At 41.8% G+C, this 144,179-nt stretch overlaps 3 protein-coding genes across 10 annotated transcripts in view; 1 reads left to right on the top strand and 2 right to left on the bottom strand.

The window, feature by feature from the left end:
• Positions 1–50,855, bottom strand: part of CERS3 (ceramide synthase 3) — a 111,373-nt gene extending 60,518 nt beyond the window's left edge. Inside the window, exons 1-6 of one of the 5 annotated variants that reach the window (XM_032836006.1) lie at positions 50,773–50,842; positions 43,551–43,814; positions 36,173–36,273; positions 18,277–18,450; positions 7,682–7,799; positions 3,446–3,564 (exon numbers count right to left, since the gene is read on the bottom strand). In XM_032836006.1, the coding sequence (XP_032691897.1) occupies positions 3,446–3,564; positions 7,682–7,799; positions 18,277–18,449 (410 nt within the window). In that variant the 5' untranslated portion in view covers position 18,450; positions 36,173–36,273; positions 43,551–43,814; positions 50,773–50,842. Of the gene's footprint in view, positions 1–3,445; positions 3,565–7,681; positions 7,800–18,276; positions 18,451–36,172; positions 36,274–43,550; positions 44,008–44,323; positions 44,570–50,772 lie in introns of those variants that run through there. The other 4 variants (XM_032836005.1, XM_032836003.1, XM_032836004.1 and 1 more) reach the window with 4 other exon arrangements.
• Positions 50,856–61,254: 10,399 nt separating this feature from the next.
• On the bottom strand, positions 61,255–81,633 carry LINS1 (lines homolog 1). Of its 3 annotated transcripts, none has more exons than XM_032835997.1 (8): positions 81,579–81,633; positions 80,778–80,821; positions 68,088–68,588; positions 67,874–67,963; positions 66,876–67,017; positions 65,368–65,958; positions 64,033–64,204; positions 61,255–62,222 (listed from the first exon to the last, which is right to left on the bottom strand). In XM_032835997.1, the coding sequence occupies exons 3-8, from the start codon at positions 68,484–68,486 to the stop codon at positions 61,340–61,342; spliced, it is 2,277 nt and encodes a 758-aa protein (XP_032691888.1). In that variant the 5' UTR covers positions 68,487–68,588; positions 80,778–80,821; positions 81,579–81,633; the 3' UTR covers positions 61,255–61,339. The 3 variants fall into 3 exon arrangements, with proteins under 3 accessions (XP_032691888.1, XP_032691890.1, XP_032691889.1); XM_032835999.1 differs by having other exon boundaries at positions 68,196–68,588; XM_032835998.1 differs by lacking the exon at positions 81,579–81,633 and having other exon boundaries at positions 80,778–80,985.
• A 333-nt stretch (positions 81,634–81,966) lies between these two features.
• ASB7 (ankyrin repeat and SOCS box containing 7) lies at positions 81,967–128,748 on the top strand. Of its 2 annotated transcripts, XM_032836000.1 has the most exons (6): positions 81,967–82,497; positions 82,662–82,756; positions 90,470–90,591; positions 92,826–93,087; positions 114,585–115,190; positions 128,135–128,748. In XM_032836000.1, exons 4-6 carry the CDS (start codon positions 92,877–92,879, stop codon positions 128,272–128,274), a joined length of 957 nt encoding a protein of 318 aa, XP_032691891.1. In that variant the 5' UTR covers positions 81,967–82,497; positions 82,662–82,756; positions 90,470–90,591; positions 92,826–92,876; the 3' UTR covers positions 128,275–128,748. The 2 variants fall into 2 exon arrangements, with proteins under 2 accessions (XP_032691891.1, XP_032691893.1); XM_032836002.1 differs by lacking the exons at positions 81,967–82,497; positions 82,662–82,756; positions 90,470–90,591; positions 92,826–93,087 and adding an exon at positions 99,288–99,614.
• The last annotated feature ends 15,431 nt before the right edge of the window (positions 128,749–144,179 follow it).

Here is a 144,179-nt window from a genome sequence, read left to right as displayed (position 1 = left end):
TAGGTAAACTATATATCAGTTTAAAAAAAGGAAGTCATCAAGGAAACAATACAGTAAACTTAAGGTGTTCCTCCTGATATTATAGAGGAGTTTTTGCCTTTTGGGGAGTCATTGTTAAAGCTCAGTGTTGGGAAATAAGTTTTCTGAGATTTCCCATATGCTTGGGGCTAGGTGTCTCTTACTATGATTCCCACAGCACATCACATCGCTGGAGGAATAAAGCACAATCCTTATATGATTCAGTGGCTTGGCATTTTGCTTGATTTATTGAGTCTATAATGGTGTTCTGACTTTGAGGAAATTTGTAGTATCTGTAAAGAAGAAGGTAAAGCTTGCATTTGGTCTGTTGGCCCTAATGGCTTCTATATCCTGAATACATTGTTAACATTCTTGCTCTGTGTCTTTGCCTTCCTTGAAACAAGCTCCCCTCAAATCCTGAATTCTTTTCTCATGGAAATCCCAGCTCATTCCTCAAGGTCCATGTTGCCACTCCCTCCTCTAGGTCCGACCTCTAAAAAGCCTTCTTCTACTGTAACCAGCTCTACCGACACCATCTGCTCTGAATGCCCACCACACATTGAAACATGACCGTGGACTACAGGGGTAGAGGTTCATGTGCCATTGGTAGAATAACTGGATGGATCCTGTGGTTTCCTTAGGGACAGTCTAGTCTCCCTGATTAGCTGTTTAAGGCTAGTGACCAGGACTTCCACTTTCACTTCCCTCTTAAAATCTAGAACTTTGAATATTATTCAGCCTCAGAAACGATGAATACCCACCATTTGGATCAACATGGATGGAACTGGAGGGGATTATGTTAAGTGAAGTAAGTCAAGCAGAGAAAGACAATTATCATACTGTTTTACTCACGTGGATCATAAGGAATAGCACGGAGGACCATAGGTGAAGGGAGCAAAATCTGAAGGGGGAGAAATCAAACCAGGGAGATGAACCATGAGAGACCGTGGATCCTGGGAAAAAATCTGGGGGTTTCAGAGGAGAGGAGAGTGGAGAGGTGGAGGGAAGGAGTAACAGGGTGATGGGTATTGAGGAGGGCACGTGCTGTGATGAGCACTGGGTGTTATACTTAACTAATGAATCGCTGAACACTGAGAAAGAGAAAGAAAGAAAAATGAAGGAAGGAAGGAGGAAGGAAGGAAGGAAGGAAAAGAAAGGAAGGAAGAAAGGTGTTGTAAGAAGAAAGAATCAGGCAGAAGCTATTGACCAAATTTCACATCTGGTGCTAGTTTATCTAGTTACACCATAAACCCCTTTCCTTAACAGGGATTCCTGAATTTCCCCCCAATTCCAAATATACCAAATGAACAACTTGAAAATGGGGGAAAGAACAAAACAAAACAACCTAGAACTCTGCCCAGTGTAGGGCCGCACTGCGTACAGAGAAGAGAGTCGACATAACCGTCTTCATTGCCTGGATGAATGATAGCTGACAGCCTGAAATTCCCTTCCCTGGCCTGAATTCCAAAGTTGACTTTCAGTAGACTCATAAGCAACCAGATTCCCAACGTCAGGCCTCGTTGACCCAAATGGTTAATTGACCCAGGCGGTTTCTGGTTGCTGAGAGCTAATCATTGTGGGTCAAGAGGCAATACCACAGAGCAGAAAGAGTACCACAAAAGGAGTCAGAAGATGTGAGTGCCACAGCCCTGCCAACAGCTCTGGGACCTTGAGCAAGTTCCTTTAAGAAGCCAGACCCGTAGTTTCTCATTTCTGTTTTCCCTCCCATTTCATTGAGATTTGATTGACATATGGCCCTGGACATGTCGAATTGTTCTTCATTTCTTACACGGGGGTAGCTCCACTTTCCTTGATTACCTCACAGCATTGGAGGGAGGATCAAACATTATTTATAAACTGTAAGGCACTATCATGTACAAGAAATTACCAGAGACTTTCCAGTCTGATTCAGCTCCAGAGGAGAGAATTTGTCCCTGCCTGGGGACTTTATTTAAGATAAGAATCATTTGCTAGGAAAAACACATGAACAATAGTAGGAGAACAGGATAATATAATATGAAACAAGTGCCACCTTGTAGTGTTTTGTGGCAATGGTTTAAAGAGACTGGCCAAGCTGACATCAGTGGTAACAACATTATCCAATCTCTCAAGAGCTAAAAATCAGAGAGAAGCTATTTGGAAAACAAACCAGGCCATTCACATTGAGCTTCCAGTGGAAGCCTGTGATGGGAAATGATCGCTTATTTCGAGACACCTTGAAGACTTGGGTCTGTGCCCCTAACCCTCACCAGCATCAGAGTGGGATCATAGTCCCCAGGCACGTACAGGTAAACAAAGGAAGGCATTAAAGCTTAGCCCCAGCCTCCATTTATGTGAGCGTCTGACATCAGCTCTCTAATCACTTTGTCAACAAAACAAAAAATGTCTGGTGAAAGTCACCAGGCAATGTGAGGCCCATAAGAAATGGGCAGAAGGAAGGGACACTGTTGGTGTATAGAATGTGGCATCAAACACAACCCCGGGGTGCCTGGGTGGCTCAGTCATTAAGCATCTGCCTTCGACTAGGGTCACGGTCCCAGGGTCCTGGGATAGAGCCCCACATCCGGCTCCCTGCTCCAAGGGAAGTCTGCTTCTCCCTCTCCCACTCCTCCTGCTTGTGTCCCTCTCTCATTGTGTTTCTCTCTGTCAAATAAATAAATAAAATCTTAAAAAAAAAAAAAACAACACAACCCAGTGAACGGGCATTTGGACATAAAGAAGAAGAAAAAAGTGAGAGCAATGACTTAGTCCACCTTTTTCACAAAAGTGTTAGTTTTTGCCACCAAGGGGGTGACCCAAAGTACAACAAAATTCTAAAGGAGGGGAAAAAAACCCATAGAACTCAAATATTCAAAGTAGCCAGTTCTGGAAAAAATCCTACTTGGTACCCCAACAGAGGCTGACCTCCCCCCTCCACCCCTCCCCTCCGTACCTCTTCCTGCTAAAACCAACTGGGAAATCCAGAGGAATTGGCCTTCCAGTCCACGGGCATGGGGTGGGGGATCAGAGGGAGGAATGAGTCAAGTGGGACAGAAAAAAAGACACCTGCCCATTCTCTGCTCTTGTAATGTGATATAATAATTAGAATGTGATTGGAAACAGGTGATAATGTCTTATGACACAGGGCCGACCTCTACCCTAAGAAAAAATAAACACCAATTTAGACGTTTGTTGTTTTTTTTTTTTTGGACTTCGAGATAAGTACATTCTATCTCCTATTTGTCTTAGAGAGTTCACAGCTTTGCCCCATTTTATTGAGAAGGAAACTGAAGCAGAGAAGCGACTGGCTTAAAACACCAAACGGGTGAGTGACAGGGCTGGGTCCAAACCTTCTTTGGCTCCAACATTAGTGTTCTTTCTGAGATGACCATTCTGCTCCATTATTATAAAACTGCAGCTTTGCAAAAACCTCGACCGGTCATCTTACCAAGCTTCCTGGAATTTCTTCATCCTGCACGGCCTCTCTTGATTCCGCCGACTCCTAAACCATCTTTCCACCTGGCGCTCTGTCAAGTTACACTTCTTTGCCAGTCCGTAAATATCAGTCTGAAAAGAGATAACATGAATGAACAGGCGATAAAGAGCAGTCAGATGGGAATGCGGTCAAGACGGGGTTACGGCGCGATTGGGTTACCAGAGCTCGGGCGCTGGAGAGGAGACACATTCTGCGTTAGATTTGGAGCCAGTGATTTGAATTTACCTGGTTGGTTTATGGGATCACACACGCAGAGACACCACCCCCCCAAAAAAAAAGAAGAAGAAGAAGATGAAATCCCAGCACTCTGAGTTACCAAGAAACATTAATACTTCGGGATTTGGCAGCGACCCATACACTCGAGCTGCAGAGGTACGCTCACTCATTCAGCAAAGTTTTATCTAGGCTTCCTAGGTATCAGCTCGAGTAGTAGAGTTTCAGATCAGATCCAATCTCCTCATCTTTCCTACAAGGAAACTGAAACACCAAGAGTTTTAGTAAGTTGTCCAAGACCTAAAATTAATAATAAAGTGAGGGTAAGAACTTAGGCTAATGCACTTTCTGGTCTTTCACACAATCTTAGTGATGGCTCCACCAGATAAGACAGCAAAAACGCAAACAGGTGTTGGCTATCACTGTCAACTTTAATCAGATGTACAGCCCATGTCAAACTAATCCAAAATAATTTCAATCATTAAAAGAAAAGTAAAGATTGTAGAATATACTAATGATGATCGCTTCTCTTCTGGGAAGCAGAACTCATTTTTAAATATGGACATAATATGGATGATGGAGTAGCTCAAAGGCCATACACTTGAACTTCTTCTCCTAGGGCCAGACCAAAAACGCACATGGCTGGATGGATCAGGTCTGTTTCATGGCGGGACCTTAAGTTGTATTCTCCAACACCGTCAGGTTTTAGAGCTAAACCTACAGTTTTTTCAATTGACACAAAGAAATAAGCTCTGTAAGTTTTTGAAATACCTTTATCCTTGATCTTTCATTTTCTGACACAAGTACAAGAATGATTTCCATCTCCTCTTTAGTAGAAAAATAAAATGGCATCAAACTGACCCTCAGCTTTAGTGTGGACAAGATAAGCGGGAGCCATGGACGCAGCGAACAGGAAAGCCCCTTCTTGTTCCAAAAGGGCATCTGTGAGCCAGCTCTGGCCGGTGGCTCCCAGAGGGAAAGCACACACCCAGAATCTTAATGGGACATTGCTAGTGGGTTCTAAATCTTGATTGGTGCCTCACAGTAGATTAAGCCACTCGTGGACCAACAATGCAAGGGCCAAACAAGGCCTGCCTGGTGGTGGAACACCCCAAGATCTACAACCAGTCAGTCATACAGTTTCCCCTGGGTTATTGTGCAGAGTTCCTCTAACTGTTCAGGCCCGCAGCATTAACAGTCGATAAAATTCATAAAGCAGCTCTGACGTTGAAGACTGGCAAAGGCCTAATTGCAGGTTCTCTGTACCTCCTAAATTGCTACCTATTATTTAACCTGCAAGAAGGAAAGCAGAACAAAACAAAAACAGGATATCGCCCATAGGATAGTCCGTTTCCTCCTGAACACCTACTCTTACAGGCCGAGGGTTCGCGGGCTGATGTCTTGTTGTTGTTTTGTTTTTGTTTTCGTTTCTGTGCTTTTGAGAAGACTGAGTTGTCAACCACTTATTCCTGCCTCCCTCTTGCAAGCATTGTGCTAGTCCCTGGGGAACTAAATGAATCATAACATGGACATGGGCCAGGAAGGAAGAAAATAAAACAAAGAATTCTAATGAAACACCACGAGTGCAAAGATAGGGGAGGAGCAGGACACCATGGGACCTACGTCTGTGGAGACTTTCTGAAAGTTACACATAGGCCGGACCCTGAAAAATGCCTCAGAGAAGGAGAGGATAGAGGAGGAACACGTCCTGGACGAGGGACCAGTGCATGAGGTTGTCTGCAGGTGAGAGCAGGGGCGTTCAGGGAACACCTGGGGACCAGAATGAAGTCTGGTAGGGTAAAGCCCTATGAAGAGGAGGGGAGGAAAGACATGGCAGGCTCACATCAAGGGGTGCTTTGTCTGGGATTTATCTCGGGGGTGACAGGGCGTTGGCCCTGATAAAGTCCCCCTCCAGCAGTGTGGACAGATGGAAGGAGCAGGAGTATGTCTGGAGTTGGACACTGCGTTCACTTTGCCCTTGTGTCCAAGGCCTTTGTTCTCACAACTCTGGAGGTCTGGATTCACTAACCCACACAGCTCATCACACTCCCTCATGGGAAGCAATTCCATTTTATGATCCCATCATTTCTATAGATATCTGCTTAATAAACGTGTCTAGAAATAGCACTCAAACATGATTTGAAGCAATTTATTTTCTCTTTTGGAGCACAGATGTGTCTGGTTGAATGTCAGTCTTGACAATACTGGCTTCGTTCACTATAATCTTATTGGGATAGAAAACCTCTTGGAAACAAAAGTCTCTGGAAGTAATTTCTTATTGACACATAAAACAAGCATTTATCGAACACCTACAATGCACAGAAAATCATGCGAGATGTTCTGTCGGTATTTCTTTAACTGTCACATGGCTCTTTTCTCTTCACAGCAGGGAAACTTGATAGAGACCAAATTTCCTAATTTTAGATTTCCTAGAAAGCTGACCGGAAGCTTTTGCTATAGAAACATGTCAAGTCATTGAGAGCATAGCACTGTTCTTCATGGTTTATATGTGGTATTACCCAGGTACAGTATTCTCAAACAGAAAGAGAGAAAAATAAGGAGTTTCTAAAAGGCCCCAAATTTTTCATAAACACGGCTAACTAATTTCGCTTTTGAAAAATGTGAAATGATCTTGGGCGTTTATTATCACCAGTGGTAAGAGCAGGGTTGAAATGAACATGACTGTCCTTTAGAGCACATGGAAATAAAGACCATGTGGAAATGGCTTGTTAGAATCTCCTCATTTTAGAAAAAGAACAAACAAGGAAGTCCGGTACAGAAGCTGAGGGCAGAAGTTACAGACCGCGCTGGCTAGCTGTGAGCAATTCTGGACCCGATGCTTTACGCGACGTGGTCAGACCTCTACATGGTCAGACTCCACGTGAGCCCATCGGATCCACGATAGAAACGGTCGTTGTAGACACAACGGAATTCAGCAAGTAAAGTTCAGAACCCTTAAAAATCTCTCTGTCCTAAACCATGCTAGAGCATACTCTTGACTTTTATAATGCCCGGTGGTCACTGTCGGTATTCATCATAGAGGGTGTCTGTCATATTGGGAAGAGTTTTTATTTCATCTCTCATTTAAACGATGATGAAAATGAAACTAGGCCTGCCGGAGCATTATCTTTTTTTTTTTTTAATAACTATTAGATTAAAACCTTTTTTTGTGGGATACCTGGGTGGCTTAGATGGTTAAGCATCTGCCTTCGGCCCAGGTCATGATCCCAGGTCCTGGGATTGAGTCCCACATTGAGCTCCCTCCTCAGCAGGGAGCCTGCTTCTCCCTCTGCCTCTGCCTGGCACTTCCCCTGCTTGTGCTCTTTCTCTTTCTCACTGGCAAATAAAATTAAAAACAAAACAAAACCTTTTGTGTGTGTTATGTAAAGATTCCCTGTGCTACACCATTTCATGAGGTGCCTCTGGTACCGCGGAGAGAACTCTGACTTTCCTGGGGAGTAGGCAGGAGCACGGCACATTTCTAACTGTGTGGATAAAATAACATGCGCTACTCATGACAGCCACCCCAGTGAACACTTTCCTAATGTGTGTGAAGTATATCGATGGAACCATAATCATAAGAAGTGTAAGGTACGGGCTACTCTGCCTTAACAGTCAGTGGTCTCCTGTGAAAGGATCCTTTGTATATATCCCACCCCCCCCAAATTTAATTTTCATCTTTATACCAAAATTATGGCATTGATTACTAGTGTTGAACACTGTAGTTGAACATAATAACTCAACTATGAATATTGGTTATTTTGTAATATTTCTGTGTCATTTTATACTATGCTTGGAACAGTGTATAACTTGTCAATAGAGGGGAAAAAAATCCAAATGAGTCAAATCATTTGATGGTCAACAGGAACAGGTATCTTACACAGATGACGTAAGCCACAGGTGACTGAGACATTAAGAAAGGAGTTTTTTTTTTTGTTTGTTTTTTTAACCCAAAAACAAAGAACTTGTACTTACTTGAGATGGTTGCCTTGTGGAATGTTTGAAAAAGTTCTCTAAGACGGTATTTGGTGTAATCTTCTTTCGAACTTCCTCTTTAATGCCAAATGATTTTGCTAGAGGCGTAGCAATAAACCTACAAAATATGAAAGAAAGCCCAAAATCTGAGAATGAACCCACAAGGACACCAGAAAACTCAAGCCGTAACTTTTGATTCCAAATGAAGGCTCAGCCATTGGGTCATGTTGTCCTTGGGCGACCTACAGCCAACCTCTGCCTTGCAAAGCAGTTCAAGGAGAGAAAATTTGGAGACCATTTTCACAAGCAATAACTTAAAAAAAATAAAATACTTGCCTGTTAAAAATCCACTTATGTAAATCCGAATATATTTATATATGAGATCCTGGAATTGGGATAAGCCATTTCACTTAAGAGTTTCATTTTAAGGCTCCAAGAGATTAAAATGAATAATAATTTGGTTATTGTAAGTTTTACTTGGTGATACTGTCTTAGAGAATTACTATGTTCCTATTTGAAGTTCTAACTTATGAAAACGTGGTCTGACTCTTGGGTAAAGATTGAGGAGTGGGATTGGTGGGTGGTATGACAAGTATACATTTAACTTGATAAGAAACTGGCAAACTGTTTTTGGGGGCGGGTGGCACCACTTTGCATTCCTGCCAGTAATGGGCCAGAGTTCCAGTTACTCTGTATCCCTGCCAACACTTGGTATTACAAGTTATTTTAATCTCAGCAATTTTACCGGGTGTGTCCTGGTTTTCACTGATTTTCTACTCTAATCTTTATAATCTCCTAACTTTTGCTTGCGAGATGTTTAGTTTGCTCTTTTTTTCCCCTAGTTTCTGAAGGTAGAAGTTTATTGATTTGAGATCTTTCTTCTTTTTTAATATAGGTATTTGCAGGTATAAATTTCCTTCTGAGAACCATGTTAATACATCTCCTAAGTTTTGACATTGTGTTTTCTTTGTCATTCATCTCAAAGTATTTTCTAATTTACTATGATTCCTCCGCTGACCCATTGGCTATTTAGAAGTATGCTGTTCAATTGCCACATATTTGCTCATTTCCCAATTCCTGTGTGTTACTGACTTTTAATTTCATTTCATTGTGACTGGAAAACACACCTGGTAAGATTTGCATTTCTTTAAGCTTATGGAGACTTGTCTCATGGCCTAACATATGGTCTATTATGAAGAATGTTCATTGTGCATATGAGAAGAATGTGTCTTCTCTTGTCATTGGGTGCCATGTTCTACAGATGATGTTAGGTCTACTTGGTTTATAGAGCTGATTGAGTCTTCTATGTCCTTATTAATCTACCCCCCCAATTATCCATTATTAAAAGTGAGATATTCACATCCACAACTCTTTTTTGAGTTGTGTATTTCTCCCTTCAATTCTGTCAGGTTTTGCTTCATGAATTTTGGAGTTTTGATGTTAGGAACATATATGTTTATAATTATTATGTCATCTTGATAGATTTATCCTTTTATGTTATAAAATGTTCTCTTTTCCAGTAACAGTTTAAAACCTATGAAAACCTAAATTGCCTGGTATTAGTATACAGACACTCCAGCTCTCTTTTGGTTACTGTTTGCTTGGTATTATCTTTTCCCATAATTTTACTGTCAACCTATTTATGTCCTTGAACCTCAAGTGTGTTTCTTAGAGAAAGCATACAGTTGGATCATGTATTTTTTAAAAGATTTTATTTATTTATTTGAAAGAGAGAGAGCAGGGGGAAGAGCAGAGGGAGAAGGACAAGCAGTCTCTGTCCTAAGCATGGAGCCTGAGGTAGGGCTCGATCTCACAACCTGAGATCTTGACCTGAACCAAAATCAAAAGTCAGACACTTAACCAACTGAGCCACCCAATCACCCCAGATCATGTATTTGTATCCATCTCTCCTATCTATGCCTTTCAGTTGCAGTATTTAATCTATTTACATTAATGCAAATTACATTTAATTACTGATAAAACAGGATTTTTATGTCTGCTATTTTGTTATTTGTTTTTTATGTATCTTATGTCTTTGTATTTCTCTATTCACTGGTAAGTTTCTTTTGTGTTAAATGCTGTCTAGTGTAGTTTTTAATTCTCTCTCTTCCTTAAAATATTTTTATTCAACTTTTTAAAAAAGATTTATCCATTTTAGAGAGACAGAGTGAGCACAAGCAGGGGGAGGGGCAGTGAGAGAGGGAGAAAGTGAGAGAATCTCAAGCAGACTCCATGCTAAGCATGGAGCCTGATGAAGGGCTTGATCTCATGAGATCTTGACCTGAGCCAAAATCAAGAGTTGGATGTTCACCTGACTGAGGCACCCAGGTGCCCCAAAATATTCTTTTAAAATAATTTTCGTAGTGGTTAACCTAGGGATTATAATTAACATCTTCATGCATAACATCCTAGTTCAGATTAATACCAGAATAATTTCAGCAATATACAAAAACTCCACTACCTCCCTGTTCTGTGCTATTAATGATACAAATCATCTATTTATAAGTTGTGTTTTCATTGACACAGATTCATAATGACTTTTTGATGTAGTTGTGGTTTAAATCAGACAGAAGAGAAACGTGTTACAAATAAAAACTGTGTGTATACCTTCTTTTTATTTCTTATATAGGTGACTTTACTGGTGGTGCTTTTTATTTCTTCATATGGATTCAAGTTACTGTCTCATGTCCTCTAATTTCAGCCTGATTTAAAGTATTTATCTAAGGATACCTGGGTAGCTCAGTCAATTAAGTGTACGATTCTTGATTTCAGCTTGGGTCATGATCTCAGGGTTGAGACTGAGCTCTGTATTGGGCTCAATGCTGTGCATGGAATCTGCTTGGGATTCTCTTTCTCCCTCTCCTTTTTCCCCCTCCCCTGTTCACAAATACCCTCTCTCTCTCTCAAAAAAAAAATAATAATAAAATTAATTTAAAAATAATGAAGTCCTAGGGGCGCCTGGGTGGCTCAGTGGATTAAAGCCTCTGCCTTCAGCTCAGGTCATTATCCCAGGGTCCTGGGATCGAGCCCCACATAGGGCTCTCTGCTCAGTGGCGAGCCTGCTTCCCCCCTCACACTCTGCCTGCCTCTCTGCCTACTTGTGATCTCTCTCTGTCAAATAAATAAATAAATAAATCTTTAAAAAAAAATAATGAAGTCCTTATCTAATAAGGCCAACATCTCAGTCTTGTAAGGGACATTTTCCTTACAAAAAGGGGACTACTTTTTCCTTGAATGGACCACACTTCTTGTTTCTTTACATGCCTTATGATTTTTGTTGAAAATTGGACATGTTAAATAATATAATGTGGCAACTCTGAAAATCATATTATCCCTCTCAGATTTTCTTGGTTTTGTGGTTTGTTACCACTGTCCATTTGTTTGTTTCATTCCTTGTTTGAAATGATTTATGAAGTCTGTATTCTTTGTCATGTTTGGGCACTGAAGTCTCTATTGGATTAGCTTAAGTGTCACCTAATGACTAGACAGAGATTTCCTTAAATGCCAGGAACCAATAAGTCTCCCAGTCTTTGCCAAAGAGCTCTGCCTACATTTTGGGGCAAACCTTCAACACTCAGCTAGGCAGTTGCCAACTTTGCCTTAGCCTTCACTTCCTCTTTGTACAGAGCCCCAAGATCATCCAGAGGTGATTGTTAAGGGCCTTCTCATATCTTTTCTGGGCATGTGGAGAGCCCTGGGAATACCCAAAGCTCTACAAATTCAAGTGTCCTTCTGGTTTCCAAGAATATGTCAGAGCTTATCAAAGTCCGCTATGGACATCTTATTTTCCAGTTTTTCTTTTTAAGCGTTCTGGTTAGTCTATTATTTGCCCCAATTGTTACTGACAACCTCAGGTAGTTCCAAAGTTAATCAATTGCCTCTATGTGTTTTAGACAGGCACCTTCAGGGAAAAGGCTCTTCTGACTCAGGTCAAATAAAGACAGCCTTATAAGTACTGGTTCCTCTGGAACCACAAAAGAGGTCAGATAATGACATTTCTCTGGTAAATGACGCTCTGTTCTGCTCCCTTCAATGGCTGCCAGGATACCAGTTTCCACTGAAATTGAGGACTATTGGGTTTTTAAGGCTATCACAGAGGTGGACAGGGCAGGATAGGAATAGGGCAAGTTAAAATGTCACAAAGTTTATTGTTCTTTCCAAGAGTCAGCTGTTTTTCTTAAATAACAATCCTTGGATTGTTGCTAACCTTTGGTTAATTGTGAATTTTGAAAAGTTGATTTTGACCATTTTTGCTAGTTTTCTGATTGCTTTTAAGGCAGGAAGAATTTTTGGAGATCCTTACTCTGACATTTTTGTTAATTTCTGGGGTATAGTGGTTTTAATTTGCATTTTGCTAATGACTAATGATGTTGGACACCTTTTCATGTGTTTACTTGCCATTTATATATCTTTGGTGAATTATTTACTCATGTCTTTTGCCCATTAAAAATTAAGTTATTTCCTTATTTATCATTGAGTTAAAGTTTTCTTTATATATACTGAATTTAAGTCCCTCATCAAATACATGTTTTGCAAGTATTTTTCTCCCAGTCTGTGGCTTGTCTTTTCATTTTATTTATACTTTTTAAAATAACCTAAGGCATTTTTGCATATTGCATAATTCACCTTTTCCAAGTATACTATTCAGTGATTTTTTTAAGTAAAATTACCAAGTCATAGACTCATCACCACTAATCAGCTTTAGAAGATTTTCATTATCCCAATATAATCCCTCATGCATATTTATTGTCAATTCTCTTCCCTCTCACCCCTTCCCCAGGCAATTACTAATCTGTTTTTGTCTTTATAGCTTTGTCTTTTTAGGATATTTAATATAATGGAATCATACAATAATATGTGGTTGCTTGTGGCTGGCTCTTTCATTAGCTTAATGTTTTTGAGGTCCATTCATGTTTTGGGATATATTTGGAGTGAGCTCCTTTTTATTACTGAATGGTAATTCATTGTATGGGTATGCATACATTAACAATGTCTTTTGAAGAGCAAACACTTTTAGCAATTTACCAAGGGAAATAAAAGCATGTGCCCGTACAAGCTCTTGCACTCAAATATTCATGGTAGCTTTATTCATAATAGCTAAAAACTATAAACAATTCGAACTTCCAACAACTAAAGAATAAATAAATGGTGGTATATCAATATGTTGACAGACTACCCAGCAATGACAAGGTATCACTGATACACACAACAACATGAAAACAATCTCCAATGTGTTATGTTAAGTGAGAGAAGCCGGGCACAAAAGACTGTGATCTACATGATTCCATTTGTAGGAATCGAAAAGGCAAATTAGGCTGACAGAAAACATATCAGTGATTGTGAAGAGCTAGTAGGTAGGGAGAAGATGAACCAGACAGGATATAAGAGAGTTTCTCAGCTGATGGAAATCTTCTACATCATAATTGTGGTGATGGTTACTCCACTGCATAGTTGTGCCTAAATGCACCAAATTTTGGATGAACTTTATTGTTTGTAAAGCATACCTCAATAAAGCTGATGTTTAAAAATATTTAGTTATTTATTTTAGAGAGAGAGAGAGAGAGAGCAAGTGGGGGTAGGGGGGTGGGCCAAGGAAGAGGGAGAGAGAAACCTAAGCGGAGTCCATGCTGAGTGCAGAGCCCAACGCAGGGCTTGACCTCATGACTTTGAGATCATAAGATCTTGAGACCCTGAGATTCCAAGAGTTGGAAGCTTAACCTACTGTACCACCCAGTACCCCTAAAGCTGATTTAAAAAAATAATGATACGACTCTATTCTTTCTCCAGTTGTAACAAAGCCTCTGTCTTCTGCCAGGTTAGTCTATTTTAGTACTTACTCAGAGGTTTCTGTGTTTGATTAAATGCCAGAAATTCCAGTTATGAATGATCATTTAGCCCTTCAATTCATTTTTTTATAACCATGGGAGTTGAATAAAATTTTTTCTAAAATAATTTGATAAAATAAAGCCAATCCAACTTCCAGATGGACTAAGTTTTCCTGGAAATGGCCCATACATTTCAGAGACATATAAAAACAAACTAAGTATGCACCAGATGTACATAGAGCAATGTGGATAGATCATAAAACATAGGGCTGCATTTAAAAAAAGAAGAAACAGAGTAAGGTCTTATCACCACACCATTATGTCAACTAACAATATGTATGCTTTATGTTTATACATATGTTTTACTGGGTCATACAAATAAAAAACTATCAACGACATTAGACCCCAACAGGCAGGAATGTAACTAGGAAATGGGGATAAAAGGTAATTAATGACAAAGTAAATTCGAATCACTCAAAAAGAGGTCTTATGCAGACCAGAGAGCATGCTACGATTTGAGGATTATGATTATAATTCCCCTTTGCATAAAATGTCCAAACCAAACAAAAATGAAGATGTCCTTAAAACTAACAAGATCTCAAAAAAACATATTTGACAAAGTTTTGGATAAATAATGGAATTGGTTCATTTATCCAACCTACTAGTTATGAAAATTTTTATTGGGGAAACATTCATTGTTCTTACCAATTGAATAACACAAATACAGCATGCTTTAATATGGTAGTGTTCTCAGTCATAGTCACTCATTTCTCTCTCAAATGTCAGAAATGAAAAACTTAGGAAGAATTTAAAAAGCAAAGAGGAATTGAGCCAAAAAAAGATTTATGCAGTAAGGGAATACAACCAACCTCAAAGCCAAAGAAAGTATAACATTCCCTTTTAGAGGATCATGTGGAAGATTCGTATATGGTTCAGTATACTCAATGGATAAATACATGTTGTCCATAGTATACTTGCTGAAATCAGGAACACAGCTATATTAAAATCATTAATTTAAACAAAAAAGAGAAATGTGGTCTTATGTGTTAAGATGCCCAGGCTTCAAAGACAGAAATAACATTTTTGATGAAACACAGGAAATATACAAATATAGTTTTCTATTTCAGGATTATCCTTCCTTTTCAAATAAATCTGGAAAAATCAACCATTTTATCTAATGTAAGTGTAAATAATTATGAACTGGTACTTAATTTAAAAATCTCTTTTGAAAAAGGAAAAAAGAAAGGAGTATAATAAATACTTGATAAACTGAACTGAAAGAGAAAGGAAATGACAGGTCTTAACTCTAGAAGGACCTTGGAGATTAGCTTGCCTGAACTTTCATTTTATGGATATGGAATATAAAAAAAATGTCCAAGAGGAAGAAAAAAGAACGTGAACTTCTGCTCCCATGTAAATGGTTCACAGTTAGGTTAATTACCAAGGCATGAGTCTCTTAGGTTTGCTACTATTGCAGAATTGAGCCTTCAGATGGCCCCATTCCGACACCCAGACAACCCCCTCTTCATCTAACACTTCATCAGTTACTTGTGAGCCAAAAGCCTATAGCAATCCCAGACCCCCACCTCCCGTTTTTTTTTTCAATATTCTTTTATAGAATAAAAAGAAGGCAGCCCTAGGCAGATATTAAGCATGTGAAGTTTAAATACTTCTCCTAAACAGAAACAATACCCCACTGCCATAAGATCGATTCCCACGTCCTACAGATTCAAAGGCTCTTTGAACAGAGTTTAAAAGATTTTATTAATTTATTTCACAGAGATCACAAGTAGGTAGAGAGGCAGGCAGAGAGGGGGAGGGAAGCAGGCTCCCTAATGAGCAGAAAGCCCTATGTGGGGTTCAATCCCAATACCCTGAGATCATGACTTAAACCAAAGGCAGAGGCTTAACCCACTGAGCCACCCAGGTGCCCCTGAACAGAGTTTAATCAGGGAATTTTATGTGAAAGAACAAAATATTTGAAGCAATGTAAGTCTCAGGTAACATTAAAGTCTAATGTGCATATTTTGAGATTATGTCAATTTAGGACACTTAGTAACTCTTGTAAATTGTTACAGATAGGTCATCCCACCCTCCGTTCTTTGCAGAATGAGGACATGTTATTCCATCATGAGTTTATGTTGCTCAGTGAAAATGGTAGAAAAACTTAAGTGTACTCAGTGCACAACTAAATAAAAGGAAAAAGATCACCTTTTGATTGTACCACCTCCACCCCTGCCTTGAACCATTCTGGGATCATAATTTACTCTGAGATGTAAATGTGCTTATTACACAAACATCTAAATCTGAGTGGCTTAGATCTCATTCAATCATACTTCAGACACATAGAAGAATGCATAGAAGAGTCCAGATAACTAGTTAGAAAGTGTTATTCGAGACTCCCCCCTACCCACCCTGGCCAACAACAACAACATAAATACACATATACCTAAATATTTATATAAGCCACGAAACTTATAAGGAAAAGTAACCCTAAATACAAAGCAAATGTCAGTCACTTTCAAATGATCTTCTTTTTTCTTCATCAATTCTCTCTCTGCTCTTGCTTTTCTAAGAAGGGACATCACTCCCTGATCTTAAATGGCTGCTGGCTAGTACTAAAGGATAAAAATGAGTCAGCCAAATCACAACTACTGGTCACTTCATAGAATGAGAAGGTATAATATAAACAGAGTCTAGGACAAAAGAAGAAAGCTTTCTTGTATAAATACAACACAGGATATGCTGAGACCCAGTGTCAATTTTACATGAATTTTTAAGGTAGTTCAGAAAATTACACATTTGCTAGACTTCTTTAAGCTATGTTTTCTATATTCCCAAGAGACATTAGTTAACTCTTGTCTGCCATCAGGAGTATTTCACTGTGAAAGTCCAAGAAGTACAGTTATAACAAGAGAATAAAAAACCACCACCCCTGAGCCTGATATCATGGCATGTTGGTTCAAGAACCAAATCTATCCCTTGAATAGATCACTTACTTCTTATTTTCTTGACTGAGATCATATCACTTGTGATTTTATATACATTTAAACTGTCTCTACTCAAATGCAAGGTGTGAATAATATTTTATTTATGACATATGTGGTTTAATCTAATGCACTTTAAAAATATATATATATTTTTTTAAATATAAATATGTATATAGATATAAATGTATGCTTCAAAAGGCATAATCTCCCTCCCCAGTTAAATTTTCCTTACTTCTATTGCATTCAAAAAGATATGAGGCTAGTGGACCGACACGTGGTTTTCTGTAGTGTCACAGAATGGAAAAAGCTAAGGCTGAGTTATTGGGAGTTAAAGCTACATAAGAAGACTAGAAAAATGACATAGAGTATCCTCAATCCCTTGGGAAGAAGCAAGAATAGTCCCAGGAGTCACAAGAGGATTGGATTCCTTCCTGATTGTTGTTGGAGCAGCCTCGGCCAAGGTAGAACAAGTTGGTCCTCCACAGCTGTGCTGCTTTGGCAACCAGAAGAGTTTTCTAGTTCACTGTCCTGATCAAGACGTAAAAAATGGAGCTGTCCACTGAGAAGCAGGCAATCTGCAGTGCAAATAAGTAGAGGACCCGGGAGCCAAATTCAAGGATCACCACACACCATGCAAAAGAAGAAAGTATTTCAGGATAGTAGAAAGTGACTTGCTAATTTAGAAGGACAGCAGCAAAATTCTACTTTATTTATGCATTCTTTGACAAATCCAAACATGGAACTAGAAAATAGAATTCGTGGTCAAAAAAGAAGAGCATTTTCAAATGTTCCCAACTCGAGTTTAAGTGGTATCCAGGGGTTTCTTCTTTCTCTCAATAACAATAGCACATTGTTGGCTCAAGAGAAGTTGCTATTTGCACAAAAACCTTTTGGAGAGTCCATGAAACAGAGTTGGTCAAACGAACTCTTGAGATAAGGACCCTGCAAATGGTTATAAACATATGATCTGCATTATAGTTAGTCTTGGACAAAATGATCTTTATCAAATTTTGTCTTAAGTTTTTCCAACTCTGACATTCAAATATTCTTTTTGCTCCAAAAAGTTAATGTGCTAATAACAGTTTTTTGAAATAGAGACAACTACAGAGATTATAGATGAACATTTATCTCCTGTTATCATAACACGAGTATAGTTTTAATAAAAAAGGCTGAAGTAATATCTCTTTCAGTTAAGTTAAGAAAAAAAAAGAAGTTTACTTTTTCTGAGAAAGCAAATTGGTATTTTTCTCTTTGATTTCCTTATACTTTGGAATGAAAGGCTGCTATTAAAACTTTCAATAAACCTTTAAAATAAACTATGCTATAAAGCAAATATTAAGTTAGGTCTTTAATGAGACATTTTTTGCTATTTTATAGGCGTTCTAAAATGATAATGTATCCCTTAGACACAGAATCTTCTAGCATTGCCTTTCTGGGAATGTATCGTATATATTTTGTCAGATAGCATGGTATGTGGAAGATGAAGTGGGTTCCCACACCATCAATGACACTAACAAGATCTGTGTTCTTTAACCTCCCTTGATCTCAGTTTTCCCCACTGTGAAACTAACACACTTAAGAAGACTGTGTTCCTAATTTTTATGTGTTCAATTTCTAAATCATGTTAGGTGTACATACAATTTGTTGAACTCCCCCAGATATAGCCCATTAGTGCCCTCCTTTGAACAACAGATTACTGAAAGTTCTTACCCAGATTCCAGGATTCCAGAGTTGGGGAAGGAAGAGGCATGGAAAGGAAAGACACGCAGGTCCTACTTACTTTTCAAAGAAATGTCTAATGATCAGCAAGCCAAAAGCATATGGGATTGTCATGTACAAATGAGAGGGTTTTACAAAGACGAGTCCATCGTGATCTTCAAGATCTGACCACTTGATTGTTGGAGGAAGCCAGAATCTTTCCAACCAAAACCATTCTTTAAACGTCTGAAACATTCTAGAGAGGTGGAAAAAGAATCTGTTAGACTTGTGAAACAAATACTTAAAGTTCAAATAACATTGAGTATTATTTCTTAAAATACCCAAGCCTGCGAATTTTGAAAACAAGGCCAAAAGGGATCGTATTTGTCGGTGGGTTTTCAGACACTTCATTGCATTAAAGAAGAATTACTCCGCTCATATTCTCAGAACAATATTGGGTATGGCATGGCCAACTAAAGTTTAACATACCAAAGTTTAACATACTACTTTCGGCACAATGTACGTTAATATTATGAGTATGTATCTTCCTCTTCTATCATTCTTTGGTATGAAAAATCATTTAACAATAATCTCTATAACTTCAACATGCCCAAAGTCAACCTCATGAAAGCTTCAAGTATGTATAAGTCTACAGTAGTATCCTAAGAACTTCTCTAGGAAATAAAGAACAAGTATATTTAATTTCATATTATAGTAAGTTCATATTCGTCCATGTCAACAAATACCTACTGGGATTCTATTATTTACTACTATCTACTATTTACTACTATTCTATTATTTACTACTATCAAGTACCTAGCACAATCACTGTGCTAGGTACTTGAAAACACAAAGATTAAGAAAATGGCATTCTTGCCCTAAGGACCTTACAGACTGTGGTCAAGGCCAGCCTGAATACCTAGATGATTTTGACATACCTTAGGTACAATAAATAGATATGGGGTGCAGTGGGAGCAAAATGATGGACACTGAACCCGGCCGGGAAGTGCCAGAGAAAGATCACTGGAACAGTAGATCCTTGATGTCCTGAAGAGTTAGTGAGATAAACCAGAGAAAGGCAGGAACACAGGGAGGAGGGAATAGAAGTGCTAAGGAGGGAAAGTGCTATGATCAAGTAACCAGAAACACAGAAGAAAACAGGATTAGATGTTCTAGTCTCATTGTTGAAGCATGAACGATTTTTAGTCTTGAAATTTTGAACTTGAGGATGTTTTGATTTCATCTTTTAATAGTCAATCAGAGAAAGGAATCACAATGTCCTCAGATTCACAATAGGGAGGTTGAAATATGGCTGTGGTGGGAGTGGAGTAAGGACCAAGAGAGCAGGAAGGCTCCATCAGGGGTGAGGGTCAGAGGGTGGGGTCCTGACATTACAGATTTCCACCTCCAGATGACAAAGAATACCAGAGTTTCGACCCTGGTCCCCTTCAGAAAAATCTATACCACAAGCAACAGCTGATAAGATAACTCCTTGCTTTGCTTTGCCCCCCTCCACTATTAAAAATGCGCTCAGCCCAAAGTAGCACTACCTCAGTCACACCCACACCTGCAAGGCTTGTGTGCAGAAAGAGAAGGGCTGCTTTCTTTTTCATGTGTTGATCATTTCATTATAATTTCTACTCTGGGGGAGTCCCATTAAGACAGTTGCAAATTTGTGCAAATATGGTGGAATGAAGATAATCAAGAAAGACTTGTTAAATACTTCCTATCAGGCTTAGAGGCCACAGAAAGGAAAGGGGGTGATCCTGGACTCAGGGAACTTACGAGTGAGCCAGGACTTATGTGGATCTGGACTCAAGAGGAGGCAGGGAGAGCAAGTGAAAGAGTTGTCAGGAAGGGAGAATCACACACTTTGGTAAGGTAAGGTAAGGGAACTAGGGATTCAAGTTCAGTTGCCTGGGCCATCCAAAAGAAGAGATGAAGAGAGGAAATCTGTTTTGAGTGTACAGCCAGATAGATGCCAAAGCCTATTCAACTTCCTACAGATTTCAGAAACCAGCTCTGGCCATGGGAGGCTCCCTGTCATGGGCAAATCTTGGCCTTGACCCTCACTACATCAGAACGAGCTACACCTGCAAGGGCAAAGATATTTTCTCCTTAAAGTTCACCTCAGCACATTCATTACTTGATTTGCTCCAAATTTAATAGTCTAGGGCTCAGGGAACAAACAGCAAGGGTGATGAGTTAGTTTTTCTCTTGCTATTGGTATAATAATTGTTGCACAAAAATAGTTTCCTCGATCCTAAAATGCGACTCCAGGCATCACAGATTCCTTTGTCCAGAATGAAATATAACTAAATAAATAGCTTACAATGGCTACGTAGGGGTTGCCACTCTAAATAACATCATTGTGTATCATACATAAGCAATGAGTCAAGATCTTGAAAGCCATAGTAATGCTAATATCCCACAGCCTAAAACATTGAAAGCAAAATAGAAAGAATACAGAAGTTGAGGGTGGGCCCCTGGAAAACGTAGTTTCAGACTGAGAAAGAAATAAATCTCATTATTTATTCTTCCTTTAGGTGCTGCCACCAACCATCAATTATTGCTAATAAGCAAAAACAGTTAAGACTCCCTTCTTCACACCATATACAAAAGTTAACTCCAAACAAAGCACAAACCTAAACACAAGGGCTAAAACTGTAATACTCTTAAAAGACTAGATAAGAGTAAATACTCATAACCTTGGGTTTAGGCAAAGCCTCTTTACATATGAAACCAAAAGCACAAATGGCAAAATTAAGAGGAATCGATAAATAGGACTTCCTCAAAATGAAAACTTTTTGTGTGCCAAGAGACACCATCAAGAGAGTGAAAGGACTACCCACAAGATGGGAGAAATACCTGAACGTCACACATTTGATAAAGGATTTGGACTTAGAATAGAATAAGAACTCATGCAACTCAGTAAGAAAAGGACAAATAATCCAATTCAAAAATGGGCAAAGAATCTGAATTTGAATATTTCACCAAAGAAGATAGACAAATGGCCACTAAGCTCATGAAAAAAAAAAATGCTCAACCTCATTTCATGAGGGAAGTGCAAATCACTTCCATGCTCAGAGCTACTGTTCACACCCACTAGGATGGCTATCATCATGAAGGTAGCAAGTGTTGGCAAGGATGTTGAGAACATGGCAGGTGGGGCTCCCAGACTGTGAAAGACAGTCTCGGAGCCCCTTGAAAGGTTAAATGTGGAGTTACCATATGACCCAGCAATTCTATGTGTAGGCATTCAAGAGAGTATTCCAGGGCATTAAAATGATTCATGCTACAACACAGATGGTTCTTGAAAACATGCTACGTAAAAGAATCCAGATACAAAAGGCCACACAGTGTGATTCCATTGATGTGAAGTGTCCAGAAGAGGTAAATCCACAGAAACAAAAAGAAGGTTACTAGTTCCTTGGGGTGTATGAAGGGAGTGTGGGGATAAACACAAAGTGGCCAACGAGGGGTACAGGGTTTCTTCTTGGGGTGATGAAAATGTTCAAAGATTAAAATGCAGTGTGGGTTGTACAACCGTGAACATGCTGAAAAACATTGACTTGCACACTCTTTTAGATGGGTGAGTTGGATGGTCTGTGAATTATATCACGAAAAGGAAAAAAGAAAAACTGTTAAGAAGCTTCCTCAGTTTCAATCCTTTTACCCCAGAGCTCATCCTGAACTTCATGCTATAGCTCCCCATTATTTCATTTATGGGGCTTAAGTGTTACCTCCCAAATTCACCTGTGTCCATGAGCCCAGAAAAGTCATTAAGTGAAGGAAAGACTATATACCTCGATTCAGATTTCAGCATGATTTAAAGTTCATGACTTCTTGGAGGAAGGAAACAGCAGGCTTTAAAGCAAGAACAGACTAACTGCCCTGAAGGCAAAGTGACTGCCCTAGTTGATAGCGTTTTTGGGGGTAAGGGTACTTGGTAGACATCCACAAGCCAACATTTTAACTCAAGCCATGGGCTTTAAAACCCATGCTACGCCTCTCACCATCCTCTCTACCATCCTGTTATTTCTCTCAGGATGAGATCAGAGGCTAAACACAGAGAAATGAGCTGAAGAGAACTGGGGCCAGCAGTCTCCAATCCTCTGGGCTGCTTCAGTTTACTAGCAGGAAACAAATCACAGTCCGTCAGGCTCCTGCTAGCTGCTCCTAAGGCCACAAGCCTGTGCCAGTATCTCTAGCCTCCTTCATAGCCACTTTTTCCTGACTCTAGTGTACCAGATGTGCCATTTTGGATGTAGCCCAGTGTCCAGCTCTCAGAGCAGCAGGGGACATCAGCACTGTGGGGGGGAGTTGGTGCACTGCCTTTCCCACTGTGAGAGCTAAGGGAGACCATCCTACATCTGCTGAGAGTTGGCTGGGATGGCCTTGGCTTGGCCAGTTGGAGGCTTTCCTCAGGACTTTGAGTCTGGAGCAGAGAGTGATATCCAGCAGCAGCAGATGGCATCCTGCCTAGGCTGCTGCTGCTGAAAAGATAGTTGTCATCCCTTGGCTTTTTGGCCTTCCTGATTGCCTTGGTTTCTTGGTTTCCACTGTCATCCAAGTCTGGTCCACCAGCCTTCCTTCAGGGCTGTGAGTCCCTTCCAATGAAGTCCTTTGTTTAAGATAGTAAGAGGTGGATTCTGTTGTCTCTAACTATGAGATTTTAAGTGGAGGAGGAACTGGGGGGCATTTGTCAGTTCCTCCCTCTGATCTCATCTTGCTGACAATGGGCACTCATGTATCCCCTTCTCTCCCCCCCATTTTTGTTTCTATTCTGCCTAAGTTTCAAATCTGACAGTGACATTATTACTAGTCACCACTTGAGGTATTTTTCAATGTAAAAGAGGGTGCTGGCTTCCTTGACACAGACTTAAATAGGTGCTTGGTAGATGACAAGACATTTACCTACCCAGCAAGTAGAGCAACACCTTTACGCCACATTAACTAAGTATCACAGTATTTCAATAATAACCAGGGGGGAAGGGCATTAGGCAATCCTGACATGGGGAAGTACCAGCATTTTTTCAGAGCCCATAGGTGACGGCTCTAAGAATAGTCCTGAGCATTTGCAACAATGAATCTGTCATTCAACGCCCCTTTCCCCATGGCTCCTTCACTTCTTGGCAGTCGGAGAAGCCCACTGATTCCCACAGTCAATTTATAGCCCACCTCTCATCTTGATTCATTTTGCTCAACTCTAGGACTTTATGGCAACTGTAATATTGTCAGCTCTGTTGACTCTTTCATCTCTGCTTGGTGTGCTTTTTAAGCAAAGGTATTTGTTTAGTCCTTGACTACTCCCAGTGCTTTTTTTCTTTTCTCATCAGCTACACAAAAGTCCCCCTTTCCCATCCCATGTCCATTCTTTCAGTCCTGAAACTCATATGTATATAAAAGTATCTGAAGGAACTGTACTATTTACATTAAAAATATCTGAAGCTCTTTTTAAAAGTAAAAAAAAAAATGTGCAAGAAAAACACTTGTGGTTATTTCTTTATACTTCGCAGAAGAATCGGTATTGGAGGTGGCATCATAGCCCAGCTGTGTTTTCCCACCTGCCAATACTATGGAAGTTTTAAACCCTATTTTCAACTCCAGCTGCCAGTAGTTTGCAGGAAGACAATCTCCCTAATGTAGGTTTTTATGACTCATTATTTTCTGACCTCATGGATACAGAACCCAACAGGGTGAAGGAAGCCTGTTGAGCCACTTTCTCAGATGAACACCATTAAATTTGACCTTAGGACTGAAGAAATAAAACCATCTGGGCCACTAGTTTATCACTATTTGAAGCAACATTTTTGCAAAGTACTAAAAAATTGTGGTCCTCTGACCCTTGCTGAGGTAAGAACTCTGAGTCAGGCTGAAGTTTTGGGCAAGTTATGAAATTCTGGTAATTATTTGTGCAATATCTACTGTAAATAACCACAGCGCCTTAGAAGATAACTCTACAGAATATATCTCTTGGATAGAGGAGGGTGACAAGAGTGTGTCTCTATGGAACAGAACACATCTCTCCCAGAAAGGCCGGTGACCGGAAGTGGGAAATTAGTCAGACAACGCTAATTGAATTAAAGATGTATTCCTGAGTGATAAAGTAAAACAAGGACACATTGGAATCAACGCTCACTATCTCGGAGCATCATTATGGTTGAAGGAGGTGAGAGTTGGTGAGAAATTTGGAGACTGAGTGACCAGCTAGATTATGGTGGGATGAGGGTTCTCTGGGGACACAAAGTCAGCTCGAGCAGAACGAGGACCTTGCCTGGCTTGTTTATTGTTGTATACCCAAGGCTTGCCACAGAGTAAACACTAAATAAGTATTTGTTGCATTCAACAGAAAGGTAACCGAGGCTCGAGTGGACTTTTGAACACTCCAGGAGCGATGCTATAGCCAAAAATGATATCTGGTTTCACTATCTACAATCTCATTTTTATCAGTTGCAAAACAATTTTTAAAATTTGGTGCAAGGGTATCAGGTAAACATGTTTATCTACATTTAATCTGTTTGTGTTCTCTTTGGAATGAACTCTACTAACTCAGCCAAAAAAACTGGTTATGCCTCAAGATAAAACACAAAGGAAAACAGCAGCACCTACTTGCTTCCTGTCACTAGTGTAAGGACGGAGCGAATGGCAAATTCCAATTCTAAAAGCATTTTAAATTGTGCCATTGCAAATGGATAAGACAAGGCAAATGACAGAGCAACTTACCTCTGAGGGCTATTTATTATGATGGAGTTAGTGCATTAAAAGCCTGCAAATGCCTGGGCTTATCGTAAGAGGAACAAACAAACCAACAAACCCTACACTTTGTGTAGAGAAGTAGTTAACTTGCAACAAGATAATAGGTGATATTTTCATTTTAAATTTTACCTTGATATCAGTTTAAAGACTTGAAGAAATTCAAAACACACCCATAGATTTAAAAAAGAACAATTCAGAGTATTTGCAAACAAAACCAGTATCACCTCAAAGATGTCATTGAGGGGCCTCAGGAGGTCCTGAGTTTCCAATCATTCTGCCTTTTATTTAGAGTCCCCCTACACCCCAGACCCCAGGTTTTACGTGGGCATGTGACTGCCCTGCCACGTGAGACATTTCCCAATGTCCCCTGTAACTAGATGTGGCCATGTGTGACTACGTCTGTGTCAAAGACACAGTGGTGGCATTGATTTGAGTAACCTCCTTAAATACCAAGCTGTGTGTCCTGGCTTCTCTCCTTCTTCCTTCTGAATAACTGAAAATAGGGATGACAGGATATAGGAGCAAGCTTTGAGGCCAAATAGCCCATTTTCCTGGCTACATACAAGAGAAATAAACTTTTACCTTCACTGTAAGTCATTGAATTTTGAGTCCTTTTTGTTTTAACTGCTTAGACCATAATTCATATAAGGGAAAATTGAAAGGAGAAGTAAATAAGTACTATATTGCTGTATTGTGTTATATTGCTTCCAGGCAGATTATAAAACCTGGAGACATCTGCTCATCAAATTACTGTTTAGAGAATAAAAAGGAGACGTGCAGACTGGGAGAAAATATTTGCAACATTTGAAATAGAAAGCACCTGTATCTACAATATATAAAGAGCTCCTGAAATTCAATAATAAAAAAAATCAGGAGACTTCTTCCATAAGTCATTTGGGGGCATGTTTTTCCATTAATATTCTGCCTACTGGGGAGCATCCTAAGTATTTACTCTGCCTTTGGGGCTTCTTGCATGGAGCTGGTGCCAATTATCAATGTATTGCCTCTCAACTCCCAAATTCACTCTTTTTTACCTGCTGTGTGAAATGATCTGGTGCCTTTCCTATTTTCCCTTTGCCAGCTAGCCCTGGAGCTGTCAGTAGAGGATGGTGGAGAGACATTGCAGGATGAAAGGGTTTTACTTCCTGACTCTGGTACATCCCAGTAAAAGGCTTCAGGAGCCTCTGTCAGCCAGCAGATTCTCCTGGCAGCCCCCATGGGAGTTTTGTAGCAAAGGGCCTCCAATGAGACACTTTACAGTGAATAGCCCTCCCCACATCCTAGAGGGCAGATATCTGGCAAGTTCCAGGGAGCTGCTTTCCAGACTATTCTGCTAGTACCAGGAGTAACTCCTCTGTTCCCTCCCCAACTGGTCTGCCCTCAAGGGGGTCTGGGAAGGGTGGTGTTTCCTTGCAGGCTCTGGTTCAGCTCCAAGAGTTATAAGTTTCCTAGAGCAGTGATCCCTATACTCTTTAGAGTTCTTCCTACTGGTCAATGCCTCATGTCTCCAATCTTGATTGGGTCCAGACAGCCTTGCTGGAAAAGTCTAACCTTATGTGCTTAATCTGATACTAATTTGCAAAAGCTCAAGTTATCCTGAAAAGTTTAAAAAAGAAAAGAAAAGAAAAGTCTCTGGAGTTCAAATTAGAAGGGAGAGCCTTCTCATTTTTCCCTTCTAATACTGTGTAGAGTTTGTGTATAGATTAAATGATGCGTTGAGATTTCAGGAAGATGGGCTTCTGCTCCTTTCCTCCTAGCTCCATTTAAAGCTTAGTTAGGTTAATGTCCCATGAGCTGGCTATCACTTTCTGCAAGGGCAACAATTCCTCCCTGTTAGCAAACATAATTGGGATATTTTCCCAGCAAAACTAATAAACCCCTAAAATGCCAGCTAGGCACTTGGCATCTGTATGGGGTCAAGTTCTCTTTGAAGCCAGGGCTATCCCCCAGTGTTATTCTCTTTAGGCCATGTTTCTCTTGGCTCTGTAATAAAATTTCACAATATGCCTTGATCTAGGGTCCTAACGGAAATCGTCCCTTCCTAACTAACTTAAATATTGAGCTAATGAAGTTCAATTCCTAGAAAATCACAAGTTGCTGTTTGCTGTTGTGTGCAGAAGAAAGCCCATTTGGGGATGGCTCTGCCAGAGGCTTACTGTCCTGAGAGACCCCAGCCTCCTTTGAAGGCAGCTCCTCGGGGCCCTATCCCATCTTGGGAGACTCTTATAAATGAGAAGCTGTAACAAGCCCCCAGGCCACTGGGCCCCTGTCTGCTTTTCCAGGCTATGCCTCCCTTCCCCTTCACTCTGAGACCCCACAAGCAAGGTCTGGTTTCTGACCCTTGAGAACAAAAGACAAAGTTCTCTCCTGCCTTCAGTCAGGTGCATTAACTATTCTTTCTGCCAGACACCCTTTCCCCATCTTTACCCAACTCTCTTCTCCTTGTCCTTCAAGCTACAACTCAAGCTTCCCCAAGATCTCCTTAAAGACTTCTTATGACCCGTACCCCCCACTGCTTCAAATCCAAATCAAGGACTGCCATCGCTCCATGTTCTTTTTCTTCATAACCTGTATCAAATTGGTAAATATATGTTTGCATATTGATTTGATTAAAATATACCCTCCTCCTCAGACTTCAAGATGCAGGACATCCCAAGAGCATCCCTAAGTTGGCATACTGTAAGGGCACAAAGAGTTAAGTGCTCAATAGATATTAAGGGAAGTTAGTATATAGCATATATAGCACAGTGGTCAAGTCCAAGGATTTGGGAATCCAGACTGCCTGGGTTCAAGGCCTCGTTTTGACACTCTAAGAACTGTGTGCCCTAACTTAATGTTAACTTAATGTCGGTTTCTTCATCTACAAAACAGGTGATAACTGCACCTCTCTGATAAGGTTGTTAAAAGGGTTAAGTGAGTAACTATCTGTAAATCACTTTATCACATGCCTGTTAAATAATCAATTGGAGTCAAGGTCTTAAATACCATTTGCCCTTCTAAAGAGAAGAGCAAAACGAACTTTTAGGTCCCAAAATTCTGTAACTGACACCTGTTAAATTAAAAGAAGTCATTTAAAAATAATATACAGTGCTGTGACTTAGTTAAAACACTTACATTTTAAAAAAGTCTAAATGATACAGCTGCTTAGGGTAACAAATTTTAGGAGTCACTAAAATATTCAAATCTACCTTGGAATATATATGAAACTGGACAAAAAATATGTTTAGGCTATAGCTAATAAATAATACTTCAATGTTCATAATAATGATTGTTTTAAAAATCTGGAATATTTAAGTCCATTTTGAAATGTTAACTCTATTCAATAACAATCAACTAATATTAAAAATTATATTTACCAACATGCAAAATGTTTAGACATGTAAAAAAATTCAAAATTATATCTACACTTTAATTATATGATGGTATATGATTTCATTTTTTTTTAAGGATTTATTTATTTGACAGAGAGAGGCACAGCGAGAGAGGGGAACACAATGGGAGAGGAAGAAGCAGGCTTCCCACAGAGCAGGGAGCCTGATGCGGGGCTTGATCCCAGGACCCTGGGATCATGACCTGAGCTGAAGGCAGACACCTAATGACTGAGCCACCTAGGCACCCCTGATTTCATTATTATGCTACTTTATACATATACATCTAAGTGTGTGTGTGTGTGTGTGTGTGTGTGTGTGTGTGTGTTGGCGTGCGCGTGCGCACACGTGCATGTAAAGGCAAACCAACGGAAACCTGAAAAAAGGGTAAAATCCTTAGTGTTGAAAATTTTTAAATTATTTTTACTGCTGATAATTTGTTACTGTTGATCCAAAATTAGGAAAATTAATAATTGATTTCTTATTAATGACTCAAGTCAACAAAGGTACATTTTGTTCTAAAAATCATACTCTCATCCAGTCCAGCCCTATCAATATGAAGAAAGAGTCCCAGGGAAATACAGGTGCTTTGTCCAAGCAAATCCAGGAAAGCCAGTGTTTTCCCAATACACACACAGCTGCCCCTTACCAAGACGTGTTACTAAGGTGATTTATTTTGCATTAACATTTTGAGAGAGTAATTTTTCATGTGAATGTTTCATATACAAAAGCTAATAGCTGATTTGAAGGAAGGCAAGTTTGTTACCTACACAAAACTTCTCCCAGCCTTCTTCTTATACATGCAAAAGCTAACTCCAGAATCTTTTGTATTCTAACAATTTCAAAGAAAATAAAATGTGCTTCCATAGTCACTAGAAAGATAGGATCTTGAGGCCATCTATAAACTGACTTCAGGGGTGCCTGGGTGGCTCAGTTGAGTGACTCTTGGTTTCAGCTCAGGTCATGATCTCAAGGTCATGAGATCAAGCAGGGTTGTTGGGATCTACACTTAGTGAAACGGGGGAGCCTGCTTGAGATTCTCTCCCGCTCTCTGCCCCTCCCCACTCTAAAAAAAAACAGCTTTAAACTGACTTCAGATTTTGAAGGTAATAAACATAAGACAGAATATGCAGTTTAGGGACGCCTGGGTGGCTCAGTTGGTTAGGCAGCTGCCTTCGGCTCAGGTCATGATCCCAGCATCCTGGGATGGATTCCCACATCGGGCTCTTTGCTCAGCGGGGAGCCTGCTTCTCCCTCTGCCTCTGCCTGCCACTCTATCTGCCTGTGCTCACTCTTGCTCTCTCTGACAAATAAATAAATAAAATCTTAAAAAAAAAAAAAAAGAAAATGCCGTTTAAGGAGGCGGTATTTACCAAATTTTCATTCTTCCAGATGCCCCTTTAACTTTATCACGTCTCTGCTGTATCTCTTCCCCAGTTGCTAATTGACAGAGATTGCCAAAGCCCAGGTCAAGGCCAAGAAAGAGGTAAGTTACCAAGAAAGTTTACTTACACTGGCAACATGGGTAGAAACTTGCAGAAAAACAAGTATGACTGAAGTCAGCAGGATATGAAGCAAAGTTACAGAACAGAGAAGTCTTAGAAGGATGTAAACCCTAGGGTTTAAAGAGAAGGGACCCAAGCTGATTGGGAGGGACTCTACAAGAAATTTACACAGGAACCACTGCCTTCAAAGGCAGAATTCCCTCCCCCGTCTTGTTTTTTTAGTTAAATTTAGAAGTCGACAATGTAAATTAAGAGTTGGGTAAATAGGCAATGCTGTTGCAATGTAAAGAAATGTTAACCCAATTAGCATCACGTCAGCATCTCCTTTCCAGTTGCTATTAAATATTTTGCTCCTCTCCACCAAGTCCTTCCTCACAAGCTCTCCTCCCTGGCCTGGTGAGTCACACTTCTTGCTCCACAAATTACCCTGTTATTAGTCTCAGGGACAAGTGAGTGATGTAGGCAAGAGCTAGGGGGCTGGGAACCTTGCTGACAGTGACTCAGTCCCAGAGGAGCCTGAGGAGAGGCCCTGATTCTGTCTCAGTTCTCCCATCTGAGAGGCGAGACAACTGGCCTAGAGTCTGTAGAGCCCTCCTGGGGACCGCTGAAAGGTGCTGCAGAAGGCTTCCCGCCGGTTAGTCCCAGATAAGAAGAGTCAGCAAGACTGCCATATATATATATATATATTGCAAGTCTGTAATTGATAAATAAAATCCAAAATGGAAAAAAAAAAAAGCAGTCCTTCACATACCACCAAATTTGAGGAAGAATTATGGCTTTAGAGTCAGAAAGCCCAAGTCTGAGCCCTAGCCCTTGCCTCTTAAAACTAGATGAACTTGGGGGTGGGGTGGCACCTGGGTGGCTTAGTCGGTTGGGTGTCAGACTCTTGATTTTGGCTCAGGTCATGATCTCAGGGTCATGAGATCAAGCCTCATGTCTGGTTCCATGCTCAGCATGGAGTCCTCTTGGGATGCTCTCTCTTCCTCTCCCTCTGTCCCTCCCCCTGCTCTCTCCCTTCCACCTCCCTCTCTCTAAAATAAATACATAAATCTTAAAAAAAAAACAAAACCCACATAACTAAGTGAACTTGACCAACTCAGTCTCTCTGAATCCTTTGCTAGCTCCCTTGCTCAACGGTGCTAATTCCACCTTCCATAAAGACTTGTTGCAGATGGAGAGTGATTCATAATGTGGAAATACCGAAGGGGCCAGATCTATGTTACAGAGTCATGTTATCTTGTTATCTTCACCTTATTGGGTCTGGGCAAGACTCCCGATGTCAGGCTGGTTTAAATAGTAAGATTAAATGCTCAGTTTCAAAAGAGTTCCCAAGGGAGAGTAACGGGACACCCCTGTCCCTTCACAGAGGCATCCTCCCCATGGTCTCCCCATCTCTCACTGTGGAGAAAAGATAACTGACTTCATTTCCTTCTTTCAGTAAGGGAAGCCTACCTAAAGGACACAGACGAGGCGAACCTAAACAGAAAACCTAGGAACAGACTTGGACAGACTGTACTACACAATGTCATTTAGTTCAGACCTTTCAGACAATCAGACTCACCTGGGGTGATACCCAGGCCACTCCCCACAACACCCCGGGGTGGAATTTCTGGGACACGACACGTGAGAACCCAAGGCCCAGTGGCTTCTCAAGGAAAAGGGGTTTGGGGCTCTGAAATGCCCAACCTCAGCCCTTTCCAGCTACCTGAGCTAGCAGAGCATGTGACTTTCTTCCCAGCCTTGAATTCCTCATCTATAAACTAGGAATGATATTTTCTATTTCTGTATAGCCCCAATCGGGATGAAATAAGGTCATGTGTCTAAATCACTCTGTAACTTGGGGCATATGATGAGTGCGTTAGGACTGTCACTATTTACCTTTCCTCATCAATGGCACCACGGACTTTAAGGTGGCCCAGCACTCAGCCCTCATTCACTGATTCTTACAGTCCCCTAGTCAGTGGTAAGGTCGCCTGGACTGAGTGTCGGAAAGTCTGCAGCTTTTCTGAGGGACGAGTGTGATCACCTGACAGGGTAACTCATTTCCTCAGTGACAGCAGGATTTCTTTAGTCACTGGAACCCAACATGGGCAATATCACCAAAGGAATCATTTTACGAAAGAGAGGAAAACTTACAGAAGGGTGTGGGGCCGCATCTTGACCGAGAAGGAATTTCGAACACCCCTCTCACAGATGAGGAGGAGGCCAAGTTTCTTTTAGGGAAGGACTTAGGGTTACTAAGGCACACCGATGAAGCAAGCCCCGAATTTCAATGTTTTAAAAATATATGCTTATGTAATAGTTAAAGGCAGGGTTTCCAGTCCCATAACCTGCTGCCCCCGCAGAATGAAGCAGTCTTTGGAAAAGAACGAGATGACAAAGATTCTAGTAATCTTCAGGTGAGGGTGAGGTGCGGTGGGGGGGGGAGCCTCCAGGAGAGGACAGGAAAAAAATTCGCAATTGCTGCTTCTCAACAGTTTTCTTCATGGACTCTGAAATCATAAAAGAAGTTAGAAGGATAAAAGGCAAGATTTCCTTATGGCAAGCAAGGACTGTTGGTGTGGGGCTGGGAGAGTAGCACCTGGTAATCTCTGTTTGCTCCTTTGAGTAAATAGGGATGGGTCACCTCCCTTCCTTGGCTGGGACAGCTACTTCCTCTGTCCACGGCCATTAGTCCTTGCTATTTATTCACCATAGGAAAATCGTCCCTAAAATCTCAAAACTGAACAGTACGAGTCATTCCTGTCCAGTCTTGATCTACTGCAAGAAGCCCCTTAAAGGGGAAAAAAAAAAAAAAGCAACAACCCCATATGTATAATGCCCAGATTTTAAGTAGATGGGGGAGAGACAGAGACAGACATGGAGAGACAGACAGAGATGAAGAGACATAGAGATAGAGACTTAGGCAGGACATGTGTGAATTCTATCTAGAACACAGGGAACATATTTCATGTATTCATTTTACTGGTTTTTTTAAAAGATTTTATTTATTTATTTGATAGAGATCATAAGTAGGCAGAGAGGCAGGCAGAGAGAGAGAGAGAGCAGAGGAAGCAGGCTCCCCGCTGAGCAGAAAGCCCGATGCGGGGCTTGATCCCAGGACCCTGGGATCATGACCTGAGCCGAAGGCAGAGGCTTTAACCCATTGAGCCACCCAGGCGCCCCTCATTTTACTGTTTTTGACTAATGATTAAACCCATGACTTCAAATGTAGAGCTATTTTGCCTGCGAAAGTGAAAGGAAAACATCCTGGGTATATTGTATGAAAATGTAACATATTTAAAAGTAAAAATTTTGGGGTGCCTGGGTGGCTCAGGTCCTTAAGTGTCTGGCTTCGGCTCATGATCTCGGAGTCCGGGGATTGAGCCTCAGTCAGGTTCTGTGCTCAGCAGGGTGTCTGCTTGTCCTTCTCCCTCTTCTTTGGCCCTCCTCCTTCTGGTCCCTCTGACCCCCCCCCCCGATAAATAACATCTTAAAAAAAAAATAAATACAAATTCCCCTAGATTTCCAAACATTTCAAACATTCTTTCCGGAAGTGTATTCTTAACTTTCTCTCCAATACATTTTTATATAATTCTCATTTCAGTCTCTCTGACTTCCGTCTACCAGAGCAAATCAATGTTATGAATGGGAGAAAACACTGTGCTGACATATACAGTTTCCTACGGCAAGGTCACATCTTGCACATGGCCAGTTCCTTTTTCTCTGGGGGACATAGGTCGGACATGTGCCAATGTGATTTTTCTGGCTACTCCTCTATTGATCCTGATTTGGGGGTCTCCGGGTTCCTAAGTCTTGTGCTTCTAAGTCTTTTCTCCTTAGGCTAAGATTTATCAGCTATTTTCTCAAAGATTTTTTCTGCCAAGAAACACAGTTAGCAGAAGTTCTCCTGGGAATAACCGGTCTGCATCGGGTGAGGCGGGACCGCATGTGATCCTAGAGAAGGGCCTGGAACAGAGATAACCCACAGGACAGGCGCCGGCTCCACATGCTGTCGGGGGGGGGAGTCAGAATTCCTCCTCCCTGTGGTTCCTGTTAGCGAAATTTCAGTATGGATGTCTCTTAAGGTCCTTGTCAAAGGAAGGCAAGCTCTGAAAGCAAGCCAGTGTGAATGGAAGGATATTCAACAGCAAGCATCCCAGGTGCAAGTAATGTCCAAAACATAGAACGGACGACTCTAACCTTGTATCCGGTCTCTTGAAATATACCAAGAGATGCCTAGCGGAGCCTCAACGACGTCCTTCTGTTCAAGCGGGGGAGGGAGAGCCCTGCGTGCTTCTCTTCCCTGCCCAGTAAAGCTGTTTCTTAGTAAATTCGTCTTCCTGGTAGTTTACGAGGTCGGGAATGTTACTCAGCTGCCACCTTATGAAATCTGAGCCATTTCAACCTTGCCACGCTGTTAGGTGGAGGTTTCCAGGGCGTGGTGGTAGGACAGGAGTCACATTTACATATTCCACAGCAATTCTGAAATGCTCAGCCTCTGTCGCTCTGTCATGCATCAGTCAGTGATATCGTTAAGCACCAACAGTGTAACAAGTGCACGCAGTTTCAGGCCCAGGAGCAGCCCTACCCTTTCACCCTGGCCTTGTTTGAAAAAGACCCCAGTCTGGCCTTGCTCTGGTCATACCTCTCGCCCACTGGCTGAGGAGTTCATAGACCCAAAGCTGCAAGCTGACCCACACACCATACCCCCTTTCTAGACTTGCTAGGGGTACCCAGGACCCTAGAATTCCCTGCCTGACACCTCCAAATTCTCTTTCAAGGCCTGCATGGATCCTTCCCCAGGTCTGTCCTCTGAAAAATGACAGCACAGTATACCCCTCCACCTAGGAATGGCCAACAGGAGACTGTTGGGCAAAAGATGAAAAGACTCACACTTGGACACAGAGGTGTCCGCACACACGGGCACTGGGGCCTCAAGCCAAGCAGGACAATTCTGGGGCTGAGAAGCGGGATAGGGTCAGTCTGAGAGCCAGACAACTCCACATGTCCTCTTGCCTTGGGGCCTGAGGGATAAGCCTGTCCACAGGGACTCAGCATAGGTCTGGCCACTCTAGAGGCCCCAGGAATTCTGGAAGCCAAAGCCAGATTAGGCTGAGCAGCCACCAGAGGGGCTGGTAGCGTGACAGAGACAGAAATCCACAGGTAACTTCCGACGGTCCAGCTGAATCGCTCCTCCCCAGAGAAGGCAACCTCTTTGTTAGCAGAAAGTGGTTTATTCACCAGGCTCCCCTAAGCTTCCCCGCCCCCACCCCCACCACCAGCAGGTTACCACTTCACTATAGAAAGCAGGTGGGGCAATACATTTGTGATCAATGGAGTTTGTGTTTGGTAAGAAGGTGTAGAAGAGTAGAAGCTAAAAGGTGGGGGTGGGGGTGGGCCTTTGTCAGGAACCCCTTCTGCATTCTCCACTGATCCACTGCGGATTGGTTAGGTAGGCGGTGGGGTGAAGGCCCATGCCAGCGAGCCCTGTTGGTGCAGGGAAAGGGTCAGGGACGTGATTCAGAGGCCCAGCGGCTGTGCTACCTGCTTTCACAGCTGTAAACTGGGAATAACAGCACTGTCTCTTCACAGACCGTTTCGAGGTGACGATTACAATGGTAACTAATAACCAGCATGTGTATACAATGAACACAGTTTCTTTCACCAGCATTCCCTCATTGTATCCTCACCACAATAATAATTATTTATGCCCCCAATTCACACATGCAAAGAGAAGTTGAGGGGGATCAAGGGACCTGCTCCAGGTGACACAGCCAGACCAAAGTTAGGTGCTGGGCTAAAAATCCTCCTTCTCTTTACAGGACTTGATTCTTGTCTTTCATCCATATTTGTGAACATGTGCTGTCATGCAAGTCATCATTTCTGATTGTCACTTTTGATGACTTTGAAGACATGTGCTTTTCAAAGCCTGTTTCTCACAAGGAAGAGCCTGGAAGCTGGAAATCTGCAGGACAGATGGAGCCGACTCTTCCTTCCAATTAGAAGTGAGGCTCGGGGAAAAGGGCACGGTCAAGGTTGTGGGGGCAAGATGGGAGCACAAACAAGGCAAATACCGGCTAAGCTTGGGAGATCTTCATCACCTGGTGCTGTCAGAGGAAACTGTCACTCAACATCCCTCCTCTCAAAAAGAGAAGATCTACAGTATATCATAGAGAATAACATGGAACTTGCCTTGCCCAGAAGTCCGCTCCTTCCCAGGACACAGAAAACAATATCATATAATAATAAAGCTTTGGGGCACAGATATAGTTTACCAAGATCACAGTTAAGACAACACAGTAGAGGTGAAATAAGATAAAATAAAATAAATAAAATAAAATAAAACGTAAATAACAGTAATTACCTTGAGTATATAGGATAGCTTTCTGCGAAGAAATTCAAGTATTGTGTGTATAGGTATGTGGAGATATATGTAAAAGTTTCACCTTTCCTTTCACAACATCCCTGCAGAAGCAGAAAAGGGAAACATAATTAATAGACTATACAATGATACCTGTAACTTTCCTTCTGGCTCTAAAATTCGAAGTCACAGTTACAAACCAGTAGCCGAATTTGGTACAGGTGGAACTGGCCCTATGAATCAGTTTCATTTGATTTGGGGAGTGTTTTAACATAATTTGCACCGATATCTAAATTTCAGGAATTTTCACCAAAAAATCCAGAGTCACAGCTTCACTTGAAAACAATAACAACAAAACAAAACAAAACAAAACAACCCGGAAGATCTGGCACTAATCACAAGACGTGCGGGCCTTAATTGAGGCGTAAGCTTCATCAACCAGCCCACTGCTCATTTCAGTTACCTGCCCAGGCTTCTAAAGCATTAACGTTGTAATTCCTTACGCCTCTAAGATTCATCAATGGGAATTATGTCCTTAAAGTCAGTGCAACTTAAGTAAAGACAGTAAGAGCACAGCCTCAAGTAGTGATTACAGTTCTATCAGCACACGGGTCTTGGAAGAGCCACTTGTGACTCGTTAGTGCCCTGGTTCTCCCTGCTGGCTCTCTAGGGGGACTACCTGGAAAACATTTTTAAGCCACGCTCTCGCCTGATTCAGAACACCTAAGTCAGGACCTCTGAAGGTGCCGTCCTGACATCAGCATTGTTATCATTGCTTAACAGACATATTCATTAAAGCCCAGCATGCCGACGGTAGAGCAGCAAATCCCAGAAGTAAACACACCTGTGTTAGAACCAGCAGCCAGACCAAGAAGCGGGACACTAGCAGCACCCCAGGGCCTCCACTGCGTCTCTGCCCAGTCGCTACCCCACTTCCTCCACCTATCCTCGCCTGACTTCTAACACCGTGGACTCACGTTGCCTGTTCTTGAACTTCGCACAATCAGAATCACACTGACGTCATTCTTTTGCCTCCTTTCCATCAGCAGTTGCGACTGAGACAATACCCAGGCTGACATGTGTGTAGGAGCTGACTCATTTTCACTGGGGGTTGGTGTTCCGTGGTACGACTATACCACAACCTCTTTTTCCATTCTCCAGTTGAGGGAAATTGGGGTTTTCTGAAATAAGGCTACTCTCTGTGAACATTCTTGACCGTGTCTTTGGTAAACACATGTCCACGTTTCTATAGGGCAATGGAAATGCTAGGTCACAGGTTTATATACACAATTAACAGACCCTGTTGACCAGTCTTCTAGAGCTGTTGTGTGGATTTACATGCCCACATCTGTGTGAGAGTTCCAGCTGTATCACATTCTCACCAACACAACTACTGTCTACCTTTCACATTTTAGCCTCTCTGGTGGATGTGTAGTGATATTTTACTGTGGTTTTGTCGTGCATTTCCCTAATGACCGATAAAGTTGAGCATGTTTCATGCTTCTTGGCCATTTGGATATGTTCTTTTGTGAAGCCCCTATGTAAATGTCTTGCCCAGTTTTCTATTGTGTTGGTCCATCTTTTCTAATGGGCTTGTTTTTTTTATTCTGGATATGACTCCTCCTCTTTTATATGTATGGCAACGTCTCCTTCTCTTCTGCAGCTGGTCTTTTACTCTCTTAATGGTAAGATTTGATGGAAAGAAATTATTAGTTTTAATAGAGTCCAATTTGTAGATCTTTTCCATATGCTAGTACTTTCTGCACCTTGTTTAAAAAAAATCACTGCCCATCCCAAGGTCATTAATCTATCCTATTTTGTCACCTAGAATGATGCTGTCCAATAGAAAAATAGCGGGAGCCGAATATGTAATTTAAAGTTTTCTTGTAGTTGCATTTTAAAAAGAAAAAAAAGTGAAATTCATTTTAGTAATGTATTTTATTTAACCCAACACATCCAGAATATTATCATTTCAACATACAATCAATATAAATATTATTACTGAGACATTTTGAATTCTCTCTCTCTACAGTCAGGTTTTGAAATTTGCTATGCGTTTTGCACTTAGAACCTATCTCTAGTGGCTCAGCCATGTTTCAGGGACTCGGCAGGCCAGTGGCTGCCATAGTGGACAACACAGATCTAGAAATTATAGTTTTACCTGCCAGTTTTATTTTCCACATTGACATTAACATTCAGATATGTATATACCTTTTAAAATTTTATTTATTTGTTTATTTTAAAGAGAAAGTGTGTGTGAGTGCGTGTGCATGAATGAGAGAGGGGCAAAAGGGGGAGGAGGAGGGAAGGGGAGAAAATCTCAAGCAGACTCCCCAGTGAGCACTGAGCCCCATGCGGGCCTGGATTTCATCTCCCTTGAGATCATGACCTGAGCCCAAACCAAGAGTCAGATGCTTAACCAAATGAGCCACCCAGCACCTCAGTGTATATAAATTTTGAGGTTAGAATCAAGACTCAGGTGGCTTTTTTTTTCCATCTGTATATTCAAATAACTGTCCTTTCTGTATAGTATCAATGTTATCATAAATCAAAGGTCCAAACACATGGAGGCTTATTTCTAGAACCTCTAGTCCATTTCCTTGGTCAACCATGCTTTTGGCATTTAGCATTTTTTTTTTTAGTTCCCTAGTTAATTCTTACATTCAGCCAGTATTGAGAGCCAAGAGGTCACAAAATTTGTCCATAGCTATGACAAGAAATTTTATAGAGAGGAGCGGAATGGAATAGAAGAGAAAACATTGATATGTGCAGTATTGTTTCATGAAACTTTTATCTCCACTAGAGTGTGTGTGTGTGTGTTTCTAAATTGAGGTCTAAGGAGTATTTCTTACCATCAAATATTGTCCAAAAAACAGTTTAAAATCCACAACATAGTGTCATCTGTGGAGTAATTACTTGGGAAAATCAGCTTGCATATTATTTTATAGTCATCATCTAGAAATGCTCTGAAGTTTTACTCTCACACAACTGGTGATAGACCAGACCTCCACACAAAGCAGATCTCCATTTGAAACAAGTCAGGGAAAGCCAGTTACGGCTGGTGGAACAGGAGGAGCTCATTAGAAAGCCTGTGACTTTGACCCAAAGAGGAATATGATAATGAGTTCGTGATGTAAACATTGCAAATGAAAATTGCTAATCTGCACAATTTGAAATTTGTTCAGCATCAGCGGATTTTAGGTTTCTCAAGTTTTAATTGGATGTCAAACAAGAAAACAAAATTTGAGGGGAAGAAATTAAAGCCATTTTAGTTATTAAATGATGTTAAGTAACCTTTGTTATTGAAGAAAATCCTCTCAGTGTATTTGCTTGAATCTTGAAATGCTTATTTAATTTTCAGCCTACGTCAAGGTCAATCTAATCAACAACAATTTATTGACTCTCCACTAAAATATGTCTGGCAAAGGAATCAAAATGACAGAAATAGACTTTGTTCTTGCATACAAGAACTCTATGGAGAACAATGGATTGTGGCATATGATTTTCCCTTCTCTTAGAACATGGATATAGTAAATAAAAATGATTTGAAGCCCCTTAATGTAATATTTTCTCTCTCCAATCAACCTAAATTCATGCCTTAGCTGTGATTTTTATAGTTTTCCCATTGAGAGGGAAAGGAGAAATGTATTTGGTGGTCATTTTGCAATATATACAAATATTGAATGATTATGTTGTGTGCCTGAAACTCATATCATGTCCTCCATCCATTATATCTCAATTAAAAAAATTAAAAAGCTGGGGACCTGTTTTCATTTCTCCCTTCTCCAGTCCTAATGACGAAATGTCCCCTGTTTCAGAAGGCACAGCTACAAGATGGAAGGAGACAGAGCCATCTATGACAGGAAAAGAAATAAAGTTGGGTGCACACATACACAATATTATATGTATCTTTTGGTTTTGTTTTTATATTGTGCACCAGCACATGAAGTGTGTATGTGTGTGTGTGTGTGTGTGTGTGTGAGAGAGAGAGAGAGAGAGAGAGACTACATGGGGTATGTGTGTATCAATCCTAAACAGACAGATTTGGATACTTTCAATAAATATTTCCATTTCTTGCTTTCATAAAGATATAATTCAGAGATCAATAAAAAGGAAACTTTCCATGAAATCAAAACTTTCATAAACCAAACACCAACTATGTTAGGCCTCTGGTCTGCTCAGTTACTCTCCTTAAAAATGCAGCATGAACCCTCCCCACAGACTTTCCAGTGACCAGGTGGGGAAAAAAAAATTTTTTAAATAAAATAAAATAAAAAATAAAGAAATGATTATTAAAGCAAACCAAACCCCTTTAACTTTACATTTGAGGGGAATTTGGACACACAGTTTATGAAATTTTAAATTCTCATACTTAGGAAGGGTGACATTTGTTTCAAGGTCACCGAAGCCAAATTAGTGCGCTCAGACTTTAAGGTATAATAATAATGAAATTTGGGGATAACTCTTTTGAAAACACAATGATTGCTACAGTTTATTTACAATCAAACATCTGTCTACCATCACCAAAAGCCCTGTGGAGAATTTTGGCTGTTAAAATGTACAAGGTCAAAGATTCTTAATATCCCCCATTCACTTGCTATTTGAGGATTTTATACCTAAGCCCTAGTTTATTTTAATTAGGTTTTTAGCTTGGTTTATGTTCTCATCATTTAAAAAAAACCCTCCACAAGACGAAATTTTAAGGTAATATGTAGGATAGGACCCCTACAATGATGAGATTGATTGTTTCATAGGGCTTAGGAAAATAAGTCTCTTTACTTTACACAGACTTCTTTCATAGTGCTAATTGTCTGGTCCGTGTAGGGTGTCCCAAAGATGTCTTCAATCATTCTGGGCCCACCAAATAAATAAAACAACAAACCTGGGCCATGTAGGACCAATAAGGCTGGTGTTCTGGGTGTGCAGGTGTTTCTAAGAGAAGGGAGACCTGCATTTGATTCCAAAGGGAGCTCCCTTGTGTTCCTTTAATCTCTCTGCCATAATCTGCAGTTGATCAGGATTCAAAGTTAGGGACAGATCGCCAAAATACCATTCTTGATGCCAACTAGCCCATTTGATGAACTTGACTATAGGCCTTTGGCCAGTAAATAAGCCAATTGCTCTTGTCCAAATCCATTTTTATAAAGGTGTATTATCTCCAGTTCAATCTTTGGACTACATCCCTAAATTCACATTGGGGAGGCCTTGGAAAGGCCAAGGCTGTTGTACAGATGGCCTGGAGCCCAGGGTAAATGAATGGTTGCCACACTACTCTCTGTGTTTTATGAGACCTTGGAGCCAGACCCTCCCCCCATGCACAGCCTGCCGGTAGTGCCTTGGGGGCCTAAGAAAACTCCAGTGAACTCTGTGGGTGCGTGTGTGTGTGTGTGTCTGTGTGTGTGTGTGTGTGTGTGAAAGAACGCATAAAAACATCTCTTTCCTATAACTGTGCAATGATTCGTACAACAAATGACCCTTGCGAAAGAGGTATCTGTCGTCCTTGCCTTTTGCCTGATTTTACTATGCTCTGGGGGACTCCTAACACAGGACGCTCACTGCTCTGCTTCAGGGGGTGTGTCAAAGCCAGATCGGCTCCGCCATAGAGGACCTAAATAATCACAAGCTGATTCCCAAAGGAAGTCAGTGACACTATGCGAGACTAAACCAGCACCCATCAGCCCCCGTGAGGGCAGAGTCTTGTCTCCCTCGATCACTGCTGTTACACCCTGAGTCCAGAAGAGGATCTAGTTCACCGGAGGCATCAGCAAATAACTGGAGAAATGAACACTATACATATCGAAAGCCTACCATTTGTCAATCATGCAAAAGTCTCTTTCTGTTGCTTCTAACAAATGGCCCTGTGGGATGGATATTCGAATAATTAGCTTATAAATAAGGAAACTGAGGTTTGAAGAATTTCACTGACTCGCTGAGGTTACACAAACAGTAAGCAGAAAGCAGGGATTCAAATTTAGATCTGTCTTCCTTTCTAGCCCATGTTCTGTCCACCACACCATGCCTTCACCCCAGGAGAAGCAAATTATAGACTGACCCTCAGTGTTTTGCTCTAAGATACTGAGTTAGCGTATTTACATATTATGGGTTCGGGACCCCCTCCACATGACAAGGACTCTGAAGGGCTGAGAGAACAGAAGAGGAATAGGGAGGGCTCCAATCTCGCATTTCTGTGTGCGAAAGGCTACAGAATTTGGGTTTCCTCACTTCCCTGCTCTGCCACTGTACCTCTCACCAAACCCAAAGGTCCTCATCCGAGAGCTGTACAACATGAGTTCTCTCTCACTGAATTAACTGGGAAATGCATTTATGTACAGCAAGGACTCCATAAGTGGAGATTATTACTAACCCAGAATTATGTAGATTATTACCAACCCAGAATTATCTTCAAACTCAGGCCAATTAATTCGATTGTTTTTAGAAACGGCAGAAATATTTTTAGAGGGAAGACTACACAAGTATTACCTGTTTTCCCCTTAAAGAATTTACCCCTTTGTCCAGCAAATTCTACTGATGAAATTTGAAGTGGCAACCCCTTTAAAAAAAAAAAAAAAAGGCTTGTAGGGGAAGAGGTATGAAGGTGCTGTTTAAAGTCAGAACCCTCGCTCGTGGTACAGAAGGCACTGGAATAGTACGGATTAATGAATCCATGAATATGCATCCTCTGGTGAGTCCCCCAAGTTTCTTTCCCTCGCCCCGTGTGTAAGGCTTTCTAGCAAATAAACTTGCCTGAAGGAACATCCTGGCTAAACAGGTACGCCGGTTAGAAAAAAAAGAAAACTCTTATGTTTCTCTCCCTGAGGCCGAAGCTGTAGAACTAATCAGCTAATGTCTTCTGGACACAGCATGGAGACTGTCTCGCTCAAGATCGAGCCAGCTTAGGAGAGTCTGCCGCTGTGAGGCGAGCAAGTCCTGCCTTGTTCCACATTTAAGACATTCTGACGTGGTCGGAAATGGCCTTGGCCATGCCACCCGGAGATCTGCGGTCACTCTCTTCATTTCTCCTTCCTCATAAACCGGGCTGTGCCGACGGAGGGCTCAGCCTCCTATGATGCCACAGGCTGAACAATCCTGCCTAGTCCTACAATGAAGCTGTCTCAACTCGCCACAGAGCAAGTGCTACAAGTCAGAGGAGAAGTCTGGCCCCAGCATTTGCTCCACGACTAAACGCTTCTGAAGTCAAACTCATCAGGCGATGGGCTTCAAATCTCTCTTTCGTGTACCTCTCCCTGAAGAGCAGACCAAAAATGAGCATTTTGAACATCTCTCTCTCTCTCTCTCTCTCTCTCTCAGACACACACACAGCCAAGGCCAACGTGGTCTGAGCATTCTCAAATGGTAACAACATCAGTGAAATGGTGCCTACCTTCCAGAAACTTCAGTCCACAAAAGATGCCCCTTGCCTGTGAAGAGCAGTCAGAGCCAGATTTCCAGCGTTCCAGTCAGCCTCGTTCTCGTCAGAGAGCAACACACCTCATCTCTGCGTAAGCTCTGAAATTCTTTCAGAGAGACCCACCCTCTAAAGTTGCACGTCTAGATTTCTGACTGAGGGCGATGGGTGACGTGAGGCAAAGCTACTGGATGGCACCTTCTGGTTCTTCCTGATGGGATGTTGCTTCCTGTTTCACCACTTGGGAGAGGAGAAAACTGGAGTTCAGTCAGACGCGGGATTACAAATGCATGAGTTGCCTCACCTTGTTGGTTCTGGTGTACACGGCCATTAGCCAACTACCGAACAAGATGGTCTCTGCTCTTTGTCCTCCAAGGAAGGGGTTTAGGCGGCGGAGAGAAACCCGAAACACTGTTGACAAGCCCACACTATCACCTGAGCGGGTCTGACAGCCATGGCACTCTCTAGAAGCCTGTGAGTACTGGGGGGCTCTGTGCTAATGAAATCACCACCACAACCACCACCAGCACGCCCTGAAAACGCATCGACCGAGGAGCGTCAGGCCCGGGAAAGGCGACCTCTTTGCCTGGCTCCTGGCAACTCGGGGAATAAATTCCCTTCTTTTGAACCACACCATGCCCTCAAACTGAAAGTCTGGCCCCCTTTTCCTTTCAGAACAGAGGTAATTCTCTTTGTTTTTGCTTCTGTCAGCCTCTGAGAACAGTCGTCACAGACAATGAAAGACAAACCTGTTAGTAGCAGGATACCAACAGTTGTCCGCCTCTCTGCCTCAAGCACTTCAGTTTCAAAGGCAAGGTTGCCTACAGTGTTTATTTGAGAAGGGAGACCTTTGGGGGCCGTTTCCACTTTCTCTTGCCTGCAGATGAAACCACTCCGGGTGTGGATTATTTAAAGGTGCCTTGACGAGCAAGGAAGCTTCGGCAAGTTGGTTCTTGTACCCCTGGGAGCCAAAGCTCACCTCCCAGGCGGTTCAGCAGCGCCGCCCACTCCGAAGGCCCTGATTCAAGGCCCTTCCCATCAGCCGACCTCAGCTGCTGAGAGACGTCTCCCTTCTCCTGTCAGCTAATCGATGACAGCAAATTAAAAATTGACTAGAGGCAGAGAGGGGGAAAGGCCAGTGTCAGACTCCACAGGTTCTCAAGTTTCACTAAGTGAATTCAGTTCGAAGAAGCAGGATTGGTCAAGGCCCATTCACTAGATGCTTGGGTACTTTCCTCCTGGCCTGTTTTTCTCTTCCCAGACTTTCTTTTCACCATGAAGGGGTTCTGAAATTTTAAAGCCCCTCTGGCAGGAGGGCTGAACTTCCAGCAGAGTGGTCCCTAAGTGGGGCAGGCTGTGGTTCAGATCCTGTTGCCAGGCGACTATGTACAGTTTCCTGGTCTTCCTCACCCCACACTGTGCCTTTCTTGCTCCATCCGCCCCCAGCTGCCACCCGACTTACCTTCCTAGTTAAAACTGTTTTTCTTTATCGTGTCTGTCTTCCCCGCTGGTAAAGCTCTACCAGTCACCTTTTCCTTATAAGAATCCTTAGCAAGGGAGACTGGTTCCTGGTTACAGTCTACCTAGCTCAATACCTCCTCCATGATCAAAAGAATCCCATTATCATTGCCGCACTGAGTCACTGTCAAGGTGTAGTCCCTTTTTCAGGGACAGAGGCAAAGATTAACCTGTTGCCCAATCTATACAACGGAGTGCAGTAGCTGGAGCGATTGAAGTGAGGAATTCTGATGCTTTGTGAGTTATGACCTGGGGGAGCTGTGTTGCTTACACATCAGTCCAGGGTACCTGCCCGTGACCCCTTTACGGAGGACAAATAAATACAAGTATGGTTCTTTCGAAGACTCCTACGGTCATGCCTTTTCCCTTTCCTCTCTCTCACTTGTGCCTCATGATAAATTGATCAGGTCACTGTTAACAGAGGGGAGAGCACCCTGGGAAGCATGACAGAGCAAGAGGCCTGTGTGGGTGTCACTTCTTCTAGGTAATACTTAACTGTCTCTTTTTATGAGAAAGGTTTAGAAGCGAGTTAAGGCATTAAGTCTGTTGTATGTTTTAGATCCTCATTAATAGAGATTAAGTTGTTCATTAAATATTAATGGTTCAATGCGGCTTTAAAAGTGAACATCACACCTCTGACAATTAAAAGTAGGCAGTTAAGCCTGATATTAGGGGAGCAGAAGGGGCGGCATGACAAAACCCATGGGATTTTATACACAAGAGCAAGCTTGTTACTAAATGTTACTTAAGTGGGTAAGCTTGGAAAACACTTACTGAGTCTTTTTTCCAAGAGTAAAACAGGAGAGGGGGAGAAGAGCAGTGAGGACCCTTGCAAACCCAGTCCAGATTCTGGAGGACCACTTAAGAACTTACAAGAGAAAAACAGGGCAAACAGGACACGGGAAAATGGCCCTGGGGCTGCAGCAGGAAGCTCGGAACTAGAAACTATGTCCAGAGCTCTGTTAGCCAGGAACAGAGGGTACTCGGGGTGTAGACACAGAGGAAAGGGGAAGTGGGACAACTTCTGATATTCTAAATGGCATGTTACGTTGCAAACCTCAGGCTAATATTCTAGAGAAGCAAATATAAGTTTGATGGAATTGACCTGCTTTTACCTCCAAGGAGCAAATCCCTTCCGAGAAATTTAGTGAATACACTTTGGGCCATATTGATCGTAACCTAATGAATCCGATTTGGGAGGCTTTTATGAACAAAACCTCTGTTTTCTGATAGTGCTTGGTCTTATCATTTTCACAGACTTTTCCAATAGACAGAAATGTCAAGTCAAAATGCTACCAAACTGCATATTACTTAAATAGGTGTGTGGAGAAACTCCTATGGGATCTAACAAAACAAACCAATGACTTCACACATGCCAGGAATCTGAAGACTACATCTTCTTGACATAAAAATCTCCCCCGATGATTTGCCTGAATCCCCACAATGGATGACAGATTTCAGACATATCTCAGAAATACTGCAGGCTTGGTTCCGGACTACCGTAATGAAATGAACATCTCAATCAAGCTAGGCAAGGAATTTTTTGGCTTCCCAGTGCGTATACAAGCTATCTTTAAACTATACTGTAGTACATTAAATGTACAATTGAATTATATCTAATAAAATGTGTATTTTAATTTTAAAATACCTTATTGCAAATAGGTTAACCATCATTGGAGCTTCTAGCGAGTCCTAATCCTTTTGCTCGTGGAGGGTCTTGCCTCCATGTTCATGGCTGCCCACTTATGAGGGTGGTGATCTCCGAAAATAAGACAGCTGTGAAGTCTGCTGCATCAATGGCCTCTTCCTTTCACAAACAATTTCTCTGTAGCACGTGATGCTGTTCGGTAGTGGTAGAACTTCTTTCGAAATTGGAGTCAATCCTCTCTCACCCTGCGGCTGCCTTATCAATGAAGTTTACGCCACATTCTAAATCCCTGGTTGTCTTCTCGGCAGTATTCATAGCATCTGCCCCAGGAGTAGATCCCATCTCCAGAAACCACTTTCTTTGTTCATCCCTAAGAAGCAACTCTTCATTCATTCATGTTTGGTCATGAGATGGCAGCTGCTCCATCCCATCTTTGGGCTCCACTTCTAATTCTCCTTCTCCTGCTGTTTCCACCACATCTGTAGTTACTGACTCTGCTGAGGTCTCAAACTCCTAGAAGTCATCCATGAGGGTGGGAATCAACTTGTTCCAAACTCCTGTTCACGTTGATACTTGGACCTCTTCCTGTGAGTCACAAGTGTTCTTTGTGCCCTATAGAATGATGAATCCTTTTTGCAAGGTTTTCAGTTTACTTTGCCTAGATCCAGCAGAGGGATCCCTACCTGGGGGAGTGAGAGCCTTATGAAATGTGTTTCTTAAATAATAAGACTTGAAAGTTGCAACACTCCTTGATCCATCGGCTAGAGGATGGATGTTGTGACAGCTGGCATGAAAACAGCGTTAACCTCACTGTCCACCTCCATCAGAGCTCTTGGGTGACCAGTTACATTGTCAACAAGCAGTAACATTTTGAAAGGAATCTCTCTTCCTGGGTGGTCAGTGTCAACAACGGGCTTAAAATACTTCGTAAACCCTGTGGTAAACAGCTATGCTGTCATCAATGAGTATTAGTTAAGGCTCTGATAACACTCCTTTCCCCTGTGTTTTAAGCTGTATGTACCTTCTGCTGCTGCTCTTCCTCCTTCCATGGTATTTTCATTCCTTCAACAATTACTTATTGAGCACCTCCTATGTGCCTGAAAATAGGGAAATCACAGTGAACAAGGCAGCGATGGTCCCTGCTTTCTAGCTACTTAGAGTCTCAAGCCATGGCTAAGGCTGGAAAGGCAAGCATGTTCCCTGAATGTCAACAGCCTCTTGTTCTCCCTCTGTGGGAGCCCGTCCACAGGTCCGCTGGACTACACAGCGCATGCTGGGGTCTAACACTTCGGAAGACACCAAAGGGAGTATGAGCAAAGTACCACACACCACGTTGATTATTAAGGGTTCTTCATGCCTTCTCCTGAGACCTCACATCAAGAAAAACCAGCCCCCCCCCCTTAACCACTTTTACATTGGGCTGGTTTTGAATTCAAAACTCAGATGTCCCATAAGTTGTTTCACTATTGGATGCTGTCTGAAAGGGTTCAATAAGATAGGATGATTTCCTTTCCTTTACACAACAGATGACTCATGATAGAGCTATACCTGTCAAATATTAGTTTCTCTTTAAAGAAACTGGGTACGGAAGTCAAGTATCACTAAAAGTGAATGATACATGTCACCGAATGCTTACATGAATAACGGATAATTTTCATTCATTCACACGTTTATGGAGCTCCTACCAGAGCGGTTTTGACACCAGTAAGTATGGTTACAATAAAAATAGTTTGCTTGATCATATTAAACTGTCTGCAAGGCCCATTTGCAAAATAGAACACCAGCCATTTATAATTAAGTTTCTGGGCTAAACTTTAAAGGATATTATTGTATGCAGGGAAATTAGTCACAACAACTCTCGTCCAAACTTTTTGTTTTTTACACTCTTAAAAATAAAAAACAACCAACCACCCATTCAACAAACAAATGCAAATACAAAATATGAAAATAAATTATTCTACTAAGCACTAAGGGCTTCAGGTGTTAGTTAAATTTAAAAAAAATAATATTTTTTCAAAGCTGAAAAGAAGACTGTCTGATTGTCAGTAATAATCAATACCACTTTGGCCTCAGATATGCTCTGTATCAAGGTCCTAAGTTTTTGGAGACAGTAACATAGCAACTAGAACCAAACAGAAAACTCTTGGGCAATGAAACTTCATTATTGGGTTTCAGCAGGAACAACATAAAGCAAAGATCCTCATATGTGTAACAGAAGTACATATAAATCATCATAATTTCATAGTAACAGTGATGGTTTGTGGCTCCCATAATTGGTGACACCCAGAGGGACTGATCCCATATATTGAAGCAATCCTGCCATTCCATTCCTTACATATCCGCAATGATGTATACTGATGATCAGATACCCAGATACATGTCATGCTAATATCACGCAAATATAAAAACAGACCCCATTAGGACAGAAATACCATCTGACTCTTGTAGAGTTCCAACCACTGTTAATAAGATAGGTTTTTACTCTTGTAAGGGTATTTTCTGTATCCGTAACATATGTATCCTTGTCTAAACCAGTAGCTCAATTTTTAAAATGTAATCCACAATACATACCTTTTATAACATGACCTAATACAAATATACCTCAAATATATATGACTGAAACCAAAGTTTCACAAAACAATACTTAGTATTACTTGTGATGTATTCTATTGTCTACTCTGGTCTAATCTTGACTCTAAAAAATGCCGGTCTGGGGGAACCTGGGTGGCTCAGTGGGTTAAAGCCTCTGCCTTCAGCTCAGGTCATGATCCCAGGGTCCTGGGATCGAGCCTCACATCAAGCTCTCTGCTCAGCAGGGAGCCTGCTTCCTCCTCTCTCTCTCTCTCTGTGTCTGCATCTGCCTACTTGTGATCTCTGTCTGTCAAATAAATAAATAACATCTTAAAAATAAAAATAAAAATAAAAAATGCCGGTCTGGACCTACTAAATTGGCTTACGATCCATTAAGGGATGTTGGAGCATAATTTATAGGGCTCAAAACTACCTCGTTGGATTGCTTTACCCTTTCCATAATTCAACATACTACTTAGACTTTTTTTCTTTCTAATTCCAGTTAATTTAAAGACATTTACTGATGAAATAAAAGAAAAATTGGGGAGAGCATCAAGTTTCAGAGGGTGATTTCAGACTCCAAACTATGACTACGTAGATGGGGGTCCAACTAATTACTGAATCTAAGCATATCCTGGGGACTTTGATAAATTTTCTTGAATTTTAGAGTAAGTAAAGGCATATTTTCATTATTTTTTTTAAGTAGGGATAATAACTTTTACCTGACAAAAACAAAGCCTATTCAAAAGGCATCCTGGCCAGAGGTACAAAGGCCATAGCTGCTTGTGGGATCAAGTCTAGACCCTCAAGTCCATTTCTGGTCAGTCTCTAGGGCTCCCTGCTGAGCCCCCTACCCCAGAGGACAGCAGTAATCTGGGTTAGATCTCTGTTCAGCTGGGTGGGGTTGATATCCAGGAAAGATGAAGCTAACTTAGCGATTCACAAAACCCCACAAAGGCAAAGGCAAAGGTGGGAAACAGCTTGGTACTCCAGCCCTGGGATATGCCTGACTTGGCAAGGCCCAGTACCTGTGAGTTGCAGCAAAGGGGAGGCAGCCCAGCCCAGGACAGGGCCTCGGCCTGTGTGGGGACAGGGATACAGCTTCAGTCTGGCTGGGGATATGGACCTGGGACAAGGCGTGGGCAGAGACAGGGACCGAGGAAACGGCCTCAGCTTTTGTGGGCACAGGGTCAGGGCCTCCGCCTACGCGGGGACAGGGACGCGGAACACAGCCTCGGCCTGCATGGGGACACGGCTTTGGCCTGTGCAGGGACAGGACACGGGCTCATGGACCTGGGACAAGGCCTAGGCGGAGCCAGGGAACCAGGGTCCGGCCTCAGCCTGTGTAGGGACAGGCACCCTGCTCGGCCTCTGCAGCCCCCGCTCAGGCACCCGCGAAGTCCGCCCAACCCGCATACACCCGGACCAGTAGGGCCTGGGAGCCTCATCCTTCCCCCGCACCTTTCTCCTCTGTTCAGAGGCCGAGACTCCTGGTGCGCCCAGCCTGGGCCAGGGGTCAGCACAGCGGTGCATCCTGGGAGGAGGACTCCTCCAGGCCTGGGGGCGTGGTGGGGGTGGGGGGCGGAGTGGGAGCTAGAGCGGGGGTGCGGGAGGGGAGCCCCAGCAGGCAGCCAGAATACTGCAGGGGATGACATCAGCATCGTGTGTGGGTGCCCGGTTCATGGCAGGTACTGTACCTGGGCTGCACTTCTCTTAATGGGCACTTGACCTTGTAACACAGACCTGTAACAGGGGCTGGATAACTTGCCGGAGCTGCCCAACTAGTACATAGCGCTGCTCGGATTCCAGCCTGAGTTTTTTGTTAATTCCAAATATGCTGCCCTTGTTACTGCCCTACACAACCTCTCCAGAGGGTAAATAACATTGTAACTGGTCTGTAGACTAAGCCCAGGTAGGCAGTGATCTCCTATTACAAGGTTGAATGAACAGCGGTAGATCAATAAATAGAATACAGGTAAAAAGGAGCCATGAAAAATCTCCAGGAAAAGAGGAAGAGCATTCTTTCTTTGAATATTTGGTTAAAATATAAATCTATGGAAATCATTTATAGAGGAGATAGTATAATGTAAGGAAAACAGGCTTTGAAACCAGACAGCCCTAGGTTCAAATTCTGCCTCTTCAATTTACTAACTTTGGGATATGTGACCTTAGGCTTTATAGTGTGATTTATAGCTTTTTAAAATGTTAATTTCCTCATGAGTAAAATGAGGATAATAATTCCTCCTTGCAGGGTGTCCTAAGGATTATATGATATAAAGTCTACAAAATGTTAGTATAAGATTTGGTAAAAATAAGTACTGAGGGGCACCTGGGTGGCTCAGTGGGTTAAAGCCTCTGCCTTTGGCTCAGGTCATGGTCCCAGGGTCCTGGGATCGAGCCCCTCATCGGGCTCTCTGCTCAGCGGGAAGCCTGCTTCCTCCTCTCTCTCTCTCTCTCTCTCTGCCTGCTTCTCCATGTACTTGAGATCGGTCTGTCAAATAAATAAATAAAATCTTAAAAAAAATACTGAGAAAATGATAGTTATTCTTGCTCGTTAAGTGCACAAAATGTTTTAGATTTTCTTAATAATGAGAACTTTAATTATTTAGCTTTATCAAGTCTTAAGTCTTAGTACATTTTCCATGAAACAAAAACAAAAAGGCATCAGGGAGAGCTCAGGATGAGATAAAATGGCAATCAAGGATTTAAGATATGGGCAGATATGGATGAAAGAGTTCAAGGAAGTGGGAAAATAATCACAGATTTAATACACGGTTTGGAGGTGATGAAGAGTTGAACTAACATTGGAGAAAATCAAATCAGGTATAAAGTAGTAAGGAGTTCAGACATTCCCCCAGAGTACACAGAATAACGAAGATCAAGGTGCTAAGAGAAGAAGGTAAGCGTGGGGATAAAAGCAGAAACTCCATCTACAAGTGATGACTTAAAGAACATCTGGGATGGTAAGTCAGACTCGTGTTCTAGGTAAGAGTACTCAAAAGGGAACCAGATCTAGAGAGAATATCAGGACATTTTTGCATTTCAAGGACAAGAAATTATTTGGGATGCACCATTTGAAAAATCACAGCTAACCTAAAAATAATCCATTGAGGAGGGTCTCACCTTTCTCCTTTAGAACAACCAAGAATAGAAAACAATGGACCACTAATTTCTACCCCTGAAACTAAGAATACAGTAAATGTTAATTAAGTAAATTGAATTGAAATAAAATATTGAAAAAAATAAATTCTTTGAAACTCAAAAATAATTTTTTAACAGCAACTTACTACATTTAACCATTCTATTTTTAAACAATTCTTATTAGTGAAGAATTCTTTTTTTTTTTTTAAGATTTTATTCATTTGAGAGAGAGAGATCACAAATAGGCAGAGAGGCAGGCAGAGAGAGAGAGGGGAAGCCGGCTCTCTGCTGAGCAGAGAGCCCGATGTGGGGCTCAATCCCAGGACGCTGAGACCATGACCTGAGCTGAAGGCAGAGGCTTAACCCACTGAGCCACCCAGGCGCCCCTAAGATTTTATTTGTCAGAGAGAGAGCGAGCGAGAGCGAGTACATGCAGACAGAGTGGCAGGTATTGAGACAGAGGGAGAAGCAGGCTCCCTGCTGAACAAGGAGCCCGATGTCGGACTTGATCCCAGGATGCTGGGATCATGACCTGAGCCGAAGGCAGCTGCTTAACCAACTGAGCCACCCAGGTGTCCCCCAAAATTTTTTTTAAAAATAAAAACAACACAAAAAGAGCAAAGCAGCAACAGTTTAAGAAAAGTTGCAACACAAAAACTATTCGCAGACAAGTTGTCATTTAGATCAACGAAAGGAATGGCAACCAAAAGACACATTCTGACATACAAGGTCTCAGAAAATACACCCATCTTCCCAGGAAGTTTGCTGAGAGGTATACCCAAGTCATCCTTCCTGGAAACTTTACTGGAGAGGAATCAAAATCAAGATTAGCTCATTGGACACACTGTGAATCAAGAGGAAAGAAGAGTTAAGACTAAGTGAGCAATATAATGATAGTGATAAATATAATAATGACAATAAAATGGAATGGTGAAAGCAAAGGTAAAATCCGGAGAAGATACATAATGTTAATTTATTGGGAATAGCGGTGTGGGTTATGGATTCAGATGACATTAGCAATGGCCAGAGAGCCAGAGGGGATGGGGAGATAAAAGTGAATGAAATGTTGCATAGGATCGAGTCTATACTTATGGTCTTGGCTTTGATGAATAGAAAAAGGAATTTGCTAGAAAGATATGGAAAGAATAGGAATTATCTAGAAAGATAATGATTTGCATAGTCTTAAAAATGTAGGTGTGTTTTCCAAATAACTACAAGATGTAAACACAAATTACTAACAAACCATATGCAACCCAAGAGAAAACAAAGGAAACGTCAAGAAAGCATAAACTAAAATGGCAAATATATAATTTATGACAAGAAAAATCATCAGAAATGTTTAAGCTATGTGTGTTATATTTCCACCAAGGGGACTAATTTTGATTATCAAAAAGGAAAAACTTTTCAATTACGTTTATATTATAAAATCTATTTATTTATTATCTGGTGCTTATATACTTGACTCTTGAAAAATGTGGGTGTTTGTGGCGCTGACATCTGTGCCATAGGAAAATCCATGTATAACTTTTAGCTACCCCCAAAACTTAACTACTAGTAGCCTACTGATACAATAAACAGCCAAGACATATTTTGTATGTTCTATGTATTCTCTGTATTCTTATAATAAAGTAGGGTTGAGAAAGGAAAAGGTTATTAAAAAAATTGTACAGCTGAGAAAATATTGTATTTATAAAAAACATCCAAATATAAGTAGACTTGACCTGAACATTTGAAAATCTGTATTGTTCAAGGGTCAACTGTACATGATCAGACCAAAGAAATCATTCCAAAAGGTTTACTTTAGAAGTCATATAAGAGAGGTGGGAACCTCAGACCCTGGTCTTGAATGGTTACAACGCACTTTTCTTTAGACACTACAGGGATTTTTCTCACTGGCTTGGTTCACAGCTCAAGTAGCAGAGTCAGGGTAGACAAGATAGACTGCGCAAGAGTTCGAGCATCATCTGTCCCACATACCACTATTCCATATGGCATGCCACTGTGTTTGTGAGTCCGGCCTCCCACAGTGGATTTGTCACCACTGACCTATAACAGTTGCAATGACACGTCTTCCCTGGAGATGGGCCTTTGCCATCCCTCCACAAGACTATTCAAGAACAAAATAAACAGTGCTATTAACTTACTTTTTGCAATGCTATTAAAAGAAATGCTGTTGATGGAATCACAATGGCTTCTTCTTTCTCCATGGCAATCTAGGAAGTGCAGAGTACTGTTCAAGATCCAATTCCAAATCTCTGTCTGAAGGTGTGCTGACTTTTTTTTTTTTTTTTTTTTTTGTCCATAAGGACCTTTGAGAGAGTTGGGCTATTTGTGATGACTCTCAAATGTGACTCTGATTCTGCTATTAGTTGGTAATAAAACTCGTGCATATGGTAGAAAAGCTGTTGCCAATTAATTTTATTTTCCAGTTACCACTTCCCTTTCCTTCCATGTAGTCATCAGATCATTTCCTTATTAATATCAAAAGTGACACACAATTAAAAGCGCAAATGCCATATTCAAGCAAAAGATTCCACATGACGTCAAAAATGATTTACTTGCCAACCATCTAGTGAGTAAGGGAAATATCTTTATTGTACAAAAAAAGAGCAAAATCAGAAGGAGTTCTGGAAGACAATTTACAAGAAAACTGACAGTCAAAATTCCAATTCTATTTTACATGAGAAAGCTGTAATACTCTTTTGTTTCATTTGCAGAAAGAAACAAACAAAAACACCCAGCAATTTAGTGATAGAAAATATAATTTTCTCTTGTTAGCAAATAAAAATAGTTTAGCTTCCGGGAAACCTGCCAGTCCTTATTACAATTTATTGAAGACCTTAAAAAAATAAAATAAAGGCATAGGCAATCTTAAATGTGCTTCCGGTGTGTTCATTTTATGGGACTCAAGGGAGAAATGTGCCCGACAAAAGGCCGGAAGCACTTAAAAAGCCCAAGTGTTGTCAGGATGCCACAGACAACCCCAAGCACCCATCCTAGAAGCTATCTTTATTGTAAACTTGTGTTTGAATCTCTGTGGCTTTCAGTGATTAGGTAGACTCTTGTCTTAAACCAGACTAAAAATACCTGAACCTTTCTCCCTGGGAAGGAAATCGTACCCTGCTCACGTACCACTTCTCAGCTCTTCTTAATAGCAAAGAAAACAAAGCAAAAGTTCCAAAAAGGAAAGAAGCAAACAATAACTGTCCATACAAAATACGTATTTTATTCAGTGCAAAGTAACTGTGCTAGAGTTGGGTCTAACTACTTGGTATATAGCTCAAGGTCAACGGGAAATTTCAAAAGGGATTGCTGTTTTCCCCAGAGCTTAAAAAATAACCTGGTGGGTTTTGTCATTAGGAGCAGATCCACGTCTAAAGGCTTTGATTGACATTTTTCAGCTCCATCATCTTTAGAATAATCAGATCAACTTAGAATTGGCTTGCTGGTCTGGGCTATGATAATAGAGTCAGGAAAGGCATTTTATCAACCACCGTTTTCAAATAGGCATTTTAATAGAGCAAGACAACTTTATACACTGTCCTAAATGACAAGACCAATTTCAGTTCAGTATTTAGGTCAAGTTTCTCAACACCTGGGCCGTCCAAGTCTGCTGAATACAGCCCGAGAAGAGGTGGTAGGAGTAGCAGCAGGTCAGACCAGAGGCTGAGGAGGTGCGTGGTGACTAGAACAGTACCTTTGGGGATGGTGTTCACATTGCTGTTGACTCAGGATGGTGTGCTTTCTATCACTTTTCTATCACTTCAAAGATGCCACCCCAAAATCCCACTATTCAGATGGTATAGAGAACACAAAGATGTTGACAACCACTGTCCTTGTGGTTTCCCCTCTCTCCTCTCCCATGCAGAGCTGGTCTCTCAGACTGCACCAACGACTAGCTACCTAGTGGTCAAAGCATCCGGTGGGTGGCTTCTTCTCAGAGATACTCAACTCCATATGAATTTTCTTTCTCAAAGCCCTACTTAATCCCTCAGTTTCCTTAGAGTATTTCTTGCTCTTCTGTCCTTGTCCTTTCACTTTCTTTCTTCTTCTATCAGGCCTTTTCTCCCTCCTCTGTCTAGTCTCAGGGTGATCATGCCTGAATTCTCTTCAGACCTCTCTGCAACTGCCTCCTGTGTTTGCTCGAGGACCGTCCTTCTTTCAACACAGGACTTCTGTCTGTCTGCTGGACATCAGCAATGTGCTGATGATGGAGCCTGAAATGACTCAGGAGGACCAAATTCATGTCCTTCCTCACAAGATTCTCTACTTCCTTATTTCCGTGAACAGCAGCAGCTTCAGCCGCACGAGTGAAAAAATGGGGCTTATCTCATTAGGGTTGATCCTCTCTACCATTTTGAAAATTTAGATTTTTTTTTTTCTTTTCAGTTATACATGCATACCTTGTTTCAAGATGCAAAGTCTTTTAGTTCTGGAAAATTTTCTTGAATTTCTTTAGTACTGTTTTCTTTCCATGGCCTCTTTTTTTTTTCTCTCTCTCTTTCTGGAACTTCCATTGTTCAGTTACTGAAACTCGGGCACCGGTCCTCAAATTTTCTTATAATTTCACTCTCCTGTTTGCCAATTTCTTTGTTGTGTTGCTGTACTTTCTAGATTTCCTCAACTTAGACTACATTTCTGTTGTTTTTCATTTCTGCTATATTATTCATTTATACAAGTTTATTATATTGTCTTTTACAATCGCTTATCTCTGAGGATATTCATAGATTAACTTCCTCCCCACTTAATCTGTCTAGTTTGTTTTGGCTTCTCTTCCATGTTTAGAGACTTTCCTCAAATGCTTGATGATCCTTGGCTGTTCACTCATACTTAAAAAAGTTGGGCGTTTAAATGCCCATCAGAAGGTCTATGCACATAGGTGCGGTTTGTGACGGCGGGCTTCAGGGTAGGGTGACTTGGTGGAGAAATTTCTTTGGGGAACCCTCCAATGTATCTTTAGATCTTTTCTTTGGGTTGGTCAGATTCCTTAGAAAAGTGACATGTAGTCACTTGGGGAAGAAGGCTGGGGACACCAGTGGTTCTCAACATTCAGTGTCTAAAAATTAATTCCATTTTCAGTGTGATAGGCCTGTCCTCAGATGTGCCTGGTGTTCCCCATTCCCAAGACCCTGTTTTACGTTCTTTGGGAAATAAGCCTCTCATGTACCAGAGTCAGACAGTGCACAAAGGTTTAACTACATGGAAATCAGGCAGAGGATCTAGAAGTAATTCTTGAGTAGGCTTTCAATCCACCATTCCTTGGTTGACAGTGTAGTACTCGATACTCCTAAGTCTTCAGGGGGATTCACTTGGTAAGCAGGACGCCTCTCAGCTTTCTCCATTGCAGCTAATGATTTGATTTTCTTAGGTCTGCTGCGTCAGTCCTTGTGTCTCATTGCTCCTGATTTTGTCTCCTTTACTCTTGTCCTAGTGTGTCTCTGCAGGGAGGGAGGGGAATGCGGTACTCAGCCAGGACTTGCTGCCCTGTTCCATTTCCACTGCCCTTGACTCCAGTGGGGCTTCTGCAGGATTTTTTTCCGATCTCGCTACTTGTCCATCTAACCACTATATTGCTACAAAAGTCACTTTTTTTCCAAAGAGTCAACCCGTCATTTACTCAAAAACCTCACTGGCTCTCGATTACCTAGAAAATAGTCCAAACTCCTTATCAAAGCCCCAAAGGTCCTGGATAAGCTGGCCCCATTATCCCTTTCTGGCATGACTTACATGGAGAAGAGGATGAGAGGACGTTGGAACCAGACTGCCTGGATCCATTCTCTGGGCTCTGCCATTTTATCAGCTGGGTGATCTTGGCCTCGTTAATCTCCTCTGCAAAACAGGGATTATAATACCTGCCTTCCAACATTATGGTGAGAATTATTAGAGCATTTACCACAGCAGCTGGCACACAGGAAGTACCATGGGAACCTTAAAGGTAAGCCTCCACACACCTGTCTCCTCCAGGAGATTATCAAGTCCTAGGAGAGGGCTCTATCCCGTTGAGTCAACATCTGTGGGATGCTTATAATGGGACAGACATGATGCTATCCACTAGGGACTAAGTAAAAAGAGCTTGGCCCATGAAGACTGACTAATGATTAAAATAGAAGGTGACAAATGCTACAATACAGAAAGAGCACAGTGAGGAGAACAGAAAGCAGGTAAGATCCAATGGTTCAAAAACAGTGGGGGAAGAGCCAACATTTAAGATGGGGCTTGAGGAACAAATCAGTAAGACAAAAGGTTGTGCTGCTAAGACAGTGGGTGGGGGGAGAATGACAGGCAAGGCTGGAGAAGCAGGTTGGGGCCAATTGCACAAGACCCTGCATAACCTGTTTGAGTCTGTATTTTGTTTCAACCAGTTTGTCAATTTCACCATCCTCACAGGCTGGGAGTCCCAAAGACAGTTTGGGGCTGTTACATGTATTTTGTCACTAACAATAGCTACAAGGCAGCTATCTGGCAATTATTTAAAAAAATAAATTCAAACCCATTCCTCCAAAACGTTCAAGAAGTCAGACGTAAAAGAACACATACCCTATGATTCCATTTATATAAATACAAAACTGGGCAACATTAGTCTTTCATTGTCCCAATTCGGGAGTTGCTTTTCCAAGCAGATAGTGACCAGAAGGGGATCCAGGAAGGACCCAGGCAGAGATGTCAGTAGTTTCTTGGTGTGCATGCTGGTTCCACAGGTATGTTGATGATGAAAATCTATCAAGCCATATACTTACATGTGTTCTTTGCCAAATCGATTTTTAGTTAAAACGATAAATTAGATTCATGATCCTTTGCACCCATTTGGATACACAGGTGTGTTCACTCGAAGAAGAAGTGGGGCTACAGGCTGGGCAAGTATCATTGGTTTGGTACTCCTTCACAGACTAACTCGGAAGAGCTCTCGGATATTCTGAAGGGCCGAGGAGAGCCAACGTCAGTCACCTTCACCACTCCTGGGGCTTCCCAAGTGTGTGACAAATTGACTCATACGCGAGGGTCAGAGACTGAAATACCGACCCTCAGTGTTGTAGAAGATGGCCCCTCCCTTCATTTTAGGTACAACCAGGGGCTGATGGTTTCTTACTAACCTTCTAGAGAAACACAGCTCAAAACCACATCTGTACAAGCATAACTTTTAAGGCATTCAATGTGTATGTTCCCTTAAGAGCCTAAAGAATCATGTTTTTTTTTTGCTTTTCTTAAAAGAACTTATTTTCATATTTTCACTTGAAAAAGATTTTTTTTTGAAAAAAAAAATCTATGTACCCAGTTAAAAACAAATAAAAAAAGTAAAAGAAGGTATATAATGAAAAGTCAAATCTCCTACTTCAGATCAGTTTCCCAAGGTAAACACTCTTGGGACTCTCATATATTCCTATATAAATATTTAACAAACACAGGAAAGCATATATAAATGTGTAAGTGTATTACACCTGCCCCCTTCTTTTCTTAAGCAAATGGGAGCCCTGTATATTCACTTTTGTTCTTGACTCCAGATGTAAACATGGATACAGCTCATTCTTTCCACAAGTATATAGTATTCTATTGAGTATATATAGTATCTCATTTAATCAGATATTTGTCTTTTGCTTTCACAGCGTACATCAAATACCCCTGAATGTATATACACTCTTTAGTGTGTTTCTTAAATTATGTAGAAACTGCCCCAATGTATACCAACTCTGTTACCAGACTTTTTGATACTCGGTTAACGTTAGCATCTCATCGCTATCTTAATTAGGAATTCTCTATTTAGTTCCACTGATCTTTCCATTTCTACTTGAATGAGTACTGACCTGTTTTGATTACCACAGCCTTACTGCTTCCCCTCAAAAACACAGAATACAGAATATAATTATCTGTATCAAAATGATTTATTTTTACTATTTTTTTCAAGTAGTGGAGCTCAAGACCTGCACTGAGATCAGGAGTCGGACGCTTAACTGACTGAGGCACCCAGGTGCCCCCACAACAGTTTTAAGTAGAAAAAACTATCTTGTGATTAAAAATTTGCTTTAAAGAATAGATTCATGTTCACAGAATATATCATCCATCTACATATACACTGAGCTGATCTCTCTTAAAAAAAAAAAAAAACAAAAACCTGCTAAGATTTTAAGTTTTTAGCTATCGCATTAAAAGGAAATACCTCGCAGGGAAATAATAAGTATACTGGATTAAAGAGTATCCCTCCCAAAATTCACATGAATTCTACCCAAAACCCGTGAATGTGACTTTATTTGGAGGTAGGGTCTCTGCTGATGTAATCAAGTTAGGATAAGGTCACACTGGATGAGAGTGGCTGTTAATCTAATGACTGGTGTCTACAGGGGGAGATCGGACATATACAGGGACACAGACCTATATAGGGGAAACCTCACGTGACAACACAGGAAGAGGCTGGCCTGACACGACTCCAAGCTATAGAACACCAAGGATTGCCAGCAATCGCCAGAAGATATGAACAGACGGGGAAGGATTGTTCCCTGGTACTTTGAGAGAGAGCATGGCCTGGCTGACACCTTGATTACAGACTTCTAGTCTCCAGAACTACAAGAGAATAAATTTCTGTTGCTCTTAAGCTGCCGAGTTTGTGGCAAATTTGTTAACAGCAGCCCTAGCAAACTAATACGATATCCATTCCAAGTTTTGTGTGAAGTTTGAACTAGTGTAAATTTCAAGTGACATAAAACCATACCAGGTGACTTGTCATTTGAGGTACCTGTCAGTCACGAGGCTACTCTGAAAGGGCAAAAGGACGGACTTGATTTAGAAAATGCTTTTGAGGGTACCTATTTATTTATTTATTTATTTTTACAATGATCTCATTACAGCACAATTTATAGCAGGGAAAAACAGTTCCTGGAAAGAAAATGCTGCTGTTTCACAAAGTGTTCATACTCTCGTTATATATTGCCTCAATATGTTTCAACAACTTCAAAAGTGGTGTTGCATTATATGGGAAAAGATTTTTCTTCTGCAAACGGTAAATGGCACTTTGTAGCTCTTCAAAGCACTTCAGCGTCCTGTAGAATACTCCCACTTCAGAGACGTTCTTTGGGACATTATCACAATCGACAGAGAAGGGAACATGAGACTGTTTTGGAACCGGAGGCCTTGACTGGCACTCCAGGCTGAGCTGTTTTTTATCCATACCTGTTCCAACTGTGTCCTGAGATTTCTTCATTGCTTCTTGGTGTAAAGATACTTGTTTACTGTTTGCTGAGTGCTGGTCTGTGCCTTCTGCTTCAGAATCATCAGAGCTGTCATAATCCACAAGACAGTGGGAGGCTCGTCGGGGAGACAGACTATCAGCCTGGAGTGTGGCATGGGTCTCCTTGGACATCACGAGCTGGCTCAGAGATCCAGAAGAAAAATCAGAAGCCCAGGACACTGAAGCATGAACGCTTCTGGGACGACCAAAAGCAGCTGAAGGGCTACGTTCTGTTTGGTTGCTGCTTCCGTCCTGGACAAGGGAGGAGCTATAACCGCAACTATTTATGCTATCTTTAGATGCCATTAGGTCAAAATCCTTGCAGATCGTGAAAAAAATAGCCCAGTCTTTTTGCAGTAATTTTAAGTATCTAACAAAATATTCAAGGAAACAGGTTTCCGATGAAATCAGAAAGTCAAGAAGAACTGAAGAGTCAAATCCTATATTTTTCAGTAAGAATAAGAAAATGCAGTGTGGATTATAGCCATATTCATGTGTGTGATGATTCCACGTTTCTTTTTCTTGGGTTGAGCTTTCAGTAGCTTTACGTTGTCTGAAAATCAAAGTAATGGAGACCCCAGATTAATGACTTTTTACAAAAATAACAGTTTTAACAGACATAATTCACATATCACAAATTCACCTATCAGATTACTTTTTAATCTATGCATAATTTTAAGAGAAAAAAAAATTCAAAACAATCTCTTCCTCTACAAACTCCATAGAAACCTAATTCAATAAATAAAATTCATGGACTTTGGTAGTTCTTGTCTGCTGAACAAAAGTCCTTTGTCTTCCTGTCTCTCGAGAGCAGAGTTCCTCATTCCTACAGGTAACTGATTACAGAGGGTAATATGGGGCTGGAGACTGAACTCCTTCCTTCCCCTCCACGCTCTTCTCCATAAGGGTGGGCATGGGACCTAGACTGACCGCCCAGAGCACCTCACGCTCCTGGCTACAATGATTGCATCCAACATGAATCTGTGACCCCAGAGGGCTAATCAGATCCCCCCACCCTGGGATTCTTGCTGGAGCTATTAAAGATGGTAACCGAAAGGCTGCTGTTAGCCAGGCACTGCTGGTAGCCCCGCCTGAGAATGAATTCAGGGTTGCGACATACAGACAAAGAGCAATGACCAATGACATGATTGAATCCCTATTATATACAGTGGTATCTGCTGCTAACATGCCCCACCCCCCCCTTTTTTTGTTTTTGCTCAGACTAGTCTGAGCAAAAATCTCAACTAATAACCAAACGATGTTAACTAAAAAAGTTACATAAAAAAAAGAAAATACAAACAGCATGAGCACATGCCTCTCTGGACACACTGAGGTGAAGAAAGTTAGAGATTTAATACAGAGGCTTCCTCTTCCCTGAGCAGTAAGGAGTCAGCTGGGAATACAACTAAGATCTATTCTAAGGGGTTCATCGGCATGTGCCTTTTCAGCACCGTTTGGGAGCCTAATTCAAATCACATGCTGGTATTTTGTGTTCTTGATTAGAACCTTTTGAAAATTGGCCCCAAACGCTCATAGTCTGAAAGCAGCCACTGCCAGCACGGCCATAACACAAGTACAAACTGGCAGGACAGCACTGCACCATCGGGCATTAGTAAGAAAGCCCTTTCTCTGAAGCCAAGAAAGAAATGGAAATCAAGCAAATACTTTAGGGTTTTAATAAAGCCAAGCGGGAACAGTGTAAAGGTCATCGGTTATGAGCTTCGTAGCCAATTACAGATATTTGCCACAGGATGATAGGACCCCATGTACAGCCGCTTTAATAAAGCATGAACAGGCTCAGCAACGCCGTGTCATCAGTAACACAGCTTCACGACAAACTCGGGGACCCGCCTCAAGTCGCTATCAGCCCCCATTCAAGTGTACGATAAAATGAAAACTTTGAGCTGCTACTTTGGTTAGTTCCAAGGCTAAGGTTACCTTTAAAAAGGCCAAAATCACCACACTGAAGCTCCTGATGGAAAAGTTAGTGTTGGGGGCAAACAGCATTTTTAAATATCGATTAAATGAAAGTTCGGATAATGGCACAAGCTTACTCCTGACGGCACAGGTAAAACAGATGAAGCGAAACCAGAACCCATGCTTTGTACCCTCCCGGTCTAGTTCCACTTCCCCAGATCTGCCTACCCAGCCAAGTTTTCATAATGAGAACTCAGATGTAATCTCATTTTCATGTAGGGCAGGGTTAAAGCAAGGAATTGGAACTTACAAGGAAACCACAAGATTGTTAGGGATTTTTCTTTTCCCCTTAATGATGGAAAGTAAATAGTATTCCAGCACATTATTAAAAATGTTTTCCGCTTTTCTGGCACACAGTTAGTAAAATTACTTTAAAATATACTGGCCTGGTCAACTTTAGGTAGATGCCCAATGATGCTTTGGCAGCCTCCAACATGTCATCGTCCTGTTCTATGAAGACCCTGGAGATCCACTCACACGGACTGTGTGACTGAAGGGAGGGCTGAAGGTGAGGCTTTAAGAAGGTCAGTAACTCAGACATGAAACTCTGTAAATCAACTTCAAGAGATGCACATTTCAAAGAGCAGCCGACTGCTTCTGGATGCATTAATATCTTACGATAATTTTATATATAGGCATCTCAAGCACTCCAATGTGGATTGTCGTGATTCACACTTTCAGAAAGCCTGTCAGTTAGGGATTATCTCCACTTTGCAAATTAGGAAACTGAATGTCAGAGAAAAAAAAGCGACTCACTCAAGAGGCTACAACTAAAATGTACAACCAGATCATCTACTCACCGCAAGGACCAGATAACTAATTATTTCAGAGAAACTAAAGTTACACGAATTCTTGCTAAAAGCATAGAGATAAATGAATAGTAGACAAAAGACATCACTTCACGGGATGCCGCAGCTGTCTGTTACTAGAGGCAACAGAGCAACCCAGCAAAAATCATTTTGCCTTTAAAATAACAGGAAAATTTTTTTGTTTGTTTGAAGTATTAAAATAAAAGTACTACTATTACGCACAAATACCAAAAAAGGTTTTGGGGAGTTTTAGCTGTAATTTAAAATTCTGAATTATAGAACACATGCCACCTAGTGTTGTAAATTATAACCACACAGAATGATACCCAGTATGCAGTACCTTGTAGTTATGACATCCAAAGCAATTCAGGGAAGTCACTGCTTACAATTCAAACCTTTCACTAAAACTCTATGCTGTTTGTTTAGAGACATCAACTATTCTTTTTTAGCAGATGAAATGGAAGACATGTCTTCCCCCCACACCTAAGTTGAATATCCTACTTTAAACAGTTGTCTTTGGACTGAGATAAGATCCTGGACATTATGTGCAATGATTTCTTAATCAATGTAACTTCTCACATGTTAGTTTTAATTCGCTTTCTAGTTATTGATAATCTACATTAGCAGTTACTCAATTTTATGAAGGAAAATAGAATGAAATACTACAAATATCTGAACTGACTTCTATCACTTAGTCAGATTATGCTGTACAAATTCAGTTTAGCCCACAAAATGTTGATATGTTCTTAGTGTAATTCTAATTTTTTAAAGAAAATTTAATAAATTATAATTATGATAACATGTACATTTAATTAGTGGAGTTATGGTCCTGAGATTTGAAAATTATGAATTACTTTGTATCCGTAAACAACTGCTCATTACTTTGCACACAAAAGGAGTTTAGAGAATTACCTTTCATTTCGTTTGCTGAAGTACAACTTTGAAACTTGATTTCTAAGGATTTAATGATAAGCAGGCTTGCTGCTCTGAGAATAACATGATCTGGACCAGGGGCACGCTCACATGTAGGCTGAACTTCCTCTCCACCAAAGCGGGGAGGCTTTCCAGGGACAGACAACGTCCGCAATAAGCCCAAATCCACAGCTCGCAAGACAGCATCAGCTAAAGCCAACATGTCGACATCTAAATGCTGATCTGGAGGCATTAGGACAGGGCTAGCTCCCCGACACAGGTCTTCACCCACTTTCCAGAGAAGGCATTTTTTGATGAAAATGATGCATTTCCTTTTGACAAAAGCCTGAACAGGCCAGGTAATAACGTCTAGCACACAAGAAGGTTTCAAAAATAAAATCCTCTGGCAAGTGAAATGTAGCTTCAGGTGGATTCTGGAAGCTATAAGAAGTTCAAGTAATTCCAGGGAACATATCAAGCTGTTTATTATTTTAGAGGTATCTCGGCAGCTTTCAAAATGATGAGAAAATAACAAACTGTAAAAAACTTCGAAAATAGTGTCAAAAGGAGTCAGGAACTGCTTTAAAATTTCTGCAATGAGAAAAACAGTAGTTATAAACAAGAGGAAAAGTGAAGGCTTCATAAAACAATTTACAATTCAATTTTTATAAATATTATCACTTTACCAGATGAAAAAATGGATTTGGATGGTTTAATGTGAACAAACGAAGACACAGAATAACAGGTAATAAGACGTGGTATATATGCTACAATAGAGTATTACTCAGCCACAAAAAAGAATGAAATCTTGCCATTTGCAATGACGTGGACAGAGCTCGAGAGACATGAGTCAGAGAAAGACAAATGCCATATGATTTCACTCATATGTGGAATTTAAGACACAAAACAGATGAACATGGAGAAAGAGGCAGGCCCCTGCTGAGCAGAGAGCCAGATGTGTGGCCTAATCCCAAGATCCTGGGATCATGACCTGAGCCAAAGGCAGACACTAAACTGACTGATCCACCCAGATGCTCCCAGAAAACAGACTTTTAACTACAGAGAACAAAGTGAGCATGCTGGGGGGGAGGTGGTTGGGGTGGATGGGTTAAACGGGTGATGGGGATTAAGGAGGACACTTGTGATGAGCACTGGGTGTTGTATGTAAGTGATGAATCACTGACTTCTACTCCTGAAATCACTATTACACTATACGTTACCTAGAATTTAAATAAAAACTTGAAACAAACAAAAGAAAAAAGCTAATAACTATAGTTAATTATCCATTTTACAATATCAAAAGGGACATATAATAACAGCTTTAATTTTTTCCTTATAATGTTTCATTTTAAAAAGATATCTTCAGTCAAAAAATTTGGAGTGAGATTCTTTAGTTTTTCATACTTCAGGACAGATCAGATGCTATAAAGTAAGTTTTAATCTTCATTATAAACATAATCGTCCTTGGGAGCAAAAGAATGACATTTATGGGGAACCATAATTTGTACCTGTTTTCTGTGAACATGTATCTTTAAAGATTTCTTTTATTATATAAGTCAGGGTCCAGAGGCAGTATACTGCCTTCTCATTTTCAGGGTATTCAGAAAGATTTTTTTGGCAAAAAGCAATCCAGGAATTGCTAAATGTTATCTATAAGTAAGAAAACAAAAAATAGCAAGTTATATTAGGAAGTTTTCTTTACAATTGCAAATTACCTATTACACACAACTCTATAAAACATCGTTTACTCCCTTGCCCCCACCCCCCCAAAAAAGAGTCTGGTATTTGGTAAAACAAGAAAGATACAAATATCCTAATATTCTCTAAGTGAAAAAATTCAACGTGCCATAGAAATAAAGGCTCAGCAGGGAACATGAAAATATTAGCAATGATTATTTCTAGGTGGTGGAATGATGTGTGATTTTTATTTTGTTCTTTATATTTCTCTCATTTCCCAAATTTTCTACTAGTAAAATGCCACCTTTTGTATTTAGAAAAAAATGTTACTTTGAGAAAGGAACAAGTACTTATAGCTTAAATAAATCAGGAGATGCTTACATTTATTAACTAATTCAGAGACAGAAAAATCTGATGCTCAATTTGTTTGTGTTTTTTTTCATCATGCTGAGGATCATTCTTAGAATTTATTTATATTGAACCTGTAAAAATGGTCGTGGTCTCCAGCAGAGGTTCCTAAATCTATTTTTGGAGAAAAGGAAGCAGGCCTACTTGCTCCTTTGAGAAACTGAAGAAGTTATAGACTGACTTGAAACCCATCCTTCAGGTGAAGAATCTGATTTATCATGACTTATGACATATTTAAGACTCTAATCTTTGATACAAGTCACTATTATATTACTACAATCTTATACTTTTATGGATTTCTGTGTTATTGAAAGAGCAAACATTTTATTGATACAAACATTTGAAGGGTAAAATCGAATGCCAAAGAACAATTTTAAAGAAACCATGAAAGAAAAGAGCATAATTTGATTACTTATCTTACCTTTTCTCTCAACTGGAAATACAGAAGTAATGCAAGGCACTTTGCAGCCATGTGAGATAACAATTTATCCGAGTCTTGGAACATACAGGTCTATGGGAAAACAAATAAACTTACCCACCATTACTGAATGTTTTTAAAACTTTTGTTTTAAACATCTAGATACAAAGAAAAACCCCCCAAACAAAACAAAAACCCACAGAAAAAAATGGCTTACTAATTTCGAATCGATGTCAGATGATTTCAAAAGAATTTTAATTATATCTCTGTATTTCTCCTTTGCATGGAAGTCAGTTTCAACAGACAATATTCTGGTTATCATCACCTTGATTACTGTTAACTGAAGGAGCACTATTTCTCGGGCACTGCCTATCGGTGAGTGTTTCTTCAAACACACAGGCAATACAGAAATGGTAGCCAAATTGGCAGAGGATGGCTGATGCTTGTCCTGGACACCATGGGGGTTTGGGCATTCCGAAGAGGTCATTGTAGAGCAGTCTTGATCCAAAGATGCTGGGTTGAGATAAAAGATGTAATCATGGTTCTCACTTTCAAGCGTGGCTCCCAGAAGGACCTTCTTGTATAACTGTTCTAAAACGTCAAGGAAAGCTTTCATTGGGACTGCCAAAATGTATCTCACGAGAAAGCTGACAATTCCAAACCGTAAATATCAGTCTCAGAAATGCGACAAATCTGTAAGACGTTTCTTCAGTAAAATCTAAAATAGGAACAATAATTGTAAAATTACAAGCATCAAATATATCATATTACAGGGGAAAGGCATCTGTTCCCATTGAATCATTTAGCCTCTCAAATAAAAGGTAATACTGATTGCTTAATTTCTAAAACGGAAAACTGGTAATAAGAACATTATTTTAAGACTGTAAAAATGAAATGTATGCTTTCCATACAGATTTAAGACCATAAAATTATTTTTAATTTTATCAGAGTAGAAACTTCTTTTCTCTAACAGTTTTCAATGGGCCATGAGGGCCTCTTACTCTTGGCACTACTGACATTAGGGGCTGGATAATTTTGTTGTGGGGGAGCTGGTCTGTGCATTGTAGGAAGTTTAGCAGCATTCCTGGCCTCTACCCACTAGATGCCAGTAGTACCTCCCTTGGGGTCTGGGGGGCCATAACCAGGCAGGCTGACACCCCCGGGGCCACCTCCAATTAATTAACTTTCACCTTCAACTAACAGATGAAAAACCTAGTTAGATTGCTGTGTGGTCAAACGCAGTGTGGTCAAATGTGGTGACTGATGATTAATTCACAACTTAAAATTAAATAATAGGAAGATCCTTGGCCAGCACTTTCAACCTTAAATAAAAAAATGAAAAATGCCATGCCAAGAAAAAGACAAGATGTTTAGCAAAAGTAGTCCAAACGTGAGCACCCTGTACTTGTCGCTGGATACAACTTGAGACACTCCCGCTGTTCCGGACTCTGACATGATAGACACCAGCAAGAGTGAGAAGGGAAAGGGCATTTAGGGTCAGGAATGGCTTATAAAGCAAGGAACATGGACGATCACTGACAGATGAGTATTAGAGGATATGTTATGGGTAATACGATTATTAATGTAGTTACTACAGAGCAAGCATAGCTGGAAAAACTTAAGACTTCGGCAGAAGTTAGAGATCACAGAATATCCTTCCAATGGAATGCTGAGCCTCTGGGAGTCTGATCCTTTGGGGCTTAGTCCTTTCATTGCCTTTGAGCTATTTCATGCCTTTGTAAATTTGTTGATCGCTGATGGCAATGCAAATAATTCCTGTCTATAGACATGCACATAATTGTCCAGTGGAGGGGTAACCTTCCTCTCAGCAGAGGAAAGCCAGTTTTGCTCCTATTTGTAGACTCAGCTCTACAATCCTTTACTCCATATAAATTCATGGTTCTTTAACTTTTCCTTTAAAATGGTTGTGACATCTGCCTAGTTCTTTCATTAGTTAATGAGTTAAACAAAATCGCTGATACAGTAAGTTCATTTTGTATGGGTCATGACTCTTCCAATTTATCCTTTAATAAAGTCCAAGGATTGCCTCCATCTATTCAGGCCCACTTATAAATGCCCAGTCCATCTTTATCTTTGGTCCTCGCTGGAGGAGTCCTAGGAGGGCTTACAGTGGGTCTCACTTCTCCAGTATGGCCACTGGCCTGCCCCTGGTCTTTACACCTCCCTCTCCAATGGTTTCTTCCCCCTTATTAGCTTCTAAGGAATTTCAATTCCGGATCACCCCGACAGGACAAAACTGCCTTGTATTTGTCCTATAGTGTAGAAATGGGTATGAAGAGCCCTATAGATGGTAACTTAAAGTTATGAATGAAATTTTCCCTGGTAAAGTTTCTCTGCATCCTCTTTTGAAACTGTGGTGAACATCTCAGACGATTTGGAAACATAACTAATAATCGGGAACCTTGTTCCATCTGATAGTGTTCAATGTTATCTGTTACCTGTTATCTGAACACGGTGCTCCCGGAAAGCAAGAATGATTCATGTTCCAGGAAAGGGCTCACCATATTCCCAGACAGACCTCACCTTTACGCTTTCACACAGACTGCCCTTATTTCCTAAACCCCCATATTTCCTCCTTCTTCTTTGAGAGGTGTCCCATTAACGAACATTCTGCCTGTTGTAAAGGCCTGAATAAAATTATCTTCTTAATTGTCTGGTGAGTTTTATTTGCCACAAACAGAAACTAGCTTTCATATTCTACTTCAGAATCCATATCTATTGTACTTATTTCACTTTATATTTTAGTTACGACAGTAACATTTCTTCCCAACAAAACTACTGACATCTTTTATTGAAGTTGACATAAACTATTACATTTTTATATGTCAAATATTCTGTGACAATAGACTATTTTAGGTTTTAACTAATAGCATATGTGCAAACCTACTGTTATTTTTTTAAAAGATTTTATTTATTTATTTGACAGAGATCACAAGTAGGCAGAGAGGCAGGCAGAGAGAGAGGAGGAAGCAGGCTCCCTGCTAAGCAGAGAGCCCCATGCGGGACTCAATCCCAGGACCCTGGGATCATAACCTGAGCCAAAGGCAGAGGCTTTAACGGAATGAGCCACCCAGGTGCCCCAAACCTATTGTAATTTTTAGCCACAAATGAAATTCTTTTTATTTCAATGCTATAATAGTAACAATACTTCCATTAAGAGGCACCTGGGTGGCTCAGACGGTTAGGCATTCGACTCTTGGTATTTGCTCAGGTCATGACCTCAAGGCTGTGGGATCGAGTCCCCACTGGGCTTCAAGCTTTGCGTGGATTTTGCTTGGGATTCTCTCCTCTGTCCCTCCCTCTGTGATCTCTTTGTCAAATAAATAAATAAATAAATATTTTAAAAAAAAACCCTTTCAATAGTACTTCTATAAATCTTAAGTCCTTAAATTTTACAACGAATGAAAATAAAATTGTGGGTATTCAACCATTTTTGACCTAAAAAAGGGCCATTTCAAATGGTTCAAACATTTCAGCTTGCAAAACTAAAGTGAATTACCAGTAAATAAATAGATACATAGACATGCAAGGAAGCAAGCATTTCAGGGGGAGAATGGGCTATTTTCTATCATCGTGGGACCTAGGTTCTTTGCTAAGAGTAGTTATGAGTAATCAGTTGAAAAACATTAGTGGGGGCCCACAAATGCCAGGCAGGTGTAGGGGTGCCAAAGACAGGCTGCCCCAAAATGTGCCACTCTGGCACATCGATTAAGTAAAAATTACTTCAGAGACAGCCTGTGCAGGAAGGACACTCAGACCCTCCCCTCCCCTGAAAACAGGCAATAAATCTCCCATGCAAGACGTAACCTCCCAGTATCAGAAGTTAGAGACATCTTGATCTCCACTGATAAGAAATTGAGAGCCAGGACAGCTGTATAAAGAATCCTTTTACTAATTTACTAGCACAACCCAAATTCTCTTAAGAATTCCTTACTAATTAGGGGCGCCTGGATGGCTAAGTGGGTTGAGCCTCTGCCTTCAGCTCAGGTCATGATCTCAGGGTCCTGGGATCGAGTCCCGCATCGGGCTCTCTGCTTGGCAGGGAGCCTGCTTTCTCCTCTCTCTCTCTCTGCCTGCCTATCTGCCTACTTGTGATCTCTGTCAAATAAATAAATAAAATCTTAAAAAAAAAAAAAAGAATTCCTTACTAATTAAAGTGTCCAAAGTTAGGTTTTCTCTGTCCCGTCAATTTGTCACAGATTTATTGTCTCTTTGTCTAAAAATGTATAAAAACTGCCTGTCTTGGTCATTTCTTTAGGTGTCAATGTCATTACTGGGCCTCTGTACACATGTAATAAAACTGTTTTGTTTTTTTTTTTTAATTTCCTGTTAATCTGTCTCATCTAAATTTGAGTCTTAGTTCAGCTGGAAGACCATGAAGGACAGAGAAAGAATTTTCCCTCCCTTCACAGGTACCAAATGAAGGAAGAGGATAGATGCTAGGCTGGTTCAACTATGACTAAGCATCACTCTTTCCTCATTATAATGTCTTTGATGCTGGCCAAAAAAATCTTCACTGAAACAAATGTCTATGGGTAGCCTATTGAGAATTGTAGTCTTTTTTTTTTTTTAAAGGAATTATGGTATTAAATGAAAAGACAGATCCTGAAAAAGTGAACTAGGGTATTTGACCAACCACATCTTTTTCCTGAAGTGTCTATTACAAGGGTAGTATATCTCAAGCTCTTTTCCATGATGGTCTGGAGGAAGGTACACCTCTCAGACAAGTTTTTAAACCAGTTGTACTGGATATATGGGAGAGATCTGTCTAGCCTGAAAAGGAAACAAATATAGGAAAGGTCTAATTAGGACAAGAAATGGGTAGTGTTTTTAAAGAGGTTTTTTTTGGAAAATTCCTCTTGGCAGAGAATGACTACCAGGTGGCCAAAGGGGGTACCCAAAGCAAGCATAAAATTTGCCTCATGACTCTCTTTTACTGCTTAAGTACAATAAGTGATTTGAATCGTGTATTCTATTCCTAACAGAAGCATACACGTCTTAATACAAAAGTACTGTTATTCCCACTCATCTTCACACAAAATTGATGCTTCAAGAATAAGAACTGTTAAAGTTTAGGGGCGCCTGGGTGGCTCAGTTGCATAAGAGTCTGCCTTCAGCTCAGGTCATAATTTTGGCGTCCTGGGATGAGCCCCTCATTAGGCTCCCTGCTCAGCAAGGAGGCTGGTTCTCCCTCTGCCCCTCCCCCAACTCGTGTGTGCTAGGCACACACACTCTCTTTCAAATAAAATAAAATCTAAAGAAAAAGAAAAAGATGGGGCACCTGGGTGGCTCAGTTGGTTAAGCAGCTGCCTTTGGCTCTGGTCATGGTTCTGGGGTCATGGGATCAAGCCCTGCATCTGGCTCCCTGCTCAACAGAGAGCCTGCTTCTCTCTCTCTCCCTCTGCCTGCCTCTCTGCCTACTTGTGGTATCTCTCTATCTTTCTGTCAAAATAAATAAATAAAAATCTTTTTTTTTTAATTAAAAAGAAAAAGAATTGCTAAAATTTATTGAGTGCCTACTATGTTCCAAACACGGTTTTAAGTGAGTAATAAGTTCACAACAGCTTTATGAGGTGAATATTTATTATACCTATTTTACAAATAAGGTAATTAAGGCAAGGAGAGATTAAGTTACAGAGCTAGTTAAGTGGCAGAGCCAGGATCTGAACCTACACAGTCTAATATCAAAGCCTCTGGTCCTCCCCAAATTTACTCTGATGCTTCAAGTCTCAAGAATATAGAGGAATAGAGGACTTCTAATAACCTTCCCAAGTGAAAACAGTAACTCACACAGTCTAATTTTTAACACTTTCTAGATTTTCTCCTACAGTACTTTAAATCAGAATACCCATCCTTAGAATTATTTTCATATGTTGCACAATATCTAAACTCAAGATCAATTACAACTTTCTAATGCAAACCAAGTACAATTTTTTCAAAAGATACTTAGCAACCAAAGGTTAAAACATTAATCAGGACATCCATTTGATTGAATTTTTATATTAAATTACTTTTAGAAGCTACATCAAACCCAGGATGAAAAGCCAAACTATCCACACATTATACTTTGATTATCAGCCATCAATAGTTTAAAGGCAATTTAATATGAGTGACTAAGACCTTGACTTGACTTCACTTAAAATGATTTTAACTTTTTACAAAAATTAACTCAAAATGCATCATGGGCTTAAAACTTAAGATTTTAGGAAAAAAGAAAAAAGCAGGAAAAAAACCTTTAGGATTCAAGGCTAGGCAAAAAGTTCTTAAACTTGGCCCCCAAAGAAGTCTCTAAAAAGTAAAAACTGATAAACTAGATCTCAACAAAATTAAAAACTCTTGCTCTGCGAAGGACCCTTTCAAGAGCAGGAAAAGATAAGTTATAGACTGAAAGAAGATATTTGCTACTCACATAATCAAAGGGTTAGTATCTACAATATATAAAGGATTCTCAAAACTCAGTATTTCAAAAGATAGTAATAATCAGAAAATGAGCAAGAGACATAAACAGACCCTCCTCTGAAGAGGATATACAGATGGCAAAAAAGTGCACAAAAAGATGTTCAACCACATTAGCCACTGGTAAACATATAAAATCACAGGAAATACCACTTTCGCTACAGATGAAATAAAAATTTGTGATGCCAACTTCTGAAGAGGATATGGAGAACCAAACTACTTACATATTGCTGGTGAGATTATAAAATGGTACACTCTGGAAAACAGTCTGGTAGTTTCTTTAAAAAACTAAACATACTCTTAACCATATGTTCCAGCAATCGCACTCCTTGGTATTTACTTGAAGGAGCTGAAAACTTATTTCAACACAAAAACCTGAACACAGATACACAGAGCAACTTTATTCATAGTTTCCAAAATTTGGAAGCAGTGACGACGTCCTTCTGTGGGTAATAAACTGTGGTATATTCAGACAATGGAATATTATTCAGTACTAAAAAGGGAAGAGCTATTGAGCCATGAAAAGACATGAAGGAACCTTAAATACATATTACTAAGTTAAAAAAAAGCCCATCTGGAAAAGCTATATACTGTATGATTCCAACTACATGACATTCTGGAAAAGGTAAAACTACAGAGACAGTAAAAGGTTCAGTGGTTGCCAGGGGTTGGAGTGCAGGAGAGGGGTGGATAGGTGAAACACTGAGTTTTAGGGCAGTGAAAGGATTCTCTATGACCCTATAAAAGTGGATATGTATCATTGTATGTTTGTCCAAATTCAGAGAACGTGTACAGCCAAGAGTGAACCCCAGCATGAACTATGGACTTTGGGCGATAATGATGTGTCACTTTAGGTTCATCAATTGTAACAAATGTTACCACTCGGTGGGGGGGGGGGCGTGTTGATAACACAGGGGAAGGCTATGCATGTCAAGGGGCAGGAGGAATATATACAGAAAATTTCTGTACTTTCTGATCAATTTTGCGATGACCTAAAACTGCTCTAAAAAAATAAAATATTTAAAGCAAAATAAGAAACTAAATACGCAACTACTGTATGACCTAGTAATTACACACCTGGGCAGTTACTCCAGTAAAATGAAGACTTAGATTCACACAAAAAGCTGTACATTAGAGTTCACAGCAGGTTCATTTAGAATAGCAAGAAACTGAAGATAACCCAGATGTCTCTTCAGTGTATGAATGGTTATACTGTGGTACGTTCACACCATACAGGAATAGCACACAGCAGTAAGAAAAGAACTATTGATACATGTAATGATTTGGATAGTTCTTAGGGAATTATGCCAAGAGAAAAAAGCCAGTCTCATAAGGTTGCATATTGAGTGCTTCCATTCTTGAAATGACAAAGTTAGAGAGATGAAGAAGAGATTAGTGATCACCAGAGGTTAGGGAAGTCCCCTCCCACTTGGTGGGTAGGGTTATAAAGGCCAACACAAGGGATCCTTGTGATCATGGAACTGGTGAAGGCAACACTAACCTACAGATGTGATAAAAATTGCACACAGATAAATACACAGAGATAAGACAGGAAATCTGAACAGGATCCTGAACAGGATTATACTAATGCTAATATCCTGGTTGTGATATTGTGTGATAGTTGTGAAAAACACTACCATTGGAGGAAACTAGTCAAAGGGTACACAAGATCTCTCTGTATTATTTCTTACAACTGCATGTGAATCTACAATTTCTCAAAATTAACAATTCAATTAAAAATATAATAGTTTCAGGGGCACCTGGGTGGCTCAGTCAATTAAGCATCTGACTCTTGATTTCGGCTCAGGTCATGATCTCAGAGTTGTGGGATGGAGCCGTGCAGTGGGCTCCATGTTCAGCAGGGAGTCTGCTTGTCCCTCTCCCTCTGTTCCTCTCCCTATCTCTATCTCTATTTCTAAAATTAAAAAAAAAAAAAAAATCTTTTTAAAAATATACAATAATTGCAGCTAAAGACATCAGCCTTCTGATCCTAAGTGTTAATATGCATAGGATTTCATGAATATCAACTAAATATATATGTAAATGTATTAGAACTTTGAATTTAAAGATTCATAGATGGAAAACTGAGCAGCATCATATTTTAAAATGTTAAAATATTTTCCTAAAAAATATTCCTAAGTAAAAACTAGGTGGAAATTTTAAGTGCGTAGTCTACTCATTAGAAGACATTCTGCCATCACCCAATTTCAAAATTATTAAAAACCAAGTTGCTAATAATTTAATCCTTCTTTGTATACAGAAAGCAACAACAATAAAAAAGATGCTACTATCTTCTTTAGGAGATTTTCTTTAAACAACCCATATAGTTAAATTCAGAAAAATACTAACTTTCATGGCCAATGTTACAATGAAAAAATGCTTCTCTTTATGTGAAAGGTTACTACAGTTTACCAATCAACTGGGAAACTCAGAATTGGGCTTTGGCTTAATGCAACAATACATTCAAATCTGATCACAGCCCAACTGGACACTTATTGCACTTATTGTATATTGCCCTGTTCATGAAAATGTTGTGATTCTAGAGGCAGAAATTGAGGCACTCTAAACAAAGGTTATCTTTCAGGATTCTGGTTCCTGTCCCAACTAAGACAGCAATCATTTTGTCCAAATAAATAAATGAGTGTTTAGAGTCTACAGAAAGTTCGAGAGTGGTGCCAAAGTTAGAGAGGCTAATGAGAGTGGCTAAGGCACTGAGAAGGTCTGGAAGACAAAAGGACAGAGGCTCCCAACATCTCTGTCTAGTACGAGAGTCATTAAAGCTGGTCCACTATGACTGCAAGAGGACCTCCCCCTACTATAAAAGATGGAGGGGGAAAGGATATCTTCCAAGAGCATGTCACATGCTGGGCATCTTCCCTTTGACCTCCTAGTCCCACTCTTTACCTTTCTCCATGCCTCAGGATGCTCCAGTATTGGAAGTCCCAAGTACAGCAATAAGGCAAGAACAAGAAATAAATGGTATTAGAATTGGAAAGGAAGAAGTAAAACTGTCTCTGTTTGTGGATGATATATTTCTATATATGAAATATGATATATTTCTTTTATATAAAAAAAATCCTAAAGACTCAACTAAAAAATGTTAGATCTAATCAATACATTCAGTTGAAGTTTCAGGACACAAAATTAAATATGAAAATCAGTAGCATTTCTATACACTAAAAACAAATTTTCTGAAAAAGAAATAAAGAAACTGATTCCATTTATAATAGCATCAAAAATAATAAAACACTTAAGAGTAAGTGAAACTAAGGAAGTAAAAGATCTCTGAAAATCACAAGACACTGATGAAAGAATTCTAAGACACAAATAGATGAAAGGTAACCTGTGTTCTTGGACTGGAATAATTAATATTGTTAAAATGTCAATACTACCAAAAGCCATCTATTGATTCAAAGTCATCCCTATTTACATTCCAATGGTACTTTTTACAGAAATAGAAAAAACACTCCAAATATTTATATGGAAACACAAAAGACCCCAAATAACCCCCCCCCCAAAAAAAATTGTGAGAAAGAACAAAGCAGAAGGCATCCCAGTTCCTGATTTCAAGCTATACTATAAAGGTAGTCACCAAAACAGTATGGTACTGGCATAAAAACAAACAGACCAATGGAAGAGAGCTGAGAGCCCAAAAGTCCTTCCCCACATATACAGCCAACTAATATCTGACATGGGAGTCAAGAATATTCAATGGAGGAGCCAGTCTTTTCAATAAATGGTGCTGAGATAATTGGATATTCACACGTAAAAGAATGAAATTGAACCCATATCTTAGACTCACAAAAATTAACTCAAAATAGATCAAAGTCTTAGATGTAAGAACTAAAGCTCCAGGAAGAAAACAAGAATAAAGTTCCTTGACATGGGTGTTGGTAATTTTTTTTTTTTTTTTGGATGACACCTAAAGCATAAGCAACAAAATAAATAAGCAAGTAGAACTATACCCAACTAAAAAGCTTCTGCATAGCTGAATAAGTCGTCAACAAAATAATGAAGAAAACCTACGGAATAGAAAAAAAATGTTCGCAAACCATACATCTGATAACGGATTAATAACCAAATTATATAAAGAACTCATACAACTCAGTAACAAAAACCCAAATAATCCGATTTAAAAAATTAGCAAAGGAACTAAATAGACCTTTTCCCAAAGAACTATAAAAGGCCAACAAGGTACATGAAAAGAAGCTCACCATCATGACTCACTAGGGAAATGCAAATTAAAACTACAATGAGATATCACCTCACACCTGTTAAGTTACCATCATCAAAAAGAGATAACAAATGCTAGTATGATGTGGAGAATAGGGAACCCTTGTGCACTGCTGCTGGCAATGTAAATTTGTGCAACCACTATAGAAACCAGTATGGAGGACCCTTAAAAAATTAATAGTAGAACTACCTTATGATATGACAATTCCACTTCTGAGAATATACCCAAAAGAATCAAAAACACTAACTTGAAAACACATCTGCACCCCCATGTTCCTAACAGCATTATTTATGATGGAAGTGGAAGTGCCCTAGTGGATGAAAAGGTTGTGGTATTATCTACAATGGAATGTTATTCAGCCATAAAAAAACGAGGAACTCATTCCATTTGTAACAACATAGATGGACCTGGAAAGCATTGTGCTAAGTTAAATTAGTCAGAACAAGGCAAATACTGTATGATCTCACTTATATGTGGAATGTAAACAAATAAAAAACAAAACTCAAACTCACAGCAAAAGAGATCAAACTTGTGGTTATCAAAGGCAGAGGGTGGGTGGAAGGGGGATTGGAGGAATTTGGCCAAGAGGTACGAACTTCCAACTATAAGTTACAGAAATACTAGGGATGTAAGGTGACTGTTGTTGACACAGCTGTAGAATACACAGGAAGGCTGCTAAGAGAGTAAATCCTGAGTTTTCACCACAAGAAAAAAAATCCCTTTTTTCCTTTTATTTCTTTTTATTGTTATCTAAAGAGAAGACAAACATTAGCTGAACCTACTGTGGCAATCATTTCGCAATATACGTAAATCAAACCATCATGCTGTTTGCCTTAAACTGATACAGGAATGTATATCAATTATTTCTCAATAAAATGGGGGAGGGATGTTGGGATCTTTAAGTGTTCAGTCCTCCATGTCCTTTCCCTTCTTAGAGCAATTTCACGGACTCTGTCAATGTCTTCAATTACTATCTCCATGCTGACAACTTCAGAATCCAGTTAGGGTCTAGCTGTCTTCTGGGCTCTGCACTCAAGTAGTAAAAGCCATCAGAGAGTTCCACTTGGAGGGCCCACAGGCACCTTCCGCACAAATTCAACTCAACTTCTATGGCCTCTCAGACTTGTCTTCCTCAGCCTCTCAGTTTACGGTGACCATATCTCTTAGGTATACCAGGTAGAAATCTGACATTTTTCTGAACCCCTCCTCAGCCCACTTCTCTCCACCCTCCCTGCGATTACTGTAGTACACCACTTCCACCCCAGACAACGAACAGATTTCTTGCTAAATGGTTGTTTCTTAGCCTACCCTACATCCACTTTCTTCTGACAAACTTCTCCATTCTTCTTAGGATAAAATCCAAACACCTGGACACAGCTTAGCAAGTCCTTCAAGATCTACCTCTTGGAGTCCTCTCACCAATCTGCCCCACAAACTAAGCCACAGGCTTTCTCTGAAGTTCTCAGAAACTGTGCACTTTAAGGGTTCCCAAGCTTTGCTTGGCACATTCTTTCTGACTAGGCCACATTTAACCTTCTCCCACCAGCTCTCAACCCTTAATTTGAAAACCTGCAGTCCCAGGAAAGCCTTTTACTTATCCAACTCAGGATTAGGGGGCCCTGCCAAGAGCTCCTTCAGCCTATACTAAAGTATTTATCTCATTGCATTTTCTATAATTATTTTCTGGTTTGGTTTCCCCACACTTTGACTACGAGCTATCCTGGGCAGGACTGAGCTCCTTGCTTATATAGGCCAATAGGTAGCTCATGAGGAAAGCACCAAAACATGTATTCTTGAATGAATGACAGTGTAAAAGAAGACATCAGGGGACAAATTGAAAGGGTCTGCAGTGACCACCATCTGCCACACAACATCTTCCTATACCTCATTACATAAAAGCAACGGATACATTAAATTACTTCCTTTATATAAATAAGGAGGCCATTCTGTCTGGACGTTGGTGGTAGCCAAATGTCTGGTGTACTGGATGACTTAGTTTAAAATAATATTAGCGCTTGTCTGGATTACTCTAATAGCCTTCCACATTTGCAGTAACCCTGCTCCCGCTAGTCTTTTCCACTGATCAGCCAGCCACTGATCTTTTCAAAACATAAATACGATATTGTAACTTCTCTACCCATGGCTTACACGGTCCCGCAAAGGTCTGCCATCTGTCCCACATCCCCCATCTCTTACCCACTCTGCTTGACCACGCACGCTGGTCTTCTTTCTTGCAGTTTCTGTTAAACATCAAAGGTTATTCCAGGATCAGAGGCTTTGCACTGTTGATTCTACCTGCCTGCAAAACTCTTCCCTCCGCCCAGCTCCATACCCCAGATCTTGCCACGGTTGTTCCTCCCCATTCAGATCGCCGCTCAAATGTCGCTTCGAGACCTTTCCTGACCACCTACCTAAAATAGTCGACATATCCTAGTCAAACTCGATCCTCTTATTCTCCTTGACTTTCTTTATATAACCTAACCCTATGTAATTATTTTGTCTATCTCCCCTGTCAAAGCGAAAGTTCCACGAGGACCATTGATTGTATCTACCCCGTTCACTGTTGTCTCCCTAACCGCTAGGAGAGTGCCCGGCCAATAAACACTTGCTAAATGAATACAGACACTCAATAAACATGTCCATCTCGCGTATTTTCCATTCTCCTCTCCCCTTCATTGTCAGAAATCCGTGAGGGTCGCTGTCCCTGAAGAAAAGCTCTTGAAGCGTCACCGCCATTCCGAAAAAGAGTCCTCTTTTCCTCGCCAGGCGAGGCAAGTCCAGCCTGGTAGCTAATGGGGCCTCCCCGAGACGGAAAGATGAGCCACGGACCCGGCACTCTCCTTTGAAGAGCGCTGAGCGGGTGCTGCAGCACCAGGCGTCCCTCTCCTCGCTTCCTGGGGACTGCCGCCTCCCCAGCCTTAGACCCCTGGATCAGGCTCTCGGTCAGCCGCACACACGCCTTCCCCTCCGCGGAGCTCCGCTGCCACTCCCAGTTACCTGTCGGAGAACTGGGTTGGGAGACCCAGCCTTCACACCGCCATTCGAACGAAGAGCACCAACCTCCGGGCCACCGTAGTTCGGGGAACGCACACGCCGATCTCTTCCTTCGCATGCGCAGAGATGCCGCTCGGCGTGCAGTGTCTCTTAGCAACCGCTTCGAGTCCCTCCGCCAGGGGCGGAGCATCGGAAGCCTCAGGGGGGAAGCCGAGGGGGAAGTGAGTGAAACCAATCGGAGACGAGTCCCAACCTCGATCGGCACGCCTCCTCTAACTGTCGCGAATGCGCAGACGGCTTTACGGCAGGCAAGGGGTGGGGGCTACCGGGGGTAAGGAGGAGAGAAGGAAGCAACCAACCAACCAAGTCGCCCCCACCCCCCCACCCCCACCCACCCCGGACCTGGTTTACGGCTCCGGGCTCAGGCTCCGATGCGGCCGCTGATTGGCTGCTGAAGGCTTGGTCCCATCCCAGTGACCCCAAAGTGCTGGAGGGAGGGGGCGGGGGTGGCCCAGTGCAAAGTGCATCCCGAAAGCCCCCTGCCTGTATCCCCCGCGGCTGGCACTTAGGACCCTGTATGACCCGGGACCTCGCTGCCCCGAGACCTCCCGTGTGCCCCCGTAGCTGGGAGCCTTCGGCCCCAAGCGCGGCAGCCCCTGCTCCGAGCTCTCAGACCCGGGCTGCCCCCCCACTCGAGCCGGGACTTCCTCCCTGCACCCCTGCCCCGAGGCTGCCCGGCGGTCAGGACCGTCGCCCCAGTTCTGCTCGACCGTCCGGATGCTCGCCGGGTTGGGGCCGTGAGGCACCGAGAAGGATCAGGAACACCCGTGTCCGGCCCTGCCTGGAGTGTTTGTTCAATGGAGAAGTTGGTGAGTGTGGAGAAGGCTGAAAGGAGGAAGAGAAGCAGCAGCTGAAGAGACAGGTAAAGTCAGTTACCTCCCCCGAGGGGAAGGGGGCTGGCTGAGAGGGAGAATCACTGCTTCTTCCTGTCTGCCCTTACCACTCTTCCTCTGCTACCCCTTCTTCAGAAGCCCCCTCCTTCTCGCCCCTGGGTCACTGCACCACTCACTGGTTTTTGCTTTCCAGGTCTGAGCCGGCTAGAGGAGACGAGACAGCAGGAAGGGGTCCAGCCACCCACCAGAGAAGCAGCAGAGAGCCTCTGACCAGCATCCTCTTTAAAGGTAATGAGCCAGACCTCCCCTCCCCCATTGTTTATTCCTGGCCCCTACCTCATTAAGCATTGCTTTATTTTCAGCGTAGTTACCTGGAAATGTAACTCTTTCCTGGCATTCAGTTTCCCAACACAAACAAAACACGGCCCGTGCCTGATCCTTAAGATTTTAATCAATAACTTCTTTATCTCAGAAACGTATTTTCCCCTTTCTCTCTGTATGTTGTTTCCGTTTTCTGCATTATCTTTTGGTACACTGTACCATTTACCCTGCTCTGAGACTTTGAGACCTTTTTGTAGGCCCCCCCCACACACACATCTTACTCTCATAGGAATTCTCAATTCCTTGTTAATTGCTTGTTAATTCTCAATGACTCTGCTTTTTAATTAAACCACAATTTTCTGTTTTCCCCTTATGTCTTCCTATCACCTTTCCTCTACCTCTGTCAAAAAATCATTTGAGTTAACTAACTGACAAGGGTTTGGTAGAAGAAGATACAGTAATGGCTTGAAATTTATGAGTTTCGGAAAATAATGTGACTTTTCTAGTGAAAAGTGAATCTGTGTTCTTGGATAGTGTGGATAGTTTGAAAGCAATATTTGCCTCTGAAGCACTTGAACACAATTAACTCTTGTGGCTTTTTCGTGTTTCTGTGTGACAGATATGGATGGATTTTGAAACTTTTAAATATAATATTTGTTGCACCTTTGATTTTCTAGAGCTTACAAAACTATACACTATTAGGTTAATCATTTGACACTCAAGAGTTTGCAAACAGAGGAATGTTTTGGTGCGTATAGAATCTAGGGCTTTATTTTTGCACTCTTAATAGATAAGATTTTTCATTTCAAAACCCTTACAGATAATTTGTTAGATTGAAATTTAATCATCTCATTCATGTGATCCCATTTCTGCTGCTGTATTTTGTTGCTGCCTCTGAAAATGCACTAAAGGTAAGTTTAGGACATTCATGTAATTCCTAAAGAGGGAATATGATCAGGGAAATTATCTAAGAGTTAATTCAGAAATTAGTGGAGTGAATGACTTCTCTGCCATCCAATAACAGGGGTATAAAGTGACTGATTAATCTCAGAGTTATTTTAATATCTCAGATTGTTTAGGGAATTTCAGGTGCAAAGAAGTACTTAAAATAGTAGACATTTGGAAATTTTTGATTTACTCTGTTCCACTGGACTTTCTGCCTTCTACAAAAATAAATTAACGCCTTTCCTGATTCCTTTACTTGCGAAGACATTGCTAAAGATACTTTTAAGTGCTTTGAGGGTTTGTGTTTTCTTGGGAGCTAGAACTGGACACCAAAGGGAGAGTGTATGCTACTGAATGAGACTGAAAATCAGTATCTGGCAGTGACTTCCATGGTGCACATTTAGGGCAGCCTGAAATAGGGTCCACTTCATTTCAGTAGAAACTAGCCAGGAGTCTATAAAGTTAAAGGCAATTTTCTTTATTTAAATATGCAAATCGCCAGAGAGATGCCTAATGATGACTTTAGGAATATTTTTTTGTTAACATATATGAAGTATGTTTTTAAGGGAAAAGTGAATTATGTATTTTCTGTTCAGGCCTTCTCATGTAAACATTTTTTTCTACTTTAGATATAACTCTAGCGTGTTTTCATTTGCAAGGGATGTTATCACCTGAGATGGTAAGAGAGCAGGTCTGTGGCAAGTCAAGCATGGAAGGTACAGAAAGGACACTGTTTTCTCCTGGTTGCCAGCCAGATCATTCTCATTGCTTAAATAATATTTCATTGATTCTCCCTCAGCTTTTAACAGTTTTTCTAGGATTAGGGAATAGATAGATAAATAATAGATAGATAAATTGTTGGCATTAGTTCCAGATACCAGCATGACTGAAAATGTTCGGTCTAGGTTATGCTGAACATTTAAAATGTTTTATTTGGGTAATTATTTGCCAACATGGACAGTTAAGATAGTTTCTATTTTTCAGCCCACTAGTTAACTTTGTGTTAATTCTCTTGCCAGGTACATGGGTATTTACAGGAAAAAAAAAAAAAAAAGGTAAAGAAGCTGATTTATTTGATAACCAAATATAGATTTATAGTCACATAGGGAGAAAAACTGATTTTAACTAAAGATCTTCAGTGATGCCTTTTGAGGTTGCTGTGGCGCCATAGTTTTGTCTTTATACCTGAAGTGATACCATTCACAGTTGCTCAATATTATGCTACATATATGGGGCTCCTGGGTGGCTCACTGGGTTAAGGCCTCTGCCTTCTGCTCAGGTCATGATCCCAGAGTGCTGGGATCGAGCCCCACATCGATCGGGCCCTCTGCTCGGTAGGGACCCAGCTTCTCCCCCCGTCCCCTCTCTGTCTGCCTCTCTGCCTACTTGTGATCTCAGTCCATCAAGTAAATAAAATCTTTAAAAAAAAAAAATTATGCTACATATAATATCTATTTTCTTCACATTTAGCTTGGATAACGTAGAAAATCATAAAATTCCTAGAAAGTTTTCAGTCAGATAAAGTTTATACAAGCGTACCTAATATCTGATTTACAGCCTTTCATTTCAATCCCAACTAAAGACACTCCCTCAGTAGAAAATGATTGTTTCCTTTCTTGCAAACTTCTTCAGTACTACCATGAGGCTGCTAAGATGATCGTTCCAGACCCTGAGTTACTAAGATGATATTGACGAGACCTCCTCTTTTACAATACTTAAGTGATTTAAGCTTTGAGTTGAGCCTGGATTAAGTGAGTTACACAGTTTCCTCTCTTGCCTCTTCCACATTCCTTGAAAACTTGAAAATGGTTGGTTTCTCTTCTGGATCATAGGAGAATTGAATATGCACTGCCAAAGCAGGCACAATCGTATGAGAATTGTAGATAAGTCATGCATTATAATACATCCTTGCGTTACCGGGAGGCCCAGCAACTTGGAGGAAATAGGAATGCCCTTACTTGTTCTAGAACATAAACACCATGCTAACTATGCAGAGTGATACTAAAAAACACTTCTCCTTTATTTTGGGGTCCAGGCTCTTGATCATACAAATAGTTCTGGTCAACATGGACCTCAATGGTGTTGCACACGTTGGACCTTGTGTTCCTGCAGCCATCCAGGACTTCTGAGCCCATGGGGGTTTTTTCCCTCAGAGCCACTATCCTTGGAGTTGCTGATTTTATTTTCATACCAGCCTGTATCTCTGTTTGCTCTACAAAGAAATGCTTATTTCCTTTTTTGAGTAGCAAGCTGTTATCTTGTTTCTAGTTGGTGTGAAATCTGAAAGCACAGTTCTAATTTGTATCACTTAGTGTGGACTTTTAGTGAAAATAATATGCAAAAAGCTATTAGTGACTAATCGTGTATGCCAAAGGAAACTGGGGACATGTGGCAGATCTGGTGAAAGTTGTCTCCAGTTTCAGACAGGTCTTAAATATATTTTGTTTTATGGTTATCTTATGCTTCGCTCTGTTCTATGAATATAAACTTCTTTTAATTATGTGCAGCAAGAAATTTGGTTTCAACTTAATGCAGTTCACTGGCATCTTTATGGAATTTAGCGGTAACATTCTAATCCCCAAATTTATAGTTTCGAGTATGGTCAACAGTGTAAAAGCTCAGAGGCCTGTGTGATTTTCTTTTGACACATGGAGAGTTGAAAAAGATGGGTTTGTGAAATTTACACACACTATTCAACACACTGTCCCGTTATCCACACACATTCCCCAAACAATCCCAACACACTTTCCCCAAAATGATATACACTGGGGAGGTGGCTCATTTTGGGATGTAATTCTGAAGTCTTCCTTCTTTGTATGTTTATTTCTCTTTTTGGGCTGAAACCTGAAATGGAATTTCTAAGATTGCACCTTCCAAATTTTAGTCATTCTGAGTCTTTACTTTAAAACAACTCACAGGGACGCCTGGGTGGCTCAGTTGGTTGGACGACTGCTTTCAGCTCAGGTCATGATCTCGGAGTCCCGGGATCGAGTCCCGCATCAGGCTCCCAGCTCCACGGGTAGTCTGCTTCTCCCTCTGACCTTCTCCTCGCTCATGCTCTCTCTCACTGCCTCTCTTTCAAATAAATAAATAAAATCTTTAAAAAAAAAAACACAACAACAACAACTCACATTCACATATATTTCTTGAGAAAGTTGCCTCCATGGCCATATTCTTTTGCTTTATAGGTGACTTCCAGGAGTTCTCAGATTTTCGAACTTCCCCTGTAGGGGAAATAGACTTTTTTCCAATCTCCTCACCTATGGACTTCCTCTGTGATTTTTAATAGACACCTTTAGCACTGGATTGTGTATTTCCTTTTTCAGTTCTATAGTCTTTAAAAAAAAATTTATTCACATATGGATAGCTAAATTGTTAAGTGCAAACTCGCAAAACACCATGATAAAATTTATTACTTGTCTGGTGCCTTGGACTGTTATAATGGATATTTTGGTAATAAGTCATTGCCCTTCATAACTTAAGGGATGAAGCTGACAGGAATTATGTGTGCATGGTACGTGTATCTGTTTTTTTCCAGGAAAAACTGATGCATGTAAAGTGTGCTTTTTCGGTTTAAACTTATGGTTATTATTTATAGCACTTAGCATTGTCAGAAAAGAGAAAAGTGATCTTAACATTTCTGGGTATATTTGATTTATTTTAAGGATGCAGAATTTTTTTTTTTTTTAAGATTTTCTTTATTTGAGAGCAAGAGCTAAAGAGTGAGCACAAACACGAAAGGGGCAGAGAGAGAGGGCGATGCAGCCTCCCCAATGAGTAGGGAGCCTGTCATGGGGCTCGATCCCAGGACCCCGGGATCATGACCTGAGCTGAAGGCCGATGCTTAACTAACTGAGCCACCCAGGTGCCCCAATAACTTTCTGTTAAAGTTCTACCAAGAGGTAACACCAGTGGTCAAGGCTCAACAGTGTGCCAAACTCAGGCACTCAGTGAACTTTCACCTGTCTGACTGAAGGAGCCCGTACAGCATTATCACAAGTTACTGTGGTGTGTGCACCTTTCTTATTGAGAGAAATAGTCACTTCATCTTCTAGCACAGCCTTTTCTTGATATTATTAATAAATTAATAAACATTTCATATTCTCTCCACCCTTATCTTGCATCTCTTCCTCCACACATACTCCCCTGCCTTCATGGAAGTGACCATGGGTAGATGGGAGACTGTAAGAGCAAGGATTCTTAAAGGCTCAAAACCATGGAGAGCCATCTCCACTTCTCTTGGGAGGCAGGGGATACCAAGAACACCCTTAGAAATAAGGCATCCCGTGGTGTTGATTTTTGAAATGCAGATATAGCTCATGTAGAAAATAATCCCCTGTTCATTTGTGGAAAATGCTGGAGGTTCGTCATTGGAGACCCTCAGTTTGCACTTCTTAAACAGATGTTTTATTTTTGTTTTATATAGTTTTGCACATCTAGAGAAACGTGCACAGATAACAGAATTCCCATAAACTCCTCCACACCCTGTTTCCGCTAACATCTTTTTATTTTATCTTATTTTATTTATTTATTTATTTGACAGAGAGAGACACAGTGAGAGAACAGGAGCAGGGGAAGTGGGAGAGGGAGAAGCAGGCTTCCCACTGAGCAGGGAGTCCGATGCAGGGCTCGATCCCAGGATTCTGGGATCACGACCTGAGCCGAAGGCAGACGCTTAACGACTGAGCCACCCAGGTGCCCCTTCCGAAGCTAACATTTTATATTAATAGCTGCATTTGTCGCAGTTAAGGAACCAACAGTGAGCAGTATTATTAATTAAAAACCATAGCATATTCACATTTCCTTAGCTTTTACCTAATACCTTTTTTCTGTTCCAGGATCTCATCCAGGACATTACATTACATTTAGGCATCTTGTCTCCCTTAAGCTCTTTCTGGCCATGACAAGTTTCTCAGACTTCTTGTTTTTGATGGCCTTGACATTTTGAGGAGTACTGGTCAGGTATTTTGTAGAATGTCCCTCCATTGGAATTTGTCTGGTGTTTTCCTCACAATTAGTCTGAGATTATGGGCTTTGGAGAGAAAGACCACCAAGGTAAATGGCCATTCTCATCGTATCATACTAATAACATGACTTGGCACTGCTGCTGTTAACCTGGATCACTGCGCTGAGGCAGTGTTTTTCAGGTTTCTCACCATCAGATTGCTCTTTGCCTCCCTCTCTGTGCTACCCTCATTGGAAGGAAGTCGCTCTGCATGGCCCACGCTAAAGGGGAGGGGAGTTACGCACTACCTCCTTGAGTAGGGAGAATCTACACAGGTCTTTGGAATTATGCACAGATTTTGTTTCTCCTCCCCTCCTTTATTTATTCAACCAGTGATAGCAATATGGGCATAATGATATTCTACACTTTGGGTTAGAATCCAGTAGTATTTGAATTATCTCATTCAAATTGTTCATCTTGGCTATTGAGAGCTCTATTTGTTGGCTCCTGTGTTCCTGTGACACACCCCCTTCACTGCCATTTTTCTTTGATCAATTTCTTTTTGGCACAGTGAGATGCTCCAGTCCCGTCTTGTATATTTCTTTTCTTGTGCTGCCCTCCCCCCCACCCGCCCCGGAATTGGGCATTTCTGCAAGGGTAGTTCTGCATTTTTTGCAGCTTGCCTTATAGGGGTTGTCCCGATCATGTCTCATTCTTTTTTTTTTTTTAATTTTTTATTCTTTTAGAAATGATACGCAGTTTTAAGTCAGGTATTATTTCCAAGTGCATCTTGGCCAACTCTTTGGCCTTTCTTGAAGAAGTTTGACAAGGGAAAAAAATGGTGGGGAGAAAGGAAAGGGTCCAAGTGGACTATCCCGATTTGGATGGGTTGAAAATTCTGGTGCAGCCAGCAGTACTGGGATTGCCAGTCTTCCCAAAAGCATGTCAGGTTGCCAGGTGGCCCGACCTTTCCTGCTTAAGTGACACAGGGCTTAGCACACCCACCCGATGGGAAAGGGGTGGCCATTTTCCCAGTGAGTAATTTCTAAGGTGATTCTGGTGTAGTGTGTGAAGTCACTTAGCATGTGCTCTTAACCTTAGTGGTATTCACAGACCTAGGATTTAATTTACATGGAGAAGTAGCCTTTTTCTTACAGGTGAAGAGAGAATTTTCTCAAAATTCATGTGAGGAAGCTGACAAGAAATGTTGTTGATCTTTTACCTGGTTTGATGTATGCATAAAGGAATAATAGTTTCAAAATGGTTAACATAATGCTTTTTGGGTGTATGAAGTACTAGCATTGAAAGACATAAATCTCCTTTTCGTTGTCATCGATTCCATTTTGGGCCTGGCCACCTACTGTATTGAATGAACACACGCTTTCATTTCTGTCCTGTTTAGAAAGAGCAAGCGCCTACAGTGTCCGTTAAAAAGTAATTGAGATGAAGCAAGTCTGAAAATATATTGTGAATAGAGCAAACAACAAAAAGAACCTGCGTTTGTATCCAAATTCCAAATGTGTGATTTTTTTTTTTTAATCTTTATTCTTTTTCAAAAACTGTCCTTTTAGGGGGAAAAAAAAATTCCTGAACATAAACCATATTCTCCACCAATTTGGAGATTAACGTAGGTACCATGGTGATTTTTCTCTAAACTGATCTGAGTTCTTTCTCTGCTCTGAAAGTTTGTTATAAAGTGTTAAAATTCAAGCTCATCCAAAGGTAGACTGTGCAGCAGCTCTGATTCTTATTATTTTTCGGAATCTTCCATAATTGGTATTTGTCTTTAGGTTAAGAAAGCTCATTCATGCCGCAAGCTGGACACACTCTGAGCCTCCTCCTCACGATGCTGTATGTGCACAATGGTTATTAGGCAATCTACGTATCAGGAGAAGGGACATTCTTCCATAAGGTAAGTGACTGAGGGTCATCGGTCATCTGTGCAGTCCTTGCTTTTCCTTCAAATCAGCTAACATATAAACACAACACTTGGTGAAAGAAAACCCAGGTTTGCTTTGATACTGATTGGATCTTGCATAATAGACCTCATTTAAGTGCCAAGATAATTGTCTCATTAAAAAAAAATAATAATCTGAAGCCTCTTGTTTTGAGCACATAGTAGTAGTTTTTTTTTTTAATTTTTTTTTTTATAGATTTTTATTTATTTATTTGACAGAGATCACAAGTAGACAGAGAAACAGGCAGAGAAAGGAGGGAGCAGGCTCCCTGCTGAGCAGAGAGCCCGATGCAGGGCTCGATCCCAGGATGCTGGGATCGTGACCTGAGCCGAAGGCAGAGGCTTTAACCCACTGAGCCACCCAGGCGCCCCAGTAGTAGTAATTTTCATTAATTTCTTCCAGTGGTCTTTGACATCTCTTATAACTCTAAAAATAAACAAAAACCTATTCCAAAAGGATTCTCAGTTTGAAATTTCTAAGAGACTTAATTTTATAGTGCTGATTGAAAAAGTAGTCAAGTAAAGAGATAAGGGGGAAATCATGTTTATTAAGAAAACAAATTATCAGGAAATTTCTCCCTTTATGTTACTTAATAGTAATATGTAAGAGTTTAAAATAACCATTTTCAATGAATAAAACAACATAGGGTATTTGATTTAACTCTTAAGCTATGATGATTTGACCTAGGTCAGGCTTAAGTTTACCTTGGTACAATCTATAACGAGGAATTTTACAAGATAAATTATTATTGGTAACAAGATTATCCCAAGATGTCTAACCTACATAGGAGACCAAAATGTCTTTAAAGGACTTTATCACATAACTTTTTATTTTTAGAAATGGAAGCCTGCTAATTAGGAGATGAGTCTAATCTATTCCTTAAAATTAGCCCAGATGGAATGGCTTCTTAGAAGCAAGTTAGTTTAAGCTTCTGTAAAGCTTAAAAGTGCACTGCAAAAGTTTTTGCACACACATGTGTAAGATACCACTTTTCACCAGTTCAATTTGGACTTTCCTTCTTCACAGGAAGGAGAGCTCATTTTATATTGAGTCTGAGTGCATACCTCTTTTGTGACCTATTAGGGAGTGCAGAAATTCAGCACACTCCTTTTTCTTTAAAACGATTTTTTTTTCACGTGGTGAATCAACAGCTTGTTTTAGTTCTTACACTGTTTAAGTATTTTGTGTAATCTTGGTACTCTGCACTCTTACAGAGGCAAACTTCTGGAAACCTGAAATTAGATAAGTGGAAAATACACCTGGCAGAAAAAGAGGGATGGTTAATCGTGCATCAAATAACGAAGTAGGGAGGACAGAAAGAGAAAAAGAAATAAAAGGAAAAAATACACGTTGTCTCTGCATTTTATTTTAATTTACCCGACCCACTGCCTTTTCGCCTCCCTCCCCAAACCTTTCACCCTTTGGGGCTAAAAATAAAATATTGTTTAAATACTTTAGGGGACTGGGGTGCCTGGGTGGCTCAGTGGGTTAAAGCTCTGCCTTTGGCTCAGGTCATGGTCTCAGGGTCCTGGGATGGAGCCCCGCATCAGGCTCTCTGCTCAGCGGGGAACCTGCTTCCTCCTCTCTCTCTCTGCCTGCCTCTCTGACTACTTGTGATCTGTCTGTCAAATAAATAAATAAAAATCTTTAAAAAAAATAAATACTTTAGGGGACTCACCTAAAGTTTTTTACTTTTTTTTTTTTTTTAACTGCTTCTCATAGTTGAAAGTCTGTAGTCATAGTCTATGAATTGTCCCTTTGATACCCTGTATTCACTCACGGATCTGTGATAGAATCCTTGAGTGGTTTATAACTCTGTGTCTTAGGGAAATCAAACAAATCCAATTCCTCTGCTGTCTCCCATATTCTGGCTGACCAACATCATCTTCCATTCTACCTGAAATAATGCTGCTGTGCTCATGGGATCTTTGCTTTGAGTTTTCAAAAGACTACAGAAGACCTGTCCTGTTTCAACAATCCAGACCTTTATGCCTGGCTTTTTGTTTGAAATCTTTTATATTCTTAGGGAAATTCAGTCATAACAGGTACATGATAATTAGTTGTAGTAGGTAGACTGACATTACTAGGATTTACGTGATTTAACAATGGAAAAAATCCTGTGCTGTTTAACAGACACAGCACAAGAAGCACGTATTCTAACGTTCATGAATTCTGCTTCCCCTCAAAGGCTGTTCCCTGTGACCTAATGAATCCTTTGTAAAAAGCGGACTCAGCTAGGATGTTACACCACCACTGTCGAAGGAACCCTGAGCTCCAGGAAGAATTGCAGATTCAGGCTGCAGTGGCCGCTGGGGATGTTCACACAGTCCGGAAGATGCTAGAACAAGGCTATTCTCCCAATGGCCGGGATGCTAATGGCTGGACCCTGCTTCATTTCTCTGCAGCACGAGGGAAGGAAAGATGTGTTCGAGTCTTTCTAGAACATGGAGGTGAGTTTTTCGGAGGCAAACTTTTTTTGCCAAGGAGAAACCTAAATTCTATTTAGTTTAAAATATATGTGCCCGTGTATATAACATTTACTGCTTCTCTTCGATTAGCACCCAATTTCTTATCCTCTTCTTCGCGAAGATTCGTTGCAATTATGCGGAGTCTTGTTCAAAATCAGATTGTTTGAGAGAGCAGCCTGCTGATTGTGCTTTTTCCCCCCATCCCTAGAGTTTAAATGCAGTCAGGTTTTCCCAGCAACCCTTCGTGTTACCTGGTTATGCTGTTTCAGAAGCAGAAGTGGCTGTGGGACCCACGATTGGAGAGTTACACAAGTTTCCCGTTTGGTAATTGCTTATGCAGAGACCTACCACAGGTCCCTTTAAATTAAATATCATGGCCTTAGTAGTATCCTGTCTTCTGAATTTACTTCCTTTAAAAAAACCTTTGGATGATTTCTTTTATTGCTGTTTTAGAGCTCTTATCTTTTCCAGAATTGTACATGGTTTCTAAGTTAGAAGACAGGTTAGCTGAGGTCTTATTTCGTATAAATACATAGAGTTGGAAACCACCTCTGGCATTTTATGCTTTTGCTTCAACAAACTGTCCATTCCCATAGTTAACAATTTCCATAATTAATAGTAACTGTAATAACTGCCCTAAACTAGTTGACTTTTTTTCCCAGTGGAATTTCTGCTTACTTTCTTTTCCAGAGATGGACTTCTATGTATTTTATCATTTGTACCCATTTGATCTTTGTAATGACAGCATGAGCAGTGTTGTTGGGACTCACGTTCCACACGTGCCCTTCTGGGGCCTGAATTGCTCCTTGACACAGTTAGTTTCATTTTTTAAGGTGTACTGTGTTACAAGACTAGGCAAACTTGGAAACTCCTTGAAGTACAGAAATCTCTAGAAGCCCCAGGGCTCTGGTGAAGGCCTTGTGAATCGTGTGAAGCTGGGAATATGAGGGCTGTGAGCGGGAGCCTTAGCAGGGCGCTTCTAGGCCTAAGACTGAGTCTTCACACATCTTAGGGGCCCCTGCTAGGGACTAGATCCCTAGAACAGTGGACTGTGGGCAGGGCCCAGCCATTCACAGTCCCCCTCCTTTGTAGCTGCCCTCCAGCCCTCCTGTTCCTCTTGCCCTTACCTCGTTTCACCTTGAACCTTGGAAAGCTCACTTCCAAAAGGAAGGGAACAGGAGAAAGGTTGGAAAAAAACTGAAAGGTAGGTGTAGGATCAGAACACTTAAAATTCTGGCAGTGCTTACCAAGATCAGAGTTCGCCATCTTAATCCAACCTAGTCCTGTTACTTTCTGCTGCTACCAGCCTTGGTTTTAAAAAATTTAAAAAAAAAAAAAAGAAAAAATTACTCAGACGATATTGTCTCCTTAAATAAAACAATTTTCAGATAAATTACAAATAAAGCCAAAGACCCCTTTGCCCAACTCCCAATCCTTTCTGCCTATCCCCTCTCAGAAGTAACCATAGGTATGAGTTGGGGATTGTTTCCTGACACTATTATGTGTACTCATTGAAAATATGTCATGTCATGTTGTGTGTGATTTTAGAACGTAAAGGATATCATACTGACCCGGTTTTCCTACAGTTGTTTTGCACTCAGCTATGTAAGTTAGGTTTTTTTGTTTTGTTTTGTTTTGGTCTTTGTTTTTTAATATCAGGTGTTGGCAAACTTTTTCTGTAAAAGGCCAGATAGTAAATACTTTAGGCTTTGCATACCCAGCTGTTTCTCTCATAATTACTTAACTCTGCCCTTGTAACATGAAAGCAGCCATAGACAGTTTGGAAATGAAGGAGTGTAACTGTATCCCCATAAAACTTTATAAAACCCAATGGTGGGCCAAATTTGGCCTGGGGGCCTTAGTTTACTGAACCAAGTTTCCTCACCCACCCTCCCCTCTGTGTGGCTGTGGGCAGGGTGTGCACATGTGTGTGTGTGTGTGTGTGTGTGTGTGTGTAGATATTTTTTAGTAGCTTTTATTGAGGTAGAATTCCTATGCCTTACAATTCACCCATTTTAATTAAAATGTGCATACAGTTCAGTGGCTTTTAGTATATTTATAGAGTTGGCCCTCCATCACCGTAAGTTATTTTAGAACATTTTCATTACCCCCCAAAAACCCTGTGCCTATTTTGTAATACATGTAGATTTACTCTGTGGGTTTTTTTTTTTTTTAAACTGCTAAATATAATGTTTTATTAGTATGGGCATATTGGGCATAGTATCATTTGTTTAAACCATTCTCTTTTTTTTTTTTTTGAGAATGGCAGGAAATTTTATTTGTTGAGAACATAATATGTACATATATGTGGTTAAAAACCAAACGAAAGGTATTTTGGACTGTTCAGTGAGGGAAAAATGCCTTTAGAGCCCGTCCCTTAGTCTCCTGCCCAGAGTCTTCCTGGTTTCTGTGGCGTCCCTGCAGAGATCACAGGTGTACGTAATTGTCCATCCTCCACCTTTTAGCTTGTTCCTTTTTTGTTAATAGTCTGTGCTACATCTTGATTTTTTTTCACAGAGCAGTTTAGCTAAGTGATAGCTCCTTGTCACTGTATTGACATGTTCAGATTCCGTTGCATGGATGTAATTTCTTTAAACTTATCCTCCATTGTTGGACATTCTGATTTTTTATTTTTCTGCTACTAGAATCTATTACAGAGAATGTCTTTGACTCATATTTTCTTTTTTAACATATGCGAAAGAGTTTATCTCTTGGATAATTCCCGAAGTGCAATGGCCAGATCAAAGGGATGTTAAATATATATATACATATATATATATATTTTTTTTTCATAGATTTTTTGACAAATTGTTCTCCGAAGAAGGTTAGAATGGCTCTGTCCTTACTGACCAGGTGGGATAGGCCTGTCCCTGGCCTTTGTCAGGACTGTGTCACCAGATGGTTTGCCCTTTCTCTGTGTCATTTGCTGGCCTCTCTCTCTCTCTTTTTCCCCCCTAGGAATGACATTTGAGCAACAAAACGTTGCAAGACTGACCTCCTTTGCTGGTCCTTTTCTTATTGATTTGTAGGAATTATTCACATACTCTTTGTTAGATCTACATTGCACCAATTTTCTCTGTCTTTAGCTTTTTCACATTTCTGAGGTCATGTTTATATGTTGTTGGGCAGAAGTCTGCATTTTAACGTAGGTGAATCTTATTTTTCTTTCCCCTTAGAGTTTGTGCTTTTTTTTTTTTAAGTGTTTATTTAAGAGAAAGAGCATGAGAGGGGGGAGGGTCAGAAGGAGAAGCAGACTTGCTGCTAAGCAGGGAACCCGATGTGGGACTCGATCCCTGGACTCCAGGATTGTCACCTGAGCCGAAGGCAGTTGCTTAACCAACTGAGCCACCCAGGTGCCCTGGTTTGTGCTTTCTTATATCTTGTCATATCCAAAGATCATTATTTGACTGTGTTTTCTTCTAAAAAGTTTTATGGCGTTTAGGTCCTTAATCTGTCCAGAATTAGGTAGATGTATTGGACAGATGAATTGGATGGATGTATAGAATTGGTTTTGATGTATGGTATGAGATGGTCAGGTACAATTTCATATTTTTTCCCCGTAAAGGTAGCCTAAATCATCCCTTCTGTCCCCATTGCTATGCCATTCCAGCTCAGATATAAAGTTTTCATGTGCGTGTGGTTCCACTGAGTCTAGTGTCTATTGGTAGAACCCTGAGTCCCTATGATAGCTGTGGTAATTAATATCGCTCCGTGATAAGATTTGATTTCCGAAGGACGGAGGTAGGGGGAGGGCGTCAGATCTCCTCTCCTTGTTCTTTAAGGATGTCTTGGCCAGTTTTAGCCCTTTATGTTTTCGCATAACATTTTAAAACAACAGAACTAAATATTTTGGAGAAGCTTCTCTTTAGTTCTTAAAGAGTACCATCTTCCTACTCACTCCTGTTACCGTGGCAGAGTTAGGAGGTTTGGGGTGTACTTTTTTCCTAGCACGTTATGTATCAGCTTGGAAACATTAACAGAAGAAGGAACTTCCTCCTCCCTTGTCCCCTTGGCCACGTGAAATGCTTCGGGGGTGCTCTGTGTTTGGCCTAGGCCTGCCTTCTGACCTTGCAACCCGTGTGTCCAGCTGCCAGGTAAGCCTCTTGTACGTCCACGGCTCACACCACAGCCTGTGAGACCAGCAATTTAGAAATCACCCTTGATTTCTTCCTCCTAAACGGTGGCCAGATCTTCTCCTCTCTTGCCGTCGGAGGCACTGCTCCACCTCGGGGGAAGGGAACCAGGACCGCAATGCTCTTCTCCATCTCTGCTTCCAGTCTTGGCCCCCTCCCAGCCCGTCTCCGAACAGAGTGATCCGTGATAAAAAATGAAAATGCACATATTTCCTTTTTCAAATCTATCCCTGAAAGTTTTCCCCTTCTTTCCACTTCTACATGGCCCGGCAAGGTCTCAGCTTCACCTCCGAGCCGCAGCCCCTCTGTGTTCATTCACGTTCACTGAGCTCAGAGGCCTTTGCGCAGGACTTGCTGAGTCCCCCAGCTCACCCCACTGCTGCCACGCTCCCCTCCAACTCCTCTGTCACACCTCTTCCTCGGGAATCTCTTGCCATCCAGACTTGTTATGGGATGTTATTCTCTGTACCTTTTTACTGCAGCTCCTGTCACAAGCCCAGTGATTAATTCCTGTGGTATTCAGTGTAACTCCTGTTAGTCTGGAACTTCTGAGGGTAGAACCCATATCCGATTCATTCTCGGTGAGAGAGCGAGGAAACAAGTGTCAGCTATCTAAAAGGATTGCTCCCCAGCCTTACGGAGACCAGACTGATGCTTTCTTGAAAAATAGCGGTTGAACATGGGCCAGCCTTGTGGTGGGATCAGAAAAGCGCTTGACCTTATCACTCCTGCTCTTTTCCTGAAACCACAGTTTCTTCAAGAGCTTGAACATCTCCAGTCAGATTAGCCCCCTTGTCCTAATAAGCTTCTTTTGTGATGGATAGCAAGGGGAAATGAAGTCAGATTCAAAAGGGTAAGTGAGCAGAATAACCCACACGTTCATATATTGATTCAGCAAATATTTCTCGAGCACCTACCATATGCCAGGCTCCGGGCCAGGCACTGAGATACAGAGTGAGCAAACATTGTGCTAGCCGTCTGGCACTTCTTAGACTGCTGGGTGGGTAGATTTAGAGCCAGCATTTACTACTTTGCACTTAGCACTAACCTGATTCTTCACAACCATTCTATAAGGGTTAGGAGTAGTCTTTCCATTGAGAAAACTGAGCCAAACGTTGGGAAGTAATTTGCCCCAGGCCATTCACCCCATAAGTACTGGAGCTAGGATTCAGACCCATGTTCTTAGCCATGATTGTGTATGGCCTATAAGGAGACAGTGCAGTTCCAACAGAGCCACCTGAGTGCCACGTATAAAAGGGGCCCCGCTGTTACAGGGGTGGAGGTGGGGGCAGCCAGGAAGGAGGTTTCCTAGAGAAAGCATGGTTGGACTTGAGGGCTTGAAAGGCGAGGCAAGGATGGGGCACCGGAAGGACAGAGATGTGGGATTATTTGAAACCCACAGGACACTGAGTGTGAAGGGTAGAAGGAGAAGGGAAGCACGTTTGGTTTTAGGAACTGAGAAGAGTTCATTATGACGAAAGCATATCCAAAATTGATTTCCAGGGACTGTGGTGAGCCATTTGACAGGAGTGGCGGAGACAGATTTGTGTTTTAGCAAGCTCACTGGTGATGGTATGTGATCTTAGGGAAAGAGCCTGAGATCTCAGGCAAGAGCAGGGGGGTCCCTGCTCCCTGATTGGGCCTGTGGTCTCACTTGCCTACACCCGACCCTAAACACATATTTATTGAGCACCTGCCGTGTGTCAGACACTGTTCTGAGCGCTGGGGACACAGCAACACCTAAAGTCCCTGCTGCCACGGCACATTTCTAAGTGGAGGAAATTGACAGTGACGTGTACAGCGTCAGGTGGCGATGGGCACTGTGAAGAAAGATGAAGCAGAGAAGGGATCGAGAAGCACAGGATTTTGTTTTAAATGAGGTATGTAGGGAAGGCTCCCGATGTGCCCTTGGAGTTGAGCCCTGCAGGAAAGGAAGACCCAACCAGGAGAATATCTGGGAGAAAAATGTTAAAGGTAAAGGAAACAGGCAAGTGTCGCACACACTCAGGGATGGGAACATACTTAGCACTTTGAAGAAAAAGCCAGGAGGACGACAGCGAGAGCAGAGCAATGGGAGAGAGGGCCGACTGGGTTAGAGAGAGCATCTGATCAGCTGATGTGGTCTGCAGGTCCTTGAAGGTTCAAAAGACTTTGGACTTTGTTCCGACTGAGAATGGAAAACCATCGCAGGCTTCTCAACTGAAGAATGAGGAGAACTTCCTGAAGGGCTCATCTGGCTTGAGAAAGCTGTCGTGTCGAGGAGCCAAGGATAAATGGGAAGACGCATCAGGAAGCTTCGGAATAATTCAGGCGAGAATTGCCAGCGGCTCAGTGTAGACAGTAGCAGTCCTGTGTTGAGAAGTGGTCAGATTCTGGGTAGGTTTTGAAAGGGGAGGCACTGGTCTTTGCGGATAGATCGATTGGACATGCCGTGGCAGGGAAAAGGAATCAAGATCGCAGACTTTTGGGGCCTGAGGGAGAAAAAAGTTGCTGTTGGTTGAGAGAGCAGGGGAAAGTTAACCAAATGCAATTAAAAAACCACCACCACCACCACCACCAACAAAGCAGGACATAGAGGTTTAGTAAGACCACTCACCACTGTTAAATCTGCACAGTAAAACCACCAATGAGTGATCACAGGGAGCTAACAACACTCAGAGATAACAGGCAGTGGGTGACCGAGCCGTGGTGCCCGCGACGTGACCACTGGGGAAGCCTGGTCAGGGAGCGGCCCAGTGAAGCCACACTGGTGGCCCCTGTGGGAGGAGCCCAGTTTCAGTGAGAAAAGGAGCGAGTTTGACGTGGTTAGCTGATACTGTCTATATTCCAGAGTGGGTAAAAAATAAAATTGGGGAGTCTCTCTTTCTTGTTGAAACCTGGCCTGTTTACATTTCCATGAAATTAAAACATTCAGCGCTGTGGTCCGAGTGGCCGTGTTTCAAGGGCTCAGTAGCTACACGTTAACAGTAGCTACCAGGGTAGACCTCACAGAGGTGAAACGTAAGTTTGCGCAGGTAAATTACATTTTGCGGCTTGGCCAGCATGCCCAAGAGGTGTAGCAGGTTCCATTCTAGACGGCGGCAATGACGTGAGTATCACAGCAAAGCAAGTCAGTGAAGTTTTGGTTTCCCAGTGCATAGAAGAATTCTGTTTATGCTGTACTGGAGACTATGAAGGGTGCAATAGCATTGTGTTTAAAAAATATACAAACCTTTCTTTTATTTACTTATTTTAGAGAGAGAATGCGTGCCAGCAGGGGAGGAGCAGAGGGAGAGAGAGGATCTCCAGCAGATGCCCTGCAGAGCATGATCTTAGGACCCTGAGATCATGACCTGAGCCAAAATCAAAAGTCAGACACTTAACTGACCGAGCCACCCAGGCACCCCTAAAAAAAAAAAAAAAAAAAAAATAAAATAAAATATATATAAAAAAAGTGTGTTTGGTGCGCATACGTGCTCTCATTAGAAAACACTTCGTTGCTCAATGCTAACCATGACTGGAGCTTTCAGCCAGTCCTAGTCCTTTTGCTGCTGGAGGGTCTTGCCTCTGTGTTGATGGCTGCCCACTTATGAGGGCTGTGGTTGTAAAGGCTGGTGTGACTGTGGTGATTTCTGAAAATAAGACAGCTATGAAGTTTGCCACATCGATTGCCTCTTCCTTACACAAACCATTTCTCCGTTTGTGTCTGATAGCCTCTTACCCACAACTTCCTTCGAAATTAGAGTCTATCTTTTCTCACCCTGCGGCTGCCTTATCAGCGAAGTTTATGTCACATTCTAAGTCTTTGGTTGTCATCTCCGCAGTGTTCACAGCATCTGCCCCAGGAGTAGATCCCATCTCCAGAAACCACTTTCTTTGCTCACCCCTAAGAAGCAACTCTTTATTCATTCATGTTTGGTCATGAGATGGCAGCCGCTCCGTCCCATTAGAAGTGGCTCCACTTCTAATTCTCGTTCTCCTGCCGTTTCCACCACATCTGTAGTTACTGACTCTGCTGAGGTCTTGAACTCCTGGCAGTCATCCATGAGGGTGGGAATCAGCTTGTTGCAAACTCCTGTTCATGTTGATACTTCGACTTTTCCTATGAATCACAATGCGGAGTGGCAATTAGAAGGGTGAATTCTTTCTAGGTTTTCAGTTTTCTTTGCTTAGGTCCATCAGAGGAATCACTGTGTATGGCAGCTGTAGCCTTATAAAAATATTTCTTAAATAATAAGACCTAAAAATCTTAATTACTTCTTGATCCATCGGCTGGAGGATGGATGTTGTGACAGCAGGCATGAAAACAGTGTTAACCTCACTGTCCACCTCCATCAGAGCTCTTGGGTGACCAGTTACATTGTCAACAAGCAGTAACATTTTGAAAGGAATCTCTCTTCCTGGGCAGTCAGTGTCAACAGTGGGCTTAAAATACTCCATAAACCCTGTGGTAAACAGCTATGCTGTCATCCGGGTTTTGTTGTTCTCTATACTGAGCACAGGCAGACTGGATTTAGCATGATTCTTAAGAGCCCTAGGACTTTTGAAATGGTGACTGAGTATTGGCTTCAACTTAAAGTCACCAGCTGCACTAGCTCCTAGCAAGAGTTGGCCTGTCTTTTTCAAGCTTTGAAGCCAGGCATTGATTTCTCCTCTCTAGCTATGTTAAGTCCTAGATGGCACCTTCTTTCAATAGAAGGCAGTTTTGTTTACGTTGACAATCTGTCGTTTAGTGTATTCCCCTTCATGAATTCTCTGAGCTGGGTCTTCCGGATGACTGGCCACGGCTTCTCCATCAGCACCTGCTACCTCACCTTGTACTTGGATGTTATGAGACGGCCTGTTTCCTTAAACCTCACGAACCCACCTCTGCTAGCTTCGGACTTCTGCAGCTTCCCCACGTCCCCCAGCCTTCACAGAACTGAAGACAGTGAGTTAGGACCTGGCTCTGGACTAGGCGTTGGCTTAAGGGAATGTTGTGGCTGCTGTGGTCTTCTGTCCAGACCTCTGAAATGCTCTCAATATCTGCAGTAAGGCTGTTTTGCCTTCTTATCATTTGTGGGTTCACTGGAGTGGCACTTTTCATTCCCTTCAAGAACTTTTCCTTTGCATTCACAGCTTGGCTAACTGTTTGGCACTAGAGGCCTAGTTTTTAGCCCATCTTGGCTTTTGATTCACCTTCCTCACTAAGCTTAATCATTTCTAGCTTTTGATTTAAAGTGAGAGACACATGGCTCTTGCTTTCACTTAAAGACTTAGAGGACATTTAGGGTTATTAATTTGCTTAATATCAATATTGTTATGTTTCAAGGAGTCGGGAGGCTTGAGGAGACGGGGAGAGATGGGATAATGGCCGATCATTATTGCTTAAGTTTCACTTCTTATGCGGTTACAGTGTATTGTGCTCCCAAACCATTACAATAGTCACATCAAACATCACTGGTAACAGATCACCAGAACAAATAGAACAATAATGAAAAGGTTTGAAATACCATGAGAGTTACCCACATATGGTACAGAGAGAGGCATGAAGTGAGCAAATACTGTTGGTGAAATGGTGCCCAAAGACTTGCTCAAGGATGCAGGTTTCCTTCCTTTTGTAAAAAGTGTGATAAAGCACAACACAGTCAAACAAGGTGTACCTGTGCTTTCAGATCTCGTGCTTCAAAATGAATACTTAGGGTTTTATGATGCCCAGAAATATTAGAGTTTCTGAACGCATATAATAGTATATCAGTACAAATCCCAATAATCTTTCTGACCAGGTTAGTATGCTGTTATGCAGAGGAGTCTGTATTATAATAGTGGGAATTATAAGAAACCCATGATTATTATTATTTTCCTCTTCATTTTGCCATTTGGAATCTTCCTAAAAATTCTAAGATCATGTTGGACATTTTAAGAAAATAACCTTAAGAAACCCTGATCTTACGTGTGTTTATATATCTTCAAATTCAGTGTTTATGTCACTGACCTGAAGGACAGTCAGTTGAAGCTCTAGAAGTTAAATCTGTAGAGCAGATCCCCATAGGAACCTAAGGAAAGCATCTCAGGGCTCCTCTTGATATCGTAGGTAAAATCCTCATGGTGAAACACATGAAAGTAAGTTGGGGAGATAAGGGATGAATCAAAGACATCTCTAGCAGTGTGGTAAGAAATTATTTTTAGCTTTTCAAAAATGAAGGATTTTGCAAATGATATCCCAAGTGTGTTAAAACAGAAAAGTTAATGGTAGGAATTGATGAAAGTACTTGGAGAAAGCAGTTTAGGAGTATATATTAGATCCTTAGAATTGGGAGATCTTTTTGTCCAGTAAATTTTCTTCTAATTAATTTATTTCAAGAAATCCATCCTAAGTGAAGAGATTTTTTTCTGTCTGAAAATTTTACCTCTCATTTCACAAAATTTTTAAAATTCTCATGCCCAAACAAAGATTAAGTTATTAGACTATGACTACACTTATGTGTAATTTTTTAAAAGGTATAGAAGAAAAGCTGCAAGTCTAACATCAGTGTTGAGAGTAGTTATCATGGAATGCTGGGGTTTTTTTCTTTGTTTTGTTTTGTTTTTCCCACTGCTGCTTTAAAAATTCGCATTTTTTCATTAGTGAAAAAATAGTTTCTAGGCGAAATCTTGTTTGAAGACATTATACCATCTGACCTTCTAACTTTTTATTCTGTCATGAATTATTAGCAGAGTTTTAGATGATCATCTAAACTTTGCTTTAGATTGCTTTCCTCCATCACTTTTGCCTCTCTTTCCTGTGTTAATACTTACAACACGATGCATAACTATGTTTTAGACCTCCAAGCAATGTCTTTTCCTATGTAACTTTGCTAAATGCATTTGGTGCTTCCCAAAACTTTTTCAAGGGTAATCACAGGTATAGTAAACTAGGGTATGATGGTTATATGTGTATTTTCCTGATTTTAGGATTTTCCTTTTAAATGCAAATGGGATACATATAATAGTACATTGTATAAATCCTGGTAATGATTTTGATCAGGTTGGTATATATTCCAGTCCTTAGAACAACCAGTTTAAAAAAAAAAAAAAAAAAGTAAAGATGTATAGCCAAAAAGTCAATAGAGACATTAAAATGAAATGTTAAAAAATGGTCTAATAGTACAAAAAAGGCAGTAAAGGAAAGAAGGGGAACAGTAGAGGAAACAAAGGGAAAACAAATAATAAAATGGTAAACCTAAACTATAGCAATAATTATATTAAGCATTAATGGACAAAACACTCCAGTTGAAAGCTAGAAATTGTCTAAAAGGAGTAGACAAGACTCACTTAAATGCTGCCTACAAGAGGTTCGCTTTCACTGTAGTGAGGCAGATAGGTTGAAAGTAGATAAATGGGTAAAGATATACTGTGCAAATGGTAATTAAGTGAAGGCCAGAGTGGCTATGTTAATAGCATATAAAATCTATTTGAAGACATAAACTGTTACCAGAACTAAAGAAAGACAGTGACAGATTGGACAGATTCATCAGGAGGAATGTGGATCATAGATGTGTACATCATAAAAGAGCCTAGTTTGAGGCAAAAATGTGATAATTAAAGGAAAAAGTGGACAGTTTGACAGTCATAGTTGCAAATTTTTATATCTCTCAGCGATTAATAGAATAACTAGATAAATAAATCAATAACCAGAGAAAATCTGAAAAATATCAAGCTCATTGACTTAATTGGTATCTTTGAAAACTGCACCCAGCACCTTCAGAATATACATTTTTTTTTTCATGTGTGAATACCAGGATGATAGAACACCAGGATAAATGATATGCTCGCATTGAAGTCTCAGTACATTTTATGAAACTGTAAGAATTCTATAAGAATTATAAGAAATACAAGAATTATATAAGAATATGTTCTCTGACTACAGTGGAAGTTTATCAGAATATCTAGGACAGCCTCAGATGTTTGGCAATTAAAAACAATGTTTTGAACTGCATGATAATGAAAATACAATATATCAAAGTTTATGGGATGTATTAGAGTGGTGTTTAGAGAGAAATTGATAACTTCAAATGCTTCTGGTAGAAAAGAAAAATGATCTTAAATCAGTTATCTAAATTTCACCAAAAGAAACTTGAATAAGAAAAAATTGAACCCAAAGTGGCTGCCCCCATCTGCCCTTCCTTTCCCCCACAATCTCTGTAGCAGTTACCATGAGAGCCAGCACTCTCCTTGCTGCCAGTGGGCTGCCCTGCTTTCAGCACTCAGTGAAAATGCCCTGTGCTTGGAGCATCGTTGAAAATAACAGTGGTGTCAGTTTAGGTGACAAACAACCTGGAAGGGCCAATGACACAGCTCCCTGAGGCTGCGGTACTGTTTGGGCCAAGCAACTCAGGACCCTCACATTTAATAGGAGACCTGGAGAAGGAGACGGCTGTTTGGGCTTCTTTAAACTTCTCTGTACTGGGAATTTGGAAGGCTACATGCATGCTTTTTTTTTTTTTTTTTAAGTTTTATTTATTTATTTGACAGACAGAGATCACAAGTAGGCAGAGAGGCAAGCCGGTGGGGGGGGGCAGGCTCCCTGCCGAGCAGAGAGCCCGATGTGGGGCTCGATCCCATGACCCTGAGATCATGACCTGAGCCAAAGGCAGAGGCTTTAACCACTGAGCCACCCAGGCGCCCCCCACATGCATGCTTAAGAAAGGCCAGAGAGGACCCCGGTTATCTGCTCCTCCCTTGCTGAACCTGAGACCAGGGAACGAGAGCTGGGGCACACTCCTAAATTCCCTGATGACTGAATGTCCACCTCGGCCTGTCCACAAACCACGTTGCCCAAGTGTGGGGGCCTTGCTGCTACAAGATGTTTAAGCACAACCTCTGACCAGTCATTGGTCAGAAATAGTTATCTTAACCAAACATAAATTATTCTTAGGAGTGGCCCCTAGAAGCCAGAATTTAATAATAACAACTGAGCAGAGACATAAGTGGCTGCATACAGCTGAGAACACAGATTTTGTATAATTAGTCTGAGCATTTCATTAAAACAAACACCAGCAGCATTCCACCCCATCCTCACTTTTAAGGTGTTCCTCATTAATCCAGGGTTGCTGCAATGTCACCTAAAATCTTCAGTTTTCAGAGAAATTGTATGACATGCCTAAGAAACAGGAATGGATAGCTCAGACACAGGAAATAAGACCAGCTAATAGAAGGTGTCTGTGAAGGGGCCCATGTGCTTTATTTATACAGAATTTCAAAGCAGCCATTATGTGTTCAAAGAACTAAGGACAGATACCATGTCCAGAGAATTAAAGGAAAACACGATGACAGTGACTCATTATAGAAGCTAGCAATAGATAGAATTTACATATCTTTGAATGTGTATGTCCCTAAGTTTAAATTCTCCAGTTAAAAGTACAATAACCCAAATCAAGAATTCATTACAGCAATTAACAGCAGATTTGAACTGGCAGAAGAAATTGGTGACCTTGGAAATTGATCAAGAAACATTGTTCAGTCTGAAGAACATATAGAAAAAAGAAGTTTAAAGAAAAAAATTGGATCCCATAGACCTGTGGGATGTCATCAAGAATACTGACATATGCGTGAAGCCTAATGAGAGAGCCAGAAAAGAGAGGACAGAAAGAGGCAGAAAAAATATTTAAAGAAATCATGGCCAGAACTTCGATATTTAATGATAAATACTAAACTGTTCAGTGAACTCTGAGTAGGATAAAGGCATCTGTACACAAAATAGTCTAACTGTACACAAAATAGTCTAACTATGGAAAGCCAAAAACAAAGAGAAAATCTTGAAAGCACCCAGAGAAGTAACTCATTATGTGTAAGAATTGCCTTAAATATAACAGCTGATTTCACATAAGACACAGCAGTGGCCAGAAGGCAGCTGGATGACAGTCTGATTGCCAAAAACAACCTGTCAATCCAGAAGTTTGTATCTAGTAAAACTGTCCTTTGTGTTTCATACAAAAAAATAAAGATCACTGGTGAAAGTAATTACTCGGGTATATCTAAAAACAGTGTATTTGTTTTTGTTGCCATGTAACAAATTACACTGACATATGGCTTAATACAACACACATTTATTACCCTGTACTTTTAAGGTGTTATCCAGAATGTTCTCATCTATAGGCTGGAGAAAAATTTTCTTCCAAGCTTACTCAGGTTGTTACCAGGTTAGTTTCCTTGTGCTTGTAGGACTAAGGGCCGCAACTTCTTGTGGACCTTTGGCTGGAGGTTTCTGTGGTTTCTAGAGATTACCTGCTGATTCTTGTCCCATGGGCTTTCCCACTAGCAGTCCTTACCTTATCAAGTCAGCAATGAGAGTCACTGTAGCAAGTCTGCCAGCAAGATGAAACCTCATATAACATAGCACAGTCACAGTAGTGACAGTTCATTACCTTTGCCAAATTCTGTTGGGTTGGAAGGAAGTCACAGGTCCTGCTTAAAGCTCCAGGGGAGAGGTACATAAAGGCATGGACCTGAGGAGGCAGGGATTATGGGAGAGCCCACCTTAGAATCATGCTGCCATAGACAGTATAAATGTGTTTTCCCCAATTTTCATCTCTTTAAGACAACAGCATATAACAAGCATTAGATTGCTGTTAGGGGTCGCCTGGGTGGCTCAGTTGGTTAAGCACCCACCTTCAGCTGAGGTGGTGATCCTGGAGTCCTGGGATTGAGCCCCACGTCGGGCTCCCTGCTCAGCAGGGAGTCTGCTTCTCCCTCTGTCCCTCACCTCACTTCTCTCTCTCTCCCTCTCTTTCTTTCTCTCTTAAAAAAAAAAAAAAGAAAGAAAGTCTTAAAAAAAATCCATCTATATAAATATGTAATATATATGACAGCAGTGGCACAAAGAAGGGGAGAGTAAAGAGGGCTGTATTGGAACAGCTTCTATCTATGTCCTGTTGGAATTAAACCCAAAGTAAGAATAGGAGTGAGTGATGAGAAATCAGTGGGTTGAAAAATGGGCAAATGGGGGCACCTGGGTGGCTCAGTGGGTTAGGCCTCTGCCTTTGGCTCGGGTCATGGTCTCGGGGTCCTGCGATCAAGCCCTATATCGGGCTCTCTGCTCAGCAGGGAGCCTACTTCCCCTTCTCTTTCTGCATGTCTCTCTGCCTACTTGTGATTTCTGTCAAATAAATAAATAAAATCTTAAAAAAAAAAAAGGGCAAATGATGGAGAAAATTGGTGAAACAAAAAAAGCAAAAGTTGGCTCTTTGAAGATATCAACGAAATTAATAAATCTCCAACCAGACTGATGAAGAAAGCAAGAGCGAAAACACATAACCAGAACTAAGCATGGGAAAACTGTTTATAGATCCTGCAGGCATTGAGAGGGTGATAGGAATATAACAAACACCTTTTTGCCATTTAGAAGAAATGGACCAATTCCTGGGAAGACATAAATTGCCAAAACTGATCCAAGGAGGAATGAAACAATTGAACAGTCCTATATCAAAGAAACTTAGTTCATAAATAAAACTTTTCACTAAGAAAACTTTGGGCCCAGCTGCTTTCTCTGTTGCATTATTTTAAAAGGTTGAAAGACTAAACAATAACATTGCTTCCCAGACTCTTTGAGGGAACACTTCCAAACTGTGGTGTCCTGATACAAGACCAAATAGACATTGAAAGAAATGAAAACTACATACCAGTATTCTTCATGATGATAGATACAAAAATCCCTGACAAAATACCAGCAAATCTAAGCCATCAGTGTGCAAAAAAAGAATATTCTATCATGGCCAAGTACTGTTTACCCCAGGAATGCAGGGTTTAAGGTTTGAAACTCAACGTGGTAATTTACATTATTAATGGAATAAAAGTCCAGATACCAAGTGATCATTTCAATAGGTGCAGAAAAGGCATATGACCCTATAAAATACCCATTCATCATAAAGACTGAGCAAACCAGAAGCGGAAGATAACTTCCAAAACCTAAGGAAAGGCACCTAGGAAAAACTACAATGTGCATCATAGTATGTGGTGAACTGCTGAATGCTTTCCCTCTGAGATCAGAAACAAGGCAAGAGTATGTGCTTTGACCATTTGTACTTAACACTCGTTTAAATAAGAATCCTGTGGATGGGAAAGGGAGAAGTGACGCGGTCTTTGTTTGCAGAGAATGTAATTGGGTATGTAGACTAGCATAAGAAATCTACAAAAAGGTGCTGGAACTAAAATGTGAATTTAGCTAGTGAATTTACACAGCTCAGTATGTAATCAAATTTCCCTGTATCAGCAGTTAATAATTGGCAAATGAAATTTTAAAACAATTTGTTATTATAACAACCAAACTTAAAGTATTCAGTAACGTAATGAAAGATGTACAAGACCTATACAATAAAAAGTACAAAACATTGCCGAGGGAAATTAAAGAAGACCTAAATAAATAGATATTGTTTTTTCATGTTTGGAGGAATCAATATTACCTAGAGTATTTGGGAATGGTTTCCATTTTTTGAGTCAGTGGAGTTCCACTCAAAATCTCACAGGCTTGTTTGAAGAAATTGATGAGTTGATTCTAAAATTTATTGGCTAGGGGTGCCTGGGTGGCTCAGTCGGTTAAGCATCTGTCTTTGGCTCGGGTCATGATCCCAGGGTCCTGGGATTGAGCCCCACATCGGGCTCTCTGCTCGGAGGGAACCCTACTTCTCCCTCTCCCCCTCTTCCTGCTTGTGTTCCCCCTCTCTCGCTGTGTCTCTCTCTGTCAAATAAATAAAAGTAAAATCCTTAAAAAATACATAAAAAATATTTATTGAGCAAAACAGTTTTTAAAAAGGTTTGGGGATATGTACTACCTGCTACTATCGCAACTTCCATTAAAACTATAATAATCAGGACACTCCAGTAAGAGTGTATGAATACGTTTTGGTCAATAGAACAGAACAGAGTTTAGAAAAAGACCCACGCATTGTATAGTAAATTGGTTTTTGTCCGTGGCACAAGGATAAATGACTGGGGAAAAGGTGGTCTTTATAACAGATTGCCCTGGGCAACTAGATATCTGTATGGAATAATAAACCTTGATCTGATCTCACTTTACACAGAAGTCAGCTATCAGTAAGTCATTATCCTAAATGTAAGAGTTAAAAATACAAAACTTTTGGAAGAAGACACAAATTCTAGGTTACACTGTGTTGGGCAAAGATTTTTTTTTTTTGGGTAATTTTATTTTATTTTTTTCAGTGTTCTAAGATTCGTTGTTTATCCATCACACCCGGTGCTCCATGCAACACGTGCCCTCCTTAATACCCACACCAGCCTCATCCAACCCTCCAAGCCCCCTCCCCTCTAACACCCTCAGTTTGTTTCTCAGAGTCCACAGTATCTCATGGTTCGTCTCCCTCTCCAATTTCCCCCAACTCCCTTCTCCTCTCCATCTCCCCATGTCCTCCGCGTTACTTCTTATGCTCCACAAATAAGTGAAACCATATGATTATTGACTCTCTCTTCTTGACTTATTTCACTCAGCATAATCTCTTCCAGTCCTGTCCATGTTGATATAAAAGTTGGGTATTCATCCTTTCTGATGGAGGCATAATACTCCATTGTATATATGGACCACATCTTCCTTACCCATTTTTCCGCTGAAGGGCATCTCAGTTCTTTCCACCGTTTGGCGACTATGGCCATTGCTGCTATGAACACTGGAGTACAGATGGACCTTCTTTTCACTACATCTGTATCTTTGGGGTAAATATCCAGTAGTATAATTGCAGGGTCATAGGGAAGCTCTATTTTTAATTTCTTAAGGAATTGTCACACTGTTCTCCAAAGTGGCTGCACCAACTTGCATTCCCACAAACAGTGTAAGAGGGTCCCCCTTTTTCCACATCCTCTCCAACACTTGTTTACTGTCTTGTTAATTTTGGCCAGTCTAACTGGTGCAAGGTGGTATCTCAATGTGGTTTCTTAAACGGGATGCAAAAAGCACAAGCCGTAAAAGACAAATCAGTTGACTTCCTCAACATTGAAACATTTTGCTCTTCAAAAAAAGGAAAATGAAAAAGCAATCAGGATACTAGGAGACAGCATTTGCAAAACAGAGCTAACAAAGACTTGTATCAGAATATATACACAATGGAATTGTAAACTCAGTAATGAGAAAAACAATTTAGTAAAAATGAGTAGTTTCAACAGACGCTGACAAAAGAAACTATCTGAATAAGCCCAGTGTCACTAGTCATCAGGGTCATATAAATGAAAACCTCAGCAGTTTGCTATTTTATACTCTCTGGAACGGTAAAATTAAAATTATTGATGATGCCAGTATTAGTGAAGATGTAGAACCGTTACTCTCATACAGTGTTGCTGAGAGAATTGTGATATTGCACAGCCACTTAGAAAAATTGTGGCAGTTTCTTGGGAGGTTAAATGTACATTTAACAGGTGGCCCAGCAGTTCTCTCCCAGGGATTTACCCAATGGAAATAAAAAACAACAGACTGGTATGTGAATGTTCACAGTAGCCTCATTCATAATAGCCTCAAACTGGAAATAATGCAGTTGTCCATCTTCTGGCAAATCCCTCAGTAAATGTATGTCCATATTATATAATACTCTTCAGCAATACAAAGGATGAGCTTTTGATACATACACGCCAGCAACGTGGGTGTATTTCAGAAACGTCACGCTAAGTGAAATCAGTCAAACACAAAAGTCTACATGCTGTATGATTTCACTTATACACCATTCTAGAAGGGCAAGCCTGTGGTGGTTGCCTGGGACCCACAGTCTGTGCAAGGAATTGACTGTAAAGAGTCAGGAAGGAACTTTCTGAGATGATGGGACTATTTTGATTGTGGTGATGGCTACATGGCTGTCTACAGTTCGACAGAGTTCATCAACCTCTACACTCAAAGTGGGTGAATTTTATTGTAAAGTTGTACCTCAGTAGTTGGGGAAAAAGTCATATTGGTGGGAGATATTTTTTATTCATATACACTTTAAAATTTTTCAGTAGATGTAAATGGATTTCTTGAAACTACTAAAACCTGTTTAAAATAAACTTTTTTTAAAAATTTTATTTCTGCATCTGTGATAAAATTTTATTTTATCTCTGCACCTGCAAGAAGGCAGAAGCATGCTAAGGGGACAAAGTAATAAGGTGGCTGGGGCTTGGGTTACTGTTCAGAGAAAGCTTTTCTGATGAAGGGACAATTGAGCAGATACAGATGAAGGGAATTCAGTTCAATCAAAGAAGTGTCTTCACATGGGCCTTGCACATCTCTTACTCAGTTTTTATCTAGGCGTTTTGCAGTTCCTGTTATTAATTACAAATGAGATCTTTTCCTTATCTGTTGGCATTAGCTGTAATAATCCTTAAATTAATCTCTGTTTGTGTCTTCATTTGTCTTCTGTCTGGACGGTAAGTATACAGATTTTATGCATTGTTAATTTCTAGCTCTTCCTTCTTGGCTGTGTTTTCCGCGTGTGCTGTAATGCATTTTCATGGTTTTTACTGAGACTAAGCAGATCCTTGTATCTGTTAATCTTTGTTTTTCCTAGCTCAGTATAGCACCAAAATGCAAGTAGCACGTAAAAAAGACCTAAAGTGGAAAACCAAAGATGCTGGTACAATTTCATGTAACATAATTTCAATCTTACTGTCCAATGGAGCGAGTATAGGATGCGTGTAAGACTGCTGGCACCTTTAAAGACACCCCTGGTGGATTCAAAGGTGGGAGAAATGCAAGAAGGTATTTTTCAATCTGACAGATTAAGAAAGAAGCAGCTGATTGGTCAGGTATAGATTAGAAATGGAAGTCTTGGCAAGATTCATTGTTTCATTCGAATAGAAGGGGTCTTTTAGATTTCACACCTGTCTTAGTCTCCATATTTTAAGGGAGGTAGGTGTCCAAGACTTGAGGGCTCAGCATAAACTGTCAAAATGAAAATATTTGTTACTCAAGTTTGTGCCTTACCAGTAGATGGCAGCAAAATGCTTTGTTTAAACATGCTCTCTTGCTTGCTTGCTTGCTTGCTTGTTTGCTTGTTTTTTTAAAGAGAAGACCAAGGCAGATAAAATACTCTTATTTTCTTTAAATGGTAACGACCACTGGGTAGTGTCAGTTTATACTAAATGATTTTAGAAATTCAACTGATATAGCTTTCCTAAAAACGTTAACTTTTTACAGGTTTTGTTAGCAACTACTTCTTAATGGTATTTTTTATTCTTAGTAGTATTAATACTGTATATGTAGTTTTATATATATTTTATATGTAGTTTTCCGCCTCATATATTTTGCTAAGGGACCCAGCTGTCATCATATAGTTGAGAACTAAATAACGTTTTAGTAAACAACACAGGAGTGTTTTAGTCCTATAACTGGAGGCTTTTTGTGTGTTTGGAAAACACTCAGGAATTTCTCTTGAACAAACCAGAAATTAAGGGTGACTTTTATAAGAAGAGAGCATTTTAATCCTAGATGATTAGATCTGACTACTTTATTTTCACCTAAGATTACTGGTCCCTAGGATGTGACCTACATAATAGGAGGGAGCACTTCTTGTCCCTTTTTTCCCCACTGCCCAAGAAGGCCCTTGGGTTCAGGGAAGATTGGGGCAGGTGACAAAAGTCTGTGACTCGAGTCACATAGCAGATTGTCAATTATTGCTTCCCTTTCTTTCTCTCTCTCTTTTTCCAGAAATCAGCCCATTTAGGAGAGCATTTTGGAACTATTATAGAAAAAATTTCTACAGGGCTGAGGTTTCTCCTAGTTTTTCACACAACGTGCTGCTTAATTCTTAGAAATTCCGAAATTCTTATAAAACTAAGAATCTACAGAATAGCCTTTTATCTTACAAAAAATGATTTATCACGATCACTTAACATATATCTTATATGCTTTGGAATTTCTGCAGACCACAGAAGATTTTTTTTTTTTTTTACCTAATATACCCTAAAACAACACAGCCTGCCAGACCACAGTACATCCGTCCTTTAGAGCAGCAGATGTTGCTACACATGCTTCTCTTTAAGACCAAGAAGCGCAAGAGAAAATAAAACAAAAAGTTCAAAACCAAAGAGAAACATGAAACAATACAGAAATGAGAGAGCCGAGTAGCCAAAAGCAGTTGGTTGAATTAGGACAGAGGGGGCTGTGGCAATCTGAACTCTCTCTTTTTGCCTATCTTTTAAATACCCTGTAGGTCATTTTCATTGTTAACCCAGGTTTGATGACTTTCTACCAAAGTTTATTTTCTGTGAAAACAATGCTTCAATTAAAATGAGAAAGAAGTACTTAACGTTCATTATAATCTTCAATCATTTCACATTTTTTTCCTGGGAATGGTCTTGAGTGCTCTGTGCCATGGTGTAGAGTTTATTGTTTTGTCTTCGAGTCCGCTAATGTTTTCATTTTGGTTTTCATCCTAGCCGATCCAACAGTTAAGGACTTGATCGGAGGCTTCACTGCTCTTCACTACGCGGCCATGCACGGCCGGGCCCGGATCGCACGCCTGATGTTAGAATCTGAATACAGGAGCGACATTATTAATGCCAAAAGCAATGATGGCTGGACTCCCCTCCATGTGGCTGCTCACTATGGTAGGGACTCATTTGTCCGACTCCTACTGGAGTTCAAGGCTGAGGTCGACCCACTCAGCGATAAAGGCACCACCCCCCTTCAGCTCGCCATCATCCGAGAGAGGTCAAGCTGCGTGAAGATCCTCCTGGACCACAATGCCAACATCGACATCCAGAACGGTTTCCTGTTGCGATACGCGGTGATCAAAAGCAATCACTCTTACTGCCGAATGTTCCTTCAGAGAGGAGCAGACACAAACTTGGGTCGCTTAGAAGATGGACAGACTCCTTTACATTTGTCTGCCCTTAGGGATGATGTACTCTGTGCACGGATGTTATATAACTATGGAGCGGACACAAACACAAGGAACTATGAAGGACAGACCCCACTGGCTGTTTCAATAAGTATTTCTGGAAGTAGTCGACCGTGTTTGGATTTCTTACAAGAAGTCACAAGTATGTAATTTAATTATTACTCTTACTGCATTTTTAAGGAATTTTCATCTTCTGGGGGGGTTTCAGATGGGTTTACAACTTACTGAGCAGATGCTAATGATTCCTATCAGCTGACTACAAAGTTATTAATAACATGATTCATGCCTCATCCATCAGAAGTAAAAAGAAAGCTCTTTATCACAAGATTTCATACCCGTTACTGAAAATAATAGGGGTAGATAGGCTGAGAGTGGAAATGTAGGAAGGGACAGAGAGAGGAGAAATTGTTAAATTCAAAGATCTCTGTTAGAACAAGGCAGTTCCTCCTAGTCACTCACATAGTCATTCGGGCCTTCATGGACTTTTGATTGAAGAATTAGGACAGCATTGGCCTTTAGGTCCCATAGCTGTGGAAGTCTCCTAGAATTGGTGCTTTATCGTGAAGCTGTTGCTCCATGTTTTCGTGTTGCTTTTCTGGCTTCCCGTGGTGTGACCCCACATGAGACGAGCAGCGGTGTTACTGAGCAAGGGATCCGAGTAATGCAGGCTTGAGGATGCTGGAAGTTGCTCTTAAGATTTGTCATCAATGGGAGATTTGGTGCCACTGTCCCAGGCCCACATGGCTTCCACTCCCGACCAGTTTTGGTGTGGGCACTTCTTTGGAAAGCCTGGGAATATGTGACCCACCTTGCGTGGTGGTGCACGTTGCCTTGTTTTTCTGGCAGGGATATTGGTCCGTGTGTGGACATAGCCACCCTCTCTCTTCCGCCACGGCTAGTCATGTATGTGTCTCAGAGCTCAACATCCAACCCGAGGCTCAAGTCGATCAACGAAATGTTTGATTTTGCCCTCTGCTGCACTCTTTCACAAACTCCCTTTTCCTCACCTGGTTTTTCCCTTTGAGTCATTATCATGGAGGAACACAGACACTGTGGGTACAGTTGTCCTGAGGTGCAACTAAGGAGTTCACTTGACCTTGTAAACGATCTACTCTCCTGCTTAGAACTGAACTTGGGAGTAGAAATCGTATGAACAGGTGAAGTGTAATTTGGATTTTGTGTGTTTATGAAAAGGAAAAGATGACATCGTTACCACTTTGTGTCTGCAGACCAAAGCCCAAAAAGAAATAACACTCTAAGTTAGATATGTTAGATCTAAGTTAGATCATAAGGATCTAACTTACGCTGTCCAGTCGGCCTGCCTGTGGCAATGGAAATGGGCAGCTCTATCCAGTATGGTAGCTACGAGTTCTAGCCCCGTGTGGCTGTTTTAAACGTTACGTGTTTCATGCCACTGAGGAACTGAATTCTTTTTGTTTTAAATTTATTTATTTATTTGAGTGAGAGAGAGCACAAGAGGGGAGAAGATCAGAGGGAGAAGCAGACTCCCCGCGGATCTGGGAGCCCGATTCGGGACTCGATCACAGGACTCCAGGATCCTGACCTAAGCCGAAGGCAGTAGCTTAACCAACATTGAGCCACCCAGGCACCCAAAGAACTGAATTCCTAATTTAACTGTATTAATTGGAATTTAGATGGTTGCAGGTGCCCGGTGGCCCCTGTGTTCTACAGCGTAGATCTATCTGCCTTGCGAGCAGTGTTTGGGGCCAACTGGTAAGTGATCCCTTGAAAGTTTCTGAGGCACATGACAGACTGAGATGGGAGATGTCGTGTGTGGTGTTTCCTCGCCAGCTTACTCTGACTCTTCAGATCCAGGCCGCATCTAACGAAAAGTTTGCCGTGACATTCCAAGTGCTGGTTCTCTCAGCAGATTTTCTAGCAGTCTTCATCCATAGGCTGGGAGGGGTGTTGGTGTTGTGAGAGCGACTATCACTCTTGAACTTGAAGTTAGGATTCTGTCACAGAAAAAGCCTGTGAAGCGTCTCTTATTCTTTCTGCATTCTGAATATCTTTTTGTTGTTACTATTGTCTTTGTTCCAACCTCTCACTAGAGACTCCTGGTTAAATTAATGGGACTGCTCCTCTTGTTAAGTATTTTGCTCGGCAGTTAAGGACGTCGGCTAGAGCTGGGCTGCCCAAGCTCAGGCCCCAGCTCCACCCACCTGTCACCTGTGACCTTGGACAGCTTACCCAACTGCTCTGTGCACCAGTGTCCTCATGGAAGCATTAGGGTAATGATAGCTTTCCTGTAGGCTTGTTGTGTAGATTCAATGAGTTAATGTTTATAATGTGCTTAAAACAGCGCCTGGCACATTTTAAGTGCTACATGTGTTTTTTAAAATAAAATAATTAAATGAGAGTGGATGAGCAGCAGGGCCCAGCTTGCTACCAGTCGAGTGAACCCTGTAGGTTCTCAGTCTCCCCCAGCCTCCTGTTTTCCAGCTGGTAGACTGTTGTTCCCTTATCCTCTCCCTGTGCCATAATGCAAACACCCCTACTCACCGTACGGATGAGGGAGTTACTGAGAACGGAAAATCTTTGAAGAGAGAAAATTCCACGAGAAAACTGAACCTCGGGCACCGACGAACCGGAATTTTTAAACTTACTGGGGGTACAAAAGGGATTGTAATGACCTGCATGCCTGGAATTTTGTCCAGAGACAAGGAGCGAAGAACTTCAGTTGGGGGGGGAAGCCCGCTTCTGAATTCTCAGGCACAAATTATGCCTGTGGCAGGGACGGACCTCCCCCAGCCAGGCCCCTCTGCAGGAGAAGGCCTTGGCCTGAGAAGCTTTGGTGATTGTACTTCTTGTGTCCAAGCGTCTGGAGATCAGAGGAGGTAGAGAACACAGTCCAGGCAGAGTGGAGAGGGTGCTGAACGGGATGGCTCCCTGCTGGAGAGTGCCACTGGGAAGGAGGCCGCTTCCGTGTCGGATTGGCCGGCCTGTTTCCAGAACAGGTGCCGTGTTGTGCTGCCTGCCTCGGAAATCCTTCAGTTGTAAGGCTTATCGCCCTTTTCTGCACGAAACAGAAACATTCAGAAGGCAAAGTGGGATCCAAGATTTGTGCAAGCAGCCGGGTCAAAAGCTGTGGGAGGGGTCGGCGTGTCACCCGCTCCTTCCTTTGCCAGGGCCCTGCACGTCTGTACTCACTGGGAATCTACCTCTGATGGGCTGCTCTTTCATCAAGGCATTAGAGACGCAAGATTTTACTGTTACCGTCTACTGTCTTTGTCAGTTTTGACAGACCAATCGTCGGTTAAATTGCCTGTGTGATAATCCCAGCATCTGTGTCATGGCTGAGTCTGCTTCGATGCTTGCTTTGTCTCTTCCAATGTGGTTTTTTTCTTGCCGTTTAGCATGTCTTATAATTTTTTATGGAAGCCAGACAGGATGGATCAGGTCATAGGAATGGAGGCAAATAGGCCTTTAAATGTCAGGCCCTGTGTGAACCTGGCCGGGACCTGGGCCGCGTGCCATGTCTGCTGGAGCTGTAGGAGCCAGGAGCTTCAGACCCTCCTGCATCCTCGGTTTTGTCTCCCCCTCTTGACTCTGGGCTTCTCTCGGTACTCCTCCGAAGTGACTGTGTCTCGCAGCTCTTTCAGCTCAAGACAACAGTTGTCCCAGTGGAGCCCCGTCACTGTCACCTAAGGGGGTGGGGGAGGCCAGCAGTCTGACGTCTTCAGATCAAGTCTGTCTTTCGGGGGCATGCATCCTTGGGCTGCGTCCTTCAGAAGTTTCGCGGTTTGCCCGCTTCTCCACCCTCCCTTTGTGGCCTCCCCGCTCACACAGCTCGGTGACCCAGGAAGACGCCGTGCGCCCGAGTCAGAGAACTGTTCTTTTTCCAGGGGGCATAACTCTGGTAAAGTCTTCACCCTTTGAGAACAGGCCTTTGTTATGGAGAAGGTTCTGTATAGGTCACATGGTTGTTCTCAACCCTCCTCCCTTGCCAGATCCACGAGTGGGGTTTTTATTAGCTATTCACTGTGGCAGCCTGGTGGGGTTCCTGAACGTTAAACAGAGAGAATGGCGGGGGGCAGGCGGGGCAGGGGACTCCCTGAGACGGTGACGCTCACTGTCAGGCCAGTCCACACGCAGCCTCAGGTTAACTCGTCACAATTACCGTGGAAGTGCTCCTACCAGTTTATGGCACCCGCAGCTTCTGGTGCAGGTACGCAGCTGTCCGCCAGGACTCTCTGGATCTTTCTCTCCCCTGACGTTGCAGCGGTTTGCGCTGTGACATCTGTTCAGTGGTGGGTGAGTCCAAGAGAGGACGTTGATTTTGTGTTTGTTCAGCTTTTTGTTCTTACAAGAGCAGGAGTGATGACTTTCCAAGCTCCTTACATGTTCACGAGCTAAAACTGGAAGCCTGTTCGTTAGTTTTATTTTTTTACATGAAAAGTGAAACACAGCCTATCCATGGTCATTTGGGCTGAGTGGTGTCCCCCCGCCCCGGAATTCAGGGGTACATCTGTCCCATACACGATCCTGAAGACCTCTCAGCTCTGCCTCCGTGTCAGAGCGGAGAGAGCAACTAGTGGGCTCTTGACCCCATGTCTGACTTGCCTAAAAACCTTGGGCAAGCTGGTTAGTCTCCCGGCTCCCACTGCTGCTCAGCTCCCCCCTCTGAAACATGGGGGAATGAGACCACAGTCCCCAGGGGCTCCCCCCACTTTTTAAAATTCTTGCCAGTAACCACTTAAAAGGGATGATTTCCTGCAGCTTGTGATTTTATTTTACAATTTATGTAGAACAGTGGTTTTCACAGTGCGGCCTCTTACAGGGTCCTCAAGACCATCTGAGGGGCCCGTGAGGTCAGAACGGTCTTCGTAGCAGCGCTGAAGTATGACTCGCCTCTTTCACTGCACTGTCATTTGACTTACGGTGTAGGAGCAATGGTGGCTCAAACTTCTGGCTCCTCAGTGTTAATCGAGGCAGTGGCCCCAAAGGGTGCCCCCCGTCCTTGAGTCCTTCACTACCAGGCTGTCCCGCCAAAGAAGATTCCAGTTCCATTTAGAGAAGTCTTTGAGAGAGCAGCAAAAGTAATCCCATTAAATCTCATCCCTGAGTACGTGCTTTTTTAATATTCTGTGGATGGAAATTAAAAGTATTCTTACTGTGTACCAAAGTGCTGGGACTGAATTGACAAAAAGCACTTCTTTGATTTGTTGGAGCTGAGCCAGCAGCTTTTTTTTGTGGAACACCCATTTTTACCTGGAAGACTGACAGCCAAAGGATAGCTGTTTAGTCTTGGATATCTGGCAGACTTTGTTGTCACGTTAACAGTTGACCAGTGTTTATGACGAGTTATAAGCCTTGAGCTTTCAAGTGAAAATTAGAATTTTGAAAAGCTTGTATTCGCTACTGTGACACTGATGGGTTCCCAATATGCAGATTCTTTTGAGATGAGCAGTGATACTAACAAAAGTGATTTTTTGATACTATCATAATGAAATCAGTCAACATTTGGAAGATCTCCATAACCTAAGGAGTCAGTGTTTTCCAAAGGACTAATGCATAATTTGACAAAAACATGCATGGGCCAAAGATCCATTCAAAGGGCAAAGTAGACCAATGGATCTGCATGTGAAAGAGCACAACAGGTTCATTGATTTGGTTTCAGATTTCATATTGCAACTAACCTTTAAAAAAATACCACTTGCCGAGTTTTGGTAAAGTATCAGAGAAGATGATAATCATCTAACAAGGCTATGAAAATATTCCTTCCCTTTCCAACTATGTGAAGGAGGCTGGATTTTCTTGAAGTACTTTAATCACAGCATATCCAAACAGAATGCAGGAGCGGATCTGTGAATCCAGCTGTCCTGTAGGAAGCCAGACCTTAAGAGATAATCTGCAAACATGTAGAACAGAGCTACTCTTCTTATGAAACCATTTTTGTTTTAGAAAGCAGCCTCTTTTTTTTTTTTTTAAGATTTTATTTTTTTTTAGTAGTCTCTACACCCAACATGGGGCTTGAACTCACAACCTCAAGATTAAGAGTCTCATGCTCTACTGACTAAGCCAGCCAGACACCCCATATTACTGTTATTTTTAAATGAATCAATGAATATGTTTTAAATTTCCCAACCTTAATCTCTAAGTATGACAAATACAGATAGAGAAAGCCCATATAAACAAAAATTCTTTGAGGTCCTCCAATTTTGAGAGTGCAAAGAGGGCATAAAACTAAAAAATGGAGACCCTAAAGACCGTACAACTTCTACATGCACATTTTTTTTAGGACATCTTGTTAGCCTAGTGTTTTCGAATTTGGTGAATTTCTAGTATATTTCTGTTTGCAGTTGCTACAGTCTGGATACAATGAAATGCTTTATATCACTACTCCGCTATGCCAACATATTTACAACTTAGGATCTATAGAGACCAATGATTCCTGAAGTGTGTCTGTAAAATTGTGGTTCTATGAGATGCTCTGAGGGCAAACAGATTCATTATTCAGATTAATTTGGAAGACTGCTACCCTGGATTCTAGATCTCAGTTTCAGGGAATAGTATATCCAAGGTGCCAAGAAGTCCTTGAGTAAGTTAACCATTAATTTTTGTTCACTAAACAGTTGACTTTCACAGGCATCTTTTATTCTTTTGGCAAGCTCTGGTCTAGATTACTCTTAAGGCAGAGAATATGCAATTAGGTTTTGTGTTTACTATCCATAAGGAGGCCAAGTTGTGAGCTGTGTTTCTCGTAGATGCTGCTTACAGACTTGAATCAACCAGTCAGTTTGAGTCAGGGGTGTATAAAAGGTCGGACTGGGTTATATTTCGATTTGTATAGCCTAAGAAATTAAATGGCCCCTATTTCTAAGAAAAAAAAACATTAGGTAGATGGGAATTGAATTGGGTAAACTGTTTGGGGAGACTTAATCTGTCAAGTATTTAGCTTGTTGCTTTCTAGAACAGCATGGCAGGTGTTTAAAAATACTGTTTTATAAACAACGCAGTAACCTGAAATGTGTTTTTATTTAAAAATAGCCAAACACACTGTTTTGGCTTCAGGAGTTAAACTTCAAAAAAAAAAACTTTCAAACTCTAAAAAGTAAGAATACGAGTCACGACTTTTTTTTTTTTTTTTCAATTTTAAGAAGGTGAAATTTAGCTTGTGGCTTTCTCAATTAAATCTAGTACAATGACAAGCGTGTGAGCAGATGATCACATAAAACAACACCTCTACCTCAGGTGCCCTTATTTCTGTATTTCTTTCAAATGCTCTTTAATCACTTTTTTGATTTGTTGTTGTTTTTTGGTAGAATTATATCAAAACAGTGTTACCAAGTGTAACTCTTTGGAGAAGTAATTTGGGTAACACGTTTTACCTGTGGTGATTTTTGATTGATTTTTTTTTTTCTAATAAATTAGGGATTTGCCAGACATCTGCATGATAGTCTTGTTAGGCCTTTGGGTCCCAATTACTAAAATCACTTCTAGAAATAAATAAATAGTACATAGTTCTAAGTCACATTAGGCTACACTTTAAGGTCCTTTGATCTAGAAAGCATTGCCTTATTGTGTACTTTTTTCATATTTAGATTGCTTTCTGTTTTCAATATAGGCTTCTAGAGATTTGTTATTTGTTAGGAAGCAATATATGGTTTTGTTTAGTTTTAGTGCAAATGAAGGATATAAGTCAAAGCTCATTAGCTTGTGGAAACAAATGGAAGCAATGGACAGATGTCATCAAGGTTGATACGGCATATATTTGGATTCTAGCTAAGAGTTAAGGTATTTCACAATATGACTATTTTTACTTTAAGGTGAGCTACAAACTGCCATTGTCCTATAAAGATTTGTTGAACACATTTCATCCCGAGTGTCTGTGAAGGAAGTTCAGGGACAAGAGCAAAGGAATAAAACGTGTTTATGGCAGGATTTTTAAATTGGGAAACCGAAATGAAACAAAGAGGTATTGGGAGACTATTTCAGATGCTGACCTACGATGGGGAGGTGGCTGAAAGGAACAATTCAGATTGTAGACAGCAAAGGAGGCTAAATCATTCGTTGCGTTTCTTTACATCTTCCCCTCTATTTCCAGTCTCTTTCCCCTCTTCCCCAAAGAAGACCCAGAACGTTGTTTTGCTTTCATTTTCTTTCCTCTGGCTCTACAAAAATGTTTTGTCTGTCTACCTTTACAAACATTTTACCCAAATAAATAGGTTTAGCCTATCATAAATGTGGTGATGGTGGTATCCAAAGGAGGTGGTTTAGGATATTTAATTTTCTAAATTATGCCACTGCCCTGGTTTTGTAATTTATCCTAGACCAGACCCTTCAAAAGCTGATTTCCTATTTTATACCAGCCCAATTATTACTAATGATGGGCTGCTTTACCAAAGGGAGAGGCTAATAGCCCTTTGAACTGTTATGCAATCCCATTGTAGTTTGTTAGTGTGAACACCTTGTAGTGTTCCTGCATCCCCCAAAGTGTTTATGATTCCTGAAATTATACTCTTGTGTGAGATATCCCCCCCGGTCTCTCCTGTTACAGTCCCTTGGACAAGGTGGTTGTTATTTAACAGGGTAGGAGTAATTTTCTGCGACACCTAGTAAACCTTGTGCACGTGTGTGTTGAGTGCTTTTGGTTTCATTCTCTTTATTCTCTTTCTCTGCCTTTTTTTCTTCTGCCACCCCTTCTCCCCTCACCCCTTCAATCCACAGCATAGTTTATTTTGGGGGTACCTAAGGAGGCACACGGTAAATCTTTTTGAGTGATGCATTGACTAGAAAGTAAGTACATCTTTTTCAGTCATAATTTTCTGTTCCTAAAATGACATTCCTGAAAATAAAAATAACTCCTCAGTCAGTCTTAGAAATAGCAGTGATGACAATGAGTAGCCCTTATTCCTTCCTGTTGAAGCCTGCTGTGCGGCCCTCGTTCCTGAGGGATGTTCCACATCTCTGTCCGTGGCACCGTAGCCTAAAGACATCCCTCACTTCATCACCACACAGGTTTTTTAGAGTTGAGGTTCTTACATCTCTGCTTGCCCCAAATCATGCAGTGATTTCCATAGTGTCATTCCCAGAGGTTTGCCCTGGACCGTTGCCCCGTAAGATTACCAGTAGCCCCTTTATTGTTGGTTTTCTTCCTCTCTTAACACCAGGAAGATGGATACCCCAACTTCTAAGAAGCGCCCTCTACTTTGCTGGGAAGGAGAAGCAAATATTATCCTTACAAGTATTGAAAAACCACTATTTTAACATTCATTCACCAAATACATATGGTGTGTCTGGGATGATACCATAAACCCTTGAGCAAAATTAACTTTTTTGATGCTTGTAAAGCCTGTGATGGAGGTGGTGTTGTCCTTGGTTCATACGTGAGGAATCTGAGGCAGGAGGCCAAGGGGCTTGCCCAAGACCACACGGATTGTAAATGGTGGGGTGAGGAATCCAACCTGGGCTGTCTTGCTCCAGACTTGATGCTTCTAACCACTAAGATCCCATTAAAGGTCATTTTGCAGACCAGGATTATACATGGTCAAGAACTCTTTGAAAGCTCAGATTCTCCCCAGATAGTAAAAGAGTGCCACAACATACCGCTTGAGGAGAAAAATCAGTAGCAAATTGAGTAAAACTCTGATGTTTAGACATAGAAAGTTCATCTCTCCCTGGGAAAGGCCCCTGTGGAAGTACCTTCTGAGGACAATAGGATTTCTGTACCTCCGTCCCTTGGATTCCAGGCACTAGCTTGTCTTTGCCTTCTTGTATTTTATCACAGACAGTGAGGAGAGCCAGTGGTCCGCGTAAGAGTTGGCCTACAGAATCTTCTTAACTGGACCATTAGGGTATTTTTACTACTTTTATGTGTTACAGTAGGGGACGGTGTTGCCAAACTTTCTGCCACTAATAAAAGCCCCTCCCCCCACTCCTGCAGCTTCTAGTAACTTTTTTCTCAGCGTCTAGTAACATTTTAGAAATCTCTTTTAAGCCCTGACTAACAGACTCCTCAGAGCCCTTCCCCACCAGCTGGTCCTAGTGATAAAGGCACATATTTTAGATTTTTTTTTTCTTCTTTTTAATGGCAACACCCTACTTCAGGGTCACAAAATCTCAGTTATCTAATGCTGGAAATTTTAGTGGCTTAACACAGTAATGGTGGATTATTTTGCTTCTCTGCTCCACATGGTGTCATCTGGAGTTTCTCAACTGGGGTCTCTCCACATTCAAGATGGCACACCGATGGCTGGCAGTGGGGTGCTGGAAGTTGGGAGGTTAGCCAGGACTGCTGGGCAGGGACCTCGCTTCCTTCTTCTAGACTGCTCAGACTTCTTCATGGCGTGCTGGTGGCTGTGTTCGCAGAGTTAATGTCCCAAGAGCCAGGGGAAAGCATGTCCCCCTCTATGACTTAGTTGTCACAGTCACATAGCATGAGGCATAGGTGATGTTGTGGTTCTTTTTGGAGAGCACAGCCTGGCGCGAAATAGGATTATCAGAAGATCCCCCTTATGTAACCCTTTGCATCAGTCCTTTTTTTTTTCCCCCTTAGCTAAGCAAATTCCAATCATGCAGGTTTTCTACTCTGTTGGATGATATGTTTCCATTTAAGTGTGCATATATTCTTCTACATGTCAACTTTATCCTCACCTGTTTGTAGCCTGAATACATTGTGCTTGTTCTTTTCATTAATATTACATTTGAAAAGAACCTGCCATCTATCAGGAAAATCAGATTCTTTCCTCCGAAAAAAAAAGAAGGTTCGTATCAAATTCATATTCTGGTTTGCATTTGCAGATCAAATACGGTAAGCACTTAGTGAAAAATAACAATGATAATTTATTCCCTTCCTAATGGTAGCCCATGAAGGGTGGTGAAAAATAATTCAAAGCAGGTTAGAGAATGATTTCCTGTTGACATGGGCGGATTTTGCAATGAGTTGACTGGTTTGTCCCTATGGACGAACCTGTTAAGTATTCATTCATTCAACTAGTTTTTACCAGAGTGTGATATCAGGCGTTGGGCTCCATTGGCAGCCAGAAGTGGTCTTGCTCTCACGGAACATGTCAGATGGTGAAGAAGGTGGGCATTAGTAGAGAATCACCAAATAAATGTAAAATCACAACCTTATTAAGAGCTGTAGCAGAAGGGAGCTCCGGAGTATCTGATGGGGAACCCGATTTGTCACCCCTAAAGAAGTGCTTTTGAGCAGAGATCTGGAAAATGGAGAAGACATAGCTTGGCCAGAGACACGAGCCTCAGACCGACCTGTGTGCAGGTATCCGTAGGTACACGTGCCCTAGGTTTACAGGCGTTTCTAGGAAAGCAACAGCTTCTGCAGTTCTGTTCAGAGAAGACCTTGAGTTAAGTAACTCCTGGAAAGCACATGTTCACACAGGCCCTGACAGAGATGTCTAAGGAGCCTTTTTCTAATTTGTGAAGAATTACTTAATTTTGAATAATGGCGGTCACTACAAACAAAGACGGCTTAAGTAAGGGGTAAAGTACTAATTATAGCAGTGGTTCTCCATGAATGACTTGGGGACTCCTGGAGCTCCACAAGACCCTTTCCCCTACCTGAGGTCAAAACGATTTTCATAATACTGAGACATGACCTGCCCTTTTCACCTGCCTTCTTTCATGAGCGTAAGTGGACTTGTCTAGAGACGAGATGATTTTATCACAGCAGATTGAATGTAGAAGCATGTATGAGCACTCAGCTGTCCTCTCTTAAGCCAGCCCTTTAAGAACTTTGTAAAAATGTGAAAGAATGTCATTCTTCTTACTGTTTTTCAAAAGGTTGTTTTTGTACCAGTGTTGTCTATGGCCAAATGTAATGGCTTTATTCTTTTTTTTTTAATTGAATATTTCTAAAATTTGCTTTAACTTCTAATATGGTCATTACTGATAGATATAAACCCACATAAATGGGAGTTCTTTCAGGTCCTTGATAGATTTAAAAAATGCAAAGAGGTTTTGAGACCGAGAAGTTTGAGATTCGCTGAGGTATGGCTTTCTACTTGACTTTGAGCATGTTACTTAATCTCTCTGAGACACAAGGAGTCTGTAAGATGGGGATGATGATCAAAGTGCTTCCCTCATAAAAGGATGAAACGAGTTAGTGTATGTTGAGAGCTTATAAGGATACATGGCACATAATAAGCCTCCAACATGTTAGCTTTTGCTATTTGTTACCATTTACATGAAGGCAAAATTTATATGACCCCACATACAACTGAGCCACGGTTGCTTAGAATTCTTGCTCGGGTTTCTGGTCATCTAAATCATTTTGGTAAAATACAATATTCAGAAGTGAACGGAATTGAATTTTGTAACTTTTGAGTTGAGCTATAGCAGTGGTTTTTATTGGCACATGGTGAGGGTGTGAGGTTTGAAGACACGTGGATTCAGAATAGCTGGGGGTGTCTTTTCCACCTGGCTCCCTGCCCCCTCTACCATCATGCCTGCCCCCATCTATGCCTTCGTGCCCACAGCCAGGGGTCTGCTATGTCTAGAATCATGGCGAACAGGTGGGCAAATGTTGCTTGGGAAAGCTCCCTGGAGATCAAGTTCGTGTCTAGGCTCCAGTGCCCTTGATGGTGAGCTGAAAGGAGGGGCCACATTAGACAGCATCTCATTCGGTCCCCCCCCCCTTTTTAGATGGAGAAACTTTGGCCCAGAGGGGATGATTTGCTCCCCCTGGGTTCACTGAGCATATTAGAGGCATTCCAGGATGAAAACCGGCATTCTCATTTGTAATGAAAAGAATACCAGCCTTAGATGCAGAAAAACTGGTTTTAGTCTCTGTCCAAAAAGCTCTAATTGGTCATCTGACATTGAGCAGTTGCTCAAATCCCTGATCCCTTGAGTCCTTAATTGTAACACGGAGGTGAGAATATCCATCCTCCCAGGGTTGTGAAAAGCATCAGATGAGACCTCACAGGAAGGCCCCCAGGGCACATCCTCTGAGTAAGAACCCATCTGGCCCTTTGCACTGGTCCTGGTGAAGTCCATAGAGAGACATGTCCAGGTGAAACAAACAGTTCTTTTCAGAACTGAAGAAACCTTACATATTGTACTGTGTAGCTTTGTAACAGTTTCTTTTTTCTGTCTTTTTAGGACAGCCCAGAAACTTGCAGGACCTGTGCCGAATTAAAATTCGACAGTGTATAGGCCTTCAAAACCTAAAGCTACTTGATGAATTACCAATTGCCAAGGTCATGAAAGACTACTTAAAACACAAATTTGATGATATCTGATGTACACAGAACTGTGAGCAAGATTAGGAGTTATATTCCAGATACTTAAAAGGCTTTTTGCCTTGCACAAAGTATATCCTATGCAATTTCTGATTTGCTGTGAAGTCAGAAAGCAGGTATACACTTTTAGGTATTTTGTTTGTTCGTTTGTTTGGTTTTCATGGTCAGGGGAGGGATTTTTTTATATATATGAACACACACACACACACACAGCACATGCTTGAAGGTCTTAATTTGGTTTCTTGGTCCAAGTTTAAGCGGTCCAAGCTTTCTATACGATACTGCATTTACGAAAATCGTTTTTCTGAAACGACACACGTAGCATTGGAGTGGAGAATTTCCCCTTTTTCAAACGTATGGTTTCATGGGCATGCACGACGTTATCAACCAGCAGAGTGCTTATTAACCGGTTGGAGGCATGGTTTCACCCAGGGGGGTCCTGGGTCCTACTGGAAAATGCCTCAAGAAATTTTTAAAGTAACTCCGTCACCTCGTTCATTTTTAATGAGTACAAAATTGGCCGTTTCAAACTGTTCCTTTTCCTAATTATCGTAGCTCTCGGATGACATCAATCCAGTACCTCTGCTTTCCTGTTGGTGTGCTCTTGTTTTTAACTTATTTTTTTAACAACTGTAGTACACTACCTGCCCAGAGACACTGGATCTCAACTTCCGTCTCTCGTCGAATCGTGCTTTTAAAACAATTGATGGGCACAAAAATAACTTTATAAAGCCAGTGTATTCTGTTTTTAAAACAGTGCCTCCCGTGCAATACTCTTCCTGGTGTATTTTATCCATTATTTCACTCGCTGTTTCTCATTCCACAGCCGGCTTTGACAGGCCCATGAGAGCAGGAACTGCCACTTCAATTTCAATTGTAGGACCATAGGGTATCAGTTGCCATTTCCATTGTAAGCGTCGTCTTTTAACTTTGCTTTAAGCAGAAAATTTCCTAGCCTGGTGGTAGAGTCTTCCCTAAAAATAGCCCAAAATATTGTTTAAGCCATTAGGCTTTACCGGTTAAATAACTTAGGGGTGGTTTCATGTGTTTGTTTTTTTTTTTCTTTCTTTTTTTTAATTCTTCCCAGTTTAAAAAAAAAAAAATTTCTAAAGGGTACAGTTTCTAATGGGTGCACATCTGTAAGTCTGGTTAATTCCTAATATGCTAATTCAACATTTCCTGTCTATTTTTTAAGTTTATGCACAGTGAAGCTCTTTGGGACAGTTATTTTCTTTTCTGGGTTGATTGGGCATATGTTTGCAGTGTAAACACGGTTATGATAAAGTGTCAGTAACAGTGGGAAAGGTTCCAGAGATGTGAGGGATCTACGCTGATGTCCTGGGAAATGTGTTCTGTGCTTGATCTGTCATCATACTAGTTTCAGAAGAACCTTTCCAGATATCCCAGTATTGTTCTCCATGCTTTGGGCTATTTCAAAATATTTACACACTAGTAATAAATTTGTTATCAGACGTTTACAAGATGAAGGGCTTCTCTTGTCTGAATTTCTAGTTTTGAGTCATAAAGTCCAAAACTCCTTCACCGGGAAAAGCATCACTAAGCAGAGTGGAGCATCTGCCCAGGCTTTACTTTTCTTTAGGGAGCCTCTCTCAAGCACAGAGTCTGTTCCCTGGGATGCCAAGTGGCTTTGACATTGGTGTATGTGATTTGCTTGTGCCTAGGCAGAGAGTACAGGTTCCTAAAGAACGGGCAGCTTTGGACAAAGAAGGATTTGGGGGGATCGCTGATGGGGTACATAGACTCTCTTGCAGGGAGCAAGTCAGAATACAGCCAGTTGGGTAAACCATTCCAAAACTATCGGGAGCCTGACAGATAGAATTGGGTGGTCTCCTGTCTCTAGAATGTCCTCTTCTGAGAGAGAGTCCCTCCTGCAGCTGAGCTCATCCTTTCCACCAGTGCCCAAGTCAGATCTGAGACATACTCGCAGTGTCAGAAACAGCATGGCCAGAAATGAATTGAGTGTTCCTCCCCGCTCTGACCCCAGGCCCAGGGAGACAAGGAGCTGAGGGCGAGCACCGGGGATCCTGCGCTCTGAGCAGTGATAGGATCATTACCTTTGCACGGGGCTTGTTTCCTCAAACGTGTGTATTCATTTATTCAGGTAGATGAAAATGACCTTCTCTCCCCCAGCCGTTCAGAGGTTTCCATACTAAGATAGCCACTGAGTTTGAGTCAGAGAATTCCAAGTAGAAAAGATCAGATAAAGGTAAATTCTTTGTTCTGCATTGCTGCTGTGACTTCAGGAAAAAAAAAAAAATTATGAGAGCTCTTCCTTGGAATTGAAATTTCTGTTTAATGAGAAAGTATATAATTCCATTATTTATTGTCGGAGGTTTGATTTACCTGGAAACTTAAAAAGAATGTTTTATTTTTGTTAGTAAAATCCCAATCACATATCCTGTTTAACCAGAACTAAAATTTTAGTCTCAAAGGTGGTAACTTGCAGAACGCAGGGACAAACGTGCAGGTCCGCATTTGAATTTAATTGGCAGAGACGCATCGGGTGGTCACATAATGAGTGGGGAGAACAAGTTATTTTCAGAAAACCGACTGATTGGCTTTTCCAGAATCTTCACTGAAATGTTCCGAATATTATCAGATTTGTCGCTGACCCTTCCATGTTCCTTTTGAAATTTTATCGTTTAAGCCTATTCCTAAACCTTTATAAAAATGTATTTGGCAAGTACACCAAAGAAACCAACTCATAAAAGATTATGATCATTAATGAACTGCAAACCTCATGTTTTGAAAACAGAAGATTTTTTTTCGTGTGTGTAAATATTTGTGTTTATAAATGTACAGCAGAGTTAAGAGTGTTTTTTTTAGATTATTTAATGCCCATATTTCTAAACTATTTACTACAAAATAATCCACGCTTGTTAGTTTGGAGGACTTGACTGTTTTGTTTTTTTAATTCATTATCCGTCATGCTTGGAACAGCATTTCCGCTAGAGAATTCAGTGTTTTGGCAGTAGCAAGAGTACACATCTGGAGCATGAGGAATCTAGAGTGATTTGTCAGATGCGTACCCTCAGAGACAAGAACGTATAGTTTCATTACCAGAGTGGACCAGACGCAAACGGAGATTCTAACTTTTCCCGCAGAGTTGCTCATTAGCCCAGAATGTGATTGGGATGAGGCCCTTTGCCCACAAGTTTAGCTTTCATGTAACTCCTAGTGTGTTATATCATAATGTATTTTGTTCTTCCTTTGTAATGTAAGTTTTGCTTTGGGTCAATTTGAATTAAAAAAAAAAACTTAAATCTGGTTTAAAAAAAAAACGGTATCGGAATTGTGTCTTATTTCTAGTCTGCCTTAGCTCTTTAATACTTCAGGCTGTTTGGTGAAAAGAAGCAAAGAGCTCTCTTTTCCTTCATCGGCGTTTTAGATCCTCGGGAATAGTGTTTGAGAGCAGGAGAGAGAAAACAGCAATGTCGTAGATCAAAGAAGACAGTTCGTGCCCCCTCCCCAGATCGCAGTTTCCGCTGCGTTCCGCATAGACCCACAACAGAAGCCCGTGGCATCCTCCAGCGGGGCTGAGTGAGCCCTGAGCCTTTTGGGGCCGATGGCCACTCTGCCTCATGCCTGCCAACACCTCGACTGAGCACAGTTAGGATCACAGCGTTCCTAAGCACAGAACAGGAGAACAATGAATCAGAGGTGGTTTATTAGCCTGCAGGAGATAGAAGCAAGACAACTCGGATTCCACGTTCCCTTTATGCAGTCTCAGCACAGCTTGGTTCAGGAGAGACTTCGTGCGACGGCGAGTGACGGTGTTCTAAGGAAAAGGGAGGCCAGACGACGGAGGTGGAGCCCCTCAGGCAGAAAAGTCAGTATTTTGCAGTTCAGCTTTGTTGCAGACTCGTCCAGGGTTTGGCACAATCGAAGGCCAGGAATGGGACATTTGAAACGATTCTTAACGATCAGCAGGGGAGTTCAGATGTGAAAAATAGCTGTGTTGCTTGGAAATCTTGAGGTCATTCCTTTTCCAATATGATGTAAGTAGCGTATTGTTTTTTCAGCTGACAGTTTACAAAAATGGCTTTCTAGCTATAGATAAAACAGTATCTCCTTGATAAAAAAATTATATAATATATACACATATGTATGTATATATACATACATAGACATATATAAATACATATATAATATGTATATTATATATGTATTTATTATATATATATATGTATATCCACATCCTCTGTAGCTGGGTTTCAGGGAAGAAAAAAAATGGATTTGTATCATCTGCCTGGATTTATGTCACATCATGCAACTGTGTTCTCTTAACGTCTTACAGATTTTGATGTTAGAATTTATATGAGCTTCAGTACCAGTAAAAAGATTTTAAATGTCCACTGCCAGATACTGGCCTGCAGGCCCAAGCTGCTGCAGACTCCTAAGCTAGAGAAGTCATTTTTGTCTTTATGCTGTCATGAATTGTCATTACCGGTGAGGTGTCCCGAGTCTTCGAGAACTCAAATGGAGCATCAAGCGGGATCTCATGACTTTTCTTGTATGCTGCCAGTGAGCAGGGGTCAAACTTCTGTGTTCTATTTCTCGAAGATCACGATGCGTTTTATAGTTCTCTCTTTATGTTCTAGAAGAACGCTGTGATGCCCGAGCGATAGTTAACGTTCTGAATCCCATTGAAAAAGACTGAGGTGATTTGCAGAAGGCCCCATGAGAGCTCATCGATGTGGGCCTGGAACCCTGAGTTAGTGCTGTTGGCTGCAATGCCGTCCTGTTGTCGTGAAGGAATGCCACACTCGGTAGTGAGATGTGCCCTTTTCGTTTCATTCATTGCTTGATCCCCATGGTGCCTTGTGCTGAGTTACTGTTTTGTATCCACAAGCAGTGATTTAGCAATTCTGAAGACCCATTAGGGGCAAAGGATCAGATCCAAGGGGATGATTCTCTTCAGTTGAGGATAGGACCTTAAGAAAAATTTGTATCATCATGCTTATGGTTATTATAAATACATTCTGAATCTTGGGTTGTTCCAGCATTTTAAAAATCACACTTAGAACATTGTTTCCTTTTAATGAGGAAATTGCTCTTATGTTAGTTAAGTGGAACTTCTTTTACGTTACACCAAGTAGTAATGAAGTGATTCACTTTTCTGTGAAATGGCATTTTATGAATCAGAAAAGAGCTGGCTTCGTTTGGACAGTGGGACTTAGTTGAAGTGGAGAGACTCGGTCACGTGGTGCGTAGACTGACCCTTTGTGACTGACACGGAGGTAATCCAGCTGCAGATAGTTCCTATTTTATCTGGCAAACGGAGTCCTATTTTTCTTGCTGCTCAGGCTTGAGCTAATGTTGCTTTTCTTCCTCTGATAGTTTTGGGTCAGGTCACTGCTCAGTTTTCTTTTTCTTAACAACAAAAAGAAAAAGAAGAAGAACATTTGCAGGGCACAGGCTTACTGTACATGACTGCTTTGTCTTCCTCTAGAGGACTTCCAGGTTTTCTCTCTTAGTTCTGGCCACTTAACCCTTTAGTGAGGCACATACATGTGCACAGGGTATGGCCTTCACCTCACTGAGTTGCTTTTGTGTGCTGATTTTTAGAGCTCCCAGAGCGCTGGTTTTTTCCTGCCTTACCTGGACAGAATGATAGCTGAATATCATTTAGGAAGAATGTTCTAGCAAACTAGTCAGAGCTACATCCATCTACCATCTTGGTAGCACCAGAAAGGAATAGGTTGCATTTCTTCCTGGTTTATTACCGATGCTCTTAAGAAATCATTTGCTATGGGGCGCCTGGGTGGTTCAGTTGGTTAAGAATCTGCCTCCGGCTCAGGTCACGATCTGGGATCAAGTCCCGAGTCAGGCTTCTTGCTCAGCGGGGAGCCTGCTTCTCCCTCTGCCTGCTGCTCTCCCACTTGTTCTCTCTCTCTCTCTCTCTCTCTGACAAGTAATACCTTTTTAAAAAATCATTTGCTGTAAGTCCACTGTACAGTGAACTCCTGGAGGACAAACCTTAGGTCTTAACTTGCCTGAATCTCAGATAGTTCCCGGAGGCCTCTAAGGAAACCAGGGCCAAGTGGGTGACAGCATCAGCATTTCTCAGCACCAAATCTCAGGTAAGTGCAGTCTTGATTCCTGCAACCATTGCCTTTTGCTGTTCCTTCCTCTTAACCCTCTCCTCCTCCTCCCTCTGGCCCTCCTCTCCACCATGAGCACTGGGCAGTGGACCCACACGAGCCACCATACGTGGCCCTGTGATGGCAAGCTTCCAAAGAGAGACCACCAGACTCTGCAGGGAATTCTGCCTACCAGGAGACTGCCTACCTGTGATCTGGCACAGCGCGTGGAGCAGAAGGGTTGCAGTGTCCGTTGGGGCAGCAGACCCTCCGTGCATGTCCAGTTCAGAGCATGCCTGCGGACAGGGAGCCCTGACTCCCTGTGTATCTCCGTGGGCTAGAGCTGTTCTTGGACAGAGTTCTCCTCCGTTCTCAGGGCAGCTAGATGGGGACCAAGGCAGAGCCCCTGGCCCATCACCCCCCCACCCACCCACATGCTCTTCTCCACTTTTCCACGTACAGCACAAATCAAATCAGTTTCTCTGTGGCGGGAAAGCACCAGCATAGTTGGCCCATCCCATTCTTTAACCCCTTCTGAGCGCGCCTCCCTGGCATAAGGCCTCACCTTGTCCAACACCACCGGTATTTTTCCAAGGACTTAATCTTGTCCAGACCCTTTTGCAGGTGGGAAAGCTGGGCAGTGAGAATGGAAGCAATTCGGTGGCTGTGGCCCCGCATGGAGTGGCTGGTGGGCAGGGCACGGAAGCCTGGCTTCTCTGTTCAGCCCTGACATTCCCTGCCTCTCCCCGGCCCAGCCGGCCCTGCTCTCGCTGGCTCCAGCTCCTTCCCACGAACAGAAACTGACCCAAAGCAGTAACGGGGTGAGATACATTTTGGCAGAAGTTGGCGGGGCTCAGGATCTTCTACAACTATTTCCTAGATTGAAAGCTGTGCCTATGCTGCCTGTAATTGCCTACAGAACGTTCTCTTAGAGCTCCGTCTTGGCCTCCACCACAACTTTTGGATGCTCTGAACTGAAGAGAAACAGCGAAGGTTCTGGGGATGCCCTGAGGAGGTGCATCGCCAGCCTTGTAGGGGTGGCAAATGGGAATTCTGGGCCCACCCTGTTTGTTCAGCACTGCGGGTTGACAAGACGGGCTCCATAACTGTGTATGTGACTCTGCACGGAGATGCCTGTGGCCTTCACACTCCGGTCTTTCTCCCGTTTTGAGCTTTCATACAGGCAGTTCAGAGAACACTGTGCCACCATCCTTCCATCACATTTTATGATCCCTTACATTCATCCTCTACGTTTCCACTGAGCGTTAAGGAGCCCTGCCGAGGAGCAGAGGGAGGAACGTGGGTATTTTGTCTTAGAATCAAGGTTGAATTGAAATAAATGTCCTTGTATCAGATAGCAACTCACTGTGTACACTTTAAAATAAATGTTTTTTTTAAATAATAAAAAATATAAATAAAATAATAAAAAATGTTTTTATGTAAGATGCTGATAAATTTTTTCCGAGCTTTGGGTCATCACCTCTAACAAATAAAGCTTGCAGATTTCGATGGGGTGGGCCAGGCGTCGCTGCTGACATGGGAGGTGTCATGTTAGTTTACCCAAATTCATACCCTTGAGACTGATGCTTCGTTCCAGAAAGTACTGATGACTCCGGTACTATCCATAGACCATCTGGAGGTCCCGCGGTTAAAACCACAGTAGACAAGTCAATAAGGCAGTCATTGTCTTCCAGCTTCCTGTCCATCCCAGTTTAGGGTAGATTTGAAAGTCACGCCCACCACCTCCCCACCCCTGGCAGATGTTTCTAAGGCCTCAGGTGCTGGGCCATGAAGGCCTCCGTGAGCTGGGATAACACAGATGGTGGAGAGAGGAGTGTCCCTCCCCTTGACGACTCTCCTCACAGGGAGAGCGGGCCCTGGGAGGGATGGGCCTGGCTATACGGCCACAGTCTGATGATAAGCTTCAAGGTGCACCAGGAGCCCCGAACTGAGGCAGAGCCCCTAGCAGAAGCTCCCTTATCTTGGAGCCCCTTAAAGAATGAAAGAGGGCCTCACAAGAGCCACAGAAGCCGTGGGCCAAGGGCTCTGCCTCTGGGAGGCAGCAACTTTGCCGCACCTGCTCACACTTGACTTTACTCCTGATTCGTATTCAGTCTGCCCTCAGGTGGGTCTGTCCTGTGATGGGTAAGTAAGGCATGCATGTGTGTATGTTAGTATTAAAACTTTAGATGAACAGGGATGAGGTTTTGCTCTTAGGACTGGGTTGGACAGGAAACACTGTCCTCTCCTGGGCAGAAGGGCGGGCCTGTGCGGCCTTGGGGAGATCAGCTGTGATTGGGTGTCGTGAACAGGGCTTTTGTGTAAGGGGCTCGAGGACTTAGAGGAACAGGTTCCCCGGGTCTGAAAGGGGATGAGAAACTGAGGCAAGGAGGTGGTGGAGGGGCTGGTGCTCAGGCGTGAGTGTAGCTGGGAGTCCAGCGGTGAAGGGCGCAGGGCACAGGTGACCTGCTGGGCATTAGGCCTGAACCCAGGGCAGTCGTCGGGGCTGCCTCTTGGGATGGCTTCTCCAAGGCATTTCTGTTCCAGGAATGAGGCTGCCCTTGCCCTTCTCTCCCATCCCTCAGCTGTGTCCATGTCCTTTGGGAAGGCCTAATTGGAGGAATTGTCCTGTCGTCCCTCTTCCTGAGGGGGAAACTGGTCAGTAGCTTTGTCTCCACCCGCCATGTTGGAAGCCACTGGAAGGCAGGGATCTGGCCTCAGGCTTTGTGGCCTGACAGCTGCAACAGTGCCTGCCTGTAGTTACGGGCCTTGTAGGTGTTTGGTGAGTGAGGGAATGGGTGTAACAGCCTCTTAAAAGCTCTGGTACCAGGTAAGAAAATCAGAAGGGAACGCAACCAATGCGTTTCATTGGGTTGCATGCACTCCGTTCTAAGCTGCCACTGATGGTCATTCACTTCTCACCAGTGGCCTGCAAGGTAGTACTCTGATCATTTTCAGATGACGAAGCTGAGGTTGGATCTTTCCCCCACCTTCCAGTTTGCCGGTCAGGTTCTGCCTCGCCCTGGCCCACACGCCCACGCTTCCTTTCAGTGCCTCCTCACCAGGGATGCTTGCCAAGCCCTACACGAGCCTTCCCTACCCTTCCCTGGGCTCCCTCAGACATCTTTATGCCTCCGTATCACACGTATCACCTGCTATCTTGTTCTTTGTGTGTTCTGAAGGTTCTTCATGCGGAACCTGTGAAATCCCTCTAGGTGTGCAAAATATCGTATGGGTGCACATGTGACTTTGCCAGGGAAGAGGGTCTGGAGTGCTGTCAGATCACCCAAGGGCTCTGTCATCCCCTAGTGTCAAGAAGCAGCACATTGACAGAGTCTGTGGTCACTCCCAGTGTGTCTCGCTGCCAGCCCAGTACCAAGGGCAGCTCCTGGACGCCCTCCAGGGCCGCACCCACGAACAGGCCTCCTGAGTCCTGAGTGCCCCCCACTGAGCCAGGTGAGCCCTCCTCCAGCAGCCTCCTGGACCCAGAGGCCCCACCTGGCCCCTACCGGACGGGGGTCTGAGTCAGCTGCCTTGATCCCCCTTCCTCTCCCACCTTTCTTCTCATTTCCTCACTTAACTATTGCCACAGAGGTCCTGAACCTCTGTCTTCAATGAGAAGTTCTTAGGCAGCCGGGAGTTTTGGAGCGAGAAGAGACCTGGGGGATCCCCGCACTGCAATTTGGGGAGAGGAGAGGACGCCCCCACTAGAAGAGCCTGGAGGGCTTGCCCATGGTCTCCCAGTCGGTGATGCTGCCAGCCAGGTGCCGGGCCCTTCACGCCAGCCACCCACTGTGCTTCCCTCCTCTACCAGACGTCTGCAGGCTCCTGTTACCCCAGAGAGAAACTCAGAGCTGGGAGGGAAACAATATTACCGCTTACTGTCCTGAATGAGCCATGCGGTCATGGCCCTGAAGAGGGTCCCCGCCCTGCGAGTCCCCGGGAGGACCATGGGGCCAGAAGGGGCCCTGCTGTGGCCTGTGGCAAGCAGGGCGGGCGTGCTTGTACCTCAGTTCACAGCCTTCAGTGGCTTGCCTCTCCCTTAAGTGAGGCTGATTCCCCAAGGTGTGTAACCCCGAGTTGCATCCTCTCCTGGGCATCTTTGTGCCTTAAGATAAAAGGGCTAGTATATAGGCTCTGGTGTGGAACATCTAAACCCTATATTATACAAGGATCCTGGCAATCCCTTTGAGAATTCTGGTGAAGCACTTACTCACCAAGTCTGTAATTAAGTAACCGGCTAGCTTCATGGAAATGCTTGATGTTTAGGAACTTATTAGAGGGTTTAAAAAAAAAAAAAAAGGAAAGAAAGAAACTGACCTGAGATTAACTGATACTCTTACTTCCTTCCCCATTTAACAATTTTTAAAATTAAAAAGTGCTTTAATCACCTTGCGTTTTAGTGGATAATAATAAAATGTCTGCTTAGTAGAAGCTCATCTTCTCATGATACCTAAGTTGAGATATTCCTGCAGCCTGACTGTACCCCTGGAAACCATATGAAAAAGGAAGGAGCACTTCCTTGGTGTTCCTAAGAGTGGAACCCAGTTGAGTTCTGCATGGGAGATCCCTTCTGTAGCGTTCAGACTCCGCCCCCGTGGCCTTTACTGAGCCTGTTCACAAAGTCCTGGGAAAGTATTGAAATGATCCAGCTGAGGACCACTTGCTCATCCAGTACATATTTTTTGGAGGGCCTGGGCTAGGGGGGCCAGGCTCGTGCAAGCGTTCAGGACCCAGCCAGTGTCAGAGCCCAGGTGATGGATGAGCGATAACAGGGTACGGGGATGCGGGGAGGAAGAAGCAGGGCTGGCGTGGGGAGGCCACACTGTGTGGAAATCAGGTAGGGCTCTGCTGGGCCAAACACTTTCATATTTTATATTCAAGCTTGGTACACCATTCCCAGAGTGTGGAATTATGGAACTCCACTGTATACCTTCGTCCAGTGGGTCTCAGACTTGAGTGAGACTCAGAATCCCTTGGAGGGCTCACAAAGAGACCACTAAGCCCCAGTACCAGAGTTTCTGCCCAAGAATCTCCATTTCCAGCAAGAGCCCAGGGGATGCTGATGCTGCTGGTCGAGAGACCTCACTGAGATCCCCTGCAGATGGGTACTCAGGCTTTCTGCATGGCAAGAGAGAGACGAGAGAAAACTCCAACAGTTGCCATGAGCTGCTGCAGAAACCACCTACCTATTTGTCCATGAGTTATGAATAACGTACTTGTAGCGATTCTCAGAAACCACGTGTACACCAAGTCACCTTATTTTACGGGCCAGCCTGAATAGTTCTCTGTGTGTTGTGCTAACAAAGAATACAAATCCCACCTCAACCCCACGCTGCCCCACCCCCACGGCATTACAAGCTGACTCCGCGTCTGGGCCTTTATGTCTCCAATGATCTTTTGCAACTACTTAATTTAAGTTGGGTGCAGACAAAGCCAGTAGCCAGGAGTTCCTGGGGTCCTGTTTTTATTGTTCTTCAACTTAGTTCAGCAGCCCGTGAATAATGTCTTCCAAACACTGATAATGGCAGTCCTAGCCTTCTCCGGGGTGGGGGAGACAGTGACTCTCGCTGCTTCTGCCAGCATGAGCCTTGGCACTACCCACTATGCACTTTGGCACTACCCATCATGCACCATGGCACTACCCACCATGCACCTTGACACTACCCACCATGCACCTTGGCACTACCCACCATGCACCTTGGCACTACCCATCATGCACCATGGCACTACCCACCATGCACCTTGACATTACCCACCATGCACCTTGCCACTACCCACCATGCACCTTGCCACTACCCACCATGCACTGTGGCATGTCTACCCGAAAGGAGCCGGCCAGTGTCATGTCCTGAAGATAGAAAGAAGCATGGGCAGGGTGGCCCTAAGAGCTGATGGCAAACACCACATCGAGGCTCAGTGCAGATTGCGTTCCCTGGGGTAGCCCAAGGAAACCACAGCCACAAATCCTTTCTTAGCCCTGGGAGGCAATGTGGGTTTCTTGGGGACCAAGATGGTGGTACCTGCTCTAAGACCAAAAAAAAAAAAATTTTTTTCAGATGAGTGTAGGTCTGTGTGGGATGCTGCTGGTCCAGGAGACATTCTGAGGGCCACGAAAATAGAGTCCTCTTTGTATGGCATCTACCCGCTAACGTGAAGAATCTGTGCTGTTCCTTACCCCTTCCCACCGTGTTTTTAGAACAGTTCAGTTGAATTTGTAATTGTTATACAAAAAGCTGTACATAGGTAATGTTTGATGATTCCCATTGAAAAGTGGAAAAACAGCTTGAAGGAAATGCAGTGTCCAAAGTTGGTCCTCGCGGTACACTAGGCTGCTACCCACAACCCGGGACTTGGGACAAGTAATGAATGTCTCTCTCAAGGGACCAGTCTCGAGGGGCAGATGTCCTTGGGGGTGGGGGATTAGGCTGGGACACAGGTGGCAAGGACAATAGTGGTGTTCGGAGGGAGCTTCTTGAGGGAGCCTCAGCCCACCCCTTGCCCCAAAGCCTGGCCACAGAGGGTCTTGGGACAGTGGCTGCAGGTGACCTGACTTGTCCATCAGCTACGTAGTCTCCTCCTGCCATGTAAATGTAAGAAGGGGGGCGCGGAAGCCCCCAGAGATACTTAATAAAACATTCAGGGTCTTCTAACCCTTGGAAGGATTACAGCAATCTATTCTCCAACCCCTGTATCTCCTGCTTGCCCAACTTTTTCTAAAGGAACGTACAGCCGAATCCCTAGCCTACGGTCCAGGAACACAGACAATCCTGGCCTGCTGTTCTAGCAGTTTTATTTGTCTGGTTTGGGTGAAAAGACCAAGGGAATAAAACAAAATTTAGAAGCACAAAATTTAGAGTCACAGGTGTATGGGTGTTGGTGCTATTTTACTCTCAGTCTTCACATTAACATTTCCCCCAAAAAACAGAAAGAAAAATTGTCATCTTGCCTGCTTGCCAGTTCTTTGTGGGCTGGCTCCATTTTTTCCTCAGATCTCGGATTCCGACACAAGACCTTGACACATGGCAAACATCCCTCGTGATTTAGTGCATGGAGTTGAGGAAACACTCCTGTACTCCGTCCATTAGCGTGGTTAGAAACAGGGAGAGGTTTCTTTCTTTGCCACAGTTCCATCCAGTGCCTCCTAAACACGGTGCCCTGTAGTCAGCCCTCCAGTAAGTAAACCCAAGAGGAATGGGCTCAGGAGCCTGCCTTCTAATGTTTAACCCCCTGGAGAGAAGACATGGTCACGGAAATTACTAACACGATGGAAAATCGGAAGGACCCAGAAGAACAATGGATAAGCCGCTGCTGCAGAGCACCCTTAACTTGAGCTCTCCCGAGATCCAGCTCCCCCTTCTTTCTGACTAGCTTCCTAAAGGCAGAAAGATCCCTTGGGACTCACATGACCTGGGTGGATCTGGCTTTGCTGGTAACAGGCAGTGTGACTCAGGGCAAGTCATTTGCCAAGGAAGAGAGGAGATGAGCTAAGGGCTCCCTGACCTGCCATTGCGTAGGATTCTAAAGCGACGGAGAAGACAGGAGGGGAAAGAATGGGCACCTAGGGCAGCAGACCAAGCTGTGAGCCCCAGCCGCGTTGTTTGTTTAATATTCTCCCCTCCCCACCCTCCCATCCTATTACCGCGGCTTATTAGAGGTGCTTTATAAAAAGACTGGAATCCATGCTCCGGGGTCTGTACCGCTCTGACCAAGGGGTTTAGCACCATAAAACTCACTTTGTGAAAGTGCAGCAGCTGTGATAAATAAGCTTAAGCCTCAGTAATCACTTTTTCACTTTTACCAATTATGCTAGGCTGCTTTGTGACAGAAGTTAATGCCAAGTAAGAATTTTAAAGAAGCCTCATTTTCCTTGTCTAATTAAATTAAGTACTTGAAAGGTGATTCACATGTTGATTCTCCCCCTCCCCCCCATTAGTCAACTGAAAATTACAGGGTCTTTTAGGAGCCACGTGAATTGCCTGCTCAGCCTCTAGGGTCAGGGAGCCCTCACCCCTGGACGCTCTCCTGCCGGCATCCCGCCCCCCCACGTTTTGTGTGCAGCTGTCCGCGGTGGGGCTCTCTGGCTGGCGCTGCTCAGGAGAATTGAGGGAGGGCATGCTTGTTTGTCCTCTAATCCTTCCACAAAAATCTGCACGAGGTGCCTCCGTTTCTAAGGTTTTGATATCCCCAACACGCAGCAGGTATCTCCAGGCTGAGCAGCAAGGACAGCCTCCACTTCGTTGTTCTTTTCATTGTAAACCAATGACAGAATCCACCTGGAGTGAGAGCTCTCGTGGGGTCAGCATTGCTGAACTTCCTCTGAAGTGAAGGTCTGGATCGCTTAAATGCCAGGAATCTCCTGATGTCCATTGCAGCAATGCCACCAGGATGCTGTCCTTTGAAACTTGCAAAACCTTTTCTTTTTTGTTTTTCCTCTTACTGATTCTGCCTCTTGTTTCTGCCGTAGCACACAGGTGCCCCAGAAACTGTAACATAGTCTATGCCTGTATTTCCTTGGGCATAGTTTGGCCTTGGGGAGTACCAGGGAGCCTGGCGGATGGCACCGAGAGGTGAGTGAACCTGCTTTGCCCACACATTAGAAGGTTCGTCACCTGTAAAGGGGCTACGTCTGATATAAGTTTCATTGTTGGATCAAGTGTTCACCAGTATCCAAGCCTCATTGCAGGTTACCTCTCTGATGTGCAAAATCATTGTGTGTATGCTTTGAAGAGCCTTTGTTATTTCCAAATGAGTACTCTTAAAATGCAAACAATAAACCAACATATTAAGTAAAAAGTGAAAGTCCCTTCTCTTACCCTCTCAATGTGGATCGTGTTTTGTGGATTCTTCCAAGTCTTTCTGCATCTATGTGTGCATTTAGTTTTACAAAGTAACCTCTTTGCAGCTTCCTCATCTCTACAATAGAGACCCTTTCATGTTACCACATGTAGTTATGCCTAATTCTTGTTAATGGCTAAATAAATTCCACATTCTTTTTTTTTTCTTCCAACCAATATATATCAAACAACCTCTGTGTATGGAGTACTTCCCTAGGAGTTGGGGAAATAGCAGGAACTAATTCTTTTACATTGTCTCTTTTTATTCACTTCTTTCTTGACTCTAAAATACCCCACCTGCTTCCCAACCGCTATATCATTAAGAGCTTTTATTTTCTCAGGCTGAAATTTGCTTGACATGTATTTATTGTCTGTCTACATCAGAATATAGACTTCATGAGATTGTGGGCATTGCCTGTTGTTTTTTTTTTTTTAAGATTTTATTTATTTATTTGACAGACCGAGATCACAAGTAGGCAGGGAAGCAGGCAGAGAGAGAGAGGAGGAAGCAGGCTCCCTGCCAAGCAGAGAGCCCGATGCGGGGCTTGATCCCAGGACCGTGAGATCATGGCCTGAGCTGAAGGCAGAGGCTTTAACCCACTGAGCCACCCAGGTGCCCCGGGCATTGCCTGTTTTATTCATTGATAGATCCCAGCATGAAAACAGTATCTGACATAAACCAGGACTTTAAGAACTACAGATTCTGTGCCCAGGTGGATGGACAGATGGATGGGTGGATGGATGGATGGATGGATGGATGGAGGGATGGATGGATGATTCTTATATTTACCTTAAGTCAACGGAAGTAGATCTGCTCATTGATGACCTTGATTGGGTTTCCTTAAACTTCCAGCTTAATCCTAGCTCTTCCTTGTACCTTAATAAAGTATGTATTTACCCGTTCTTCTGTTAAAATATTCCATACAGATGAACAGACAGGCACTCTCTCGGTCCTCCAATCCCC

This window comes from Lontra canadensis, unplaced genomic scaffold (genome assembly GCF_010015895.1).
Source record: "Lontra canadensis isolate GAN:19392208 unplaced genomic scaffold, GSC_riverotter_1.0 scaffold89, whole genome shotgun sequence".
In the NCBI taxonomy this organism is placed as follows: Eukaryota; Metazoa; Chordata; class Mammalia; order Carnivora; family Mustelidae; genus Lontra; species Lontra canadensis.
Note: the sequence above shows the minus strand (reverse complement) of the source record. Positions and strands in the feature narration are given on the sequence as shown.

Excerpts from the sequence above, each read along its gene's own strand:
- LINS1 (XM_032835997.1), bottom strand. The coding sequence starts at position 68,486 with ATGAAAGCTTTCCTTGACGTTTTAGAACAGTTATACAAGAAGGTCCTT. Across the intron at positions 67,964-68,087 it reads CTGACATCGATTCGAAATTA|ACCTGTATGTTCCAAGACTC; the intron begins GTAAGCCATTTT and ends GTTTTCCCATAG. Across the intron at positions 62,223-64,032 it reads ATCTACCTAAAGTTGACCAG|ACAACGTAAAGCTACTGAAA; the intron begins GCCAGTATATTT and ends TTTGATTTTCAG.
- ASB7 (XM_032836000.1), top strand. The coding sequence starts at position 92,877 with ATGTTACACCACCACTGTCGAAGGAACCCTGAGCTCCAGGAAGAATTG. Across the intron at positions 93,088-114,584 it reads AGTCTTTCTAGAACATGGAG|CCGATCCAACAGTTAAGGAC; the intron begins GTGAGTTTTTCG and ends TTTTCATCCTAG. Across the intron at positions 115,191-128,134 it reads TTTCTTACAAGAAGTCACAA|GACAGCCCAGAAACTTGCAG; the intron begins GTATGTAATTTA and ends CTGTCTTTTTAG.